The sequence below is a fragment of the Halichoerus grypus genome, chromosome 8 (genome assembly GCF_964656455.1).
Source record: "Halichoerus grypus chromosome 8, mHalGry1.hap1.1, whole genome shotgun sequence".
Taxonomy (NCBI): Eukaryota; Metazoa; Chordata; class Mammalia; order Carnivora; family Phocidae; genus Halichoerus; species Halichoerus grypus.
In genome coordinates this window covers 78,904,692-79,026,587 of record NC_135719.1, presented here as the reverse complement: position 1 = coordinate 79,026,587, position 121,896 = coordinate 78,904,692, and the positions used below count along the sequence as shown (strand labels likewise).

General features: G+C 39.7%; 5 protein-coding genes, 2 non-coding genes and 2 pseudogenes across 9 annotated transcripts; 4 read left to right on the top strand and 5 right to left on the bottom strand.

Moving 5' to 3' along the window:
• Positions 1-248: 248 nt before the first annotated feature.
• On the bottom strand, positions 249-9,607 carry PARP2 (poly(ADP-ribose) polymerase 2). The gene is made up of 16 exons (XM_036118031.2): positions 9,473-9,607; positions 8,332-8,484; positions 7,935-8,005; positions 7,279-7,329; positions 6,960-7,056; positions 6,451-6,526; positions 5,703-5,805; positions 4,594-4,753; positions 4,198-4,336; positions 2,675-2,738; positions 2,461-2,595; positions 1,961-2,088; positions 1,721-1,820; positions 1,230-1,328; positions 636-760; positions 249-517 (listed from the first exon to the last, which is right to left on the bottom strand). The coding sequence occupies exons 1-16, from the start codon at positions 9,513-9,515 to the stop codon at positions 358-360; spliced, it is 1,704 nt and encodes a 567-aa protein (XP_035973924.1). The 5' UTR covers positions 9,516-9,607; the 3' UTR covers positions 249-357.
• Positions 9,608-23,659: 14,052 nt separating this feature from the next.
• CCNB1IP1 (cyclin B1 interacting protein 1) lies at positions 23,660-47,882 on the top strand. Of its 2 annotated transcripts, XM_036118037.2 has the most exons (10): positions 23,660-23,996; positions 27,536-27,709; positions 28,368-28,465; positions 32,498-32,591; positions 33,621-33,738; positions 39,206-39,315; positions 39,805-40,023; positions 41,087-41,407; positions 44,654-44,987; positions 47,010-47,882. In XM_036118037.2, exons 7-10 carry the CDS (start codon positions 40,003-40,005, stop codon positions 47,210-47,212), a joined length of 879 nt encoding a protein of 292 aa, XP_035973930.1. In that variant the 5' UTR covers positions 23,660-23,996; positions 27,536-27,709; positions 28,368-28,465; positions 32,498-32,591; positions 33,621-33,738; positions 39,206-39,315; positions 39,805-40,002; the 3' UTR covers positions 47,213-47,882. The 2 variants fall into 2 exon arrangements, with proteins under 2 accessions (XP_035973930.1, XP_035973931.1); XM_036118038.2 differs by lacking the exons at positions 23,660-23,996; positions 27,536-27,709; positions 28,368-28,465; ... (2 more) ...; positions 39,206-39,315; positions 39,805-40,023 and adding an exon at positions 39,629-39,761.
• LOC118551887 (coiled-coil-helix-coiled-coil-helix domain-containing protein 2 pseudogene) lies at positions 26,261-28,830 on the bottom strand (annotated as a pseudogene).
• Positions 32,777-32,853, top strand: LOC118551910 (small nucleolar RNA SNORD126). The gene has a single exon (XR_004925297.1). It is a non-coding gene; the product is annotated as a small nucleolar RNA SNORD126 (small nucleolar RNA).
• Positions 34,712-34,859, top strand: LOC118551909 (small nucleolar RNA SNORA79). Its single transcript, XR_004925296.1, has one exon. It is a non-coding gene; the product is annotated as a small nucleolar RNA SNORA79 (small nucleolar RNA).
• Positions 47,883-51,143: 3,261 nt separating the features above from the next.
• On the top strand, positions 51,144-68,188 carry TTC5 (tetratricopeptide repeat domain 5). Of its 2 annotated transcripts, XM_036118032.2 has the most exons (10): positions 51,144-51,235; positions 54,611-54,743; positions 56,413-56,624; positions 56,996-57,146; positions 58,181-58,272; positions 60,164-60,220; positions 60,770-60,916; positions 61,100-61,314; positions 65,086-65,230; positions 67,541-68,188. In XM_036118032.2, exons 1-10 carry the CDS (start codon positions 51,185-51,187, stop codon positions 67,658-67,660), a joined length of 1,323 nt encoding a protein of 440 aa, XP_035973925.1. In that variant the 5' UTR covers positions 51,144-51,184; the 3' UTR covers positions 67,661-68,188. The 2 variants fall into 2 exon arrangements, with proteins under 2 accessions (XP_035973925.1, XP_035973926.1); XM_036118033.2 differs by lacking the exon at positions 65,086-65,230.
• Positions 68,189-88,569: 20,381 nt separating this feature from the next.
• On the bottom strand, positions 88,570-97,552 carry LOC118551888 (olfactory receptor 11H4). Its single transcript, XM_036118039.2, has 2 exons — positions 97,534-97,552; positions 88,570-89,519 (listed from the first exon to the last, which is right to left on the bottom strand). The coding sequence occupies exon 2, from the start codon at positions 89,506-89,508 to the stop codon at positions 88,570-88,572; it is 939 nt and encodes a 312-aa protein (XP_035973932.2). The 5' UTR covers positions 89,509-89,519; positions 97,534-97,552.
• An 11,318-nt stretch (positions 97,553-108,870) lies between these two features.
• LOC118551901 (olfactory receptor 11H7) lies at positions 108,871-109,821 on the bottom strand. The gene has a single exon (XM_036118049.2). It carries the CDS (start codon positions 109,813-109,815, stop codon positions 108,871-108,873), a length of 945 nt encoding a protein of 314 aa, XP_035973942.2. The 5' UTR covers positions 109,816-109,821.
• Positions 109,822-119,981: 10,160 nt separating this feature from the next.
• LOC118551902 (olfactory receptor 11H6-like) lies at positions 119,982-120,930 on the bottom strand (annotated as a pseudogene).
• Positions 120,931-121,896: the final 966 nt, after the last annotated feature.

Genomic DNA, 121,896 nt, shown 5'->3' with positions numbered 1-121,896 from the left:
CCCTTCTTGTAATAATACCCAACAAACTCCAGGTTGCAGAAAAACTGACTTAAATGGGGAAAAGCATCCGTCTCCATTAGCATCCTTCAATGCACAGAGGCTAGTCTGCTGTGAAGGAACAGGATCCTGAGTAACTTGCAGCTAGCCGTGGGATACATGGAGCAATGTGTACTTCCTGCCCTGAAAATGAGGTACAAACATGAGAAGAAATATGTGGTTGGAGAAATAAAGCCCAAAGAAGCCAGTGGTAGATTTGTGCTATTTTTATTACATAAAAGATCAGAAAATTCAAAAGTAAAACCTTGCCTATTTTCTTCTTTGAAGATCAGACCTATCCGGTTTATTTAATATTGACATTCACCACAGCTCCAGGAAATTAAACTGAACCTTTAGAAGGTATCGCATACGGACCTGGTTGGGGTTATAGACAATAAATTCATTGTAGTTGAGGGTATAGCCCTCTGGATTCAGAATTCCTGTATCACTTGCTGGTCCTAAGGGTACCGTACTCCCATTCCTGCCAAATGGAAAAAAGTGTGTCAACATCTGCCTCTGGGTCAGAAGTCAGAATATAGAAAGCAGAGTCTTATCTGGCCAAAAGAAGCCTTCTGGCCTTAGAGGCTCTGAGTACTCACAGGGTGATGAAGGAGGCAGGTCTGGGAGCCATCCTGCCCAGTCCCTTGGTGCTGTGTTTGCCCTGAAGTAATCCTTCTGCCTCAGGATTGGCCGCTAGTAGCTCATTACACTGACCCAGAGCGACCTGCAAAGCAAAAGATCTTTAAACACCCACATCCTACTGAGAACCGGATGGCTCTAAGGCCAAACAGAAAAATCCCATCGGTACTTTCTTTTTTTTTTAATTTTTTTTTTTTTTTTTTTAAGATTTTATTTATTTGCGAGGGAGAGAATGAGAGACAGAGAGCATGAGAGGGAGGAGGGTCAGAGGGAGAAGCAGACTCCCTGCTGAGCAGGGAGCCCAATGTGGGACTCGATCCCGGGACTCCAGGATCATGACCTGAGCTGAAGGCAGTCGCTTAACCAACTGAGCCACCCAGGCGCCCCCATCGGTACTTTCTTCCTCTCGTCCTGCAGAGGAATGGAATGGAAATTGCCCTTGGCTCCCCTCTCAAGTTCTCCCAGGTGAACCTCTTAGTTCTGGAGTCAAACTTTTCTCTCTGGAAAAACAGGAACTAATAATAAGCTAGAGATCATAAATATGGTCATCTCACCTCTGATAAAAGCAGCAGTCCGGTATCCTTTACTCGAGAAGCAAAGCAGTAATTGGCACTCTTAGAAGACATGTCGGCAAAGTAGATTCCTTTCCCAAACTGAAATATGTAAACAAACTTAATCCACTGTGTTAGAAAGGAGGCCTGTATCACTGACCCTGTGTTTCCATGATCTTAAACACATTATAGACCCTTCTCCATTTCCCCCTGCAATTCTTTTCCAGAAAGCAGGTGTATTGGTGAATTTCTGCTTTCTGAGCCGGCAGAAGGGATATCTTTAGGAATTTAAAGAAAGAAGGACATAGTAAGAAATGTCAGGGTGTGAAAAAAGAAAAAAATATGTCAGGGTTATCAGTGAGCTGGTTTAATTCTTGGGAAGGGTACTGCCGAATCCTAATCTAAAAAAAACGGGGAGGGGGGCGGGGAAGGACTGAGAAAATTATTGTATCCTTTATCCTTGTGCCTCCTTCCAGGATTCAATTTCTACTCACCATGTAACCTGTGATGGGAGCCTCAGGTGGGGCAATTTGAAGCCCATGGCTCAGGATTCCCACCCAGTTACTAAGCCTGGAACCATGCCACAGCAGCATCCTAGGGAAAAGCCACTATTATTGTACTCTCTTGCTCTCCAGCAGAGATAGGCCATAAGCATAAAAAAGCCATTTTCTGGAAGTCCCATAACTGCACTTCAGGCAAGGGAATGTCTTCCCAAACCCAAAGCTAAACTGAACCTGTTATGAAGGTCCTCTCTGAAGGCTTCTTTTTCACCCTCCTTCTCCACTTCAAAAACATCCAGTAAGGTCATGGTATAGTCTCTGTGTGTGGGAGCATGAGTAGACTGCAGGTACTGGGAAATCACCTGTGAAAAGAAAGAAATGGCTGGTGTGGACTCTGTAAGAGACCAGACTGAGCTGAAGAACCTCAGGGCTTCTGGTAAAAACTGGCAGACTTTCTGCTCCCTAATGGTCTCACAAGACAGTGAGAAAGAGCTCTACCTTCTCCAATTCCTGGTAAATTGAAATTCAGCTCTATATAAAAGTTTGCTCTTGGGCAACCCTCTCGGGTCCCTTCTTTCTTCGGGAGCTTTGTACTATCACTCAATAAACCTTGCTTGCTGCTCACAAAAAAAAAAAAAAAAAAGAAGTTTGTTTTTAACCAGAAGTAGTCACAGAACAGTGGGGTTAGGAGGATTGGTCTTAAAGGTAGGAAAATAAATGATCATTTTTCTTACTTTGAACTCATAACTTTCATGGTCAAGAGGGCACAAGGCACAATGTAGTTTTCTATAGTGTTGGTCCAATGGGTGTTCTGGGCTTTGCAGCTCTGTCTTCACCAGCTTAATGGCAATTTCAATGTCTCTCAAAGCCTGGCAAGATGAGATACAGGATCAACGTGTAGGGACTTGGAACCAGAGAGTAATACTTCCCAATCCACACATATCTCACCTCTAGTAGTTGTACTTTGTCTGATAGTTCTTTCTCTGTCCGGATTAATGGAGGGGTACGGAGTCTAAGGACAGAGATATAATCCATAATCAGTTCTCTGACAGGTGGCCAAAGGCACATGACTAAAAGTAACAGACTAAAGATAAAACAAACACACTGTATAGATTTTGACATCTGGGACTAGAAATGAAATTCTTTTTTATGGGTTCCCTTAATATATCTACATCTATATACATAGCTTTATAATTTGAAAATGATCACTGCAAGTTCAGTTACTATTCCTCACCATATGGTTGACCCCCTTCACCCATTTCACCCACCCCCAACCCCTTTCCCCTGTCTGTTCTCTGTATCTATGATTTTTTTTTTTAAGATTTTATTTATTTATTTGACAGAGACATAGCGAGAGGGAACACAAGCAGGGGAAGTGGGAGAGGGAGAAGCAGGCTCCCTGTGGAGCAGGGAGCCTGGTGCGGGGCTCGATCCCAGGACCCTGGGATCATGACCTGAGCCGAAGGCAGACGCTTAACGACTGAGCCACCCAGGTGACCCTATGAATTTTTTTTTTTTTTTTTTAGAATCCACATGAGTGAAGTCATATGGTATTTGTTTTTCTCTGTTGGCTTATTTTGCTTAGCATGATACCATCAAGATCCATCCAACCACGCTGTTGCAAATGGCAAGATTTCATTCTTTTTTATGGCTGAGTAGTATTCCATTGTATATATACACCACTTCTTCTCTATCCATTCATCTGTAATGAACACTTAGGTTGTTTCCATATCTTGGCTACTGTAAATAATGCTGCAATGAACAAAGGGATGCATATCTTTTCGAATTTATGTTTTCATAATTTTCAGATAAATATGCAGAAGTGGAATGGCTGGGTCATATGGTAGTTTTAGTCTTAATTCTTTGAGGAATCTCCATACTGTTTCCTATAGTGGCTGTGCTAATTTACAATTCTACCAGTAGTATACAAGAGTTCCCTTTCCTCCACATCCTTTCCAACCCTTGTTATTTCTTGTTTTTGATAATAGCCAAATCTTGTTTTTTAAATAAGATATATCAGTATCAATAAGGAGCAGCTTGGATATAGTACTGCCTAGAAACAGAAGTAGACCTGCTGACCACTCAGGGTTATTTTTAGGTCACAGAGCTCTATAAAGCAATAAAAGGAATAAAAACAGAATAAGCATCAGAATATAGAATCAACAAAGATAAAATGTATTTTATATGCCTACTATCATTTGAATAGGAAATAGGGAGTTTTATGCCTCAAGCCATTTTACTTGTTGGTTGGATATCTAGACCTATTTTCTCTTGGTAACTTCTACTTGGTCAGAAAATATGGTTATAATCAGGCCGGGAGAGTGCATCCCAAACTTGTAAGTTGACTACATAGGCTATCTATAAATCATTTTGACTCTGTGTCTATCCAAGATGATCATTTCATTATAAATGAGAGTAAAAAGACTATAGTTAGGTAGAAGACCAAAGAGAAGTAACAGCACAGGCCTTACCCAAAGTCATGTGGGATCCTGGTGTAGAATTCATTGCAGGCTTCCATGAGAGCTCGTCCATGCTGGCCAGCCCGAATACAGTCCTCAATCTTCTTAAGAGACTGGTAGCCTGCCTTGATTTGTGCCACTGTCAGCTTCCCTGCAGGCCCAGCCAGAGATCATCAGACCCCACAACTAGGGTCCTATCCTGAAACTGTACTCATGTGCCTACCCGACAAAGACTCTCACCTTTCAACTCTCAAAACAGCTTCTCCTCCCCACACTACCTCTCACCCCAGATCTCCTTTTTTTCATTCACAATATTAGCAAGCTTTAAATCATGAAGGTGATGAAATGTCCTATTAAAGGAACTAGGAAATACAAAGAGAGAATGTGGGATAGAATCTGAAGTCCTACCGAGTGGGGCTTTCTTGGTGTCATATTTCATTTCTACCATCATCTCTTCCATGGCCTGGACATTACAGATCAACTCTATCAGCTCCTGCACACGAAGATCTAGCTGTGATTCTGGTTTCAAAGGGGAGTTAAGAGATTCCTTTTTTGATTCCTCTTCACTCTACAGCCAAAAAAAAAAAAAAAGAATTACAAAATCTGGAAGGATCTATTTTAAGGTCCCTGCAAGGGCTGGCTCTACAATATCCCTGGTAGGTGAACACCAATTAGCTCCTGCTTGAACACAGGCTCATTCCATTATTAACCTAGTTAGAGTACTTGATGTGATTCCACCTTCTAGTCCTCCATGTGCCTCCCATAGTTAAACTCCTGGAACAAGTCTAAAAGGCTCTCCTAATGTGTTGTTAAGTATGTAAAGACAGCTATTATGTCTCAGATCTTCTCATCTTAAAAAGACTAAGATTTTTACATTTCTCAGATACTGCAGGTGACAGCTTTCATCATCCTGGTTGCAACTCAATTTGTTGAAATTAACTTTTTTTTAATGTGGTATATAACCAGAAGTGAAGACAACTTTAAGTGCCGTTTCATCAGTGTGACTATATATTACTCCTCTCTTGATCCATACATTAAACTTCTGGAAATAGGACCAAAGATTTTAAAAGAATTGCATTAAATAATAGAGACTAGGTGCGCCTGAGTGGCTCAGTCGTTAAGCGTCGGCCTTTGGCTCGGGTCGTGATCCCAGGGTTCTGGGATCGAGCCCCACATTGGGCTCCCTGCTCGGTGGGAAGCCTGCCTCCCCCTCTCCCCCTGCTTGTGTTCCCTCTCTCGCTGTGTCTCTGTCAAATAAATAAATAAAATCTTTAAAATTAAAAATAAATAAATAATAGAGACTAGAAAGCATATTCTATCTTTAATCTACAGTCCCTTCAAGATTACAAAGATCCGTGAAAGTTGCCCCTGAGGGAATTGTTACCTTAGGTGGGAAATAGCAAGATGCAAGATACCCTGATCTGTTCTAGTCTGGGACCTGATCTAAGCCATTCTGCTAGACTTCACCTTGGTTCAGAGGAAGCAGTTTTCTCCCCAAATGTATAGCCAGAGTTTACCTGAGTATTGGTGGTATAGTCCACTTCTAGCATATCATATTTTCCAGGCACCTTCTCAAACTTCTCACGATCCTCCCAATTGTTTTTTGTTTTGTCAAGGAATCTGTGGGATCCACAATGGTGAGAAAATCTTACAAATAAGGGTCTACTACTAGGAATGGGCTTATAATTGTTTCTTTAGAACACCTCCAAACTATTTCTTTTTTTTCCCCAACTGTTTCTTAGAACTCTTATATCTGACTTCCCAAAAATCTGGATTCTAAATTAGGACCCTGAATGAAAAAAAAAAAAAAAAGCTCTGGAGTCAATGGGAACAAAAAATGGGAAAAAAGGACTCTTGAGCTTCCCAAAGGCCCCAAAATACCCACAAAAGCCTTTGAGATTTTAGACAAAAGACCCCTTTCTAATCCCTTTCTGTGAAAGATTCCCAGAGACCAGAAAGCTCTGCCTCCATATCATAGTGAAAGAAGTTTTAAAACTCTAACTGAATATTCTCATCCCATCCACTTTTCCCAAATTTCCTTAATTGTTGGTCATGTGCTAAGTGTATTAGATTCTTCTGTTTTTAGTCAATTTCAAGGTTCCAGGTGATGTAATCACTAACTAAGGATGCAGTTTGGTGTCCCAGTCATAGAATGTCACAGTGGAAATACATTAACATTGAGGCCAAACCACACTTATAAAATTCTTAAAGAAGATACATCCAAGAAGAATGGTATTTTTTTGGTACTCATTTCTTAGCACTCACTTCTTCTGAAAGATTTCCTTGGCTTTGTTGAGGTCCCCTGAACAAGCCACCAAGCTGTGCTGCCCCATTTTCCCAACTGCAAAGCAAATGCCACATATAAGATGGTTTCCTGCCTCCCAATCCAAGAAGAGTTTTCTCAAGTAATAAGCCAGCTCTCTAAGGTCTCCCTGCTTAGTATCTGACAAATGCGCAGGAAGGGGAGAGGGAAATTACGGTAAATGGGCCCAGGAAACTGATCCTGTTGATATTAGTTACCTCTAACTGCCACAGTCTCTGAGCAGCATTAGCAGACCAAATGCAGGACACTTCCCAGCCTCAACAGGCTGCTGTTAGTTTTTTCAGTGGGAACTTCCTAATGAAGATGCTCGCTATTTCCCATTTGCAAGCCCCTCCCAGGTTATAAAGCCTCCATTCCACCAATTTAAACCCAGAGGATCTTCTGGTTACTCACTAACCTGTTTCTGGCTTTCTGAATGACAAATTAGAAAATCCATAATAAGAGTCATTACCTCGGCCCCATCTCATCCAAACGCTGAAGTGCCTCTGGGCATCATCTTCTAACAGCTGAATCAAATAGTACTTGTTGTTGTTGAACTGAAGATTGGTCTATGGTAACAGAAATATGAACATAAGAGAGAGGTTTACAAATGGGAGCCACATAAACTGATGTCTTCCTTGGTCACAGGTACCAGTAACTGCTGTAAGGAGAAGACTATACTATAAGGCTAGTATCAGGGACTTCAGAATTAAAGATATGGGCATTGGGGCACTCTCATCAGTAAGTATCAAGAAAAAAATTCCCATACATAGAACAGCTCTTCCCCTTACCTGATTTAGCAAGACATCATAGACATCATTCCCTTCACAGTACACATGGGCCTAGAGAGAGAAGGAAAACACTGACATTAGTATAGTCTCAGTCCTCATGAGATCCTTAGTGATGCTCTAAATTTTATTGTCTCAAGGTGTCATTCTCCAGCACTACCAATATCTACCTTCCAGGGAAAGAACTGCAAAGGGATGTTCTTCTACACATAACGTGTTATTCCTATAATGAAAACATGTTGCTTTTTTTTGTAATTACAGAAAAACAAATGATTCCAATAGTTAAAGGAAAGCTGCTCCAAAGGAAGCCTTTCTTCTGTATTCTTCAAATCCTTTTCACATTCATCAGTAATTCATGCCATACCAGAGCACAGTTTCTCATTAGAACAAAGATGGTTCTTCCTTGATAATGGGATAATTTGCTAACTGAGAAAGAGAATGAGGTGTGGAAAGCTGATGACAACCCCAGAAGTTAAAAAACACCCTGATTATTAACGCCAAACTCCACCACTCCCATATGTTAGCCTTGGAGAAATTAATCACTAGTAGTATTTTGGAGAGGACTCCTAAAATGAATACTAGCAGTGTTCTGGACAGGAATCCCAGTAGCAAAAGAAAAACTGCTCTCTGAGAAATTGATAGGCAAAGGAGTCTCTCACCTTCCCCACCTTGGCTGTGCACTCGGGGTCCACGGGAGCTTTGCCCTTTAACAGCAAGGTCTTCACAGACTCTGAGGGAAGACAGATACGTACTACAGCTACTTGTATGGGAATCAAAAACAGCTATAACAATAAAGTTATAATAAAATTCATAATGAACTTTGCCCTTCCCAAGCAATCCTGATCTGTCCAGGTCTCAATCTGTCTAAACTACATGAAACTGAAGATTCTGAGAAAGGAGATTTGTACTGTGGTATGCCCAAAGGATAGAAAATTAATTATATCTTCAAGAAAGGAAGAAGTAAGAGTTGAAAGAACAAGGCATCCCTTGCCCTCACCCCTCCCATAGACAATCCTGCTAGGCCATGTCCTTCCTGGCCTACCACTTGAAGCTGACCTTGCTTGTCTTCTGTCCTGTCATTATTGGCCTCTCCTCCAGCCACAGGCTCCTTTTTCATCCCCTGCCTCTGGCATCTTCGAGTTTTCTTTGCAGGAGGAGGGTCTTCTATAGCCGTGCTGCCATTATGAACTTTTCCAGCTTCATTTAATGCTACAGAAGCCATGGGCATGAAGAATGGGCAAAGAATCAAAAGAAAGAATGAGTACCCACTGAACACAATCCTACTTTGAAAAAACATCATCTGTTTAAAGAAATGGTTCAAGATGGTTTTGTAAATTTACAAAGAAATAACTGCCATGCCACTGTTCTTGACAACAGTCTGAGAAATCACTTCCTAAATTGCGATTCTAGCCAAATTAAAATAAAATAAAATAAAATAAAATGGAGCCCCAGGGCTCTTGTGAGCTCATAGCCTGAGGCATGAGTGTCATAGACTGCTTATCTCTGTTTACCTGTGCCCCCAAACTTTCCCAATACCTATCTTCAAACTACCTAAGGTGGTATGAGATAATGGTTAATAGAGTGCTCTGGAATCTGTCTCTAGTTTAGAGCCTAGCCCTGTCTCCAACAGCTGTGGAACCTTGTAGAAGTTATTTCATCTCTTTGCACCTCAGTTGCCCCGACTGTAAAATCCAGAGGATGACAAAATACTACCTAATTTGTAGGATGGACCTACACATTTGTAGGATGGATGCATTTAAGAACATGTTAACACACAGAGTATAATACTCATCAATTCTAAGACCTGAATTTTACTATCTTTGAAACTGGGATGCACTTACAATGGATGACATATAAACAATGAATCACGTTTTAATTGGAAGCACTTTCTCCTTTCCTAGTTATACATAAAATAATGATGCATCTTACAATAAATTTTTTTTAATTGAATGACATTTAAAATATTTAAAATAATGCTGGCACCCTGTTAGTTACTACAGGTCCACAAGCCCTTATACACAATTCCGTAATCCAAAAAGCTCTGAAAACCGAAATTTAAAAAGTTTAGCACCTAAACTAGCTTGATAGACAAGGGCGGGTCAGGGGGCGACGGAAGGGGAGGGGCTAGAGCAGAGGGACCCGTTCCCCGTCAGACTCGTCGCCCCCCAGCGTTCGCCCCCTACAGTGTGCACCGAACCTCGTGCCCCGCCGCTGCGCGTCCCCCGCCGTCGGGCAGCCATGGAGCCTGAACGTTCCCGTCAGCAAGCCTCTTCCAGGAATTGCCCGCCTATAGTCACAGGGCGGGAACACAGCGCGCGTGCGTGCGTCCTGAGAAGACACGTACAAGGGACAGGGGAGGTACTCCCCGCGATATTTACATGTTGCTATGTATTGTGGGAAGTCACCATAACTGATAAATGCATTTAGATGCGGGAGCCTTATAAATACTCTCTGGGGCCACCCTTTCCCATAGGGCGGAGGGAAGCTCATCGGTGGGGCCACGAGCTGAGTGCCTTGTGTCACTCTACCCCATGTCCCCTGGGAAGGTCTGAGACTAGGGCCATAAAGCGGCCCTAACAGGGTCCTCCCTGAGTGTCGGGGAGGTGAGTTCCCAGAGAACGGGGCTCCGCGCGAGGGCAGACTGGGCAGGAGATGCCATGGACCCCGCCTCTAGGGGCGGGGCCTGGCGGATGCCTCCTTAGCCGGAGCTTGGAACAGACTCACGGCCGGCAAAGTGAGTTCAATGGCTGAGGTGAGGTACCCTTCCCGGGGGCCTCATAACCCAATTCAGACTACTCTCCCCCGCCCTCTTTTGAAGAAAGCTGAGGACCAGAAGGAGCTTACGAATTCTAAGAATGTTAGTGAAAGCGTGGGAAAGTTTGCAAGGGAAGAACGCCGCAGGAAACTGCAGAGCCAAGGGGAGAATGCAAGCAAGGGTAAGGGAAGCTCTTGGGGATTGCCAATGATCTTGGGAGACTTTGAAGACAGAGAAACCCAGTCGCCCGGTTTTTGGAAAGGTAACTGGTGATGACATTAGGTCAGGAATGGGGTGGTGGCAGCGCACTTAACAAGCAGGCCTCTGACTCAACCACCCAGACCCCCTGAATCTGAGGTTCTGCATTTGGACCTTGAGGTAAGGAAGGGGTTTCTTAAGACACTGAGAGTAAGAGAAAAATACTGATAAATTTGATTTCTTAAAATTAAAGAGTTTTGTCTATCAAAACACATAAAATTTAGAAAGAAGAAAACAAAATTCTTATTGTTTGTATGTGGTTTGGTTGTGAATATAAAAAAATCCAGAAGAAACTACAAGATGAAATTTTTAATTCATTAGGGAAGTTTAACAAGGCTGATAGAAAATAACATATAAGAATAAATTGCTCTTTATAACAGAACTTCAAATAGAAATAGAATTTTTAAGAAATGATAGCATTTAATATAACATCAAAGTCTATCAAATACTTGGAAATAAAGTTGACAAAATATAGGTGCTCAGCAAATGTTTGCTGGATTGGATTGGATTGGTTATTTCTTTCCTTGGTAGGTCAACATCTGTTGCATCTAATTTAATTATGGCACAAATAAGCTAGACTGGTCTAAAAAGCATTAATTTGGAGATAGGAAAATGTAGTAAAAATGGAAAATTTGTTAAAAATACTTATTAGAGCTTTGTGTACTAGACAGAGTTTTAAGTGCTTTAACATGTATAACGTCATTTAATCTTCAAGTTGATAATACCTAGAATTTATTTGGTGATTACAATGCTATGAGCTTTACAAACATTATTTAATTCTCACAACAACCCTATAGGGCAAGCATTATTATTGTCCCCATTTTATGCTAAGGAAGCTGAGCTTTAGAAAAATTTAAGTAATTTATTCAAGCTCACATAGTATATTAGTTTACTAGGGCTGCCATAACTGTCATAGACTGGGTGGCTCAAACAACAGAAATTTATTTTCTCAATTCTGGAAGCTAGAAATCCAAGATAAGGGTGTCTACAATGTAGGTTTCTTCTTTTTCTTTTTTTTTAATTTTAACTTTTAATTAAAAAAGATGTATTTATGTATTTATTTATTTGAGAGAGGAGAGAGAGTGAGCAAAAGCAGGGGGAGCGGCAGAGGGAGAGGGAGAAGCAGACTCTTTGCTGTGCGGGGAGCCTGATGTGGGCTCCATTCCAGGACCCCTGGATCATGACATGAGCTGAAGCCAGACGCTTAACAGGTTGAACCACCCAGGCGCCCTTAGGTTTCTTCTAAGGCCTCTCTCCTTGGATTGCAGATTGCTGTCTTCTTCCCGGTCTTTCCATGCATTGTCCTCCCTCTGTGTTTGTCTATGTCCTAATCTTGTCTTCTTATAAGGACACATGATACTGGATGAAGACCCACTCATATGACCTATTTCAGCTTAATTACTTCTTTAAAGGCCCTACCTCCAAATACAGTCACATTTTGAGCTCCTGACGGGTTAAAACATATACGTTTTTTTGGTGGGGGTACACAATTCAGCTCATGACACACAGTTCATAAGAGGCAGGACAGATTTAGGTAACTCCAAAATTTGTTCTTATCCACTAAGCTATTGTATTCGTCAAGTTTCTTGGTAGTAATTATCATCCCACACATATTTTTTAAAATTTATTTTTATTTTTTCTTCTCTTTATTTAGTTGTTATTTTTTTTATGGTGATCAGAGTGAGAATTACTGAAATATATTTTTGAAGATACAACTTTCTATAGTCAGATACAAAGTAAACATAATTAAAATGGTATTTTTTCTTATTAACATATATTGTATTATTTGTTTCAGGGGTACAGGTCTGTGATTCATCAATCTTACACAATTCACAGTGCTCACCATAGTACATACCCTCCCCAATGTCCATCACCCAGCCACCCCATCCCTCCCACCCCCACCACTCCAGAAACCCTCAGTTTGTTTCCTGAGATTAAGAGTCTCTTATGGTTTGTCTCCCTCTCTGGTTTCATCTTGTTTCATTTTTCCCTCCCTTCCCCTATGATCCTCTGTCTTATTTCTCAAATTCCTCATATCAGTGAGATCATATGATACCTGTCTTTCTCTCATTGACTTTTCACTTAGCATAATACCCTCTAGTTCCATCCACATCATTGCAGATGGCAAGATTCCATTTTTTTTGATGGCTGCATAATATTCCATTGTGTATATATACCACATCTTCTTTATCCATTCATCTGTTGATGGACATCTAGACTCTTTCCATAGTTTGGCTATTGTGGACATTGTTGCTATAAACATTGGGGTCCATGTACCCCTTCGGATCCCTACATTTGTATCTTTGGGGTAAATACCCAGTAGTGCAATTGCTGGGTCATAGGGTAGCTCTATTTTCAACTTTTTGAGGAACCTCCATACTGTTTTCCAGGTGGCTGCACCAGCTTGCATTCCCAACAGTGTAGGAGGGCTCCCCTTTCTCTGAATCCTCGCCAACTTCTGTCGTTTCCTGATTTGTTCATTTTAGCCATTCTGACTGGTGTGAGGTGGTATCTCATTGAGGTTTTGATTTGGATTTCCCTGATGCTAAGTGATGTTGAGCACTTTTTCATGTGTCTGTTGGCCATTTGGATGTCTTCTTTGCAGAAATGTCTCTTCATGTCTTCTGCCCATTTCTTGATTGGATTATTTGTTCTTTGGGTGTTGAGTTTGGTTAAGTTCTTTATAGATTTTGGATACTAGCCCTTCATCTGATATGTCATTTGCAAATATCTTCTCCCGCTCTGTCAGTTGTCTTTTGGTTTTGTTGACTGTTTCCTTTGCTGTGCAAAAGCTTTTTATCTTGATGAAGTCCCAGTAGTTCATTTTTGCCCTTGCTTCCCTTGCCTTTGGCAATATTTCTAGGATGAATTTCCTGCGGCTGAGGTCAAACAGGTTGCTGCCTGTGTTCTCCTTAAGGATTTTGATGGATTCCTGTCTCACATTTAGGTCTTTCATCCATTCTGAGTCTATTTTTGTGTGTGGTATAAGGAAATGGTCCAGTTTCATTCTTCTTCATGTGGCTGTCCAATTTTCCCAACACCATTTCTTGAAGAGACTTTTTTCCATTGGACATTCTTTCCTGCTTTGTCAAAGATTAGTTGACCATAGAGTTGAGGGTCCATTTCTGGGCTCTCTATTCTGTTCCATCGATCTATGTGTCTGTTTTTGTGCCAGTACCATACTGTCTTGATGATGACAGCTTTGTAATAGAGCTTGAAGTCCGGAATTGTGATGCCACCAGCTTTGCTTTTCTTTTTCAACATTCCTCTGGCTATTTGGGGTCTTTTCTGGTTCCATACAAATTTTAGGATTATTTGTTCCCTTTCTTTGAAAAAAGTTGATGGTATTTTGATAGGGATTGCATTAAATGTGTAGATTGCTCTACATAGTATAGACGTTTTCACAATATTTGTTCTTCCAATCCATGAGCATGGAACGTTTTTCCATTTCTTTGTGTCTTCCTCAATTTCTTTCATGAGTATTCTATAGTTTTCTGAGTACAGATTCTTTGCCTCTTTGGTTAGATTTATTCCTAGGTATCTTACGGTTTTGGGTGCAATTGTAAATGGGATCGACTCCTTAATTTCTCTTTCTTCTGTCTTGTTGTTGGTGGATAGGAATGCCACTGATATCTGTGCATTGATTTTATATCCTGCCACTTGACTGAATTCCTGTATGAGTTCTAGCAGTTTTGGGGTGGAGTCTTTTGGGTTTTCCACATAAAGTATCATATCATCTGCAAAAAGTGAGAGTTGCGGTGCCTGGGTGGCTCAGTCGTTAAGCATCTGCCTTCTTCGGCTCAGGTCATGATCCCAGGGTCCTGGGATCGAGCCCCACATTGGCCTCCCTGATTGGCGGGAAGCCTGCTTCTCCCTCTCCCACTCCGCCTGCTTGTGTTCCTGCTCTCTCTCTCTCTCTGTCTCTGTGTCAAATAAATAAACAAAATCTTAAAAAAAAAAAAAAGTGAGAGTTTGACTTCTTCTTTGCCAATTTGGATGCCTTTTATTTCTTTTTGTTGTCTGATTGCTGAGGCTAGGACTTCTAGCACTATGTTGAGTATCAGTGGTGATAGTGGACATCCCTGCCATGTTCCTGACCTTAGGGGAAAAGCTCTCAGTTTTTCCCCATTGAGTATGATATTAGCTGTGGGTTTTTCATAGATGGCTTTTATGATTTTGAGGTATGTACCCTCTATCCCTACACTGTGAAGAGTTTTAATCAAGAAAGGATGCTGTACTTTGTCAAATGCTTTTTCTGCATCTATTGAGAGGATCATATGGTTCTTGTTCTTTTTTTTATTAATGTATTGTAGACATTGATTGATTTGCAGATGTTGAACCAAGCTTGCAGCCCAGGAATAAATCCTACTTGGTCGTGGTGAATAATCCTTTTAATGTACTGTTGGATCCTATTGGCTAGTATTTTGGTGAGAATTTTTGCATCCATGTTCATCAGGGATATTGGTTTGTAGTTCTCCTTTTAATGGGGTCTTTGTCTGGTTTTGGGATCAAGGTAATGGTGGCCACATAAAACGAGTTTGGAAGTTTTCCTTCCATTTCTATTTTTTGGAACAGTTTCAGAAGAATAGGTATTAATTATTCTTTAAATGTTTGGTAGAATTCCTCGGGGAAGCCATCTGCCCTGGGCTCTTGTTTGTTGGGACATTTTTGATTACTGCTTCAATTTCCTTAGTGGTTATGGGTCTGTTCAGGGTTTCTATTTCTTCTTGGTTCAGTTTTGGTAGTTTATACTTCTCTAGGAATGTATCCATTTCTTCCAGATTATCTAATTTGCTGGCATATAGTTGCTCATAATATGTTCTTATAATTGTTTATATTTCTTTGGTGTTGGTGGTGATCTCTCCTCTTTCATTCATGATTTTATTTATTCAGGTCCTTTCTCTTTTCTTTTTGATAAGTCTGGCCAGGGGTTTATCAGTCTTATTAATTCTTTCCAAGAACCAGCTCCTAGCTTCGTTGATCTGTTCTCCTGTTCTACTGTTCTTTCTAGTTCATTGATTTCTGCTCTGGTCTTTATTATTTCTCTTCTCCTGCTGGGTTTAGGCTTTATTTGCTGATCTTTCTCTTGCCCCTTTAGGAGTAGGGTTAAGTTGTGTATTTGAGACCTTTCTTGTTTCTTGAGAAAGGCTTGTATTGCTATATACTTTCCTCTTAGGACTGCCTTTGCTGCATCCCAAAGATTTTCAAAAGTTGTGTTTTCATTTTCATTTGTTTCCATGAATCTTTTTAATTCTTCTTTAATTTCCTGGTTGACCCATTCATTCTTTAGTAGGATGCTCTTTAGCCTCCATGTATTTGAGTTCTTTCTGACTTTCCTTTTGTGATTGAATTCTAGTTTCAAAGCACTGTTGTCTGAAAATATGCAGGGAATGATCCAATCTTTTGGTACTGGTTGAGACCTAATTTGTGACCTAGGATGTGATCTATTCTGGAGAATGTTCCATGGACACTAGAGAAGAATGTGTATTCTGTTGCTTTGGGATGGAATGTTCTGAATATATCTGTGAAGTCCATCTGGTCCAGTGTGTCATTTAAAGCCTTTATTTCCTTGTTGATCTTCTACTTAGATGATCTGTCCATTTCAGTGAGGGGGGTGTTAAAGTCCCCAACTATTATTGTGTTATTGTCATTGTGTTTCTTTGATTTTGTTATTAATTGGCTTATATATTTGGCTGCTCCTATGTTAGGGGCATAGATATTTAAAATTGTTAGATCTTCTTGTTGGATAGACCCTTTAAGTATGATGTAGTGTCCTTCCTCATCTCTTATTATAGTCTTTGGTTTAAAATCGAATTTGTCTGATATAAGGATTGCCACCCCAGCTTTCTTTTGGTGTCCATTAGCATGGTAAATGGTTTTCCACCCCCTCACTTTCAATCTGGGGTTGTCTTTGGGTCTAAAATGAGTCTCTTGCAGACAGCATATCGATGGGTCTTGTTTTTTTTATCCAATCTGATACCCTGTGTCTTTTGATTGGGGCATTTAGCTCATTTACATTCAGGGTAACTATCGAAAGATATGAATTTAGTGCCATTGTATTGCCTGTAAGATGACTGTTACTGTATATTGTCTGTGTTCCTTTCTGGTCTATGTTACTTTTTGGCTCTCTCTTTGCTTAGAGGACCCCTTTCAAGATTTCTTGTAGGGCTGGTTTGGTGTTCACAAATTCTTTTAGTTTTTGTTTGTCCTGGAAGCTTTTTATCTCTCCTTCTGTTTTCAATGACATACCTAGCTGGATATAGAATTCTTGGCTGCATATTTTTCTCATTTAGTGCTCTGAATATATCATGTGAGTCCTTTCTGGCCTACCAGGTCTCTGTGGATAGGTCTGTTGCCAATCTAATGTTTCTACCATTGTAGGTTACAGACCTCTTGTCCTTAGCTGCTTTCAGGAGTTCTCTTTGTCTCTGAGACTTGTGAGTTTTACTCTTAGATGTCAGGATGTTGGCCTATTTTTATTGATTTTGAGGTGGGTTCTCTATGCCTCCTGGATTTTGATGCCTATTGCCCTCCCCAAATTAGGGAAGTTCTGTGCTATAATTTGCTCCAATATACCTTCTGCCCCTCTCTCTTTCTTCTTCTTCTGGGATCCCAATTATTCTAATGTTGTTTCACTTTATGGTATCACTTATCTCTCGAATTCTCCCCTCATGATCCAGTAGTTGTTTATCTCTTTTTCTCATCTTCTTTATTCTCCATCATTTGGTCTTCTATATCACTAATTCTCTCTTCTCCCTCATTTATCCTAGCAGTTAGAGCCTCCATTTTTTATTGCACCTCATTAACATCCTTTCTGATTTCTACTTGGTTAAATTTTAGTTCTTTCATTTCTCCAGAAAGGGATTCTCTAGTATCTTCTATGCTTTTTTTCAAGCCTAGCTAGTACCTTTTTTTTTTTTTTAAGATTTTATTTATTTATTTGACAGACAGAGAGTTAGTGAGAGCAGGATCACAAGCAGGGGGAGTGGGAGAGGGAGAAGCAGGCTTTTCACTGAGCAGGGAGCCCAATGCTGGGCTCGATCCCAGGACCCTGGGATCATGACCTGAGCCGAAGGCAGATGCTTAACGACTCAGCCACCCAGGCGCCCCCCAGCTAGTATCTTTATAATTGTCATTCTGAACTCAGTTCCGACATCTTAGTAGCATCTGTATTGATTAGGTCCCTGGCAGTCGGTACTGCCTCTTGTTCTTTTTTTTGAGGTGAGTTTTTCCATTTTGTCATTTTGTCCAGAGGAGAATAGATGAATGAGAGAACAAAATGCTAATAGGGTAACAATGACCCCAGAAAAATATATGCTAAACAAATCAGAAGAGACCCAAAACTGGGGGGGAAAGAAAGGGGAAAAAAAAAGAATATGATCAGGCTGGTGAATAGAACAGAGCCACACACTAGATTTTAGCTGTATTTTGGTCTGTTAGAAGAAATTGCCTCCCAAAATTTTAAAGAAAGAAAAACATATATATACAAAAATAAGGGTAAATATGATGAAGGGATGGAATATGACTGTAAAGATGAAAATTAAAAAAGATTTTATTTTTTATTTTTTTTTAAAGATTTTATTTATTTATTTGGCAGAGAGAGAGAGACAGCGAGAGAGGGAACACAAACAGGGGGAGTGGGAGAGGGAGAAGCAGGCTTCCCGCGGAGCAGGGAGCCTGATGCGGGGCTTGATCCCAGTACCCTGGGATCATGACCTGAGCCGAAGGCAGACACTTAACGACTGAGCCACCCAGGTGCCCCTAAAAAAGCTTTTAAAAAGGAATTGATAAGAAGTTGGTTGAAAAAAGAATGAAAAAAAAATTAAAAAAAAGAGAGAGAGATAATGTGATCAGGAGGGAGACTAGGACAACATCATACACTAGATTTAGGGTATATTTTGGTCTGTTAGAAGAAATTGTATCCCAAAATTTTAAAGAAAGGAAAACTTATATATATACAAAATAAGGTTAAATTCAATGAAGAGATAGAATATTACTGTAAAAATGAAAATTAAAAAAAGATTTTAGAAAAGCAATTGATAAGATGTTGGTTGAAAAAGGAAAGAAGGAAAATTCAACTAAAAAAATAGAAAAAGAAAAAATAAAGAAAATTAAAAAAAATTAACTTTGAAAGACTAAAGCATCATGGGTAAAAAGCCATGAATTCTATGTGCAGTATTCCCCTAGCGCTGGAGTTCTGCCGTTCTCATTGATCGGTAAACTTGATCTTGGCTGGCTGTTCTTGCTGATCTTCTGGGGGAGGGGCCTGTTGCCATGGTTCCCAAATGTCTTTGCCGGAGGCGGAATTGCCCCGCCCTCGCCCAGTCCGGGCTAAGTAATCTGCTTGGGTTTGCTCTCGGGAGCTTTTGTTCCCTGCAAGCTTTCCGTACAGCTTTGGAGGACGAGAGTGAAAATGGTGGCCTCCCAATCTCCGCCCTGGAGGAGCCCAGAACTCGGGGCCCCACTCCTCAGTGCGCCCCCCAGAGAAAAGCAGTCAATCACTCCCGTCTCCCCGGTCTCCGGCTGCACTCCGTGCTCACCTGGCCTGTGACCGAGCGTTTCTATCTCTGGCACACGACCCTGTGTGGAGTCTCCAAACCCAGCAGAGCCCTGCGGTGCACTCCCATGCTGCTCCTCCCGGGGGAGGAAGGGGAGTCTCCCCGGATCTGCCGCTTGTTGGGTCCCTGCTGGAAGAGCAGTGTCCTGACTGTGCCACGGATCACGGTTTATGGCAACCCCTGAGCTGAGAGCTCACTCCTCGGCTCTGTCTTTGCCACCAGCTTCTAATTAAAATAGTATTAAAACATATCATCCATAACCAGAAGAAATTATTTAACAGCGGTGTGGTGAATGATAATTTTCTTAGGTCTTAAGCAAAGCAAGAAAATAGGAAAGTAACTTACTTGATTATATATTCTTAAAAAAGAAAATGAGGGGCGCCTTCGTGGCTCAGTTGGTTAAGCATCTGCCTTTGGTGCAGGTCATGATCCCAGGGTCCTGGCATTGAGCCCCGCATCGGGCTCCCTGCTCAGCGGGAAGCCTGCTTCTCTCTCTCTCCCCCTACCCCTGCTCCTGCTTTTTCTTTCTCAAATAAATGGGTAGTCTTTAAAAAAAAAAAGAAAGAAAGAAAGAAAGAAAAAAGATTTTTAGCAAATGCCCAATGGAAAGTTACAAAGTGTTTAAAAGTTGAATTCAATGTACTTAACATGTAAAGAGCTATCTCAAAGTCATAAGAGAAACCAAATCTGTAGATAACTGGACAAAAGATAGGAATAAACTGTTTGCAAATATGATAAGCAAGGACATGGAAAAATTGTTCAGGTTCACATAGTATAACAATGCAAAGTATGAGTGTTAGTATTCTACAGGATAACTGGCCTACTCCCTTCAGTAAATTATTCTTATAAGAAAATAATAATAACAACAGGGATTGGCACTGTTCTAGATTAAAAGAGACTTTCGAGGCTTAACAACAAAATGCAGTGTTTGGTATTTGGATGCTGTTTTAAACAAGCCAGTAATAAAAATCCTTTTGGGAGCAGGAGGGTATATAGATATGAACTGAGTATTAGATGATTTTAGGGGATTATTTATTAGATGTGACAATGTTATGGTAGTTATGATTTTTTAAAAAGTTCTTTTAAAGAAAGCATGCTATAGTATTTAGGGATGAAATATCATGACATCTGCAATTTGCTTTGAAATACTTCAGCCAGAAATAATCAAATGAAGACAATTGCTAAATCTAGGTAACCGATGTAGAGATGTCCATTATATTCTTTCCTCTAGTTTTCTGTGTGCTTAAAATTGCCATAATGCATTGAAGATATATTAAGGAAAAAATGATGAATTAGTCAAAATAAGTGTAACTAAAGAGAAGAGTTAACTGCAAATCAAGACTTCATATCCTGCTAACTGAACATTTTAGGTAGTGTACTGATTATAATGTGATATTCCTAAGATTTATTTACATTTTCTATCATACCATAATGACAGGAAACATAGATTAATCAAGCTAAATGTAAAGGTACATAATTTCTGGGAAAGTCTATGTATTTCAAAAAGTGAAGTGTATGAAAAACGGATTTATGATACCCAAGAATAAACAAATAGGCCTTTAGAAATAGAAAGGGACTCTTCCTAATGACCAGTTTCAGTTTGTATCACATCGGACTGAGTAACTAGCTCCCATGCCCTGATAAGAATCATTTAGTTCATATATAAGATCTTGCAAACCTCAAATGGTTGAAACAATGTAGAAATAGGTATGATTTTATTTTCTTTATTTGGGTTCTGAGAAGGTATAGAAGTAGTATCTAAAAAAATTTCTGAAATCTCAGAATGTATAAAATATATGGGGAGAAATAGCAGGAGCAGAAGAAAAATGAAGAAGAGGAGGAAGAAAAGAAAGGGGAAAAGAAGAGATAAAAAATTTTATTATTTATTTATTATTATTTTTTAAGATTTTATTTATTTATTTGACAGAGAGAGACACAGTGAGAGAGGGAACACAAGCAGGGGGAGTGGGAGAGGGAGAAGCAGACTTCCAGTGGAGCAGGGAGCCCGATGTGGGGCTTAATCCCAGGACTCTGGGATCATGACCTGAGCCAAAGGCAGACACTTAACGACTGAGCCACCCAGGCACCCCGGGATAAAAAATTTTAATAATTGGTGATACCTGGGTGGTGCAGTTGGTTAAGCATCCAACTCTTGGTTTTGGCTCAGGTAGTGATTGAGCTCAGGGTCATGGGATTGAGCCCAGCGTGGGGCTCTATGCTCAGTGTGGAGTCTGCTTAGAATTTCTCTCTCCCTGTCCTTCTGCCCCTCCCAACCATGTGCTCTCTCTCTCTCTCAAATAAATAATTAAAATAAAAAATTTTAATAATCATATTTACAGAATGTAAATGTGAGTTTACCGTTTGGTCTTGAAATCGTTATGATACTTTTTGTATGTCTTCCATGTATATACCAGCAATATTCATATTTCTCTGGCATCATAAATTTGTTCAACTTTTGGGAAACGAAATAGTAGCAAAGTTTCAGAAGACCCACAGAGCCTGACCAATGGGGAAGAAAGAGAAGAGGTGTCAGCATGGGTACTGATGGGATAACATGGGCAGGGGAAGGAATTAAAGGTCCAGAGAAGAAGGAAGGAACCAGCTGAAAAGCCTGGTGAAGAAAGATTGTGATTAAGGCAGAGGGGCCTAATATTTATCCCTGGGGTCTCAAGGTCAGGGATTTTATGCAAGGAGATGAGCCCTATGGAAGAATGGAAGTGGGGAAAAGAAAAGATGAAGAGAAATATTAAGTGCACAAGAGAGATGAACAGAGTAGCTGCCGCAGGAGGTGACTAGAGAGGGGGATGAGAAAGGAGGTTTCTGAAAAAGGGTGATTTGGGGGGAGATTTGTTTGCTTTCTTTTGCTTTTTTTGTTTTTGTTTATAATGGTAACGTCAAGAATTGGGGATAATGGGCTAAATCTGTGATACTGTATCATCTTTGTATCATTTGATAACTATAGTTATGTAACTGACATAAATTCTTCCATGAATTCAGAGTGTGTGTGGAGGGTGGGGTGCCTTACTAAGAACAACATGCTTCTTACTTCCCCCAAATTACCCAAAAATACTCAGGGCTTGGGGGAGGGCTTGACTCCCACATTCATCCCCAAACACAGAGTCTAGTAAGTCCTCTATTGCTTTTCACTCACATGGTATGGCCGCACTATTTTATGGCCCTGGAATGATGATCTTGTTCAAGTAGATCATTGCATAGGTCAGTAAGGTTCTTTGAAGGCAGATGATCCCACTTGTTTAGTGCTAAGTGTGGCCCAAAATGTCCCACTTAGAGCAGCTCAGGGCTCCACATTTTTAAATGCTCTCTTGCAGGACCGTAGAGTCAGCTGATTTCAGCATCTGCATCTCAGTGGATCCAGGACCCAGATTCTTTCTTCATTCCCCTCTCCAGGAATCCAGTTTAGAGATTGGGCAGGCTTTCCTTTTCAACCCTTAAAACACATAGGGTCTGTACCTCTCTGCCTTTGTAAGTCATCTTGGTATTCCAAAGCCCATTTTCACAATGATTTCAGAGAGCCATACACTTATCTTTCTGGGGTTCCAAAATGATCCACTCATATCTCTTATTGGAGAAGAAGAAAATCTGCAATGTAACCTTGCAACTGTTAGGAAGCAGGAAATTATCAGTGAGTATAGGTCTGTAATCACAACATTTAGGAGCAAAAGCTAATATCCATTGATTTACTTGTATCTAGAAAGAATTGTATGATGTGTAGACAAATAGAAGTGTATAAGTAAACTCATGCAAGCAGTTATTTACTTTTTCATCTCCTCTCTATATAAGAATGAGGAATGAGCAAGGATGGAAGAACATGAATTGAGCAGGTACTATGACCAGTCATTATACTAGACTCTTTCATCCATTCGTATATATGTTGGGGAGGTAGGTATTACTCTCCCCCATGGTATAAAGGAGGAAATTGAGTCTCAGAGAGTTTAAGAAATTTATTCCAGATCATGCAGCTAGGAAGTATCTTGCAAACTATCACAATTTATGTGAAATGTCCTAGAATATCCCTGTGCAGCATCTTGAAATAGAGATTTTCATTTGCTACTCTCTGTCAGGGTCTGAAAATTAAACTGGCAGATTAACTGGAGAAAAACAGACAAATTTTATTGAATTTTTAACTTACATAGGAGCCTTCACAAGAGAATGAAGACTGGAAGTGACCAGGGCAGGAAGCTTTTATACCTTTAGACAAAGAAACAGTAGATTTGTGAAGAATTGAGAAAAGACAAAGGAGTTTGAACTAGTGATAGTAACTGGCCAAGAACGCTAAGAAGGTAAGGTTTAGTTTAGTAAGGTTTGTTTATACAGCTAAATTTTACTTCAAAGCCTGAACCCTTAACCACACCCATCTTTTATTCACCAGTCCTGTTAACTGGAATATTACCCTGAAGGTAAGTTCTAACTTGAATGGATCTAGACCGTTTATAATGAAACCTGTTACCTTGCATAAATTAACCATTTTGAGGTCACAAAGGTTAGGAAATTCTCCTAAAGGAATGAAAATTGTTTACAGTAGGGCCATCTGAACAAGAATGTGTATACACAGCTTGAATTAGCCTGTGTTTGCTTGTGTTGAGTACATTAATTCAAAAGGAAACTTGGTTTAAAAAATTCAATCTAAAAATAGGGCAAGTAGCATCACTGTTTCATAAGAGACAAATAGGTGAAGGAGGGGATTGCCTTATTCCGGCACCTTTTAAGGTAAAGGAGGGGGGAATCTGCTTTTAACTCATTAGCCAATCAGACTCTGAGGCGACTTCTTAAAGCCGCTTCCTGTCTCCACTTACTCTCTCCGTTTTGGTGGTGGGCTGGTGAGTGTGCACTTAATTTTGCTCCCTGTTTTGAATTTCTCTTCCATTTGAACCCTGTATCCTGATGGCAGGCCTTTATTTCAAGCAAGCATTGGAGTGTGCGTGAGTCACAAGGTGATTAATTTCGGCTGTGTGGCGATTGGGGGTAGGCAGGGAAATGCTCTGCCTGGCTTATTTCCACGTGGCCTCTGCAGCACTGGGTCTGCCTTCCTTCCCCGAGACCCGGTGACCCAGAAACAATAGACTCTGCTTCATGTATAGAGTGCCCGTGTTCCTGGAAATCGCCTGGATTCATTTTGCTTGGAGGGAAAGGTATTGTTATTATCCCAATGCTGTTTCGACTTATATCTCCCTGGGTAAGAGGGTAGACCTTGGGAGGAGTTTCAGACCAGTACACTTTAATTCTGTCGTGTCTGCAGGGCCCAGGTCCTTGCTGGGTTTGCAGGACCTGTAGCAAACGTTGTCTTTGCCCTGGTCTTTGCTCAGAGCATTCCAGCTTTCTTAGTGAGCCTCGGCAGCAACCCCTGAAGTTTGATTTTACTGAGCCCTAAGAGGAGCTCCCAATTTTAATGTCACCACTGTAGTGAGGGTGCCCTAAAAAGCCTAATATATACTAAAGTAGAAATTGGGCCTGGGGCACCTGGGTGGCTCAGTCGTTAAGCGTCTGCCTTCGGCTCAGGTCAAGATCCCAAGATCCTGGGATCGAGCCCCGCATCGGGCTCCCCCCTCCGCGGGAAGCCTGCTTCTCCCTCTCCCACTCCCCCTGCTTGTGTTCCCTCTCTCGCTGTCTCTCTCTCTCTGTCAAAGAAATAAAAAAAAAAAAAAAAATTAAAAAAAAAAAAAAAAAAAAAGAAATTGGGCCTTAGCCCAGGACAAGCCTAAATCAAGTACTAGCACCACAGTTTACTCCTCCAGTGACCTTGGGTGAATGAGTGAACCATTATGAGGCTCCGCTTTTGAAAATCAGAATATACGAAGGCCAGGTATTATATTAAATGTTAGATACCTTCTAGAAGTAAACACTACATTTATTTTGGATATCTTTTTTCTTATAAAAAGTTTTGCCTAGTGACCTTGAGTGTAAATGGATTACTATTTTCCTCCTTGATCTACATCAGTTTGAATATAATGTAGGTGTTTGTTATTCTTACAGGCCCAAGGTGTGAAAGAAATAAACTAGTGGATGGAATGTGGTAATAGACAGTTGTCGACTTACCATAATCCTTGTAATTCTCAAGTTTTATTGTTAATGTTATCTTTTGAAAATAATACATTCACATGGTTCAAAATTAAAAAGGGATCAAAGCGTGTATCACGAAGTCTAGGCCACCTAATTCCCCACGCCCCAACAGCATTAACAGTTTCTTGTGTGTCCTTTCTGAGATATTTTATGTAAGTATAAGCAAATACATGTATTTCACCCTCCCGTCTTCTTTACATACTCTACCAGTTATCTAACTTTTACCACTTAGGATTTCCAAATGAGTAAATAAAGAATATCCACATTCTTTTTTTTTTTTTTTTTTAAAGATTTTATTTATTTGATAGAGAGCACAAACAGGGGGAGCGGGAAGGGGAGCAGGAGAGAGAGAAGCAGGCTCCCCGCTGAGCCGAGAGCCTGATGAGGGCTTGATCCCAGAACTCCAGGATCTTGACTGGAAGGTATGTAGCTGAAGGCAGACCTTTAACCGACTGAGCCACCCAGGCGCCCCCCTCCACGTTCTTTATAATGGTTTTATAAAGTAATCTAATGTATGTGCATGCCATAATTTATTTAACCTTTATTGGTCAACATTTAGGTAGTTTACAATCTTGTTGTTGCCCCCACAATGAATAACTGTGTATATAATTCAGTTGTCACATACGACAGTTCAGGTGGTTTTTGATATATTTATAAGGACTCTAAACATGCAGTGCTTCCTGTTACTTATATTTATTTTGTGCACAGTGATGACCAGAAACCAACCAACACCATAAATGTCTTGATTGAGCAATAAAGGATTTTCTATCAAAAGCAAAACTGCGCTGATGGCTTTTATGTGAATATATCTTTGCCCACTTAAGTTTAAGGGATGGTTTATTTTGCTGTGGACTTGTATTTAATGTTGAGAAGGAATGGCAGCATGAACCAGAGAAACCACATGGTTTTTGTATTCACCAAGGGCAGAAGGGGCATATTTCCAGTGTTTACTTAGCAAAATGTGTGTTGGATATCTTTCTGAAATTATGGTGTTGAGTGGGTACACTATATTTTAGCATTAAGTTGGGGAACATGGAAATGTTTTTTAGGATGTAAACATGCAAAACAAAAGCTTCTGGGAATCCCACCAAAGCTATATATATATATGTGTATATATATATATTTTTTCTTAAGTCTTTTTTTTTTTTTTAAGATTTTATTTATTTATTTATTTGACAGAGAGAGGGAACACAAGCAGGGGGAGCGGGAGAGGGAGAAGCAGGCTTTCCGCTGAGCAGCGAGCCTGATGTGGGGCTCGATCCTAGGACCCTGGGATCATGACCTGAGCTGAAGGCAGACACTTAACGACTGAACCACCCAGGTGCCCCTATTTTTTTAAGTCTTTTTTTTTTTGTGGAGAAAATCACTTTATTCTAATTAATTCATAAATGAGAGCATCACAAAAGGTGATTTAAGGAGACACACAAACATCTGCCCAACCCCAAATTCAAACCATTTCAATGAACTTCTATACAGTAAGAACAACCTTTTTCATTCCAGTTCTAAAGAAAGCTATATTTAATGATGAAGGAGAGGCTTAACTGGTGGTTTTACACTTTATATATTCACCATCAATTATATTTTTATGCTAAATTAACTTGGTCATGAGAGATGATTTTCCATATCTTCAATTTGAACTTCTTGATTAGGCTAATCCATTTGCAAATCTGCACTGCTTCAGCACCTCGCTGAAGCCTTCACAAAGCTTCAGGTCACCCTGGTTCTGGGCACACTCCAGAAACTGTCTCATCTCATAGTGGCATGGGCCAGACTGCTGGTGTGCTGGCTGAGTTCCCTGAGGCTCCCGGTGAGTGATGTCAGGCCTTGAAGGCTCAGCATTGCCTCCTCCACCGAAGCCCCCAGTGATGGCATGACCTATCATGTGCCCGACAGCAGAGCCCAGAGCCACGCCAGCTGCAGTGGTTGCCATCTGGGCTAGGAGACCTGGCTGCCGGGGCGGGCGCAGCAGCAGGTGAGCCGACAGCAGCTGGTGGAGCCGCTGCTGGCACTGGTCTAGGCGCCGCTCGCATCTGAGGTGCCGCGCTGGCCGGAGGGGCCGTTCGGGAGGTGTGGCTCCTCCGGCTTCCAGCCGGCGTCTTTTTTTAAGTCTTAAAAAGGCTAAAATCGGGTGCCTGGGTGGCTCAGTCGGTTAAGCGTCTGCCTTCAGCTCAGGTCGTGTTCCCAGGGTCCTCGGATCGAGTCCCGCATCGGGCTCCCTGCTCAGCGGGGAGTCTGCTTCTCCCTCTGCCTCTGCCCCTCTCCCTGCTCATGCACTCAAACTCTGTCAAATAAATAAATAAAATCTTAAAAAAAAAAAAAAAGGCTAAAATCATCTAGTTTTCCATTAGGAGTATCTTGCATTTGGAAGGACCTTATGAGGGATCTGAATGTCTTTCTTGGCTTCAAGATTATTGTGAAAAGTGGAATTGTTAGACAGGATTCTGTATTCCTATTCATTAGCTGGGTGAGCTTGGACACTTAATAATAGAAACAACATATTAAATATTTAACTACATGCCAGCTACTGTGCAAAGTATTTTATGTTTATTTTACCTCATTTAATCTTCCCAAGGGTCCTAAGAGGTAGGTGATATTTGTCTTCATTTTTCAGAAAGGGAATCAGAAGCTTAGAGGAGTTGAAAATATGTGGGGGAGTCAAGATTCAAATCCAGTTTTGTCCGACTTCAAAATCCATTATCTTAACCACTAAGCTGCCTGCCATTTAGACTCCAAACCTTGCTTGCAGACCTATAGAATGGAGATGACACAGTACTTGCAAAATGAGGTAAATATAGAAAGTGCTTTATAAATTCTGAGATAGAGCAAGTATTATGAAACAGATAAAATGTCAGGTTACCAGAGTAGCAGTTTTACTGCCTCCTGTATTCTGATTTCAAGTTATTCTTTCCTGCTGTTTTGATGCAAAGCCCTTAGGTACTGTATTTTCATTTGTTACACCAGCAATGAGACTGGGGCTCTTGGTATGAGCTGAATGGTTGGTCTATGTTCCTGAACTCCCCACTTTTATTTTCTATATGCTCTGAGAGGTTAAAAACAATCACTATTTCTTTTTCTTTTTTTTTTTTTTTTAAGATTTTTTAATTTATTTGACAGGAGAGAGAGAGCACAAGCAGGGGTAGCGGCAGGCAGAGGGAGAGGGAGGGGCAGGCTCCCCACTCAGCAGGGAGACCGATGTGGGACTCGAACCCACGATCCTGGGATCATGACCTGAGCCGAAGGCAGACGCTTAACTGTCTGAGCCCCCCAGGCGCCCCAAAACAATCACTATTTCTAAAGTAGCTGACAGTGAGCGGGAAGCAAAACTTGGAATCTGTTCTGATAGCAGCGTCTTAGAGAGCTATCCCTAAAAGAGAGCCATGCCAAGTGACAGTTAAGCATTTACTTCCTATATGAAGTTTTGTATTGTTTTCCTTTTGTTTCAGGTTGAAGATGGAATCCATGGAGGAAGGAAGGCCTGGGTCTTCAGACCCCTGGCTGCCAGTCCGGAAGTGGCACTGTGAAAGCATCTGTAACATCTGCTGTAGGTGCCCTAACAATCAAGTGGGCTGCGATCTGGACATTCTCAGTAGGAATGGTTAAAGACTGATGGGACCATAAAGCAAGTACTTGAACTTTGACTAAGCTAGGCCTTAAAGTGTTCTCTATGTCCCATGTCTATGTGTCTTTTCTATCTAAAAAAGATAGGTTCTTTGAGTTACTGTTGTATCCCATAATGCTAGGCACAGAGTAGGCACTGAGTTATTGGCATGGAACAGTGTAAAACTGAGCAGTAGTAGTAATCTTAAAACAGAAGCATCAGATGATTTGGTATTAATCAATTTGTAGTTTGTATCAGGCCTTCATGAAGTACCTATTCACATAACGTAAAATGTACGTTTTGGCCATGAGCACCAACACTTAGAAGCATTTATTTCTTACAGGGAACAAAATGCATGGGTCATTGATAGTTCATGGGGGAATTTACAAATTATTTACTTAAGCTCCCTAAATGCTCAGTAAATATGAAATGGCCTTCACGTGGTAGAATGATGTTTGCTGAAGCATAGCCAGAGTCCTGCAGGGAGCATCATGTATTGGGAAAGGTATCCTGTGTTTAACATCAGGATTTATGTCCTAAATTTTAGGTTATGTGCCAACGATACAGAGACCAGAACTTTTACAATCTAGGTTGTTTGTGAGATGATTCAAATAGAGAAGTTGCACCTTTATATACATATATTCTCCTGTAGGGAATACTTGGATCATGGAGTTTTGAGGTAGACATTGTTAAAGCTGTAGAAACCTTGCACTTCAAGTCTTACTTCCTGTCTCTGTTCCCTTGGTTAATTTAATATGCTGCCCATCTGAAAACATCTTACAAATTGGAGTATTATTCTACTATAGGACAGGGGTTAAAATAACACTTTGACTATATGTCTCAGGTACTTAAAACACCTCAGTTTCCTTCTGACCTACTGTGCCACAATAGCATTCTCATTATGTGCTACAGCAAACCATCTTCTGTGGCTCTGCCTCTTATTTCATGTAGGAAGTGGCGTGGTGAGGTGAAAATTGGGAGTTTTCACAGAACTGGATTTAAATCCTAGCTCTTTTTTTTTTTTTTTAAAGATTTTTATTTATTTATTTGACAGAGAGAGACACAATGAGAGGGGGAACACAAGCAGGGGGAGTGGGAGAGGGAGAAGCAGGCTTCCCACGGAGCAGGGAGCCTGATGTGGGGCTCGATCCCAGGACCCTGGGATCATGACCTGAGCCGAAGGCAGACGCTTAACTGACTGAGCCACCCAGGCGCCCTGCTCCTAGCTCTTAATAGCTAGGTGACCTTGGGAAATTTATTTAACTTCTCTGAGCCTCAAATTTCCCTGTAAATATGGGATTGTCAAGTTTGAGTGAGATGTTTTTTACAGTTCTTGATAGATAGTAGGAATTTTCAAGAATGGTAGCTACTACTTCCTTTCTGTCAGTGTATTTTAGTCGTACCCATCCTTTAAGGTGCTGCTGTCCAACAGAACTTTCTGTGGTGATGGAAATGTTTCTGTACATTTGTACATGTTTTGTATTGTTCAGTATGGTAGCCATTAGCCACCTGTGGCTACCGAGCAATTACAATGTGATTGGTGTGACTGAAGAATTTAATTTTTAATTTAATTTTAACGGCTGAATGTGGTGTTACCTATTAGACAATGCAATTTTTTTCTTTTCTTTTTTTTTAAGATTTTATTGATTTGACCCAGAGAGAGGGAGAGCACAGGCAGGAGGAGCGGCAGGCAGAGGGAGAGGGAGAAGCGGGCCCCCACTATGTGGGACTCGATCCCGGGACCCTGGGATCATGACCTGAGCTGAAGGCAGACGCTTAACTGACTGAGCCACTCAGGTGCCCCTGCAATTTTTTTTCTTGTGAGGAGAACTTTTAAGATCTCTCTTAGCAACTTTCAACTATACAATGTGGTATTATTTTAAGTGCAATTTTAAGGCTCATTCAAGACCTGTACCTTTTTTCTTCATGAAGACTTCTGTGACCAGTGATTCTTCTTCTTCTTCTTTTTTTTTAAGATTTTATTTATTTATTTGACAGAGAGAGACACAGCGAGAGAGGGAACACAAGCAGGGGGAGTGGGAGAGGGAGAAGCAGGCTTCCCGCGGAGGAGGGAGCCTGATGAGGGGCTCAATCCCAGGATCCTGGGATCAGGACCTGAGCTGAAGGCAGACGCCCAATGACTGAGCCACCCAGGCGCCCCCCAGTGATTATTATTCTTAGCATAGCTTGCTCTATTGCTCATTTGGTACTCCCCATGGACATTAATTTTCATGAATCTTGTCTTTCTAGCTAGATTTTATCTGAGGTTATACATTTTTAAATCTTCACATTGCTGCATTGAAAGGAACATGATAAAAATATAACTAATATATTTTTTAATTTAATTTATTTTATTTTTTTTATTATTATGTTATGTTACTCACCATACATTACATCATTAGTTTTTGATGTAGTGTTCCATGATTCATTGTTTGCGTATAACACCCAGTGCTCCATGCAGAACGTGCTCTCTTTAATACCCATCACCAGGCTAACACATCCCCCCACCCTCTCCCCTCTAGAACCCTCAGTTTGTTTCTCAGAGTCCATAGTCTCTCATGGTTCGTCTCCCCCTCGATTTCCCCCCATCATTTTTCCCTTCCTACTATCTTCTTCTTCTTTTTTTTTTTTTTTTAACATATATTGCATTATTTGTTTCAGAGGTACAGATCTGTGATTCAACAGTCTTACACAATTCACAGGGCTTACCATAGCACATACCCTCCCTAATGTCTATATAACTAATATTTTTAGTTAGTAAGTTTTAAATTATCATTAAATGCAATATAAGAAATTTTCTAGTTAGTAATCTGGTGAATAGGGAATAGTCTGAAGGTTGCCTGCAGTGATGAATTTTGTGTCCAGCCTGTTTCGCCTAAAAGTTAGATTACTACACTCAAGTGCCGGAAGAGGCAATTATGCTTTTTCTTATATTGCCATCTTGTGGCCAACTTGGGTGCCAAATGATGCTAATTCAATTTTGCTATGTCAGAGGAAGTTTTCTTTAGTTTATTGTGATAAATTTTTACCAAGAGTAAAGGTTAAATACAGTCAGCATTGGCTGAAATGAAATGGAAACATGCTTTGAAAAAAATGTTAACTATTTTGGATTACCTTCTCATTTTTTTTTTTAAAGTAGACTCCACGCCCAAGGTGGGGCTTGAACTCAAAACCTTGCGATAGAGTTGCATGTTCTACCAACTGAGCCAGCCAGGGGCCCCAGATTACCTTCTTACTTATCTTATGAGTTCCTGGCTCTTTCCTTTTTTTTTTTTTTAAGGATTTTGTGAATTTAATGACTGGTTACAAGGGTTTTCTGTAGTTAAACATCCTGCGGACTTGGAGAGGTTGGCAGTATCCCATGCCACTTATTCCCCATATCACTGAATTTTTCCCATGGCTGTCAAGCTCTGGTTGCAGGCAGGACACGGCTCCTTTCCTTTCCATTTCCTTTTCCTTTCCTTTCCTGTTCTCTTATTGTCAGAGTTTGGTTAGACTTACTGTCTAGTTTTACCCAAACTTTTAAATTTATTTATTTATTTATTTATTTTTAAAGATTTTATTTGTTCATTTGAGAGAGAGAGCATGAGCAGGGGTGCGGGGTGGGAGGGTGCACAGGGAGAGGGAGAAGCAAACTCCCTGCTGAGCAGGGAGCCCAATGTGGGGCTCCATCCCAGGACCCTGGGATCATGACCTGAGCTGGAGGCAGATGCCCCCAAACTTTTAAATTTATACAAAAAGCTGATCTTGTGTAAGAAGACCTACCCTAATGTGATATTGAGTTTGGGCATTTCATGATGTTCTCCAAATAAATGGGTCAATTTATATTACTGACTGGAGGTTCATATAAAGAATGACGTTTTCCTTGAGGTTAATTTTCCTTGAGGCTATAGGGTATGACTTGGGAGGAGGCTGGTGTGCATTCAAGTCGTGTAATCATAACCTTTATTTACTTACTTACTTTTTATTTTCCAGAGATGATACATCTGGAAAGATGATGCTTAGGTAGTTGGTAGATCATGTTGTTCAACTAATTCCTTGATAGAAGCTGATTCATTTGATATCAGAGGTAAGTATAAAAGAAAACTGTTTTTACTTCATTTGGATTTTTAATCACTTACTAAGTTTTGGGGCCTGGTGCTCTTTGTGGCTGGAATTTGGTAGTTTAAAAAAGCCTTCATTCTAACCTTAAGAGGGTTTGCTTGGTTTAGCGATGAGGAGCTGGTGGTGGTTTGCCCTTCATCAGTCATTTTCAGTTTGCCATGATGAAATGCATGTTAAGTCCGTGTTTCAGCTGATCACCCTGATTAAACACATGCTCTGAGCAGACTAAAGCTAGGGCAAACGCCTGGAGTTGAATTCTGCTTCTTGGAATTCTTACTGGATTCTAGCCTCCAGTCCCAGGTAGTTCTTTTAAATATTTGAATTACGGATCTGGACACTACAACACTTTGTTGTGCTTTGATCTTTGTGGTATCTTCTTGAGATAGGTAGAACCAGGGTCAGGAATCCTTAGTCTAAACATTCAAACACTACAGAAAAAGCACTGATAACTGGTATAATTCTGTCAACCACTTTACTTGGCTGTTTTAAACTCACCACTATTTTATTAATCTATATGTAGGATTAAGGGAATCCCAGAGTTGGTTAAGTCAATTTTGTCAAGATCATAAAATGTGACACTATATAGTCATTTAAAAGTTATGATAGAGGTTTATCTTTCTTGAAATGGAAGGGTATTTATGATACATTAAAAACAAGTTATAGAGCAGTATGTGCAATCCTTTTTATGGTTAAATATTTTCATATACTTATGTTTACTTCAGAAATTATCTGACAGGATATACTCAAATACCAGGGATTATTGTCTCTAGAATTGCATTCTAAGTGTGATCTTGTTAACCTGTATTTTCTGAGTTTATTATATTCATGTATTGTATAATTGAACCTACACGGAACAGGCTTCTATTCTTTACCTGTGCTTGCATGTTTCAGCAGAGAATGGGGTACATATGAGGAAGAAATACAGGAAATGCAAATAATTCAAAGTAACATCAGCATTTGAAATAGTTTTTAGTTTTGGCTATGTCTTTTGCAGAAATGAAGTTTCAGGAGACCAAAACTAGATCTGAGTCTCACTTCTTTCCCAGGCTGGAATTCTTGGGTGCTATAAGTCCTGGATATACAATAGATGATGACAACATTTTTCTTTTATGGTAAGGCTTAGAAGCTTTGACATACATATGAATCTTTGAAAATTTGGCTTTATGGTTTCATGGCCAGCTGCTAAGTTGCTACAAAAATTTTTATTTTTTAAAAAAGGCAATTAAAGATGTTGAGAGGTTGCTTAGTATAATAGTTATACATGGATTCTGGAGTCAGACTGCGTTCAAACCCATCCTTTGTCACTTAATCAGCTCTGTAACCTTAGCAAGTTTCTTAACATCTCAGTCTCTTAGTGTCCTTATATCTTAGAAGATGAGAATAATAGTACTGGATTCAAAAGAATAGGATTTGACTTTGAAGATTAGATAATAAGTGCATGGGCTTAGAACATTGTTTAAGCATATGGTAATCACTCAAAAGATGTTAGCTGTTTTATCATCAAAGTCCCTGTGCAGTTTTTGCTTACATGCATCTTTATGCCAATTGGCCTATACCTCATTATGTTTATCTCCAGCACACAAAGCCTAATTTAGTTCTAGAGTTAGGCAAACTATGGTGATAAGGACTATAGTGTGTATCTCTATATAACTGTTCCAATAACATTTCTTTAGTTGATTGATCTTGTTTTGGCATCAATTTATTTATCATCTTATTCCTCATTTTGTCTCTCTAGCTGGTTTTGTCTCTCTAGCTGGTTCTTCTAGCTCTTAGTTGACTTAAAAATTTAGATGTAGTGATTCCTTTTAAGAGTGACTTGAGGGCACCTGGGTGGCTCGGTCATTAAATGTCTGCCTTCGGCTCAGGTCATGATCCCAGGGTCCTGGGATTGAGCCCCGCATCAGGCGCCCTGCTCAGTGGGGAGTCTGCTTCTCCCTCTGACCCTCCCCACCTCATGCTCTCTCTCTCTCATTCTTTCTCTCTCAAATAAATAAAATCTTAAAAAAAAAAAAAAAGAGTGACTTGATAGCTTTATTTTTATAAATGTTCCTTAAAGCATTTATTAAAATGGTTGGAGATAAATTTTGATGGCTGTTCCTCTCACTGCTTGGAGCCTTAGGTAGTGGGATTTTAGTCCATCATATATCAAAGCTGACTTGTCTTCACTCAGGGCACCATTTGGATGGGTTGGCCATCCGTTAGTGTCTTCTGATTTTTGCGGAGTCATACAATTACAAAGCAGGTGGTGAATCTAGATAAGAATGTACCTGTGATTGAAAAATAAAACTAATATGAAAACATGAGGATATAGTTTTTAGAAACCCCTTTGACTACAAAAGTATTTGAATAGCACTGACCTAGGACCATGAAATAAAGAGGTCTAGTAAACTGATTCTGAGAGTTACTGAAACATTATACTCTGAAGTCATTAAATATCAAGTGGTTTAATCAGTTTTCTACTGATGAGTTTCTACTGATCAGTTTTCTACTGAGTAGCTGTTTATACATTTCAAGTTAGTATTAAAAATGTCTTTTTCTTTCCAGCATGAAGGTAGATGATTCTTCAAATTAAAGATGGAAGCTGACTTTTCTCACCAGAAATGGTTTATAGAATCAACTTGCAAAAATATAAGAGGCACCAAAGGAAGGAGTAAAATATTTGCTTTTATCATTCTTAGATTCTCTGCTAGATTGTAAACTCCATGAAAGCAGGAAAACTTCCTTATCTATAATGCCTGGCCCAGAATAGATACTCAAAAATATGTGAAGTGAGTTGAAACCTCCATTAAATTTTTTTTTTTTAAGTCCCTGGAAAATGGCAACTATTTTAATGGCATTTCAGCAAGACTTTTATTTATTTATTTATTTGACAGAGAGAGAGAGACAGTGAGAGAGGGAACACAAGCAGGGGGAGTGGGAGAGGGAGAAGCAGGCTTCCCACCGAGCTTGGAGCCCGATGTGGGGCTCGATCCCATGACCCTGGGATCATGACCTGAGCTGAAGGCAGACACTTAAGGACTGAGCCACCCAGGTGCCCCAAGACATTTATTTACATGTAATAATTGGGACTTCAATTTTGACTCTGGTGGAAATTGTATATAAAGGTACATTAAACTATCTGGGTACCAGGAAGTCTACTTAAAACACTTAATATTTGGGGAGCCTGGATAGCTCAGTGGTAAAGTATGCAACTCTTGATCTTGGGGCTCTGAGTTCAAGCCCCATGTTGGGTGTAGAGATTATTTAAAAAATAAAATCTTAAAAAAAATTAAACTCTTGATACCTAATTATCATGCTTGATCCATTAAGAGTCAATGACAAATGGCTACCAAAACAACCTGGGTATGTGAGGAATAATTATATAAAAGTTTACTGATATTTAATAGGAAATCTTTTATTATGAGCATTTTATAGCCCTGTTGGACATTTATCATTGATTTAAGTTTTATATACCACTCAGGTATGGTTAAAAAGTCATTTCTGCTTTATGTTTATAATGTTGAAATATTTTCAATTGTTTTGGCTAAATTATACTTCAGAAATTTTTTTGCTTACATAGTATATTTATATCCTTGAGGGTATATTTTACAAGCAAAGGATACAAAATACAAATTCAAATATTGGAAGTCTGGTACATATCCCTGTATTTTGAAATATGATTTAATTCTCATGCTTATATTAGAATTATACAGATGGCATGTCACTATAATAACTTCTGTTAGAATCTGAAACCGATTTTTTAGATTAAGATTCTTCTATTAAAATGAGTATAAGTATCAAATTAGTTTTAGAGTAGATCATGCTAACATTTTTTTTTTTTTAAAGATTTTATTTATTTATTTGACAGAGAGAGACACAGCGAGAAGAGGGAACACAAGCAGGGGGAGTGGGAGAGGGAGAAGCAGGCTTCCCGCCGAGCAGGGAGCCCAATGCGGGGCTCGATCCCAGGACCCTGGGATTATGACCTGAGCCGAAAGCAGACGGTTAATGACTGAGCCACCCAGGCACCTCTAGATCATGCTAACATTCTAAGATTCAATGATAATAGGAGAAATTGCTATCTTGAAATTCTTAGAGAAATTTGGTATATAAATAATATAACTGATAGGTACTTAGAATATCTACATAAGATCAATATTAAACTTTATGATAAAAAAATCGTTTTTGAAAGGTGAAAATAACCTGTAATTAAATGGTATAAGTGATGTGTAAGCACAAATTGTACAGTCAGATTTTATTCAGACCCTTATATTAGGAAGAATGGATTAAAGATCTATAAATGAAAAGCAAAACTTTAAACCTATAGAAAAACAAGGAATATGATGACATTGGAATAGACATAAACACAAAAAAGAAAGATTGATAAATTTGTGTACACTAAAATTCAAACTTAGGTTTGCATGCCATGTAACCAACAAAGGACCCCATATAAATCTAGAAAATGATCAAAGGATCTGAAAGAGTTAATTCACTGCTGAGAATCCCTGAGTATTCATTCACCTGAGAAGATGCTTAATCTTATTAGTAATCAAAGAATTGCACATTAAAACAACATTCAGATACCATTTCACTGCCATCATAAGGGCAAAAATGAAAACAAAACAAAACAAAAAATTGACACTTCCATATGTTGCTGAGTGTAAAACAATGTGATATCATCTTTGCTGGTGGCAGTGAAATTTATTTGAAGTTGATTAGACACGAACCCAGTCTCTAGGTATTATATTTTATAGGAATTCTTATCATGTGTACTCAAGGAGACATGTACAGAAAGTTTATTGCAGTATTGATTTTAATTGTAAAAACCTGGAAGAAATGTCCTTTAGAAGAATGGATAAATTGTGGTATATTTGTAGTATTTGGCTGTTAAAATGAATTAGTGCAAGACAGGTGTATTAACTTGACTACATCTCAAAAATAGGTTAATGAAATGGTGTATTGATAGGTGCTGTATGATAAGGTTTAGTAGTTTTAGGACATGCAAAACAAGATGGATGTATACATATATACTAAAAATATAAAAGCATCCATGAGAGTGATAAATACCAAAATCTGGCTTGTTTACCTCTGGAGAGGTAGGAGGAAAATCAGGAGGCTTCAGCTGTAATTGTAATGTGTTACTTCATTTGAAAAATATCATATGTGAGAAGAATTTCAGTTTATTAAAGCTGAGTGATGGTCATTCTTCACACATTTTTTGTATGCTTGATATTTAATAATAAAAACCAAAATTAAAAAAAAAAGTTCTTTTTGGTGGATGGATCTTTGTATCTCAGCCTTGATTGTTTTCAGTAATCTCATCCCCAGGAGCACTCTAGAAAAGAGCCAGTGAAAGGTTTGTTTATGCCGTAACAGGAGAGGACACAGTGCCACTGAGAAGCGGGTTAGTTCAGTTCCTGGTATTCCAGATTACTGGGATATTAAGACTTTGTAGCACCCTGCCCCCTTTTATTCTATCTGGCAAAACGTGTTGGCAAAAAAAAAAAGTATACATACATATACATATATATATGTATATGTATATATGTTACTCCTACAGGCTTTTAGCCAAATGGGTTGGAAATTTGAAACTGATCTGGTGGGAAAATCGTGTGGGGAACACTAAGGTTTGGGGAATCAGTGGTCTTAATGATGAACCAGGAAGAGATCATATTGCAGTACAAAGGTTTAAGTTAGATCACAAAGTTAGGTACTGGCTGAATTTGAATGCTTTGTGTTTTCTAACTTTGAGATTGTATTCCTTTGTTGTACTACATTTGGCATTGTTAAAATCAGAAAATGCACAAAAGGCTCAGATAGCCAAAATAGATGTTAGGGGTTTACACATGAACCCCCAATTTTGTTTGAATCCAATTTGTACCACTGGAATTAAGTTACCACTCTAAACTCTAAAGACATTTTAGGAAATGTATACAAAGGTCAAGATGTCCCTTTCTAATTACTGTGAACAAGCTGCAAGTAGACAGAAAACTAGCAGAAAGTTGTTTAGTTAGGATAGGTTTTTGTTTGAAGAAGAATGGGTTAGTATTAGAGATTCACTACCCAGAAAGGGGTTTGCAGGGCTTTGGTGTCCATTGTGTTGCTGATTCATTGGATTGTGTCTGTTACTAATTCACAATGGGGTCACACGTGGACAGGTGGCCGGCCACAAAAGACAGCATTAAGGCTTGTATTCCAAGGACCCCTCAAGCCCTCCTCAGCTTAGTTTCTAATATGATTCTAATAGACTCCTATAGATTGAGCAGAAAATCACACAGTTTACAAAGAACAGAAAAGAAAGGGACAGGTAAGAGCATTAGGGTAAAACAGGCACAAACATTTAAACAGTTACAAGTAGGTCCAGGAGAACACACAGGCAGAGCACCTCAAAAAAGCTGACACCCGATCGATCCTCTCACTTCATTACAGGCGCTGTAATGAATGTTGTAACACAGATTCTAAACCAAGAAAAAGTTCTATTTTCTTTAAATGTATGTAGAGGATGTGTAAAAGCTAGAAAGATGTCTTTATCAAGATGGATTAGAAAAATAAAATGGCAGAATCTACCTCAACATGGAGGTGATAGCTATCCAATTACAGGTATCTCAAATTTCTGGGACTTTTTCCTGAAACTACTTAGCAAGTCTGTGCTGCCCAGCCGGTCCTCCCCAAGAGTTCCCAGGACAAACACAACACCTGCGTGCACTCAGGTAGGGGCACAAGCCGGCCCTGTTAGCTTCTCAACTGTCCCACTCCCCGTCCTGCTCTTACTCAGGAGACTCTGACCTCAAATGTTATACCCAGGATAGCCTAGGATGTTACTTTTGTGCCAGTTGAGGGCAGTAAAAGGCACTCCGTGACAGTATCCATGGGGCTCCCAAGTGGGAAACCTGGACCATGCTCAGTGGGACGCACGCCCTCACAGCGCCTGAGACGCGCGTGCGTGGGGATATGCGCCTGAGTCCAGGTGCCACAGCCTGACGGGTCCCAGGATCCTGAGCGGCCGGAAGCCCTGTGACCACCACCCGGCAGGCTCCAGGGCCACCCCGCGCATGCGTTCTGTGTCTTACTGGAGAGGCACCGCGAATCCTCGCTAGTGTAGTGCTAGAGTTGTGGAGGCAACGGCGTTTTCCCGCGCTTTTTCTGCTCGCCTCAGGTTAGATATTTTATTTGCATTATTATTGTTATTTTCTCTGTAGAGTGCAGAAAGCAGGCCAAGAACTCCAGAGTGAAGTTTCCGTGAGTCTAATTCCCAAAAACTCGGCCCTCGGTAACTTGGGACAATTCACCGAATTGGCTCTTTCCCCCAGTCGTGGAAAATTTGGAATTAGCTGCACCTCCCGCTCTGCCTAAGAAAGTTCTCAGCTTTAAAACTTCCCAGCTCTTCTGCTTCTCCTATGCCTATTATCCTGCTGGAGGTAAAATAGGCCTTATAACTCCTGCAGCCATTTACCCTTGGAGACTAACTCAGTGGGTACTTTGGGGTAAAGATATCAGAGCGTCCTCATGGACCCCTGTGACCAAGGCAACATTTTTTTTTTTTATCAAGGCAACATTCTTGACAGAATTTGTTGGTTAACAAATGTGTTAAATATGAATATTTTCCTTGGTGTATAATTGGTGTGTCACTGTTATTTCATACAATATATGATTTTGGTATATCCAGAATATTGCTGTCCAGTTTGGGTTAGTAAAACTAGTGAGAGTGGACACTATATTGAAAAATAACTTAAGAGTATTTATTTACTTAAAAGTATTTATTTAGTTTTACAAACTTTTACTGAGAGTATAGCATTCAATAGTATTTATATTAATAGGTGAATTATTTGATGATAAAATAAATCAGCTTTTGTACAGATTTTCAGGTTTCATAATGGTCATTTGCTTGGATGAATTAAATTATTTTCCATTTAATACTATCAGATTACTACTCTTTTTTAGGTAAGGCAACACAGGTAAAGAATCTGAGAAATCAGTGTATATGAAAAACCTAAAAAGTAACTTAAAGAACACTTTTCACTAAAGAATGGCTGAAATTGGTGCCTGGACTTATATCTGCCAAGTGTGAGAAGTGGTACTAAAATATTCTAGCAAACTATGGATGGTAGTAAATTTGGCTTTTTTGTTTAGGTATTGAGGAATGGCAGAAGGCAGTAATTAATTTTTATTTGTACTTTGTAGATGTTCCTAAGCTTTATTTTCCATGTACATATTATTTTTGGCTTTAGTAAGATTTGGACCACTTGTGTCTTTAATTTTTTTCTTTAAAAATTTTTTTCATGGGCTTTCTAGGGGTTTACACAAGGGAGCACAGTTAATATTGTTGAGTGACTGAAATCTTATACTATGTTGATTATAATAAATACAAACAATAAAATACATTATTTTATCATAATAAAATGAAAACATGCTCTATTTCATTTTCATTGAAATATGACTTATTTGACCTTTTCATTTACCCCTTATTGGGATTCTTTTCAGCATCTGCAGACTTCAATCTCTGTTATGTCTTTGTGTGAAGACATGCTGCTTTGTAACTATCGCAAGTGTCGCCTCAAACTCTCTGGTTATGCGTGGGTCACTGCCTGCTCTCACATCTTCTGTGATCAGCATGGCAGTGGTGAGTTTAGTCGTTCACCAGCTATCTGCCCTGCCTGCAATAGTACCCTTTCTGGAAAGCTAGACATTGTGCGCACAGAACTCAGTCCATCAGAGGAATATAAAGCCATGGTATTGGCAGGACTGCGACCAGAGATTGTGTTGGACATTAGCTCCCGTGCACTGGCCTTCTGGACGTATCAGGTTAGTGCTTAGGCTAGGTTTTCTGGAGAGTATGATTTGAGGCATATGTGGAAGCTTCTAATGTTTTTCCTTCATTGTGTTTGTATTCATTTTTTTTTCAAGATTTTATTTTTATTTGTCAGAGAGAGAGAGCCCACAAGCAGGGCGAGCGGCAGGCAGAGGGAGAAGCAGGCTCCCTGCTGAGTAAGGAGTCCGATGTGAGGCTCGGTCCCAGGACCCTGGGATCATGACCTGAGATGAAGGCAGACACCTGACCGACTGAGCCACCCAAGCGTCCCTCATTTTTTATGAATATATAGAAAACATTCTTTTTAATAATTTTTTAAAAAGATTTATTTATTTATTTATTTATTTGAGAGAGCGTGAGAGTGTGTGTGAGAGAGAGAGTGCACAAGCAGTGGGGAGGGGCAGAGGGAGAAGCAGACTCCCTGCCAAGCAGGGAGCCCAATTTGGGACTGGATCCTAGGACCCTAGGATCATGACCTGAGCCAAAGGCAGACGCTCAACTGACTGAGCCACCCAGGTGTCCCAATAAATGTGTTTTTTTTTTGTTAAAGAAATAGGTTTATTTTTGGAAATCCAAAAGAAGGAAAATAAAAAATGAACTATAATTCCATAACTTAGAGATCATTGTTGATATTTTTATATGTGTATTACTGGACTTTTTCTGTGTATAAATATATATTTTGTCCAAAAGTAAGGGTAATATCAGTTAAAGCTGACATTATGCTTGTTATGAGTATTTTATTACATATTTTTAAGTTAGCTATTCTATAATCATAATTTTAATAATTGTATTGCATCATAATTTATTTTCAAGCTATAAAAAAGTTGCTAAGATTAAATTCCTGAAAGTGGCTGAATACATTTCAAAGTTGTAAAAATTGCAGTATTTTGGGATGCCTGGTGGCTCAGTCAGTTAAGCATCTGACTCTTGATTTCAGTTCAGGTCATGGTCTCAGGATTGTGAGATCAAGCCCCGAGTCCAGCTCCAAGCTGAGTGTGGAGCCTGCTTAAGATTCTCTCTCTCCCTCTCCCTCTGCCCCTCCCCTGTGTGCTCTTCTCTCTCTCTCTCAAAAAAAAAAAATTAAAAGTTGCAGTATTTTATTATTTATTTATTTATTTATTTATTTATTTATTTATTTTAGAGATTTTATTTATTTGACAGAGAGAGACACAGCGAGAGAGGGAACACAAGCAGGGGGAGTGGGAGAGGGAGAAGCAGGCTTCCCGCTGAGCAGGGAGCCCGATGTGGGACTCGATCCCAGGACCCTGGGATCATGACCTGAGCCGAAGGCAGACGCTTAACGACTGAGCCACCCAGGCGCCCCAATTTTTTATTTATTTTTTAAAGATTTCATTTTATGTAATCTCTATACCCAATGTGGGGCTTGAACTCACAACCCCAAGATCAAGAATTGCATGCTTTGAGCCAGCCAGGCACCCCCAAAATGGCAGTATTTTAAAATTGCCCTCCAGTTAGGCCTGGGGCCTATCATTTTGTGTTCCCTTGTGTATGAAGGTGCTTGATTCTCATACTTTCTACTCACCAATTAGATATGAGTAAAGTAGAATCTCATTATTCTTTTTTTTTATGTTACATTAATCACCATACATTACATCATTAGTTTTTGATGTAGTGTTCCATGATTCATTGTTTGCATATAACACCCAGTGCTCCATGCAGAACGTGCCCTCTTTAATACCCATCACCAGGCTAACCCATCCCCCCCCCCCAGAACCCTTAGTTTTTCAGAGTCCATAGTGTCTCATGGTTCGTCTCCCCCTCCAAGAATCTCATTATTCTTTAAATATGCTTTTCTTGGATGACTTTTAGATGAAAACATTTTCTTGTATTTTTTTCATGTATTTTTCTTTTATGCATTGCCTGTTTCAATTTGCTTATTTCAGTTGCTGTAGGTTTTTTTTCTTACTGATTTGTTAAGAATTCTCTATGTATTTAACTCAGATGTTACAAGAAATTTTCTTTTTTCAGTTATCTTTTATTAGTATGATTTTGAAATTGGCCTTTTTTTATTGTTGAGTTCTAAGAGTTCTTTGTATGTTTTGGATAACAGTCTTTTATGAGATAACGTCTTTTACAATTTTTTTTTTTTTTTAAGATTTTATTTATTTGACAGAGAGAGACACAGCGAGAGAGAGAACACAAGCAGGGGGAGTGGGAGAGGGAGAAGCAGGCTTCCCGCTGAGCAGGGAGCCTGATGCGGGGCTCGATCCCAGGACCCTGGGACCATGACCCGAGCCGAAGGCAGTCGCTTAATAACTGAGCCACCCAGGTGCCCCACAAATATTTTCTCTCAGTCTATGGCTTGTCTTTTCATTCTCTTGACATTGTCTTTTGCAGAGCAGAAATTTTTAATTTTAATGAAGTCTAGCTTATCAATTCTTTCTTTTGTAGATTGTGCTTGCTGGTGTTGCATCTAAAAAGTCACCATCAAACCGAAGATCATTGATTTGCTCCTCTGTTATTTTATAGGAATCTTATAGTTTTATGTTTACATTTAGGTCTGTGATTCATATTGAGTTAATTTTGGTGAAGGTTGTACAGTCTATGTTTAGATTCAATGTGACCTCAGTATTTTGCTGGCTATTGCCCAAAAGCTGCTCTCAGTTACTTGCCTTGTTGCCCTTTGCAGCATGGCTACTTGCTTCTACAAAGCCAGCAAGAGAGAGAATGTGCTACTCAGGCAGACTTTATAGTCTTATGTAATGTACTCATGAAGCAGCATCCTGTCATTTTTCCTGTATTCTAGTCACAGTTTCTGTCCACATTCAAGGGGAGGATCTAAGTACAAGGAGGCAGGGATAATTGGAGGCTATCTTACAATCTGTTCTCCACAGTGTGGATTACTTGAAATATGAAATTATTTCTTAAAAACCTTAAGACTCCATGTCACTTGTTAAGGTTAGACAAATACTTCTTTTGTTAGTATAATGATAGCAGTTTGAGAGTATTCCTCCAGAATGTTTTCCTATGAAGTTAGTGACACAGTGTATTATTTTCTGTAATAATCATCCTATTGTACATCTAGTTTGCTTAACTTGGTTCTTTTTTTTTTTAATTTTTTATTGTTATGTTAATCACCATACATTACATCATTAGTTTTTGATGTGCTTAACTTGGTTCTAAATGTTAAATTAATAACATCCCAGTGTAAGTCTTTCTTTTTCTTTTGCATTTAAAGTTTTACAATATATAACTTAAAAATCTTTTTTTTGGGACAGGTACATCAGGAGCGTCTCTATCAAGAATATAATTTCAGCAAGGCTGAGGGCCATCTGAAACAGATGGAGAAGATATATACTCAGCAAATACAGAGTAAGGATGTAGAATTGACCTCTATGAAGGGGGAGGTCACCTCCATGAAGAAAGTGCTAGAAGAATATAAGAAAAAGTTCAGTGACATCTCCGAGAAACTTATGGAGCGAAATCGTCAGTATCAAAAGCTCCAAGGCCTCTATGATAGCCTTAGGCTGCGAAACATCACTATTGCTAACCAAGAAAGTACCCTTGAACCATCCATGATTGCACAATCTGGTGTTTTTGGCTTTCCATCAGGTAAGAAGGGACATGTAATATCCAATAACTGTTCTTTAAATCTTTCACATTGTGTTCTGCACAGTTCCAGGAAGTCAGGGGAGACTCCAAAGGCCTAGAGTGGTATAGGCTCCAGATTCTTCATCCATGTCTCAACATGTACATCTTTGCTTTTATCTATTTTATTCGCTTGTGGTTAAGTTACATCTTCAATGTAAACAGAGAATAAATCTCTCCAAAATAAAAGTTTGCAAATTGGTACTTTAAGTGAAAAGCTACTTCCTTGGGGTAATAAGAGTATTAGCTGCCATTTGTTGATTCCTTACTAAGTGCTAGGCACTGTTACAATTTTACACATATTCCTGTTATTTTTCAAAACTTTATGATGTAGTTATTATTATCCTTATTTTACAGATGAGAAAACTAAGTCACCGAAAGTTTAAGTAAATTGGTCAAGGTCACAAAACTGTCTTCAGAGCCCACACAACCATTTCCTTCCTCAAGAAGGCCATGTTCAGTTTCTTTCACATGGCAATACTGATGGCACAGTTCTTAAGTTATTGTTGGTTGTTTGGTTGGTTCACTTTTGTTCATTTATCAAATATTTATCAAACATATTTCATGTGCTAGGCTGCTAGACATAATCCTAGGCAATGAGAATATAAGGATTATCCAGATAAGATTCCTGCCTTCTGGAAGTGTACAATCTAGGAAGATACCACTTCTTTTTTGCTCTCTAGGTGCTTTGGCAAATGCAATGAATCTCATATGTCTTCCTGAGTTCTCCTCTTTATACTACTCTTAATATAACAGAATCCAATAGATTTTTGCTATGCTATTAATATAAATTATTTTTGTCATATAAAAAAGTGAGGTTTCTTGTGCGTGATTTTCCTAAATATATGTTTTTTTGAATTATAGGCTGAGGAAAAAGGTTTAGTGGGGGAGGAGATGTCCTAGAAAGGGCAGGAAGTAATGAGATGAGGTGTATCAGATAGAAGAATTGAAACAAAAACAAGTTTTTGCTTAACTTTCACTTAGTCATAATTATAATTTAGTCAATCAAAGTGTTATTGTATATTAACATTGTAGATATTTTTTCCTTGTTACGATCCACATTTATTTTGATTTCTTTCATATTCACTACTTCTTTCCTGTTCCACTTTTTATGTACACTTAAACCTTTTTACTTTCACCTCTTGCTACAGTTGTTGGCTTGAAGCAGGTATAGTCTGCATTCTGCTTTAGTTACATGTTCCCTTTAAAACTGGTAGAAGCCAGGGGCGCCTGGGTGGCTCAGTCGTTAGGCGTCTGCCTTCGGCTCAGGTCATGATCCCAGGGTCCTGGGATCGAGCCCCGCATCTCCCCGCTCAGCGGGAAGCCTGCTTCTCCCTCTCCCACTCCCCCTGCTTGTGTTCCCTCTCTCACTGTGTCTCTGTCTGTCAAATAAATAAATAAAATCTTAAGAAAAACAACAACAACAACAAAAACTTGTAGAAGCCAAAGAATGGCTCGGTGGAAGTTGTTAAATGCTTATTTAATCAGATCTATTGTCTGATTTTTCTTAAGGTTATTCTAATTGGTCTTGGATCATGAGTATATGCCAGTGTTTCATAGTTGTCATATATTTTCTAGAGTGTTTATGGCAATCTTTAAAAGAAAAATTATTCTTAAAGAACCTGGGATAAAAGGTTTTATACACACACAATATTCCTTAAAGTAGATTACATGGATAACGAATAAAATTATGAATTGTAAGTTCTAGCTTTACTAAAAACATATTTCATTGTGTCAAATTACTTTTGGTGATGAGGTCATGGCTATTGGAAACTGCGTCACAGCAGAAAGTATGGTATGTACTGTGGTCATGGGAGGGAGTGGGAGCCATCATAGCCCTTTTCTTTATCCAACGTTAGGTTTATATTTTACTGTCTCATAGGAGTTGAGTTCTGTTAAAATATTTATTAAATAATTTTGTGTTTTTGTTCCTAAAGATCTGTAAGGAAATAGATGCTTGTTTCCCCCCCCCTTTTTTTTCCCTAGGGAGCAACTCCAAGTTTCCTTTGGACAGTACACCGGTTCGAAATCGGGGTGGTGGAGATGGAGATTTTCACTTCAGACCGTTTTTTGTGGGTTCTCCCACAGCACCTGAACCCAGCAACAGCTTTTTTAGTTTTGCCTCTCCAAGTCGTGAATTAGAGCAGCAGCAAATCTCTAGCAGGGCCTTTAAAGTAAAAAGAATTTAGCTCACTTTACAGAATATTTCTCTGTTCACTCTTAGTGATCTCGTTTAGCAAATAATCTTTATTCTAGTTAGGATGAGAATCACCAACCTTTGTGTGCTATTACGTTTTCAACTTATGAGGAACTCAGTGTCACCAGGAGTGGCTTTAGGGTCTGGCTTCTTTTTCTGTTTCCATCATTTGAAGTGTGAGCATTATATTAAACTCAAATTTATTGTGACTGTTGAGTTTTCACCAGTAGTGAAAAGGTTACAGTATTACTGCTTGTTTTGTAGATCACCATTTGTTTTCTGTCTGTGTTATTTCCGACTGAACTAGGTGTTTATGTATATGTATATAAGCACGTATGTTATATGTCTACATGTCACTTTATGTTCTGGTATTTATGCATATACGCATATATGTTTTCCTTTATATTGATATTTTGCTGTATTTGCCAGCATATTTATGTGAAGATTTTGGTCTCAGGAAATGGCAGGTGAATCTGTAGCTTGTTATTTGGGTACGTTCCTTTATTTGTATATATTTATGTATCTGCCCTTGTATTAATTTGTTTGGAGGTGTGCTCATGTTGGTGAGTAAGAATACAATTTGATGCTTGCATGTTGTCTGTTTTTCTATTTTTTAATTTTGTTGTCTGTATTTCTAATTAAAAATGATTCACAGTGATAAAGTTATTTTGTAAAGGTGATTTTTTGGCATTTATTTTAAAATGAAATGACTTTACCCTTTTGCTAGAAGTGCCTTATTTAGGAATACACTCTTACCACAGAAAACTTACAATATGTTATTGATCTCAAGAGATTATATTAATTAAAATACTTTTAAAGACTTATTCCTTGTTTTCCTTTATTAAGTAGCATTTCTGATCACTATCACAAATAACTTATTTGAACCGTAGAGCTGGGGCACCTGGGTGGCTCAGTGGGTTGTGTCCAACTCTTGATTTCTTCGGTTAACTGCCTGACTCTTGATTTTGGCTCAGGTCATGATCTCAGGGTCCTGAGATAGAGCCTTGGGTCTGGCTCTGTGCTCAGTGGGGAGTCTGCTTCAGGTCTACTCTCTCCCTCCGCCCCTTTTCCCCTGTGCGCGCTCTCTCAAATAAATCTTAAAAAACAAACTATAGAGCCAAGAAAGAAGTTTGAAGAATATTTTCAGTTACTTTACATCCTCTTAGTGGCATGACTTGAAAGCATACTGGTTGCAGAAGCAGAACATCTGGGATCTAATTATGTTTTTTCCCATACATTGGTTGTGAGTTTGAGTTTAAACTTTCTGGGATTGCTATATCTGGAAATGAGGGACTGAATTAAATTATCCTGTAAACCTTTTCTAACTGTTAAATTTCGTTATTTATTTTTATTGGTTTGGGAAGAATTACAGTAGAATTATCTAAATACCAAATCCCATTGTAATTTGGGTTAATAAAGTCATACTGAAAGCTTTTGAGGATATTTTATATTTAGTCATAGAAAGACAAGTGAATATCTTTGCTTTACGTAATTGATAGCAAGTAATGTTTTCTTCCTTAGTAGTATAGAATATTAAATCTCTTCAGAAACATTTTTTACTATATCCCAAAGCTAAAATGGTGTCTGAGAAAGAGGATGAAAAGTGCTGACTTAAAAGTTTTAAAACATCTCTTCCCAGTTCATAGCTGTTAACACAGATTTTATAGATTACCTTACAAAGTATTTTTCTTCCCTATGCAGTTTTAAATTTTGTTGGAAAATGGTGTGGGGAAATAATTTTATGTGTATTCATGATTTCTGCCTTGAGCCTTTGCTTCTTGTGTTAGGTTTACAGGATCAGTTTGAAATACAAGTAAGCTATAATTAAAAAATAAAGAGAATTTCTTAGGACATTACATGCTACTTTGAAAAAGTTACTTATTGAAGAGTTTAGTATATTCACATGTCACCAATACAAAAGGTGTAAAAAAGGCATGGAGTGAGGTCTACCTTTCACCCCTGTCCCCCAGTCACTCACTTCACTTTTCTGAAAGCAACTACTGTTGGCAGTATCTTGTGTATCTTTCAGAGATAGTCTATGTGGAAGCAACTAATATTTTATGTAAAAATTATGTTTATTTTTAAATAGTACGTGCACATGATAAATTCAAAAGTGTACACAGCAAAAGAATTTTCTTTGCCTACTGACAACTCTTGGTCCCCATTTCCCTTTACAGGGACAGTCATTGTTTCTTATATGTCCTAGATATAGTCTATCATTATGTTGGCATTATTAGTGTACTGACATACTATTAGTTTATTAGTTATGGCTTTCATGATACCATCCCGAGTGAGCAGATTTATTAAGATAGTGTGTTCAAAATGATGAAATCCCTCTGATATAGAAAGTAACTGTCAAGTTTGGAAAATATTCAGACAAATTACCTTACCATTGTACTACATTTCCCTTAAAATTTTAAACTTACAACACAGGCATACACTGTCTTAACCCGCCTTTTTTGGCAGGGGGAGGTGGTATAATCTTGGTATAAGTAGAAAGATATAGAACAAAAAGATATGTGCAATTAAGTTGAGAATATTAGAGGTTTCCATGATTTGGGAAAGAAACAAGTTTATGAACTCAAAAGTGATCATAGAGAATCGCCTTTGAGCTACAGGCATTGGGTTAAGTTGGTTTGCAGCAGTGCCCTTCCTTGAAAACCAGTTCCTAGCCATGCTTCGTGCCCTCCTAGCAGATAACCTTGCTCCAGGTCCTGCTGGGATGTACTTTTGGCAATGTGGTTGGAATGTATCTGGCTCAGAATTACGACATACCACACCTGCCTAAAAAAACTTGTAGAAATTAAAAGAACTTGGATGCAAGAAGAAACCCCCTAGTTCATGAGGCAGACTCTAGCACTGCCTTCTGGATATACTGATTCTGCTGTTCTTGAGTGACTCCTTACCATCTGAACCAAAAGCTTTTGTTTTAAATTCCAGCCTCAGTGATTTTCCTCTCTGCTAGATCTGTGTTGCCTTAGAGCACAAATGGGCCACAAATTAAGAACTACCCTTTTCCAACATGCTCACCGCTTCCCTTCCTCCTTCCAGCCACTTGGGATGGCCCAAGACTGGAATTATGGTGCTAGGTTAGTAAATGTGACCCCTAATTAGTAGTCTTTCCTTTATTCTTTGGGATTTCTATTACCCCCCGCTTTTTTTTAAGAAAAATTGATGAGTTTTGTATAGTTGATCAGATATAAATAATGCTGATTTCACAGTTTAGCAATTATGATGGTTGTTTAAACATTTGGTACTAAATTATGTTGTTTCAAATAACTAAAATTAAAGTCCAAAAGCCAGTTACTCCTGAATTATCCATTAATTTTATACTGTTGTCAGGCAGCTCCAGAGTTGCTAATTTAACCAGTAAGTCTATTTGTTACTCATTAACTGAGAAACTATATTCTGAGAACCTTGTCAGGAACAAGGGAGTTTAAAAATATGTAAAATTAGGGCCTTTGTCCTCTGTAGAGTTCATAGTCTACTATGCTGTTTTTCCTCAATGATGTCTTTGATTTGGCTCTTTCCCCTCAATAGAATCATATTTACTTTACGGATTACAGATGTATTTGATATTACATGGTGGTTAAATGACAAGTTGTCCATAAAGGAAATTTTGTGCCTTTTCACAATAAAAAATGCATTTACATTATAACTTTATAGTGATTCTCATAAGAAAACTTTTTTTGTTTTTTTTCTTGCAACCAGAAATCACCATTTTAATTTGTTAAACGTATAATTAGTCCATATATTTTTTAAATATTTTTTTTAATTTAAAAAAGTGTTTGGATACATGAAAAAAACCCTCAAAACCCAAACCCACATAACACACCAGCTCCTCTACTCAGGTGCAGGTAAGCCTCCAGTGCCCTAGATGTCGCTCTGGCTCCACGATGGGGGGGGAGGTATGAGTCTCTGTGGTTACCAAGTTGGGGGCGGAGAAGCCGAGAGTGGCTGGGAAATGATGGCTGATGAAGACGAGGAAGTCAAGCAGGTCTTGCAGAAATTGCAGGTGAGCCCATAGATTAAAATCTATATGTGCCTTTGTTACTCGGGAAGAAGCGGGGAGCCCAGTTATGTAGTACCAGCGAATTCCTTGGCGCATGCAGCGTGCTGCATGTGTCGGCGAGGTTACTATAAGAACTCGCGAGGGTGCAGCCGCTGTCGGAGAGGGGAGCCTCCCGGGCCGGGGAGGAGCGCCGCCGTGTGTGGGGACCTCCTGCTGCTGACCTGAGCACACTCAGTTTCAGTCCTATGTGGAAGAGGATTTGTTGCTCCTAACTTTATTCTTGCATGTTCTTAGGGAGTTGTTTTGTTTTTTGTTTTGTTTTGTTTTGTTTCTCCCTCCATTCACCCATCACAGGTAGTATACACAGTAGTAGATCTGCAGGAACTATTACCATGTGTTGTGTTGATTCCCACAAAGGCCGTTTCTTCGCTACTTACCTGCTTTGAAATTGGCAACAAGCAGAGTAGTAGCTTGCACCACTTGTATCCTGGTCACTCCCCTCAGGACTCCACGGTTTTGATTCTTTTGCACACTTGCAGTCCCAGCTTGGGGTCTGATGACGAGGGGTCCATACTCCACTTAGTTCATAGCTGACTGCAGTTGTGACTAGGACTAGTCTTTTGTACTTGGTAGGTATGCACTAACTGGTTGTTTGCTCCTTACCTTCTTTCAGTGACCCAAGATTTTCCTCAAATCTCAGAAACTCAGTTTTTTGTGTTCTAAGACAGCCTAGAATTTATTTTTTAGTTTTATTTATTTAAGTAATCTCCATACCCAACGTGGGTCTCAAACTCACCACCAGGAGATCAAGAGTTGCATTCTCTTCAGACTGAGCCGGCCAGATGCTCCCAGTCTGGAATAAACATTAGACTGGTGACAGGTTTATAAGCTGCTTAAAGACTTGTAATGCAAAAGTTTAAACATTGGTGAGATTTGTTTGTTTCTTGAGCAGACTAAGATAATAACACTTTTTATAGAGTGTGAGCTTTATTTTACTTCCACTTGACTTAGATTAATTTCATTCCCTAGTGTGACTGGCTGAAATTAGAGATTCTCAATCCTGGCTCCATATTGGAAACATTGTGTATATGTATAAAAAAATTCTGAAGAGGTACACTAAACAGTGGTTATCCCTGAGGTTGGGGTGATTATGAGGCATTTTTTATTTTGTATTTTTTACATGTACTTATTTAAATTTTAGTAACTTACATATATTACTTTTTCCATGAGACAAGAAATTATTAAAAATGTTCACCCCAGCAAAATAAAACAACAAAGCCAAACAATTTCTTGCGTATTTGCTTTCAGGACTAGAAACAGACACTGAGACCCTCTCTAAAATTCCTGATTTACAGCCATGCGCATTGCAGGGCACAAGGAATTGGGTTGTAAGTTTTGCTGGGAACAGTCTTTTCCTGGGCTCATTTGTGGTAGACGGACTAAGCATGTATGCGTGGGGTATCTTGGGCGGCGTGGGCAGGAATGGTGCAGGAATGGAATGGGGGAATGGAATAGAGGAGAGGAAGAGGATAGTGATGTTGCTATCCATGGGAATGGTGGTACGTTTTGATTTCATTGTCATTTTAGGGCAGAAGGAATGTCATAAAAGGATATTTCTCAAAGTGTGTTTTACAGACCATTTTCATTACAGTCATCTGGGGTGCTTGTGAAAAGGTGTTTGAGTTCTGCTGAAGCTTCTAAAATCGGAATCTGCAGGCTGAGTCCTGAAAATAATACACACAATAAAATTTGAAAAACATTGCTGCTACAGAGGGGACTGTCCCTTCTCTTTGCTCTGGGTAGGGTTTTAAAATAAGTATAGCACTTATGTGTTTGTTAGAGACAGGAATGATTCATTAAGCCATTCAATCAACATTTTTAATGAGAGCCTACCGTGTTCCAAGCCCTATTGTCATATTCAGGTATAGCTTTGAACACAGGAGATGGGACATGAGGACCCTCCCATCATGGAGCTTACATTCTAGGGATGGAGACAGACAACAGACAGTTAATGTATAGGTCACATAATTTCAACTGGTAAGGACTATGAAGAAAAATAAAGTATGATTAAGAGGGGAAGTGGTTACTTTAGTTTGGATAGTCAGGGAAAGCCTCTGAGAAGTTGATAGTGAACTGAGATCTAAATGATAATGAGGAATGAGGCATGCAAAGATCTGGGGAAAGAGTGTCCAAGCAGAGGGAATGGCATATATAAACCCCCACAGTGGGATTGAGCTTGCTGGATCCGAGGAACTCAGTGAAAGCCAATGTGGCTTGAGTATTGTAGAAGCGAGGGTGTGTGAGAGCGAAGGGAAAGGAAGTTTGTGGCAGGGTGAGTAGTAGTGTGAGGTCAGATCGTACCGTCTTCTAGGCTGTGGTCAGGAGTTAGATTTTATTCTATCTACAGTGGAAAACTGAGAGTTTGTGATGTGCTGTGCATTTTTGTAAGGTCATTCTGACTACAATAAGGAGAATGTGAGAGAGTAGAGACAAGATGACCAGGTAAGAAGCTATTGCAACAGTCCGGGCAAGTAATGGTGCCGATTTAGCCCGGGAGAGTCCTAGTGGGATGGAGACAGGTAGATGGATTTAGGATGTACTGTGGAGGTAGTTAAGATGTGACAGAATTGTGTTATATATTTCTGCTGCTGGTCAGTTTCACACTAGATAAAGGAAGAGCTTTGGTGTCACAGGAAGACTCAGAGACAGAGGTATTTAAAATAGGAAAGGGAACATTTACTTGGGTCAAAGGCAAAAGAGCCAGAAGGTGACTTGACAAAAACAAAACAAAACAACAAAAACCACGAGTATTTAAAGAAACAAAATCCTGTAAAAATACCAAGGTCCTCAAACTTAAATCGATCTCTTTGTCGCGGAAAAGAATGGCTCTCACATGTTTATCATCATCACAATGGTCATGTATTTTCAGATACTAGCATAGGAAAAATCAGGGATATGATTGTTTTTGTTAGGAAGTCCAGTTTTAAGGGTGCATTTCAAAGTTTTGTACTCTGGGGACCAGTAGCATAGGATTACCTTATTAACTGTTTTATCTCAAGTTGCAAAGTGTTTTCCTCCCCTTGACTGTGGTATATGAAGTGCTTAGTCATACTGGAAGCCCTGTTGGGGCTGGGGGAGAGAGAACTATCATCATGGGGCCGGGACTGGCATGGGACTATATGAGCGTGGTGCTGGGACCTGGCTACTTTTCTTCATGATCTGTGGCATTTTGGTAGACCCGTCCGCTGGCCTCTTGTGTCATTCCTCAGTGAGATAGAGGATCCGTGTTTCTAGACCAGAGCTGGTATGGCTAGCTAGTCTCAAATTTCCTTGTCTGGCGTTCTCTTCTCTTAATGGTACTATTCTTACACTTCCTAGGCACTGGTGGATCAGCTGTATTCATTTCGAGAGTGCTATTTTGAGACACATGGTGTTGAGGATGCTGGAAGGAAGCAACAGGATGTGCGGGAGGAGATGGAGAAGACCCTGCAGCAGATGGAGGAAGTAGTGGGTATGAGTGGCAAAGAGCATGCAACCCCCTGCCCTTCGCTGAAATGCGATAGAGTTTTGCTCTCTCTCTGTGAAGTCTTTGGTATCCTATTTGTGGCTGCTACAGGATGGTACAACAGAGTATTTCTTCTGAGGGCCCCTGTGTAGGATGGCTACCTTTTAGTCCTCTAAACTGTGTTTTCTAAAGTTTGATTATAGCAAATGCCATGAAATAAAAGAAATACCTGTTGCTTAAACTACTCTTTTTTTTTTTTTTTTTTTTAAGATTTATTTATTTGAGAGGTAGAGAGTGTGTGTGAGCTGGGGGAAGGGCAGAGGGAAAGGGAGAGGGGGAGCAGACTCCCTGGTGGCGGAGCATGGAGCCCCACTCGGGGCTCGATCTCAAGACTCCGAGATCATGACTTGAGCTGAAACCAAGAGGTGGACGGACACTCAACTGACTGAGCCACCCAGGTGCCCCTAAACTCTTCTTCTTAATTGACCTTTCTGCCTCTAATTTCTTTTACTTCCAAGTTAATTTATGTAATGGCCATGCCATTATCTTTTTAACTATTACTTCATGCATTTAATCTTATCCTTTTGTCTGCCTCTTTGCTCAAGTATCAGAGAGTCCTACTATTGACTGGTTGAAGTGTAAACACCTTAATTTGGTATCCAAGTCTCCATTATCTGACCATTTTGTTTGTATTTCTTCTACTCTTATCTGTGACTACTTACTTAACAGAGGAACTTTTTGTTTCTTTCAGGATGTTTTTGTTTCTTTCAGGATGGACTATCCATTCTCCCTTGTACATGCCACTTGGATTTCTGCCTCTCTGCCTTTGTGTATATCATTTTCTTAACTGGAGGATCTTGTCCTTTTCTCCTTTTCACTTTTTTTTTTTTGAACATTTTTTAAAGATTTATTTATTTATTTGAGAGAGTGAGAGTGAGCGAGCATGGTGGGGGTGGGGTCACTGAGAGAGGAACAGAGGGATAGAGAGAATCCCAAGCTGACTCTCTTGCTGGGTGTGGAGCCTGATGCGGGGCTTGATCTCACTACCCTGAGATCATGACAGGAGCTGAAATCAAGAGTCGGATGCTTAACCAAATGAGCCACCCAGGTGCCCCCCCTTTCACTTTTTAAAGCCCATTCATTGGGTGTATGCCATATGCCCCTTTTCATTGTTGTTTTATTTTTTTTAAAGATTTTTTAAATTTATTTGAGAGAGAGAGAGAGCACGAGTGGGGTGAGGGGCAGAGGGAGAAGCAGACTCCCCACTGAGCAGGGAGCCCAATGTGGGACTTGATCCCAGGACCCTGGGACCATGACCCGAGCCGAAGGCAGATGCTTAACGACTGAGCCACCCAGGCGCCCCTCGTTGTTTTAATTTTCCATGAATATGGTTTGTCCTCTCCACTAGATTGTAAGCCCCTTCAAGGTAGGGATAATGCTTTCTTAGTTACCCTATTAACCTAACCTAGTACTCTGCAAATGGTAGGCTTTCAGTGTTATTGAAAGCATGGGGGCTTTGGTAGGCTTTCAATAAGTGGTTTGTTCATAAAGAGTTTCTTCAACTGTTTCATTCCTAGGGCCGACCTGAGGTTATTTCTTGGGAGAAAGTGCCCTGGTCCTCTCTGTAAGACTGCCTGGGTTTTTCTAATTTCCTCCATTTTCCCTTTCCTCCTAGGTTCTGTCCAGGGCAAGGCACAGGTTCTGATGCTGACTGGGAAGGCACTGAATGTGACTCCTGACTATAGTCCTAAGGCTGAGGAGCTTCTGTCAAAGGCTGTGAAGCTGGAGCCCAAGCTGGTGGAAGCCTGGAACCAGCTGGGTGAGGTATACTGGAAGAAAGGCGATATTGCGGCTGCCCACACCTGCTTCTCAGGAGCCCTGACCCATGTGAGCCGTCTACTGTCCCCTTGGAAAACACAGATGGGGAAGGCTGAGATTCCTTTGGTTTTGTGAATTTCCCTAGGATATGAATACCAGAATAGAACTGTGCTAGAACTAGGAGAATGGAATCAGAGGGGAGGAAGATGTGGGGAGCAGACCTGGCTGAGGAAGACAGGGACAGGGGACTGAGAAAGGAAGATGATGGGATCAGGTTCAGGGAGAGATGAGAAGTGAAGAAAAATTAACAGCCAAGTTGATCCTTGTAGATGGCAGTAAGAATTAAGATGAGACATTAGATTTAGAAGATTAAGATAGAAAAGATCTGGAAAGGGGAAATAGAATCAGGAAGGTTGAGTATGTGTCTTCTCCATTTGCAGTGCAAGAACAAAGTGTCCCTTCAAAACCTGTCCATGGTCCTTCGCCAGCTTCGGACGGACACTGGAGATGAACACTCTCGTCATGTCCTGGACAGTGTCCGACAGGCTAAGTTGGCTGTGCAGATGGATGTCCACGACGGCCGCTCCTGGTGTGAGTGCTCTTAAAGGAGCTCCAGCAAGGTTCTAGAGCAGTGGTTCTCAACATGGCTACACATGCCAGAACCTTCTGGAGCCCGGCTCTTGGGTCTGATTCTAAGTGTCAAGCCTGGGCATCTTTGTTTTGAAGCAACCTGAAAGGTATTTTGATGAACCACTGTTTTAGGAACTCTTTGATCATCCAAGAGAGGACGCTTATGTTCCCACATAAGCAAGGCAGGGCTTTTGTGCGGTCTGTTCAGGTTTCTGCTCTGGGTCTGCGTTTGCCTCTTTATCCCTGTGAAGTTTGGAGTATACCAAATACAGTGTTATCACTGGGTTTTGTCAGATGTGGGACCTTTCAAGTAGACTTTTGAGGGTAACCAAAATAGGTCATATCTTGAATCTGGGCTCTGAGGCGACTCACCACTGTTTCTTGGGTTTTTTTCCTTACTTAGGTGGGGCAGGATGGCTAGAGTGGGCTGCAGCTGGGTGTCTCCCCTCCCCCACGTGGATGGGTATGGCCAGGTGGTATTTTCCTTCCTCAGGTTAGTTAGGCTCTGGTTAGCTAGTTTCTCCTGAGGGCAGGCCTTGTGAAGAACAGGGTGCTCTAGCATATTTCGGAACAAGTTCTTTCTCCCCTTCCCCCTGCTGGAAGTATGAGGGGATTTTTCTCGGATGCTTGCTGTGGGAATCTGGTTGAGCTTCTGGAGGTAAATCTCACAGTATCGTGGGGACCTCCTTATGCCTGGGACCCCTGGAGTTTCCGACTCCCAGACTTGTCCACATTGACCCTCCAGCTCTTTGTCAGTTACAGTTCGCGTGCTCCTACCTCAGCACTAGTACTGCGGCTCGGGAGCTCCTGCCCTGGTGAGCCACAGTCCCTGTGTTTGCCTGTCTTTCTCCAGTTTTAGGGGCAGTAGTTTGCCCTGTGTTGTTCCCTGTCTTACGGCTCCAAGAAGAGTTGTGGAGTTTTCAGTCCATCAGGATGGAGTGGTGACTTCCCAGCCCCTTACAGGAGGAACCGGAAACCCTTTGTTTCTCTTTCAGATATTCTGGGGAATGCATATCTTTCTCTTTACTTCAATACTGGCCAGAACCCCAAGATCTCCCAGCAAGCCCTCAGTGCCTATGCCCAAGCAGTAAGTATTTATGGTCACAGCAGAAGCAAGAGCGTCATTCAGTCTTCTGCGTGGCTCTTTCGCAAGCAGCATGGGCAGTACTCAGTGGCATCCAGTGTGTGTGGTTTTGCAGAGCTCTAGCTACAGAGGTGACTTACTTCTCATAACTGGAGTGTTAGCGACCACTGGCAGGGCGCCGCCGTGCTAGACGGGCCTTCGAACTCTCTGCAATTCCTACCGGCGCTCATAACCAAATCACAGAGCCCATCCCAGTGTGTTCATCTTTTGTGGTGGGGAGAAAAGTCTATATTAAAATAATGCTATTCATATTTGTGTACGTGTTTAAGGAAAAAGGAAAGCTCTAATACTTAAGTATAAAGTGCTATCCCGTGATAAACCATGAGATACTATGGCTCTGGATTTCCCACAGGCTAAAATCAAAAACAGTAGGGACACCTGGCTGGCTCAGCTGGTAGAGCACGCGACTCTTGATCTCAGGGTTGTGAGTTGAAGCCCCACGTTGGGTGTAGAGATGACTTAAAAATAAAAGCTTTAAAATAGAAAACAGCATATAGCCCATTCTGCATCATTTCCTCAGGATTAATCTGCTGGTGCTCATGCTTTGTTTAGGCCTTTCAAGCCGTTTTTCTATCAATAGCTGCTTACATGGGGGATTCCTTCAGGCTTGAGCTCCTGATTACTCTTTATCAGAAGGTTCACCTTGGCCTTCTGAGCAGTTTTTATTTGGGCCTCATATTCACCTTTCTTTTTTTGCTTTCTTGCTTCTCTTGACTTGGAGAATTGCTTTTTAACTTACCATTACTTATTTTATTCTGTGTGGCAGAATATTCTATTCATGTTTGTAGTTTAGGGACTGACCTTTTTTCCATCAGGGAACTTGAAGGCAGAGGGATTATATTTTAGTCTAATTTCTTACTTTGGTGGATGTTTACATTAAAAAAAATAGTAACAGTGTACTCTTTTTTTTTTTTTTTAAAGATTTTATTTATTTATTTGACAGATAGAGAGCACAAGTAGGCAGAGCGGCAGGCAGAGGGAGAGGGAGAAGCAGGCCCCCCACTGAGCAGGGAGCCCTGTGAGGGGCTCGATCCCAGGACTCTGGGATCATGACTGGAGCCAAAGGCAGACACGTAACTGACTGAGCCACCCAGGCGCCCCAACAGTGTACTCTTTAAAAATTTTATATTTGGCTTCTGCTAAATTGTTGCTTTTAACTCTTAATTTCTTCACCCAAACCTGCATTTTTAAACATATTCAAACCAACCATTTAAACAATTTTAATCCATGTTGTTTGTACTTTTGTGATGTGCTCGGCAATGAACATAATCAGAAAAATAAGCTGAACATAGCCCTGAACATAGCAGTTTCTTCACAGCACATCTGCCTGAACTTTCATGTAGTTTCTGGCCATCTATTTAAATTAGAGAATCAGAATTTGACTTTTAGTGGGTGTTTGAAGGGGGCTTGAATATAGAAACATGCTTCTACCTGTATCTGGAGCTGGGCTCGTGGGGGAAAGGAAATGTATTAAATTGACGACATTTCTTTTCTAGGCCTTCCTCATTTATATCATTATCTCACCATTAAAAATTTTTTTTTTTATCAGAATGCTTTTATACTTTTCTTTTATCTTTGTGCTGGTGCATGGATAAATTATAATCATATTTCAGAAAGTTTCATGCGCACACAAAAACCCTTACCTCTTTGAGGTGTCAGGGACTGAGTAATATACCACTCAAGCGGTTACTGTGTAACAGTGTGGGTATAGGTAACATTTTGACAGGGAAGAAACTTTGAATTTTTCCAGGGGGAAGAGGTCTAGGGCATGTTGGGCATGGCCATCGGTAAGAGTGAGACAGGTTCCACTGATGGTTTTTTTCTCTCTCTGTAGGAGAAGGTTGACAGGACAGCTTGCAGCAATCCTGATCTTCATCTGAACAGGGCAACGGTAAGACCTGCAGGGTGGTGGTCATCTGCAAGTCACCCAAGTGACAGCTGGGTCTTAGCTTGGAACGATAACTGAGTATTCATAGGGACAAGGTTGAGTACAAACTGTGGGAGGAAAGCCACATTATTTTGAGGGAGAGCTGGCTCAGTTTGACTTTAGGATCTGATGGGGCCTCTGGTGGTAAGGTGGATGGGGCCGAGGAGGTGGAGAGTACACAGAGGATAGAGGGACAGTTTAGAAGACTTTTCTGAAATGTTCAATATAAATATAAAAATAGAATGACCCACTGTATGCAGCGTAACTATTTTCAAATTTGGAAATTAGTGTCTTTGAAACAATTCCATCTTCGGGGTTTGTGACCCCTTAGCCAAGGTGAGGGCTATAAAGCACTACTGTTTCTTCAGGCTGTTCATCGTAGAGCAGGAAAGCCACGGGGAAGGAAACAGTTCATTTCTGTAGATTCCTAGCACACTGTGCCATCACTCCCCCTGCCGTAGTTTGTGTTAGATACACATGTACTTGGGAGGTTTTCGTTTACTTCTTGTGCAGTTACATAAATATGAAGAGAATTACGGGGAGGCCCTGGAGGGCTTCTCTCGGGCTGCAGTCCTGGACCCTGCTTGGCTGGAGCCCCAGCAACGAGAGCAGCAGCTTCTGGAGTTCCTGAGTAGATTAACCAGCTTCCTTGAGAGCAAGGTAAAGGTGTCAAAAGACTGAACTCTGCTTTTATTCTGTGGGTCAATAAAGTAAGAATAAAGTAGGCTTCGGTCGCAGTGACTCTATCTACAGAAGTGGGTAGGTGGGAGTAGGAGTAGACTCTCAGAGCGACTAGTTTACATCTTCTTATCTATTCCCCCACCCCCCTTTTTTTTTTGGCAGGGAAAGGTGAAGACCAAAAAGTTGCAGAGCATGCTGGGAAGCTTGCGCCCAGCCCATCTAGGCCCTTGTGGTGATGGGCGCTACCAGTCGGCCTCTGGGCAGAAGTTGACCCTGGAGCTCAAGCCACTGAGTGCCCTACAGCCCGGTGTGAACAGTGGTGCCGTGGTCCTAGGAAAGGTGGTGTTCAGCCTCACCACAGAAGAGAAGGTCCCCTTGTGAGTTTCTCTTGCCTTTCCTCTTTTTCATTCTTTTGAACTAATGAGTCTCACTTCCTGGCCCTTCTCTGACAGTTGAGGACGTTGTCAGTGGTCACAGATGAGTGCGTTCTGCTTCCTTCTGTGACTGTCCAGTGAGCAGGTATTGTCTAGGTGATAACTCACGATCTCTCCCTAGATTTTGTCATCACCCATTTTTTTTTTTTCCCTGGAACTTGGTGCTCTGTGGATTACAACATCCATAGCTGAAATCTGAATGCTGTTTTTTATTTTTATTTTTTATTTTATTTTATTTTATTTTTTATTTTTTTAAAAGATCTTATTTATTTGAGAGAGAGAGTGAGAGAGAGAGCACAAGAGGGGGTAGGGTCAGAGGGAGAAGCAGAGTCCCCATTGAGCAAGGAGCCCGATGCAGGACTCGATCCTGGGACTCCAGGATCATGACCTGAGCCGAAGGCAATCGCTTAACCAATTGAGCCACCCAGGCGCCTGAATGCTGTTTTTTATAAGGCAGATGGAAACCTTGAAATTTTCCTGCCTCTTTGTATTTTCATGATCACAGAAGTAGGAGGAGGGAGAGTTTTCAGTCCTCTTTGGACTTAGGTATGCCTAGGCAGTTCTGGAAGGTTAGCTTTGAGTTAGAATTTAAGGCCTGATGGGAAGATTGTCTTAGATGTTATTCAACAAATATTTATTGAACATCTGGTATATGTGTGGTAGGGAGTGAAATGTAAAGGATCCAAGTGAAGGTGCTTACAATCTAGCAGAGGAAATGAGTTAACATTCATTTAGAAAAAATATTTTTTTAAGATTTTATTTTTTAAGTAATCTGTACACTCTTAGTGCAGGGCTTGAACTCACAAGCCCAAGATCATGAGTCGCACACTCTACTGACTAAGCCAGCCAGCCAGGCACCCCTCACGTAGAAAATTTTTAATTCTTTATTTTTTTAATTCAGATTTTTTTTATTATGTTAATCACCATACATTACATCATTAGTTTTAGATATAGTGTTCCATGATTCACTGTTTGTGCATAACACCCAGTGCTCCATGCAGAACGTGCCCTGCTTAATACCCATCACCAGGCTAACCCATCCCCCCAACCCCCTCCCCTCTAGAACCCTCAGTTTGTTTCTCAGAGTCCATAGTCTCTCATGGTTCGCCTCCGAAAATTTTTAATTCTTGAAAAATTAGTCTGTTTCATCACTCCTTGGTCCGTCACTCACTTCCTAATCCCTCATTGACTGGTTTCCTTTTTCTGGTTTCTACTGAATTTGTTTTGTCTGGCATCACCAGTGTCTGGTTCCGTGGCTTCCACTACGTGGCTCCGCAACATTCTGAGTGCTCTCTCACTGTTCCCTTTCATATCACTTCTGCTTCATCCAAACTGAAACACTTCCCATCATACGCCTAAGCTTTCTCCATGGACTTCTCTAGAGACATATGAGTGGAAGATCAAGAAGATAGTTGAGAAAAGTTCAGTTAACTAGAGCAGACCCTAGAACTAAGAGGAATGAGAAGGAGAGATAGACAAAGGTGGATTTTAGGGGGCTTTGAAGATATATATTTTGTCACTCCTTGGTTTCTCTTTTTCTTAAATTCTAAATGTTAAGTTCCAGGAGGACTCTGTTTTTGTTCCTTTCCTCTTTTCTCCCTTTACCAGGATGGCAAATAGGTGCCAAGTTCTGTCACTTGGCAGTGGCTGTCCAACGGACTGTGTAGAAGTGTTCTGAGGCTTCGATTGGATTCACCAGGAGACTGCTGGGCTTGATTGCAATGTTGGTTATGAATTCAGGTGTGCCAAGTGATGGCATGAGCCCCAGTTCTTCACCATCTCATTTATAGGTCATGTCTTTTGGTGATGTCATATAAACCCAAGGCATGCTGCCCCTGCCGTGCTCACAGGTGCATCTCCAGTCCAGGCCTCATTTCTAAGTTTTGGATTCCTATATCCAGCTACCTCTGGGCTCCCATCAGAAATCTCTAACTCAATATGTCCAAAATTACTCGCTTCCTCTTTCTCTCTAAACTGTTTCTCCTCCCTAACTTCCTTGTCAATCAGTGGTACTGCTTCTGTTCAGTCATTTAATTAAGACTTCTGGAAGTTGTTCTAGAATTCTCCATTCTTCTGCATTGTGGCACTCACCAAGTCATATATATATATATATATATATATATATATATATATATAGTTTTTTTTTTTAGTCCCTACTTTTCTGTCTCAACAGACTCAATTTAGCCCCTTATTGCTTCTCCAGACACGTCTTCTGACTCCTTGTTTTTTGTCCAGTATTCCACAGTGCAGAGAAATAATTCCCAGACGCAGAACTGAGCATTGCCATTTCTTTATAAAATCCCTTCCTACTACTTCCTATCCCTTCAGGATAAAGTTTGAACTCTTAGGTTAGCTTAGCATGCAGAGTCCTTCATAATCTGCTCCCTGCTTGCCTCTTTCCATTCTCTTGTTTCACTTTCCCACTTGTACCTCTTGTGCCTGTCACGGCATTATTTTGTAGGTTCCAGAACAGCTGTTTTCATGCCTCTGTGCCTTTACACACAGTTTGTGTCTGTCTGGATAATCCTTTGGCTCCTTCTTGATACAGCTCACATTTTCCGCCACAACATTTTATTTTGAAATTTTTCAAACATGGCAAAATTGAAAGAATTTTGCAGTGAACATCTGCATACCCAACCACCTATATTCTACCACCAATATCTCGCTTGGTTTCTCACATATCTGTCTATCCCCTTATTCATCCATTGATCCGTCTTATTTTTGGTGCATTGCAGAGTAAATTGCAGAGATCAATATACTTTCCTTTAAATACTTCAGCATGTAGTCATTAACTAGAGTTTAGTATTTGTTTAGTTTTCTTCTTTTTATGTAAAATTTACATAGAATGAAATATACAAATCTTAGTGTACATTTGCTAAGTTTTGACTAACATACATCTGTGTAACCCAAACACCTGTCAGGATAGAGCACATTACTTACCAGCACCTCAGAAAGTTCTCTTGTGTTCCCTCCCGGTTAATCCCCGTTTCCATTCTGCCCCAGAAGTTTTCTGTTCCTACTGAGGATTAGTTTTCCTTTTGTAACCCAGATAATTTTTTATCCTTTACCATTCCGTTTGAGGGTCTCCTCCTCAAGGAAACCTTCCCTGCTTTCTAGTTTTGAACATTTCTCCTCTGGGTTCCCGTGGTCCCACCTTTGGCCTCACTGAACTCAGCACGAGGGAGAAGCTGTCTGTTCTAGCACCTCTCACACTTGTCCTGTAAGTGACGGTTTAAGTGTCTGCTCCTGCTAGACTGTAAGCTCACTCATAGCTGGATCAGTGTCTTCTTGCTAAGCACAAAGCTTGACACATGATAGGTTTTCAGTGAAAGTTTGTGGGATTCAATGAAATTGACAGTGATGGTTAGAGAGTTGGAAGGTTGTGATGATTAAATTGATAGACCAGGAATAATGTTGCATCTGCAACATTTTGAGCTGGTTCATTATTAGTGTTTGTTGAATGGTCCCAGCATGCAGATATCTCAAGTGTGTGGCACAGTGACTGATGAGTCTTGTGCATATGCTTTATCAAAGATACTATATATGTAAGACAGATGAGGACGCACACATGCATAGTGGATGATGGTACCTGTTGTAAGTTTTCTAAATAAGTAACTGAGAAAGCATTTGTTTATTTTGTTGATATTTTAAAACCACTGTTTTTGCTCTTCTTTCCTGCCCACTTTCCTCCCTTAACCCATCTTAACCTGGCAGTACCTTTGGCCTGGTAGATTCAGATGGACCTTGCTATGCAGTGATGGTGTATAATATGGTACAGAGTTGGGGAGTGCTCATTGGGGACTCTGTAGCCATTCCTGAGCCCAACCTTCGGCTTCACCGAATTCAGCACAAAGGAAAAGTGAGTGATGGCCAGGATTTTTTCCCAGCTCATAGGCTCTGAAAGTGGGGCCAAGTTTGTCTCTTTTAACGAATATGTAAAGTAATGCATATATATGTATGTGTGTATATATATGATATGCATATGTATGACATACATATACATACATGTAATTTTTTTTTTTACTAGAAAGGGAAACTACTGGTAAACAAAAAGAATTTTAAAAATGGACTGGACAGAGAAAGACAAATACTGTATGATATCACTTCTATGTGGAATCTAATAAAGCTCAACTTAGGAGAAGAGAATAGAATAGTAGTTGCTAGGGGCTGTAGGGGTGGGTGAACTGGGGAGATATTGTTTAAGGGTGCAGACTTGCAGCTAGTAGATAAATACATCCTTGAGAGCTTATGCATAGCACAGTGATTACAGACAACTATATGGTTTTATATGCGTCAGAGTTGCCAAGAGACTAGATCTTAATTGTCCCCATGACAAAAAGTAATGACAGTTATATGACATGATAGAGGTGTTAGTTGACACCGTGGTGATCATCATATTCCACTATATAAATATATTAGATAAACATGTTAGTGTTAGATGCCAGTTACCGCAATAAAATTTTTTAAAAAAATGGACCGAAATATTATCACCCAGATGTTACTACTGTTAGCAGTTTCGTATGTACACCCCCAGTCTTTTTTTTCATAAATCTACACATACACATTCATATGTATATTTTTAATAAGGAGTAGAATATTATATGTAATGTTTGTGAATATTTCCTGTGTTTTTACATACTCTACAACATTGTTTTAAATTGACATGCAGAGGTGGTGATGAAGATGATGATGATAGTTAACATTTACTGAACACATAACCGACTGCTGGCTGCTGTGTTAGGAGCTTTTTTTGCCCGTCCTGGCTCATTTCATATGGAAATCTTACATGAGTTGCTATTTAACCACTTGCTCACCATTTATAGAGTAGGGGTTGGCAAATGGCGGCCTATTGACCAAATCTGGCCCCTGCCCATTTCGTATAGCCTGTGAGACAAGAATAGTGTCTGTATTTTTATTTTTATTTTTTTATTTTTTTCAAAGATTTTTTTTATTCATAAGAGAGAGAGGCAGAGGGAGAAGCAGGCTCCCCATTGAGCAGGGAGCCTGATGTGGGACTCGATCCCAGGACCCTGGGATCATGATCTGAGCCGAAGGCAGAAGCTTAACCATTTGAGCCACCCAGGTGCCCCGTGTCTGTATTTTTAAATGAAAACAGTTGGAAGAAGAAGAATAATTTGTGATACCTGAAAATTCCAGGAAATTCAAATTTCAGTGTCCGCAGGTTAATTTTTTTGGAACCCAGCCACGCTCATTTGTTCACGATTGTCTGTGGCTGCTTTTTGCACAGCAGTGTCAGAGTTGAATAGTTCCATGACAGAGACTGTGGGACCCACAAAGCCTTAACTGTTACTTGGCCCTTTACAGAAGAAATTTGCTGCCCCCAGATCTAGACTATTTCTCATTTTTCCCTGTCATAAAGGCACTGTAGTGAAAAAATTTATATCTGTCCATATCCAGGATTATTTACTTAAATGAATTTCTAAGGTAGAATTCTGGCTCCAAAGGGTGTGCAGAGTTCTGAGACTTTTGATACATATTGCCAAGTTAATTTTTGGAATATTGTACCAGTTAGTACACACAGTAGATGTGAGTGATTGTTTCTCTGTAGTTTTCTCAGCTCCGGGGAGAAAGCTTTGAAACATTATATGCTGCTTTTACATGAAAAATATATTTCGGGCCTTATAAACACTTGGACTAAGAGTTTCTCAGAATTTTCACTGGCGGCTCTGTGTATCTGAGTTTTTGTTTGTTTTTAAGATTTTATTTTTAAGTAAGCTCTACACCCAACATGGGGCTCGAACTCATAGCCCTGAGATCAAGAGTCACATGCTCCACCAACTGAGCCAGCCGGGCGCCCCTGTGTGTATCTAGTTTTAATTGTCAGGAAACCTGGGAAGGGCAGATTACGTGGAAGTTAGTGGTGCCCTTTGGCTAGGCTGTGCCGGAACTTGTCTTTTTTCAGAGAATTGTCCCATTCTTGTGGTGATGTTACTGGCATCCCGCCTGCCCCAGATTTTCCTTCTGAAGATTGAAAACTTGGGGCAAATTATATCCCTAGCTCAGCTTCGTTTCTTTAATGTGAGATGGAGGTAAGGGGTGTATGTCCTGCGGGGGAAGGAAGGGGGAGTAAGTCCCAGGTGGTGTATCCCTGTGGAGTTGCTTCCGTTTCAGGATCTATCTTGAGCCTCTGTGCGTTTGTCTTTTCTAGGACTATTGCTTTTCCAGTGTTCGTGTGGAAACACCCCTCCTGCTAGTGGTGAATGGGAAGCCCCAGGGCTCCAGTAGCCAGGCTGCTGCCACCGTGGCGTCGCGGCCCCAGTGTGAATGAGCTTACTTGACTGGCACGCTGAAGAAGGAGTTGGCGCGAGAGGAGAAGCTCACAGGCCCTTGGCCGCCGGACCAGCGACATCCCGGCACTCGGCCGGGCCAGGGCGGATGTTTGAGATGATGACTTTCCTTTCCTCTGCCCTATGAGGCACTGTGTGTCTCTTCTTTCCCTCCTTTTATCCTGTTCCAGCTCTCTCTGGGGCCACACGCTCCCCTGGTATAACCTCTGCTGCCTCTTTCATTGCTCTTCTGTTTTAGGCAAAGAGCATGGAATTGGTAGAAGGGTTGGGATCTTGCCATGGGACAGAGTTCCCAAGGTTCTTGTTCTTCTTGCCTCCTTCCTGAGCCTCATGTGTATATATCATTTCAGTATTTATTGCTAAGGGAGGGGGCTTAATTTTTTAATGGCTTGTTTTTTTTTGTTTTGTTTTTGCAATTTTTATTTTATTTTATTTTTGTTTTTAAACTTTAGGTCCTTCCCCTTTGGGGCTGGAACAGAATTAAATTTGTTTGGAGAAAAAAATACTGTGTAGTTTGGCTTCATTCTCTCTAAGCTAGAATTTTGGTTTTAGGATCACTTTAATCCATTGGTGTAATCCCTGCCCCCCCCGGCTTTTTTTTTCCCTTTACATAAAATAGTTCATTTCTCTCCCAGTTAAAAGAATTCTGGCAACAGGTAGCCAAGGGCAGGAATGGCAACCCCACAGAGTTGCTGGGAAGTTCCGCATTCTGTCATCCTTAGGGGTGGCCCTCATCATGGTGTAAGATGACAGCAATATTATTCTAATAGTGTTACTAGGCTGCAAGACCAGAGGGAGCTAGATATTCAGTTCCTTTAGATTATAGTGATACATTTTGTAATAGTTTTGCTCTCTTTTTCTCCTAAGATTGATTTATTTGAGAGGGAGAGAGAGAGTGCACACATGTGTGAGTGGGGGGAGAGAATCTTCGAGCAGACTTCCCACTGAGTGTGGAACCTGACTTGAGACTCAATCTCACGACCCATGAGATCATGACCTGAGCCAAAATCAAGTCAGACGCTTAACCGACTGAGCCACACAGGCGTCCCTATAATAGTTTCTCTTAATATCCTTATGGAAAAATGTGAAGGAGGATTAATAACCAACTGAATGGCTGTAACCAGAGAGTACATTAATGGATACAGATTAATTTGGAAGACTTCTGGTGATCTGGCTTAGGTCTTTGTTTGGTCCTGTTGAACTTTTTCTTTTTTTTTTAAAGATTTATTTGTTTATTTTAGAGAAACAAAGAGAGCATGCAGGGGGAGGGGCAGAGGAAGAGGGAGAGGGACAAGCAGACTCCCTGCTGAGGGAGGAGCCTGATGCCGGGCTCGATCCCATGACCCTGAGATCATGACTTGAGCCAAAATCAAGAGTCAGATGCTTAACTGACTGAGCCACCCAGGCGCCATGGTTCTGTTGAACTCTTGATCAGTAACTTGAATATCGTTGGTGACTCACTGATTATAATTTATAAAGAATGTAAAACAGACGACTCCCCAGAGAATGGGGGATAAGCTAAATGGATGATAAAACTAAAGAAGGTACAAGGGCTGAATCTAAGATAAAAGTTTGAAGTCCATTCTTTTGGTCCCAAAAGGCCAACTTTCTAGGTGTATCTTTAGCATCATGTGTGAAAAATTACTGGGAATTTTAGTAGATAAAGTTAGTATGAGTAATCCATATGCACAGTTGCAAAAACTGTTTCTTGGCTGTACCAATGAATCTGTAGTAGCCTGGCAGTTTTTTCTTTTTTAAAAGATTTTATTTATTTGACAGAGAGAGACACAGCGAGAGAGGGAACACAAGCAGGGGGAGTGGGAGAGGGAGAAGCAGGTCTCCCGCTGAGCAGGGAGCCCGATGCGGGGCTCGATCCCAAGACTCCGGGATCATGACCTGAGCTGAAGGCAGACGCTTAACAGCTGAGCCACCCAGGTGCCCCCAGCCTGAGAGTTTTTAACACAGTGTCTGTCAGCCCACATGTGGAGCTTTGTGTGCAGTTCTGGGTGTTGATTTTGAGACCTACAGTCATGGGAGAGCAATGCGGAACTTGAAGGGTTGTAAAATGCCTTGAGAAATGGTTGAAGGCAACTGGGGAGGTAGTGGAGGTGGTGTGATGTGTGTTCATTCGAGTCAGTAGAGAGATGAGACCCAGTCCCTCTTCCCCTTTTACTCAAGTTCTGAGTGTGATTTGACATACTCAGTGTAGGGCCAGACAGTAGAAAAATGGCCAGTAGGTGGTAGATGTGCCTAAAAGGGGTGTCTTAATTGGATGGCGGCCCCCACATGTGGGGCGACCATCGGGTGGAAGCTGGCGCAGGTGGTGAAAGAATTGACCTGGGGCAGAAAAAGGAGAGAAGTTTATTGAATACACTGCGAGGGAGCGCAGGTAGACGGCAGAGGAGAGGCCATCTGCCACAAGGCAGTGGGGTCCTGGGGGGGGTGCTGTATTTAAAGGGGGAAGGTGAGGAGGTATGCGACGTATGGAGTGTTCCCGTTTTTGGTAATAAGCCCATTGGTCAGTGAGGGCCTCTGGAGATTTTGAGGTGGGGCGTCTGATGGGCCTGTAGGTATTCAGCCAGGGGGTTGCTGTAGCCCTTTCTACATTCCAGCGCTCAAGCCTGTTTGCCTAAAAGTGGCCTCTAGAGTAGAGTGAAACAGAACTTAAAAGATTTATGATGAAGTACATGTACACGTGAGTATGCAAACGTGTGTACAGTTTAAAGAGTAATTAGAACACCTGTGAAAATGTCCACCTGGCTTAACTAGAACATCGCTAGTATCTTGGAAGCCCTTGCGCGCCTCTCCATGAGCTCATTTGTTTTCACAGCTGTATAATATCTCATTGTATGATCGTGTCACAGTTTAGTTTGGGTTTGTTGTTATCGAAGCAGCAAATTATTAATATTCTGCACATGTCCTGAATGTATAAGTGCAAGAGTTTCTTTTCTTTTTTTTTTTTAAGATTTTATTTATTTTTTGACAGAGAGACAGCGAGAGAGGGAACACAAGCAGGGGGAGTGGGAGAGGGAGAAGCAGGCTTCCCGCAGAGCAGGGAGCCCGACGCGGGACTCGATTCCAGGACCCTGGGATCATGACCTGAGCTGAAGGCAGACGCTTAATGACTGAGCCACCCAGGTGCCCTGAGAGTTTCTTTAATAGCAATGGTTTTCACAAGACTGGTCCCCAGACCAACAGCATCAGCACCACCTGGAACTACTTCTTTTTTCCCAGAGTTAATGAGAAGGGGGAGGGGGAAGGGGCAGAGGGAGGGATTGCGTTCCATATATAGATCAATTTAGGAAGAATAGACATCTTTATAACTTTGAATCTTCTTATCCATAATTTTCATTTATTTAAGTCTTCAGTGTCTTTCAATATAATTATATACTTTTTCCTGAAAAGTCTTATATATATTTTATTTTTAAGATTTTATTTATTTGAAAGAGAGAGAAAGAGAGCATGAGAGCGGGGAGGGTCAGAGGGAGAAGCAGACTCCCTGCTGAGCACGGAGCCCAATGGGGAACTCAATCCTGGGACTCCAGGATCATGACTTGAGCCGAAGGCAGTCGGTTAACCAACTGAGCCACCCAGGCGCCCCTTATATATATTTTAGTAAATTTATTCCTAAATACTTCATAGTTTTCAGTGCTGTTGTAAGTAATACCATTTTAAAAATTACACTTGCTATGTTTGGGAATAGAAATACAACTGGCTTTTTTTTTAAAGATTTTATTTATTTATTTGAGAGAGAGAGAGAGCGTGAGCACAAGCAGGGGGAGCTGCAGAGGGAGAAGGAGAAGCAGGGAACCCGATGCGTGGCGTGATCCCAGGACTCTGGGATCATGACCTGAGCTGAAGGCAGACGCTTAACCGATTGAGCCACCCAGGCGCCCCCAATTGGCTGTTTTAGATATATATTTTTTGTAGCTGTGACCTTTTTAGAATCTCTCATTCTAATAATTTGTTGCCTCTGTTGAGTTTTCAACATACAAATAATGACTGTTTTGTATCTTCCTTTCCAATCCTTTTACCTTTTCTGTACAATTATGACCTCTGGTATGCTGAATACAAGTGATGATTGCAAGCATCCTTGTCTTGTTCCTATACTTAAAGGAAATATTTTCAATATTTAATAAAAAGTGTAAACTCATAAACTAATAACTATCACTTGTGACCCACAGATACAAAATCCTAAATAGTACCCAAGTGAATCCAGCAATATATAAAAAAATATACATCCTGACTAAGGAAGGTTTGTATCAAGAATGCAAGTTTGGTTTATTATTTGAAAGTTGAGTGTTCTACTTCACCACATTAGCAGATTAAAGGAGAAAAATTATTTGCCATCTCAATAAATGCCGAAAAAGCTTTGGATAAAATATAACACCTTTTCATGACAAACACTCAAAACAGGTGTGGAATCTAAGAGCAGGTGTATGTAAAAAGCACATAATAAACCTATTTTAGTCTGATTTTAATATGAAAGTTATGCTAGCCTCATACAATGAGTAAAGAGTGTTTCTTCTACACGTTTATTTGAAAAGTTTATTTTAAATCAGTTTATCTCGGTAAAACTTGCATATAAAATTATCAGTACCTGACCTTTTTTCATTGTTGTTTCAAATTTTTGTTTAAATTCTAGTTAGTTAGCATATAGTGTAATATTGGTTTCAGGTGTAGAATTTAGTGATTCATCACTTACATATAACACCCAGTGCTCATCACAAGTGCCTTCCTTAATCCCCATCACCCATCTAGCCCATCCCCCACCTACCTCTCCTCCAACAATCCTCAGGGTGTCCTCTGGAGGTAAGAGTCTCTTATGGTTTGCCTCCCTCTTTTTTTTTCTTCCTTCCCCTATGTTCATCTGTTTTGTCCACATATGAGTGAAATCATGTGGTATTTGTCTTTCCCTGACTGGCTTGTTTCACTTAGCATAATACCCTCTAGTCCCATCCACGTTGTTGCAAGTGGCAAGATTTCACTCTTTTTTTTTTTATGGCTGAGTAATATTCCATAGTGTGTGTGTGTGTGTGTGTATCTTTATCCATTCTCCAGTCGATAGATATTTTAGCTCTCTCCATAGTTTGGCTATTGTTGATAGTGCTGCAATAAACATTGGGGTGTAGGTGCCCCTTTGAATCACTATGTTTGTATCCTTTGGGTAAATACCTAGTAGTGCAATTGCTGGATTTTAGGGTAGTTATATATATATATAATTTTAAAGATTTTATTTATTTATTTGACAGAGAGAGACCGTGAGAGACGGAATACAAGCAGGGGGAGTGGGAGAGGGAGAAGCAGGCTTCCTGCTGAGCAGGGAGCCCGACATGATGTGGGGCTCCATCCCAGGACCCTGGGACCATGACCTGAGCTGAAGGCAGACGCTTAACGACTGAGCCACCCAGGCGCCCTAGGGTAGTTATATTTTTAACTTTCTGAGGAACCTCCATACTGTTTTCCAGAGTGGCTGCAATGGTTTGCATTCCCACCAATAGTGCAAAAATTTCCCCTTTCTCTGCATCCTCGCCAACATCTGTTGTTTCCTGTGTTGTTAATTTTAGCCATTCTGACAGGTGTGAGGTGGTATCTCATTGTGGTTTTGATTTGTATTTCCCGATGATGAGTGATGTTGAGTATCTTTTCATGTTTCTGTTAGCCATCTGGATGTCTTCTTTGGAAAAGTGTGTATTCATGTCTTCTACCACCTGGCATTTTTTTTTTTTTTAAAGATTTTATTTATTTATTTGACAGAGAGAGAGATAGCAAGGGCAGGAACACAAGCAGGGGGAGTGGGAGAGGGAGAAGCAGGCTTCCCGCCAAGCAGGGAGCCCGATGCGGGGCTTGATCCCAGGACCCCGGGACATTGACCTGAGCCAAAGGCAGACGCTTAACGACTGAGCCACCCAGGTGCCCCCACCTGGCATTTTTTAATGGAAAGATTAACTACTGATTTAAATTCTTTAATGTTTATTATTCTCTTGATTTGATTTTGATATTTCATATTTTTTAGTAATTTATCCATTTCATTTAAGTTTTCAAATTTACTAAATTGTTTCAAATTTACTAAAATGTTCCTTATTTATTTATTCTTTGTGGTTTCAGAATTTTCTTTCTCTTTTTCTCTACCGATACTGTTTATTTGTATCTTGTGTCTTTTCTTTCAGCAGTTTGTCTCTTACAAGTCTTCAAAGAACTTGACTTTGTTTACCCCCGTCTTTTGTATTTTTTTCCATTTTATTAATTTTTATTTGTATCTTCATACTATTGATTTCCCCCCTTCCCAGCTGTTATAAGAATGGCTATTCATAACCTGGGATATGGTTTTTATATCTGATAGGCAACATGACACTTCATTCTTTTAAATTTATATTCCTTTATCTGTGATCTTGAACATTTTTAAAATTTAAATTCAATTAGCTAACATATAGATATGAGCATATTTTAACAAAATATTTGTTACTTATGAATTTGATGTGAAATGTAACAGAGGACATCCAAGACTGAGGAAACTGTGTTAAAGAAAAAAATTAGAGGCATATGTTTAGGAAATGATACAGCACTTTGTACATTCTGTATTACTTGGCATGTGTTTTATTGTATTAGAATTACTTGGTTATGTGATTTGAACTTGAACTATGACACGAATTCATACTTATCTTTGACTTTTAGACATTATCACATACATCAGAGGGTTAGACATTGCCTGACTCAGTAACAAAGAGCTGGCTGGCTGGATAGATGGTGGATTAGGAAAGTAGGACGTACTCCACTAATATAGAGGGTTTTGACACCTTGTATGCAGAATAATAATAATGTTGAAACTGTATTCTATCGACATGAAGAGCCTATAGTTCGGGACTTCTGCTCTGGTAGTTGCTCCTCTTGTAGGTCAATGTGGTGTGGTCTCTAGCCTTTCAAAGAAACAGTGGAGGGATGCCTAGGTGGCTCAGTCGCTAAGCATCTGCCTTTGGCTTAGCTCATGATCCCAGGGTCCTGGGATCAAGTCCTGCATCGGGCTCCTTGCTCAGCAGGGAGCCTGCTTCTCCCTCTGCCTGCAGCTCCGCCTGCTTGTGCGCTCTCTCTCTTTCTCTGGCAAATAAATAAAATCTTAAAAAAAAAGAGTGGATATTGTGCTTATTCTTTATCAGAATATGGAGCATGGAGGTCAAAATTAGGGAAGGAGAGGATGGAATATATCAGTCCATGGTTTATTTGGGGAGCAGAACCTTTATGAGTTATGGGATAAAGGATTTATTATACAAGTTAGACCTTATGCAATTGTCAGAGGGGCTGGAGAAATGAAGATCCAGGAGGAAGTTAGGAGTCCCCAGTCAGTCAATCTGAGAAGCCAAGCGCATCCAGCCACTGAAATGGGACTGCAGAGAGAAGGCTTGTGTTTGTTGGGGGAGTGTGTGTGGGAGGCTATGCCACTGTAAACACAGTTCCGTGGGCTTGCCCACCGCTGGCCAGCCTGTCAGTAATAAAGGCGGAGGCAACAGGACAGCACTCGATTATGCGGATATTCCAGCCGGAATTGGACCGCAGTCATCCTGGCTCTAGAGCTTGTAGTCTTATCCGTTCTGCTGATATGCTCTGCTGCTGTTTAAGAAATGGGAAATGTTGCCAACAGTTTCACCTTTCTCAAACATCAGTCTGATCATATTATAGTAGTCCCCACTCATCCAAGGTTTCGCTTCCACGATTTCACTTTCCGCTGTTTCAGTTACCCCCATCAGTCACTGTCTGGAAGTGGATGATCCTTCTGATGAACTGCAGCAGAGCATATTAGCTAGGTCACAACGCCTATGTCATTCACCTCACTTCATCTCATCACGTAGGCATTGTACCATCTCACATCATCACAAGAAGAAGGGTGAGTACAATACAATAAGATGTTTTGAGAGAGAGAGACCACATAACTTTAATTACAGTACATTGTTATAATTGTTCTATTTTATTATTAGTTGCTGTTGTTAACCTCACACAGCACCTCATTTATAAATTTGACTATCATACATATACATGTATAGGAGAAAACAGTGTATGTAGGGTTCGGTACTCTCCAGGGTTGCCGGCATCCACTGGGGGTCTTGGAAAGGTATCTTGGTGGATAACCTTATTTCCTTATTTAAAAACCTTCAACAGTTCAACATAATTCCAGTAAGGCATTCCTTCACATGGCCACAGCCTTCAAGTTTTTTCTGCTTATTTATATTATCTCGTTTCTGCTCTTTCCTCCTTGTAATCCTAATGCATAGCACACCCAACATATTCTTAAGGTCTGGAAATTTTCCATGCTCTTTCATACCTCAGTACTTTTGCACATGTGATTCCTTCTGCTTGAAATGTGTTGTCCCCCCCACTGGAGAGTTCCTAACTGTCCTTTGATATTCAGTTCAAATGTTACCTTTCTTGTAAAAACCTTCCTGAGCTCACTTGAAGTGGATTTTGATGTGTTTGTCTTTATTCTCTCAGAGCACTTATGACTTATGACTTACTGTGTTTTAACTATTTGCTAATTTCCTGTGGGCTGTGAGATTTTTTTTGAAGGCACTCATTTTTTGCAGTCTTAGATCCTAGCTCAGTACCTGACACAAGTGCTCAATAAATTTACATGGAACAGATGAAAAAACTTTAAAATGTGTAGTCCACGGTAATGACTGCCTCTTGGTATCAGGATTCTGTCAGCACTTTCTTTTTTTTTTAAATGAAATTTCTTTTTTTAATAAAATATTTTATGTATTTGAGAGAGAGAGAGTGGGGGTGCACGAATGTGTGCGGGAGGGGCAAAGGGAGAGGGAGACAGAGTCTTAAGCAGACTCCACGCTGAGCATGGAGCCCAAATGGGGGCTCGATCTCATGACCCTGAGATCACAACCTGAGCCAAAACCAAGAGTTGGATGCTTAACCTACTGCACAAACCTGGCACCCCAGCACTTTCTTTCCTACTTACCATTTTACCTGCATCTATGATTTATAGTCAGAGAGTGTTGGAAGTGGCGTGAGAGGCAATTTCTTCCAATACTCTATCAATTTAGTTTTATCTGTTTTGTCTCTAGATGTGTGTAGCTGCAATAGCCATTGTGTTGTATGTCCTCTCACCTTGCTTCTCGTGGGAGCCTGTCTCACTGTTTCAGGTGGAGGAATCTCCCTTCATATCCAGGACAGAGTTCTTCCCCTTCGGTCTGTGACTTGCCAGGCTGTTGAGTATTAGGGGGCCGCAGTCCCTAGTATTGTCAGGTTTTGTGGGCTTCATTCTTTCTAATCTTGATCCTTTATGCTGAAGTGTTTGTTTATATTTCTATTCTCTTAAAATATTGGACAAAGATGCTATTTTTTTCCCCCAAATGACACTGTATTGTTAGGATCACTCCACCTACAAGCAAGAATCATGTTTTCACTTTCCTTATCACTTGGTTGGTTTTCGGCACACTCTTAGCTCCTGGCAGATTTGCACAGAGCAGGCAATCATGGGAAAGTTCTCGTAGGAAATCATGCTTGTGTACGTAGATGTGGATGGAGGTGATGGAATGGGGAAGAAGTGGGAAGAGAGGAGAAAGAAAGCTACTCTGGCCTCTTACCTAGCATGGGAGGCAGCATTATGCAGTGGGAAGAGAACTGGATTATGGTTTTCTGCTCCTTCATTATAGCCTCCTTTTTCATTTAATTTCAGAAGGTTAAATATACAAGAGTGTAAAATTATAAAGTTACAAAAAGAGTAACAGAGGCAAACTTCATTTCCACTCCTGACCTCTAGTTCCCTTGCTGTCACTGCTCCACTTTCTTGTTTTCTTCCAGAGGTAGTCTATGTATATATAAGCAGAGTGGCATATCACTTAAAATATACAAATTATACTGTCTGTGTGATCTTAGGCACATCTCTTGAACTTCAGCATTAACTTCTTTAAATTCCTAGATGGAAACACTAATATGCACTTGACAAAACCCACAGGGATTTTGTGACAATGAATGAAGTGCTATTTGTGAACAAGCTTGAAAATCATCACATATTTTACACGTACCGGGGGGGCGGTAATCATGGAAGTAGTATTGTTCTGCAGAAAGGACAGTGAGTCATGTGTGATCTGACTTGACAGGTGTGATTCGGAGTTGGCAGCAGGGCTGTTGTGCCAACAGTACCCTGCATACTCCACTGGGTATGTTTTCCAGCCTGTCGCCCTCATGGCTTGTTCTTGGCGTTTTCGACATGGCTCATCAAGAAGATACCACTTGCACCTTAATTGCCAGGTATGTATGCACTTGGGGTAAGAAGTGGACACTTGCCAGCGTGTGAAACTCCTCTGGCTCCCTCCCTTTTGCTCCCTCTTCATGTTTGGGGAGTTGGTACTGAAACTTGGCTGATGCAACAGTTTGAGTCATGGTCCCTTGGTGCTGTGGGATCCATTCAGTTTTAATTGGTAGTTTCTGGAATCATTTCTCTCTTCCTTGCCCTGACTTTCTTTTCTAATTGGCTCTCAGGGGCCTCCAACTCCTGCTTTAATCAAATGAGGCAGAGCTGCTGCAGAGACCCCCAAACTGGCGTCTGGGGACCTCAGGATCTCCTGCTCTGACTCTGCTTCTTCAAGTTTCTTTTCCAAGCTGTTAAAACAGCTTTGTCTTGGATTAGGCCTGGGGGGATAGGAATCCTTTGGGCATTGCTTTCACAGAGGCAGCTTGAACGTGCCAACCTCTTCAAAACTGTGCCAACTACTGTGTTTGGCCTGAAGTTTTTTGTTCTTGCTAGCAGAGAGGGGAGAAGAAGGTATTTGGGTGAGGTATCCCAAATGGGCCAAGCGAATGATGGCAGAAATGAGTAGATGAAAAAATTTATTATTCAAGGGAAACTCACTAATTGAGCCACTCTATTTTGGTCTACAGACTGCTTCTCTATAGCAAAAAGACTTGTGGAAAACTTACTTTGTCTGCTTCTTTTTGTCACTGCCCAAAAGAGAATAAACGCTAATTGTGTAGTTTTGGCCAATAATTATTATTGGGTTACATTTTTAAGATTATTTTAAAAATGTACTTTATTTTTTAAAGCAGTTTTATGTTCACAGCAAGATTGAGTGGAAAGTACAGAGAGTTCCCATGTACCTTCTACACACACACACACACACACACACACGCACGCACGCACAAACCCACACACATTTCCCCAACCATCAAATCCTGCATTGGAATGGTACATTCGTTATAAGAAATGAACTTACATTGATACATCATTTCACCCCAAATCCATGGTTTATGTTAGGATTCACTCTTGAGGTTGTACATTCTGTGGGTTTTGACAAACGTATAATGACTTGTATCCACCATTATAGTATACAGAATAGTTTCACGCCCCTAAAAGTCCTCTGTGCTCCACCCATTCGTCCTTCCCTTGTCCTCTAACTCCTAGCAACCACTGGTCTTTTTATTGTCTCTACAGTTTTGCTTTTTCCATAATGTCATACAGTTGCAATCATAGAGTATGTAGCCTTTTTGGATTGACTTCTTGGGTTACACTTTTAAATGACATTTAAAAACATTTTTTAAGTATGATAGAGAATAAATTTATCACCTTCTGGCAGACACAAGCACATTCATGTGACCTCTTTCTGAGCAAATGGTTGCTGCTGAAGGGAATTGTCCTGCTTCTAGCTCACCCTCAGAGAAGCAAAGCAATAGCAGACTTGACTTTGAGTGCCTTGTTACCAATGCTCTTTGGCCCGGCCACAGTCAAGGTCTAGGATGGAAAACTTCTCTAAGGGTTGAATTGTAACCTTTCTACTGAATGATAGGATAGTTGTCAGCCTACAGGTAAACTTACTTATAAGGCTGTATCTTGGGACAAGACCAAGAAAGACACAGAAATCTCAGTCTATACAGTTTTATCAGTGTTCATTGAGAATTATGTTCTAGATAAAGCAACCATATTTATATATTCTTACTACTATCTAATGTATAAGTGATTTGTAAACTATTATCAATATCTTCCACAAGATTCTGATCTCTTCTAGGTAGGAAACATGTCTTTCTAAAATGTGTCCCTAACTCTAGTTATCTGTTTATAGCAAACAGTAAATGTTGAATGAATATACATTATTCTGTCATTGACTACAATTCTCTGAACACATATTTTTCTATTTTTGCTTACACGTATCTTATTTTTTTTTAAGATTTTTTAATTTATTTGTTTGTCAGAGAGAGAGAGAGAGGAAGAGAGAGAGCCCAAGCAGGGGGAGTGGCAGGCAGAGCAGCAGAGCAGGCAGAGGGAGAAGCAGGCTCCCCGCTGAGCAAGGAGCCTGATGTGGGACTGGATCCCAGGACTCTGGGGTCATGACCTGAGCCGAAGGCAGATGCTTAACCGACTGAGCCACCCAGACATCCCACATATCTTATTCTTGCTTTAGATTTAGGAGATCAGATTCTCACATTTTTTTTTCGTATGTTTTACATGCTCATATTGATAAACAAAATGGCTGCATGGTCCTGGTTATCTTTGCTCAGGTCATGGTAGCTATAGAAAATATTAACCAGAATTCTATCAGATGAATAGAGAAGCAGATCTAGAGTTCTGGGATTTTAGGTCATGGCCCCACTGCACAGCAGAGTGCATGGTTTCCCACTGTGGTCAGGGAAAACTGCTTCCCAGGGGATAAGGAATCTTAGAGTCTAAGCCTACCAGTCTTTTTGCCCTTTTGGCTTTCCTTCTCTTTGTGCTCATTTCCTGGTGCAGGCCATTTCCTCTTTGCCCTGCCATTATTGAACAATTGGTGGAGGGAGGACTATATCCTTTATTTTATTTGCTTACCTGTTGTTATAGCCCAATTCATAAATTGGCAAGCAAAGAGGAGGCCTCTTCCACTTCACTAGTTTCTCCTAGACTCAGTTCCTGATTAAATTTATAAACATTGATTGAATACCTACTCTAGTATTGGATATAGCAGTATGAGAGTTTTAAGATGAATGTTGTATAGCTAGTGAGTGGTAAGCCTGGGCTTAAATCTAGGTCTCCTGAAACCAGGTCTAGTGCTTTTGACATTATACTGGGCTGTTTTATTATTGCAAAGTTAGAAAGTGAAAGGAATTATGTATTCTTATTTAAACCCACAAAAAGTGCAGAAAGGACTAAAATTTAATAGTTAAGATTAGTGTGTATAATGCCTAATTCTCCTTAGGTGTTTAGATTTAATTTTTTTTTTTAAAGATTTTATTTATTTATTTAATTGACAGAGAGAGAGACAGCGTGAGGGGGAACACAAGTAGGGGGAGTGGGAGAGGGAGAAGCAGGCTTCTGGCTGAGCAGGGAGCCTGATGCGGGGCTCAATCCCAGGACCCCAGGATCATGACCTGAGCCGAAGGCAGTTGCTTAATCAACTGAGCCACCCAGGCGCCCCTAGATTTAATTTTTAAATGTAGTTTTTCATATATTTAATGTTTATACTTGCTTGTTTTGTAGAAAAAATATATAACTGAGGATAAAACCATGTTAATCCAGCCTTTTAGTAAACCATTTCTGTTTAATGTGTAGTTGCTCATATGTAAAACATAACCATTGTTTGTCTCTTTTTCTCTATTTGGTCATTTGTTTTGTTTCTTAAATTCCACATATGAGTGAAATCATATGGTATTTGTCTTTCTCTGACTGACTTATTTCACTTAGCATAATATCCCCCAGGTTTATCCATGTTGTTGCAAATGGCGAGACTTCCTTCTTTTTAATGGCTGAGTAATATTCTTTTTTTTCCCCCCCAAATTTGGGATAGAGACAGAGAGAGCATAAGTAGGGGGAGGAGCAGAGGGGGAGGGACAAGCAGACTCCCCGCTGAGTATGGAACCTAATGCAGGGCTTGATTCCAGGACGCTGAGATCATGACCTGAGCCAAGTCAGATGCTTAACTGACTGAGCCACCCAGGTGCCCCATGGCTGAGTAATATTCTATTACTTCTTTATCCATTCATCTGTCTTCATCCATTCATCAATCCATGGACACTTGGGCTGCTATCATAGTTTGGCTATTGTAAATAATGTTGCAATAAACATAGGGGTGCATATACCTTTTTGAATCAGTGTTTTCATTTCCTTTGGGTAAATACCCTGTAATGGAATTACTGGATCATATGGTAATACTATTTTAATTTTTTAAGGAACCTCCACAGCATTTTCCACAGTGGCTGCACCAATTTGCATTTCCACCAATAGTGTGTGACAATTTCTTTTTCTCCACAAGGGACATAAGCAGTGTGATAGTTCATTTTAATTTTAATTATTTTGCAAGCCTCTAGGAAGAAATAAGCAGCCAAAGTCAAAGCTCAAAATGATGGCAAATGTTATTCTAAGAAATATGAGAAAGGTCTTATTAAACCAAGGAGGACATTGAATTGGTGGTTGTAGTAAGTACTATTATGAAGGATAGAGATGGTTGCCTTGGACACTATGTTTAGCGACTGGAGGAGAGATAAGAATCAGCATAATATTGACAAGTAGTATTGATGTAGAATCAACCTCCAGAGAGTTCATTAAGTTTTAAAGCTATAAATATATTCATCTTCATGAAAAATTCTGGGAGGAGGAATTGAATCAGAGTAATTTCCTCTTAATTCCCCCAAGATATTATAGAGAACTGTTGACTGAACAGACTTGCTGTCCCTTATGGCAATGCTTAGAAAATTGTACACCAAGAAAATGTTGTTTGTGTGACATAGTGAAATAAACTTGAAGGGATTTAAAGTCAGCTCTATAAATTTTGGTGAAAAAATTCATTGTATTTCTTATGTCCTAAGAAAAAAAATTATATAATATGATTAAAATTTATAATAAATTAAAATATATTAAATATTAAAACTTCAAATTCTAGGTATTCATCATTGATGAGAAATTTTCTTTGCATGAATACATGGTAGTAAATAGCAGAGGGTACATATTGCTTTTTCTCCTTTCTGGCTATTTAACAGAATTTGGAAAATTCAACTTCTTCGGATCATGCTTCAGGGAGTGATCATTCTTTTTATTTTTTTAAAAGTTTGTTTATGTATGTATGTATGTATTTATTTTGTAATCTATACACCCAATGTGGGGCTTGGACTGAATCTCACAGCTCATCCTTTTTTGTCATTGACAATGTAATGTTAAAAGACCTTGTGAGGAAACTTTTAACATTATAGTAACATCTAATCAAACTTTCTCTTATCAAGTATTTTAGAAAATGTTTAAGATTTTCCTCAAGTGTGCAATGATGTTGCTGTGCTAGTCTTAATATTCTTCAGGATTCAAGTAATAAAACTGACTAAATGTCACAAATGAACTACCTTTAAGCTTCCTTTTTCCGGAAGTTGAGGCTTTCATTTTGAATCCATGCATACTGTCAGTACATCAGTATATCTTCATGTGGATCTTGGCATTTTACATGAGATTATTCTGGTGGTATAAGTATCAGGTAAGCCATTTAAAAAGTAATGAACTTTTTATTTTGGAATCCTTTCATATTTATTGAAGTTTAAAAGATAATACAAGGTTGTCTGGATGGCTCAGCCAGTTAAGCGGCTGACTCTTGATTTCAGCTGGTGTCATGATCTCAGGGTTGTGAGATCAAGCCCCCCCAAGAAGCCCTACATGGGGCTCTGCACTGAGGGTGGAGCCTGCTTTTGATTCTCTCTCCCTCTTTTTTTGCCCCTCCCCCTCACTCATGCTCTCTCTCAAAATAAAATAAAATAAATTAAAAATTAAAAAAAAGATAATACATAAAGTTATGGTATACCAGTCACCCAATTTCCCCCATTGTTAACATCTTACATGGTACGTTCGGTAAAACTAATAAACCAACATTAGTATATTATTAGTAACAGATCTCCATTATTTGGACTTCATCAATTTTCTCTGAATGTCCTTTCTTTGTTCCAGGATCCAATTCAGGGTACACATTACATTTAGTTGTGATCTCTCTCCTTTGAGTCTGTGACACTTTCTAAGTCTTTCCTTGTCTTTCATGACTTTGACAGTTTTGAGAAGTATTGAGCATGGTTTCTTGCAGAATGGCCCCCAATCTGGTTTTGATATGTTTTCCTCATGATTAGACTGTTGATTATGGGTTTTAGGGAAAGATACCACAGAGGTGAAGTACCCTCCTTGTCATATCATATCAGGAGACATGATATCCACATGACACCACTCATGATGTTAACCTTCATCACTTGGTCGATGTTGTGTTTGCTAGGTTTCTCCATTGTAAAATTACTATTTTTCCCTTTCTCTTATATTCCTTGGAAGCAAGTCATTAAGTCTAGACCACCCTTTGGGAAAAAGGGTTAAGCTCCACTTCCTGGAAGGGTTAGTATCTACAAATATATATTGTTCCTCTCTTCTTCCTATCTTCAAGCCACAGATCAACCACAACTTCCTCCTTGAATATATTTGTCTACAGCATATACTGGTATCTCATTTTCCTAAGTTCTTATGACACTTAATGTTCAATTCAAGGAAGGAAAATTAACACAATATTGACCTCACCTCTCATATTGGCAAACAAATGAGAAAGCATGATAAGATCCAGTGCTGGGGAGCCTATGGGAAAATGAACATGATCATACAAGTTTTTTAGTGAGATATAATTCACATTGCATAAAATTCACCCTTTTAAAGTGTAGGTCGTTTTTAGTATATTCACAAGGTTGTGCAACTATCACCACTATCTGATTGTAGAGTATCTTCATCATTCCCCCCAAAACTGGGCACCCATTAGCAGTCATTCCCCATTCTTTCCCCTGCCTAGTCCTTTATAACTACTAATCTACTTTCCGATTTGCCTATTCTGGGCATTTTATGTAAATGGAATCATACAATATGTGACCTTTTGTATCTGGCATGCTTTACTTAGCATAATGTTTTCCAAGTTCATTCATGTTGTAGCAAATATCATACTTAACCCCATTTTATGGCTGAATAATATTCCATTCTATGTGTATACCATATTTTGTCCGTTCATCAAATGATGGACCTTTAGGATGTTTTACTTTTTTGGCTATTACAAATAATGCTGCCATGAGCATTTGTTTACACATTTTGTCAAAAAAATATTTTTAATTCTCTTGGTTTTATACCTATGTATGGAAATTGCTGGATCATATGATAACTCTATATTTATTTGAGAAACTGCTGAATTGTTTTCTAAAGCAGCTGTACCATTTTACATTTTGGCCAACAATGTGTGACTATTCCAATCTTTCCACATTCTGGCCAACACTTGGTGTTGTCTGTCATTTTTTATTCTAGCTGTGCTAGTGGGTATGAAATGGTATCCCATCGTGGTTTTGATTTACCTTTCCCTAACGAGTAATGATGTTGAGCATCTTTTAATGTGCTCATTGGCCATTTGTATATCTTATTTGGAGAAATGTCTAGTCAGATCTTTGTGCATTTAAAAAAATTGAGTTCTTTTTATTGTTGAGTTGTAAGAGTTATTGATATATTCCGGATAATAACCTCTTATCAGATACATGATCTGCAAATATTTTTACCCATTTCGTGAACTTGTACTTTGATAGTAACCTTTAAAGCACAAATTTTAAAAATTTTGATGAAGTCCAATTTATTTTTCCTTTTATTGCATGTATTTTTTGTGTTATATCTTTTAAAAATTGCATAATTCAAGGTCACAGAGATTTGAATCTATGTTTTCTTCCAGCAGTTTCATAGTCTTAGCTCTTACATTTATGCCTCTGATTCATTTTGAATTAATTTTTGCATGTGGTGTGAGGTACGGGCCCAACTTTATTCTTTTGCATGTGGATATCTAGTTGTCCCAACACCATTTGTTGAAAAGTTGAACACTATTTGGGGACATCACACTTAGCAATATTTCTCAAAATTAAAAATACACATTTCCTATATCCCTGAAATCCTTTCTCTAATTTGTGGAATACTGATGTGACTATATAAAGACTTATATTTAAGGACTTTAGTTGCAGTATTATTTTAATTGTAAAATATTGACTACAATAAAGTGTCTTAAGTGAATAATTGATAAACAAATTGCGATATGTTCATATAATGGAACACACTGTGCCTATTAGAATGAGGTAAAATATGTACTGACTTTAAAAGATACTATTATATTTTATTGATTTAAAAATATTTATTGAGTTCTGTTTACCAGATACAATACTAAGAGCTTTAAAAGTATTGACTCATTTTTTTAAAAGTATTGACTCATAATAACTCCATGAGATAGCTGTAATTATTATCATCCTATTTTACAGGTAAAGTAGCTGAAGTTGTGGCATTTAAGCAACTTGCCCAAGGTCGCATAGCTATCAGATAAGGCAGGATATGGAAAGTCTGACTCTAGAGTTTGTACTTTAAAGCATTAGCTACAAATTCATATGTATATGTATCATTTGGCAACAGAGGTTTTTATGAGCATAGTGAAAATCTGATAGAATAGCCAGCCAATTATCTGTGGTCAGATTTAAAAGATAGGAAGGAGAGGGGAACAAACGTGCTGAGAACCTCCTATGTGTCTTTTTTTTTTTTTTTTTAAAGATTTTATTTATTTGTCAGAGAGAGAGAGAGCACAAGCAGGGGGAGCGGCAGGCAGAGGGAGAAGCAGGCTCTGTGCTGAGCAGGGAGCCGGATGTGGGACTTGATCCCAGGACCCTGGGATCATGACCTGAGCTGCAGGCAGACGCTTAACCAACTGAGCCACCCAGGTGTCCCTCCTATGTGTCTTTTATTGTGTTAGGGTCCCTACACAAATTGTCTCATTTAATCTTTATGACTTTATTTTATATAAGTCATATACCCATTTTATAAAATAAGACCCTAAGAATCTAAGTGTCAAGTTGCATAGCAGAAGACAAAGTGCCAGGAGGCTTCCCAGGTTTAAAGAGCAGCCTAAGCAACAGTGTGGAGATGGTAGAGAATGGAGTAGTTAGGTGACTAGCCTCACTAGAGCTGAGGGTTCATTTGGGAAGGGAAGGAAAACAAAGTAGGTTTAGTGGAGCCATACTATGAAGTGTGTTGAGTGCCAGACAGAGGAATGGAGGAATGTTGACTTTGAGGAACAGAGTGAAGGATTGGTGAGGATGAGAGTGAAGATGAGAAATCCATCATTTTTATACACTTCTTCATTACTTGACTTTGTTACAACTACATATTATTTTCTTTTTTTTACTTTTCTTTTTAATTTAATTTTTTATTAACATATAATATATTATTTGTTTCAGGGGTACAGGTCTGTGATTCATCAGTCTTACACAATTCACAGCACTCACCATAGCATATTATTTTCATAAGTAAAAAAGAATTGAGATAAAAGTATTTAACAAACATTTTGAATTCTTACTCCATGCTAGGTATCATAGTATTGTTGATTCCTGCTCATGCAAAGACCATCAGGAACACACCTGTATTTGAACAAAGATAAGTTTATTGGCTTTTTGCAGGAAGGGAGAACATATGTCATGAGGAACATGGGGCATCCAAAAGGAAGATGTTAGAAAGGATTTATTATACTATTTGGGCTTCTGTTAGTTGATGTTGGGGAGAATTTAAAGAAATATTTTCTCTGGACATTGTCAGAAAGTGGAAGAAAATTCTATGATTGGGTATCTTAATTTTTGTCTAAAAGGCAGTTGGGCTAAAGCTTTACTTGGTAAAGAGGCAGCAGTCACTAATAAAGTGACTAAAGAAGGGGATGTTTGGTCATTTTTTACAGTTGGGACAGTTCTTGCTCAGACATGATTATGGAGGGTTTTTTTTTGGTCTTGATCCATCATGTTCACATAGTGGCTTGGTCTCAGGGTGCCATCTTGTGAAATTGTTTATGTTCAACAGGTTTATACTCCTAACTTATAGTGTCAAGCCCCCTCCTGGCAACACCAACACTTAAGTGATAATTGCCAGGCCAATTCCCCAGTTTCAGGGGCTGCTTTCTTCTCTGTCACTGTGTGTTAGGGATCCAGAAAGGAAAAAAGCAATTCCTGTTCTCAAGGAGCTCTCTCAGGGGGAAATACATGTAAAAAGATAAATTATGCTACAATGTGGTACATGTAATAATGGAACTGTTAAAAGAAACTTCAACACATGATTTTTTAGCATGTATCCAAGTTTTATTTCAAACGTACCATAGAGGAACTATACCGCTAAGAAAATTTGTTGAAAGAGTTCCTACTGGTCAAGAGAGTTTTTTTTCTCCTCTCTTAATATAGGGAAAACATGTTTAGATAAGATTGTTAGGCTAGGGTTAAGAAAGGAGAGTCTGTTAAAAGTTATAGAAAGGAGGGGCGCCTGGGTGGCTCAGTTGGTTAAGCGACTGCCTTCGGCTCAGGTCATGATCCTGGAGTCCCGGGATCGAGTCCCGCGTCGGGCTCCCTGCTCGGCGGGGAGTCTGCTTCTCCCTCTGACCCTACCTCCTCTCATGCTCTCTCTCTCAAATAAATAAATAAAATCTTAAAAAAAAAAAATAAAAGTTATAGAAAGGTCTCATGGCTAGTTAAAATCTACTGCACCTTTAATGTATATTAAACATGTGCAGTCCTTTTGTATATCAATTACACCTAAACAAAACTGTTAAAAAAGTCACTGCACCTTTAACTATTTGGTAAAGGTCATTAGACTTGTCCTAAATCTGAAGGCAAATCTTTCAGGAAAGTGTGACTTCTGTAATATAGTGGTTCCACTTTATCACTCCAATGATGATAGCCTTTAGAAAAATTTCACTGCATGTTGATGTGCAGTGAATTTAGGTTTTAGTAGTCAGCATGGGTATTTAAGCTGAGCATACTTCTGGGGAAAAAGAAAAGCTTTTACTTAGAGTAAGAACTAAAAGGCCATTAAAAAATTTATACATCTCCAACTTATTCATCATTAGAATTTGGAAGTATGGACATCTTTGGCTCAAGAGTTTTAACTAATTCTCATTCTAAACAGGATGTTTCTCAGGGCAAGTTTCATGTCCTTATTGCGAAGACTATAGATCAGGGGATTAAAGAGAGGAGTCATTATTGAATATACCAGTGTGAGAATCTTCTGCATCAAAGTTGGGATGCCATATGTAGGACTCACATACATTACCATGACTGTCCCATAAAAAAGTGACACCACCGCTAAGTGAGACCCACAGGTGGAAAAGGCCTTCCTCTGGCCAGCTGCAGAAGGGACCTGAAAAACAGTTCTGAGCAACAAGATATAGGATCGAAGAATGTACATAATAGTAAAAAAGAGAACAAGGGAGCTCTGAGTATAGAAAAATTCAGTAATGGGGGCTGGAGTACAAGACAGAGCCATCAGTGGGTCCATGTCACACAGGAAGTGATCAATGATATTGGGTCCACAGAAGGGGAGTTGGGAGATGAAGAAAATGGGGATTGGGTAGCCAAGGAATCCAATAAGCCAGCAGAGAGACACCAGAATTCTACAGAGTTTCCCAGTCATGATGGTGGGGTAGTGCAGCGGGTGGCAGATGGCCAGGTACCGATCATAAGCTATTATTGCCAGGAAGAGACATTCAGTTGTGCCCAGGGAAAAGAAGAAATAGAACTGGAGGAAGCAGCCAGAAAATGAGATGGCCTTGGTTTTGGAGAGAATGTTGGCTAGCATGTTAGGAACAGTGGAGGAAGCATACCAGATCTCAAGGAAGGCAAAGTTTCCCAGCAGAAAGTACATTGGGGTATGTAGTCGTGGGTCCCATCTCACCGCACAGATGATGGTTCCATTCCCCAGCAAGGTCAAGACATAAACCACCAAAAAGAGCGAGAAGAGGAAAATCTGTATCTCCCAGCAACCAGGGAATCCCAGGAGAACAAACTCAGTTACAGTGTGAATGTGTGTTGCTGACCTGTTCATGGGTCTTAAACCTATGAAGAAGAAAGATATGAGTGTAACACAAGTTTCTTTGCTTCCTACATGTTTCAAGGACTTTATTGAGAAGGGACCTTAAACTCTACAGGAAAATATGAGATATTTTGAGACCAGGTGGGAATAAATCTCACCTTATTTTTTTTTAAGATTTTTATTTATTTATTTGAGAGAGAGATAGTGAGAGAGAGGATGAACAGGGAGGAAAGGGAGAAGCAGGCTCCCTGCTGGGCTCGCTCGATCCCAGGACCCTGAGATCATGACCTGAGCTGAAGGCAGACAGTTAACTGACTGAGCTACCCAGACTCCCCTCTCACCTCATTTTGAATTGATCGTGGTTCTAAATCTTAGTGTTCTTTTGCTAGGATATAATGCAGCAAGAATTTTCTACATCAGTGGTACAACCAGACAAATTTCTTTCTTTTTTGATTTCTTTGATCCTTAAGAAGACCTTTTATGATTCTGGTTTGTTTTCCTAAAGTTGATTATGGGTCTTCAATGTACAAACTCATCCACTTTCTCTTATTCAGCTTACCTTGTTTAAAAAAAAAAAGGCAAATATTTTGAGGACAGCTGATGTGAGGATGGGTTAAACTTTTGGCAACAGAACAAAATTAGTTGACTTACTCATGGAGATAAAACTTACCCAAGGACATTGGCTTTTCAGAATAGTCTAATCAACTGAATTAATTGTTGTAGACATCTCTACAGTCAAGACTCAGGGCTGTTCTTAAATTTTCCTTTAAAGATTTTTTAAAAAAAATATCACTCTAACAGTTGAGTGACACCTAAAAAATACACAAAAGACCAACCATATCAAATATCTTTGCTCTACAATTGCACTACTGGGTATTTACCCCAAAGATACAAAAGTAGGGATCCGAAAGCGTACGTGCATCCCGATGTTTATAGCAGCAATGTCCACAATAGCCAAACTGTGGAAAGAGCCAAGATGTCCATCAACAGATGAATGGATAAAGAAGATGTGGTTTATATATACAATGGAATATTATGCAGCCATCAAAAGGAATGAGATCTTGCCATTTGCAACGACGTGGATGGAACTGGAGGGTATTATGCTGAACGAAATAAGTCAAACAGAGAAAGACATGTATCATATGACCTCACTGATATGAAGAATCCTTAATCTCAGGAAACAAACTGAGGGTTGCTGGAGTGGGGGGTGGGGTGGGAGGGATGGGGTGACTGGGTGATGGACACTGGGGAGGGTATGTGCTCTGGTAAGCGCTGTGAATTGTGCAAGACTGTTGAATCTCAGATCTGTACCTCTGAAACAAATAATGCAATATATGTTAAGAAAGAAAAAAAGAAGAAGAAGAATGTAGCAGGAGGGGAAGAATGAAGGGGGGAAATCGGAGGGGGAGAAGAACCATGAGAGACGATGGACACTGAAAAACAAACTGAGGGTTCTAGAGGGGAGGGGGGTGGGAGGATGGGTTAGCCTGGTGATGGGTATTGGGGAGGGCACGTTCTGCATGGAGCACTGGGTGTTATGCACAAACAATGAATCATGGAACACTATATCTAAAACTAATGATGTAATGTATGGGGATTAACATAACAATAAAAAAAATAAAAAAAAAACTTTGCTCTAAAGGATAAGTGAGGATATTATTTTCAATTATCTGTATTTGCAAGTGTTTATTTTAATGTTTTTTACACATGCTATAAAAAACAAACTGTCTTACTCTTCATATTCAGATCCTACCTAGCTAAAATAAAGAAAATGATGTTTTGAGTACAAAGTTTTAGTTCATTTAGTAAGTAATTTTGGATGATAAAAACAAAGGGATCTGAGATTGAATAGGGTCTTATCTGCACTTTTATCTGGTAGAATTAATTTTGTTTTCTGAAAGGGAGAGGACATTTTCAAATATTTGGATAGGCATGTACTTTTCAACAGTATTTAAGAATTGAATGGAGCACTGGGTGCTATACACAAACAATGAATCATGGAACACTACATCAAAAACTAATGATGTAATGTATGGTGATTAATATAACATAATAAAATAAAAATAAAAAAAAGAATTGAACAAAAAAGTTAAAATTTTTGTGTTTAAACAACAGAGTAATCTTTAATTAATATTGAAAAGCACTAAGAGTCTTAGAAATGGTAGTTTCAATATTGAGTTTTCTTGTTAAATTCAGACCTCTTGCCTTATCTATTGGAGATCACCAGTTATAACTTTGCCAGGAATGAAAGGTAAAGAAATTTGAAAGGCAAATAAGAACAGAGATTTGGACTTCAATGTTACTAGTCCCCTGTTGGTGGTTTTTAAGGAAGTATAAAAAGGAGGTTTGAGCATCCATGTTGTAAAGTTGTCCAGTTTTCCAATCAATGTTGAACTCGAAAGACATTTGTTTTCCACTTTCATTGAATAAGGTGCTCAGTAGATAATTTCCAGACTGTTATTTATGAAGCATAAATAAACTAGTTTCCCTGCTGCTCAAGAACTAAGTCCAGGCTCAAAGATTCAAATTAGAAACCAGGATCCTGAGATCTGTGCTTCTTGTTCTTCTTCTGAAAAATGGACCATGCCTACTTAATGTGAATAACAGTTCAAGACACTCTCCATTATACACCAACAACTTCACACTTAATTTCATTTTTTCTACCACCATACCCTGTAAAATTGTTTAGCAGAAACATTATTTTTCCTGTAATCTTTGGTCAAAGTGTTGGTAAGTAATGGGATAATCAAAGGGTGGGGAGCTTAATGGAAAATCCAGAGTAATCAATTTTTATTTTAATCACTGAAGGACTAAACTGACTCCATAAAGTTCTGCATAACTCCACTCCTGAAAGCCTCCAAAATGCTTGCTCAGAATAGGTAGGGCATTAGAATGGAAAATCCACAATTTTTACCATAAAAAAGTGCTGTTTTCATGCTTTTGGCATTCATAAATCACTATATGAGCTATAATTCTAGGGGACTAGGTTTTTCATACACTCCTTTCTAGTACAAGAAACCAACTAACCAACCAATCACATTCTTGGGTGGCCACCTCAAGAATAATAGTTTGATTACATAGCCTCCTTCCAAATGTCCCTCACTTGGTATACTGTCTTCTCAGGTAGTCTGAGAGAAGAATATAACACCTGATTACTCCTAAAAAGAGATTATTTTCAGAAAGATAGTCCTTAATAATAAAAAAAATAATAGAATTGGGGAAAAATGGTTCAGATAATTTACTCTAACTTTTCATTTTACAGATAAGCTTCACAGAGAGTGCATGACTTTTTACCCAATGAACGCACATGTCCTGTATTCACATATGGAATGTTCACACTATACTACTACACAGGAACAATGTCTAATTAGATTTATAAAGTAAAAGGCAGTCTGTAGTATATCACAGCAGTAGTTGTAATATGGACAATTAGTCCCTTTCTCTTACATACAATGATGGATTTCCTGGCTCAGCTTGGAAAGAGGGATGGACATAGTGGAGTTGAACATAAAGGCATCATCTCCTCATTGGCTTTGATGATGAAAACTCCAGGTGAGAGCATTATATGTGGTTCACTGGACTTCCTTAATTTCTGGAGGCTTTAGAAGCTTGTTTTCTAGGAGTTTACTGAGACATTTTAACATGCAAAGCAGTGTTTAATCTCAGGGATTAATCCCTCTCAGGGATTCCTCTAAAACTTGATGTCTCTCCCCAAGTGGTTTCAGTGGCTTCCTCACGTTTCCCCTGGAGTGCATCCTCTTTCCAGTCTTTGGGGCTCATCCAGGTTTTAGTAGATTAGCTCCTAGTAGATTAGTTCTGTTTCATAGGAAACAGAGAGTCCAGGGGAAATAGTGAATAAATTTCAGGAAGCTTTCTATTGCAGAGATTGCATTCCATTAAAGAATCATCCTCTTTGGAGATTAGTGCAATAAATGGAAGTTTTGCCCATGACTCGAATTCTGAAACTGAAATATGTTTGTGAATAAATGCTTGTGAAGTGTTGCAACAGAGAAGCATGAAACTATATTCTGTTGGTCACTTTAAAGTTAAATACACTATGTTTTTCTGGAGTCTTCCACTGTAATGACCAGGTGGTTGATAACAGGTAGGGACTGCCTTGTGTGATCTAAATCCAAGATGACAGGAGCCATTTAATTGACTAAATTAGTCAAATTGTCAGTTTCCTTTATGATTTTCTTTTCTAAGAGTGGAAAATTTGATATCAGTGCAAACACAAGAAGAGATTTTTTATCATTGGTCTTTTGTTTTTCTTCTTAGAAAAATTGAGGTTTCTTCTGAGGATCCTCTTAAACCACTTCTTCAAAATATGACTCTTAGGAAATGGTGACGATCAATGAGATCAATGAGAAAATCTTCATTGCTGGTTACTGGGGTAGCTTGTATGTGAACTTGATATTCAAGGACACTCTACACCATTTCTCCATTGAGTATTTTTGGCTCCTTTGTTAAATATTAGTTGACTGTATTTGTAAGGGTTTATTTCTTGGCTCTTGGTTCTGTTCTGTTGGGTTATGTGTCCATTTTTGTGCCAATGCCATACAGTTTTGATTACTATAGCTTTGTAGTATAGCTTGAAATGAGGAAGTGTGATGCCTCCAGCTTTGTTCTTTCTTAGAATTGCTTTGCATATTCAGGATCTTTTGTGGTTCCATTCAAATTTTATATTTCCCCCCCATTTCTGTGAAAAAATGTCATTGGAATTTTGATAGGGATTGCATTGAATCTATTGATGACTTTGGACATTATGGACCTTTTTACAATAGTGGCTCTTCCTATCTCTGAGTAGGGAATATCTCTCCATTTATCAGTGTCTTTATTCAGTTTCTTTCATCAAAGTCTTATAGTTTTCAGTGTACAGATCTTTCACTTCCTTGGTTAAATTTATTCTTAAGTATTTTATTGTTTTTGATGTTATTGTAAATGTGATTATTTTCTTTATTTATTTTTCAGATATTTCATAGTGAATATAAGCACAACTGATCTCTGTATGTTGATTTTGTATCCTACAACTTTACTCAATTTGTTGAGAGTTCTAATAGTTTTTTGGCGGAGTCTTTAGGACTTCCTCCATATAAGATCGTGTCATCTGCAAAAACAATTTACCTTTTTTTCTGATTTGATGTCTTTTATTTCTTTTTCTTGACTGATTGCTCTGGCTAGGACTTCCAGTACTACATTGAATAGAAATGGTAAGCATGTCCCACATCGGGCTCCTTGCTCGGCAGGGAGCCTGCTTCTCCCTCTCTCTCCCTCTGCTTGTGCTCTCTCTGTCAAATAAATAAAATCTTTAAAAAAAAAAGAGTTGCAGAAATGGTAAGCATGACACCATGACCTTGTTTCTGACCTCTGCAAAAAAGCTTTTGACCTTTTACCATTGAGTATGATGTTTGCTGTGGGCTTGTCATATATGGCTTTTATTATGTTGAGGTATGTTTCTTCTCCACTCACATTTTTAAAAGTCTTTTTTTTTTTTAATCATGAAAGGATGTCATATTTAACCAAATGCTTTTTCTACATCTATTGAGATGATCATATGGTTTTTATCCCTCATTTTATGTAGTGTATCACATATATTGATTCACTTATGTTAAACTATCCTTGCATCCCAGGGCTGATTCCCACTTGATCATGGTGTATGATCCTTTTAATGTGTTATTGAATTTGGTTTCCTTATATTTTGTTGAAAATGTTTGCATGTATATTCACCAGGGATGTTGGCAGTAGTTGTTGTTTTGTGTTGTGTCTTTTTTTTTTTTTAAAGATTTTATTTATTTTAGAGGGTGAGGAGGAGCAGAGAGGGAGGGACAGAGGGGGAAGGAGAGGGACAAGCAGACTCCACACTGAACACAGCCTGACACAAAGCTCGATCCCATGACCCTGAGATCATGCCTGAGCCAAAACCAAAAGTTGGACACTCAACTGACTGAACCACCCAGGATTCCCTTGTAGTGTGTTTTTTTGGCTTTGGTAATGCTGGCCTTGTATCCCCCCTCAGTACCAATAATTTGGCAGCCATCCATGGACAAAAGTGCCTTTGTGGGAGCTTTGGGATCTAGATAAGAGATTGTGAAACCCCAGTGAAGCCCATGATCAAGAGGGCCACTTTGAGTAGGCAGACACATGCCCAGGTGGCAGACTCACTGATCTAGTTCCTGGATACAGATTCAGAAACAGTCCCATCTCCCTGTGGACTTGGCTAAACCATATTTGGTCTTGGTCTCCCCTCCAACACCATCCATCCACCAAAGGACCCGGTAGGAGTCACACTTGCCTGAATTGAAGCACAACCCAAAAGAGGTGAAAGCAGAGAGCAAAAGCCAGTAATTCTAAGAGAATGAGATGAAGACAGATACAGATGAATTTGATGACAGTTCCAGGTGATTTGCCTTAACTCTTTGGTCAAAGAATAATCAGTTGGCATCTGGGGTTAGTACATTTAATTCATCCATTCATTTACCTCTATGATATCCCTCCCTTGGTGAAACTTACATTATCATGAGAGAGTTAATAAGCAGATACACACAAAGATCTATAATACCAAAGATACTAAGTTATATAAAAGGAAAAATGGAGAGTATCTATACAAAAATTGCGGTGGTAAGATAGGGCATAATTTAGATCAGATGGTCAGAGTGTTTTTGTGAGGTGATTTTTTAAAAAAATTTTTTATTGTTATGTTAATCACCACACATTACATCATTAGTTTTTGATGTAGTGTTCCATGATTCATTGTTTGTGCGTAACACCCAGTGCTCCATGCAGAACGTGCCCTCTTTAATACCCAGGTGATTTTTTTTTTTAAAGATTTTATTTATTTGACAGAGAGCGAGAGCAGGAGCACAAGCAGGGGGAGTGGGAGAGGGAGGAGCAGGCTTCCCACTGAGCAGGGAGCCTGATGTGGGACTCAATCCCAGGACCCTGGGACCATGACCAGAGCCGAAGGCAGATGCTTAACAACTGAGCCACCCAAGCGCCCTGTGACGTGATATTTTAAACTAAGGGAATAAGCCATGCAGAAATCTAGGGGAATTAAATTCCACACAAGTACAGGTATAATTATGGAGTTTTCAAAGATAATAAAGGTTAATTTTGGCCTTCTAGAAGAAAATGGTATATGAGGCTGGAGACATAGGCACTATTAAATACCTAGAACCTTCGAGGTCACAATAAAGAGCATTTTATCTGAACTCTGGGGAAGCCTGCTTAATACTAACCTGCTAAGGATAAGGCTTAATAAAAATTCTAATTTAATAAAAATCCCATCTTAATAAAAAGCCGTACCTTCTAAGCAACTCAACTTGGAACTACTTATTTACCAACATGTTTAATTAAAAATGCATTTATTGGGGTGCATGGCTGACTCATGTGGCAGAGCATGTGACTCTTGATCTTGGGGTTGTAGTATCGAGTCCCACGTTGGGTACAGAAACTACTTAAAAATAAATCTTTTTAAAAATGCATTTACTTTAATATATTCCTTTTTGTTCCACCAAGGATTTGATGTATCAACCAAAAATGTACAAAAAGAAAGAAGAGAAATATTAATTTAAAAAGAAAAGAATGGGGTGCTTGGGTGATGCAGTTGGTTGAGTGACCCTGACTCTTGGTTTTGGCTCAGGTTGAGATCTGAGGGTCGTGGGATTGGGCCCTGTGTTGGGCTCTGTGCTCAGTCCCGAATTTATTTAGGACTCTCCCCCTGTCCTTCTGCTCCTTCCCCCTGCTCTTTCTCTCTCTCCAATCTTTAAAAAAATAAAAGGAAAATAATAAAATGAAGATTTGTGACTTATAAGATCTTATATTGGTAAAAAGTCAAGTCTCCAGTTATGAATTTCCTTTAAAACAAATTTGACATTTCCCTATTTAAATTGTATTAGATAATGTAGTTAAATGCCCAAGTTGGTACATAAAAATCTCAGTAATAGTTTGTCTCCCTCTCTGATTTCATCTTGTTTCATTTTTCCTTCCCTTCCCCTATGATCCTCTGTCTTGTTTCTCAAATTCCAAACCATAAGAGACTCTTAATCTCAGGAAACAAACTGAGGGTTGCTGGAGTGGAGGGGGGTGGGGGGGATGGGGTGATTGGGTGATGGACATTGGAGAGGGTATGTGCTATGGTGAGCGCTGTGAATTGTGTAAGACTGATGAATCACAGATCTGTACTCTTGAAACAAAGAATACATTATATATTAATTAAAAAAATCTAAGTAGGGCGCCTGGGTGGCTCAGTTGGTTAAGCGACTGCCTTCGGCTCAGGTCATGATCCTGGAGTCCCCGGATCGAGTCCCGCATCGGGCTCCCTGCTCGGCAGGGAGTCTGCTTCTCCCTCTGACCCTCCCCCCTCTCATGTACTCGCTCTCTCATTCTCTCTCTCTCAAATAAAAATAAATAAAATCTTTAAAAAAAAAAATCTAAGTAATACATAATATACCTGTACCTATGAAACTGTATTCCAACTAACACCCATCCTTGAAAAGTTCTTAGCAAGCTGGGAATAGACAGAAACTTCTTTGATCTGTAGCAGACATTTTCACAAATCTGTATCCAACATCATACTGGTGAAAATGAATGATTTTCCTTTAAAATCAGAAATAAGACAAGATGTCTGCTCTCACCACTTCTATTCAGCATTATACTGGAAGTTAGTGTAATCAGGCAAAGGAAAAAAAATGGCATCTAGATTGACAAATAAGATTTCCTTTCAGTAGATGTGAAATGATTATATAGAAAATTCAGTGAAATCTACAAAACTTTTTAAGATTTCAAAATACAAGATCCATATACAAAAATTTTGTACTTCTATATGCAATTGCTAGTAACAATCAGAAGTTGATATTAAAAAATGGCATTTATGAGTCACAAAAACATTTAATAGAGATAAATCTGATAAAAGATGTGAAAGACCTATACAATGAAAACTATAAAACTTTGCTGAGGGAAATTGAAGGTGTAAATAACTGTAAATATATAACTTGTTCATGGGTTGGAAAACTCAATATATATATTTTTTATTTCTTATTTTTAAATTTAATTTAATTTTATTATGTTAGTCACCATACAATACATCATTAGTTTTTGATGTAGTGATCCACGATTCGTTGTTTTCGTATAACACCCAGTGCTCCATGCAGTACGTGCCCTCCTTAATATCCAACACTGGGCTAACCCATCCCCCTAACCCCCTCCCCTCTAAAGCCCTCAGTTTGTTTCTTGGAGTCCATAGTCTCTCATGGTTTGTCTCCCCCTCCAATCTCCCCCCCTTCATTTTTCCCTTCCTTCTCCTAACGTCCTCCGTGCTATTCTTTATGTTCCACAAATAAGTGAAACCATGTGATAATTGACTTTCTCTGCTTGACTTATTTCACTTAGCATAATCTCCTCCGGTCCCATCCATGTTGATGTAAAAGTTGGGTATTCATCCTTTCTGATGGCTGAGTAATATTCCATTGTATATATGGACCACATCTTCTTTATTCATTCGTCTGTTGAAGGGCATCTTGGCTCTTTCCACAGTTTGGCTATTGTGCACATTGCTGCTATGAACATTGGGGTGCATAGGGCCCTTCTTTTCACTACATCTGTGTCTTTGGGGTAAATATCCAGTAGTGTAATTGTTGGCTCATAGAGTAGCTCTATTTTTAATTTTTTGAGGAACCTCCACACTGTTTTCTGTACCAACTTGCATTCCCACCAACAGTGTAAGAGGGTTCCCCTTTCTCCACAACCTCTCCAATATTTGTTGTTTCTTTGCCTTGTCAATTTTTCCCATTCTAACTGGTGTAAGGTGGTATCTCAGTGTGGTTTAGATTTGAAATTCCCTGATGGCTAATGATGATGAACATTTTTTCATGTGTCTGTTAGCCATTTGTATGTCTTCTTTTGAAAAGTGTCTGCTCATGTCTTCTGACCATTTTTTCACTTGATTATTTGTTTTTTTGGGTGTTGAGTTTGAGAAGTTCTTTACAGATCTTGGAAATCAGCGCTTTGTCTGTAGTGTCATTTGCAAATACCTTCTCCCATTCTGTGCATTGCCTCTTTTTTTAATTGACTGTTTCCTTTGCTGTGCAGAAGCTTTTTATCTTGATGAAGCCCCCAAAGTTCACTTTCCCTTTTGTTTCACTCCCCTTTGGAGATGTATCTTGAAAGAAATTGCTGTGGCCAATGTCGAAGAGGTTACTGCCTATGTTCTCCTCTAGGATTTTGATGGATTCCTGTCTCACGTTGAGGTCTTTCATCCATTTTGAGTTTATCTTTGTGAATGGTGTTAGAGAATGGTCGAGTTTCATTCTTCTGCATGTGGCTGTCCAATTTTCCCAGCACCATTTATTGAAGAGACTGTCTTTTTTCCATTGTATATTTTTTCCTGCTTCGTCGAAGATTATTTGACCATAGAGTTGAGGGTCCATATCTGGGCTCTCTATTCTGTTCCATTTGTCTATGTCTGTTTTTGTGCCAGTACCATGCTGTCTTGGTGATCACGGCTTTGTAATATAGCTTGAAATCGGGCAACGTGATGCCCCCAGCTTGGTTTTTCTTTTTCAACATCTCCTTGGCGATTCGGGGTCTTTTCTGATTCCATACAAATTTTAGGATTGTTTGTTCCAGCACTTTGAAAAATGTCATTGGAACTTTGGTCGGGATGGCGTCGAAGGTATAGATTGCTCTGGGCAGCATAGACATTTTAACAGTGTTTATTCTTCCGATCCATGAGCATGGAATGTTTTTCCATCTTTTTGTCTTCTTCAATTTCTTTCATGAATGTTCTGTAGTTCCTAGAGTATAGATCCTTTACCTCTTTGGTTAGGTTTATTCCAAGGTATCTTATGGTTTTTGGTGCTAATGTAAATGGAATTGTTTCTCTAATTTCTCTTTCTACAGTTGCATTGTTAGTGTATAAGAAAGCAACTGATTTCTGTGCATTGATTTTGTATCCTGCCACATTACTGAATTGCTGGATGAGTTCTAGTAATTTGGGGGTGGAGTGTTTTGGGTTTTCCTCATAATGTATCATGTCATCTGGGAAGAGAGAGAGTTTGATTTCTTCTTTGCCAATTTGAATGCCTTTTATTTCTTTTTGTTGTCTGATTGCTGTTGCTAGGACTTCTAGTACTATGTTAAACAACAGTGGTGAGAGAGGGCATCCTTGTCGTGTTCCTGATCTTAAGGGAAAGGCTCTCATCTTTTCCCCATTGAAGATGATGTTCGCTGTGGCTTTTTCATAGATGGATTTTATGAACTTGAGGAATGTTCCCTCTATCCCTATACTCTGGAGAGTTTTAATCAGGAAAGGATGTTGTATTTTGTCAAATGCTTTTTCTGCATCAATTGAGAGGACCATATGGTTCTTCTCCCTCCTCTTATTAATGTGTTCTATCACAGTGATTGATTTGCGAATGTTGAACCACCCTTACATCTTGGGGATAAATCCCACTTGGTAGTGGTGGATGATCCTTTTAATGTATTGTTGGATCCTATTAGCTAGGATTTTGTTGAGAATTTTGGAATCCATATTCATCAGGGATATCGGTCTGAGATTCTCCTTTCTGATGGGGTCTTTGCCTGGTTTGGGGATTAAGGTAATGCTGGCCTCATAGAAAGAGTCTGGAAGCTTTCCTTCTGTTTCTATTTTTTGAAACAGCTTCAGTAGAATAGGTATTATTTCTTCTTTGAATGTTTGGTAGAATTCCCCAGGGAATCCATCAGGCCCTGGACTCTTGTTTTTTGGGAGGTTTTTGATCACTGCTTCAATCTCGTTACTGGTTATTGGCCTATTCAGGTTGTCAGTTTCTTCCTGTTTCAGTCTTGGTAGTTTATAGGTTTCCAGGAAGGCCTCCATTTCTTCCAGGTTGCTTAATTTTTTGGCATATAGTTATTGATAATAATTTCTAATAATTGTTTCTATTTCCTTGGTGTTAGTCGTGATCTCTCCCCTTTCATTCATAATTTTATTAATTTGGGTCATTTCTCTTTTCTTTTGGGTAAGTCTGGCCAATGGTTTATCAATCTTATTAATTCTTTCAAAGAACCAACTTCTAGTTTCCTTGATCTGATCTGTGTTTCTGGTTTCTAATTCATTGATCTCTGCTCTAATCTTAATTATTTCTCTTCTAATGCGTGCCTTAGGCATCATTTGTTGCTTTTTCTCCAGTTCTTTAAGGTATACAGTTAGTTGGTGAATTCGGGATTTTTCTATTTTTTTGAGTGAGGCTTGGATGGCTATGTATTTCCCCTTTAGGACTGCCTTTGTAGTATCCCATAGGTTTTGGACTGATGTGTTTTCATTCACATTGGTTTCCATGAATTGTTTAAGTTCTTTGATTTCCTGGTTGACCCAAACATTCTTGAGTAGAGTGGTCTTTAGCTTCCAAGTGTTTGAATTCCTTCCAAATTTTTTCTTGTGATTGAGTTCCAGTTTTAAAGCATGGTCTAAGAATATGCAGGGAATAATCTCAGTCTTTTGGTATTGGTTGAGACCTGATTTGTGATCCAGTATGTGGTCTATTCTGGAGAAAGTTCTGTGTGCGCTCGAGAAGAATGAGTATTTTTTTGTTTTAGGGTGGAATGTTCTGTATATATATATCTATGAGGTCCATCTGGTCCAGTGTGTCATTCAAAGCTCTTATTTCTTTGTTGATTTTCTGTTTAGATGATCTGTCTATTGCTGAGAGTGGAGTGTTAAGGTCTCCTATTATTAACATATTATTATCAATCTGACTCTTTATTTTGGTTAACAGTTGGCTTATGTAGTTGGCTGCTCCCATGTTGGGGGCTATATTTACAATTGTTAGATCTTCTTGTTGGATAGACCTTTTAAGAATGATATAGTGTCCTTCTGTGTCTCTAATTTGTCTGATATAAGAATTGCTATATCAGCTTTCTTTTGAGGTCCGTTGGCATGGAAGATGGATCTCCATCCCTTCACTTTCAGTCTGAATGTATCTTTAGGTTCAAAATGAGTCTCTTGTAGACAGCATATGGATGGATCCTGTCTTTTTATCCAATCTGCAACCCTATGCCATTTTATGGGAGCATTTAGGCTGTTCACATTGAGAGTGATTATTGAAAGATATGAATTAATTGTCATCATGTTGCCTGTGAAGTCCTTGTTTCTATAGATTGTCCCTGTAAATTTCTGTTGTATATCGCTCTTGGGGTCTTTCTCCTTTTATAGAACCCCCTTAATATTTCTTGCAGGGCCAGCTTAGTGGTCACACATTCTTTCAGTTTCTGCCAGTCTTGGAAGCTCTGCATCTCTCCATTCATTCTAAATAACAGCCTTGCCAGATAAAATATTCTTGCCTGCATGTTCTTCTCGTTTTGTACCCTGAATATGTCTTGCGAGGCCTTTCTGGCTTGCCAGGTCTCTATGGATAGGTCTAATGATATTCTGATGTTCCTCCCTCTTTACGTAGGAATCTCTTCCCCCTAACTGTCCTTAAGATGGTTTCCTTGGTTCTAAGATTTGTGAGTTTTACTATTACATGCCGGGGTGTTGGTCTGCTTTCCTTGATCTTGGGAGGGGTCCTCTCTGCCTCTAGGACAGGAACGTTTGTGTCATACCCCAGATTAAGGAAGTTCTCAGCTACAATTTGCTCAAATATATCTTCTAGTCCTCTCTCTCCATCCCCTCAGGTATCCCAATAATTCTGACATTGTAATGTTTTATGGCATCACTCATTTCTCTCATTCTGTTTTCATGGATTTTGAGCTGTTTTTCCCAGGCCTCCTCTTTTTCCTTCTTTTCTATCAATTGTTCTTCTAGATCACTAATTCATTCTTCTGCCTCATTTACCTTAGCTATTAGAGTATCTAGATTAGATTGGATCTCATTGATAGCATTTTTAAGTTCTGCCAGTTCAGCTTTCATTTCTGCCCTTAGAGACTCTATGTTGCCCTTAATTGATTTCTCCATTCTAGCTATCATCTTCATAACTGTTACCCTGAAGTCCATTTCGTACATCTTGGTTATATCTGCATCCATTTGTAAACCTGTGGCAGAAGTCACAGTCTCTGAGTCTTTCCTATTTTGGGGGTTCCTCCTCCTAGTCATTCTGTTGAGGGGTGGTTGAGGGAATGTAGAGAGTCCAAATTATTGACCACCACCCAAGCAAGATACACCTGTTTTATAGGGACCTTAGGGTTGTTGGCTTCTTGTTCTCCCAGCCTGTCTTCTGGGGGAGGGGCCTGCTGCGCTGTTACTCAGGCAACCCTGTTTGGGCAGAGTTGCCCTGACCCCTGTGGGGGGATGGGCTCAGTGAAAACTGGTTTTTGGGGGCTTTTGTTCTTTGGCGGCTTTCTCTGGCGGCTTTCCCTGACTCTTCCAAGAGTCAGAGCAGAAGAGACTGTTTCCAACCCTCTGCCTCAGAACAGAGAGATTGCAGTCTGTTCTTCAGTGAGCTACCCAGGCCACACTATCCCCATTTCTGTCTGTGCTGCTAAAAACTGCAGCTTCCTGGGTTGTGTGCCCCTCAGCAGCACTCCCAGTCCTTGCCTCCAGGTTGGGGCTCATCTCTGCCCTTTGTTTTTCTAAAACCACCAGCCACCACTAGTTTGCAGGTGGCCCTGCCGCTCCAGGTTTCAGTCCAGCGGGCTGCCCTAAAGTCCTTTCCCCACCACTACTGGTCTGCGAGTCTGTGCCCTGTCCCCAGTGCGGGAGGCTTTCATGAACTGGTGGTGCAGGATCCCAAAGGCTCTCTCCCCCTTCCATTTGTCTTTGGATAGTGCCCGCAGAATCATGGCTCCCCACTTCATACCTTGTAACCAACTGCTGGCAATATTCTGTTTGTAGAGATCCAGATATATCTTCTTATATCTCATGCTGATTTTGTCTATGTTCAGAATGGTCTGGTAGATAACCAGCTCAATTCAGGGGACCGGTTGGAATAGGGTCCCCTACTCCTCTGTCATCTTTTCCTCACCTCCTCAAATATTCTTTATGTCCCTTTTCTTTTTCTGGACTCCTTACGTTGTGTATACTGGTATATTTGATGGTGTCCCATAGGTCTCTTAGACTCTGTTTTACTTAATTCTTTTTCTTTCTTTCATCAGGCTGAATAATCTCAATTCAGTGATTTAAAAAATATTTTATTTGTTTACTTGGAGAGAGAGTGAGAGAGTGAAGTGTGAGCTGGGGGAGGGGCGGAGGGGGTGGGAGAAGGACAAGCAGACTCTGCACTAAACGCAGAGCCTGACAGGGGCTTGATCCCACAACCCTGAGATCATGACCCAAGCTGAATCAAGAGTCAGATGCTTAACTGAGCCAACCAGGCACCTCATGTTCAGTGATTTTTATTTTCTGCTTGCTCCAATCTATTGTTGAACCCATCTAGTGAATTTTTCATGTTTATTGTTTTACCCTTTACCTCTAAAATTTTTATTTAGTATAATTCCTATCTTGTTATTGATATTTTTTGTTCAGGGAGATTTCCAGGAATATGTGGAAGCTCTTCAGAGTCCTTATTCTCCAAAATAACTAACTTCCTAGGTTGTCCTCCCAGGATTTTCAGTGCATCTATTGTTTATCTCAATTGATATCCTTGTCCTAGGCAGCAATGGCTGATTCATTTGCCTTTTAAAGTTTTTGGGGAATGACTTCCATACAGTTATTTCTCTGTCTTGAGAGATTTCCAAGGTAGATGAAATAAAGACAAACCCTCTCTCATAGTCTTTCAGGGAGCCCCTAGACAGGTCAAAACAGACAAACAGCTTTTGAGAACAAGGTACATTCTGCTTCTCCTGGAACCAGGAATCAGTAACTTCCACCGGGAAAATGGACTGCTATTTTTAAGACTTTTGCTTCTCTGAGGAGAAGAGGATGTGGCAAGGATAAGTTAAAATGCTGCAAAGCTCTCCTACCATGTTTTATTTGCCATTTTCTTGATGAAGCATTAACTTGGTTGCTATAAACTATTTTCCAGAATTCTAATTAAGCAGATTCTGACAATGTTTGCCAGTTTTTTTTTTTTTTCAGTGTTTTTATGGAGGCATGGGTATTTGTGTTTCCACTCCATAGTTTTCATTTAGAGATAAATAAATAGTAAAGCTGAAGAAAAGGGAATGATTAATAAAATTCTTCCTCCTTTGCTGTGTAAGGACCTGACGTAGTTGGGGATAGGCTCACAGGTTTCTAAAGTGCTGGCACTGTTCCATATTTTTTACTTGAGTGAAGAAGGACATAGGCATTTCTAAATTTTATATTCTTTAAAGTTGCATATATATTATCTAGACTTTTATGTATGCCTGGTATATTACTTAGTTAGACAATATTTGTGATAGATTTATTATTGTCTTTAACAAGACCTTTCCTAGAACTGTGGGTTTTATTTATTCTTTATTTTATTTTTTTACATAGGTTGAACCTTTGTGAGAACAAAACACTTTAAAACAATGTGTGTCTAGCAATTGGGGAAAAATGAAAAAGTTAGGGTTTATTCACAAGAAGACAATATTAAATGAAAAAAGAATAAGGCATATCTATTTGTATTGTACCTGCATAGAAAATTATAAAATTTTAGGAGAATAAATAACAGCTATGAAATAGTCTGTATAATATAATCAGTTTAAAGACATTAAAACCATTATATGTATAGGCATCTGCTTTTTAAAAATAGATAAGTTCCTTAAATATTAAAAAATGTAAATAATCAGTTAGTGGTTTTGTGACTAAAATATATTTAATTTTAGTGAGGACTGATTCAAGAACTAACTCATCCAATTCTAAAAACTCTTCCTTTCTGGGGTGCCTGGGTGGTGCAGTCGATTAAGCATCCAACACTTGGTTTTGACTCATGTCATGATCTCAGGGTTGTGAGATGGAGCCCTGCTGGGCATGGAGTCTGCTTGAGACTTTCTCTCCCTCTGTCCCTCCCCACCATGCTCTCTCTCTCTCTGAAATAAAAAAAAAAAAAAGAATCTTAAAAAAACAAGGAAAACCCTTTCTTTACACACTTACTATGAGTCAGTCAATTATCATGCTACATTTTGGGGATGAAAAGATAAGATACTCTCCTCATCCTCAAAGGGCTTACACTCTAGGGGAAGAGACAGACACATAATAGACTCACCTCAAAGAGTCTGTAAGTACAATGATGAAAAATTACATGGTGTAATTTAGATGCATTATGAAGGACACATAGCACAGCCTGGGGATGTTTGGAAGGCTTTCTAGTGAAAGTGATGTCTGAATCAAATCTTAACAAAAGAATAGGTGTTTGACAGGTATAGCTATGTATTCAACATCTAATAAGTTGCAGTAGTAGGATATGTGTCTATTTTATACAAAATACTTTCTGTTCCTTTTTTAGCTAATGAATTCAGTTGAATCACTAAAATATTAGTACTGAATTAAGGCAAAATTGTGGTGGATAGTTCAAACTTGTCTTTAGCAGCTTCCCAAGTAGATTTTCTGATTCCTTTCCCACCTTTTTTTGGTCCCCTCACTTACCTTGAAGCATAGTGCTCTCCAGTTGCACAAGAAGGCTTTCAGAGATATCTTTTGGTCTTCAGGTGAGGGTTTTCTTCCTTTCTTAGGCTATAGCATTTTATTTATTTATTATTTAAAGATTTTATTTATTTATTTGACAGAGACAGCGAGAGAGGGAACACAAGCAGGGGGAGTGGGAGAGGGAGGAGCAGGCTTCCCGCGGAGCAGGCAGCCCGATGCGGGGCTCAATCCCAGGACCCTGGAATCATGACCTGAGCTGAAGGCAAATGCTTAATGACTGAGTCACCCAGGTGCCCCACTTAGGCTATAGCATTTTAAAAATATTTCTACTTCAATTATTTAGTTGCTTGTTTTAGACTTGGTAGGGTATAAATACAAAGGAATTTTATTTTTTCTCACCACTTCTACTTCAAACACTTTCTGATGTTCTATTTGTCTCCATCTGTGGAAAATATCTTGGGTCAATGTGGTAGCTTTTCTGATTACTTTTAGTATTAATACAGGGTCTCCTTTATCCAGATATTGGAAGTTCTAGTATAGTTTAAAAGCAAAATTTTAATTTTTTATCCAAATTAAAACTTATTCCTCAAGACTGGGTCTGACTCAGGCTTGATATACTTCTTTTCCTCTGCCTTTTTACTCCTCTTCTTCCACATGACTACACTGCCTCTGGTTACTCTAGGTTTCAGGTGGGAGAAAAGTAAAGGTAAAAGGCTTTTCCTTGACTGGTATTGTTGCCCTATTATTTGACAGAGTTTATATGTTGATTTTTCTCTCATGGAGTACTTTCTTTTTTGGTGGTGGTGTGGGGAGCTCCCTAAACTGTAGTTCTCTGATGTAGGTAATGCTTCATTGGTTGACTACTTAGGACTTCTTTCATCCCTGGATTCTGGTGACCAACACCATATAAACTCAGTTTTAGGGTTGCTTTAGTCTCCAAGTAGTGCTTTTGGGTGAAATCCCTTTCAAAATGGTCTAAGTTGGTTACTTTCCATGAGCCCTAACTAGGCTAAAGGTGAGTATTCTATATTAGCTGTATTACTGGTGGGAATTCAGTTTGCTCCTGTTATGGCCCATTTTCTTTGTGGGAATTGCATACTAACAACTCACCAAATATATTTTTCCTCATGGCTTACACCAAACTTCCAGCCTCCCCTTCTACACTGTTGATGAAAGTAATGAGTAATGTGAAACTGAAGTTACAATCTCTTAGTGTAACCAAAATTGATGTGTAGGGTTTCTGTCAAAATCCAATAAAAGGTGAAAGATTTATACGATCTGAAGAGAAATCAGAATATTCTGCCAAAAATCCAGGACAAAAGGCATTTTATGTGTTATGTGTCTTTTTTTTTTTTTTAAAGATTTTTATTTATTTATTGAGAGAGAGAGAGAGAATGATAGAGAGAGAGCATGAGAGGGAGGAGGGCCAGAGGGAGAAGCAGACTCCCTGCCGAGCAGGGAGCCCGATGTGGGACTCGATCCAGGGACTCCAAGATCATGACCTGAGCCGAAGGCAGTTGCTTAACCAACTGAGCCACCCAGGCGCCCCATGTTATGTGTCTTTTTAACAAAGCATTAGACAGCCATAAAAGCAAATAACCAATTTGATTAATATCTCTTAACAAAGTTGTATGGACAGAAATTGCATACTGAAAAAGTCTAAACCTACCTGGAAGTAAATATTAAGATTTTTAAGAGTTTTTTTTTTTCTCTGTAAGGGGTGGCAATCTCTTTCCATGGAAACATGTTTATGAAACTAAAAGCACATCAGAATATGATCAAATACATGATGAATTTCGCTTTGCACCACAGGACCATCATGGTTATGAATAAAGACAAGTCTGTTTGGGTTGGGAGAAGAGGATTACTGTTCCACTTTCAGAAAATGAATCATTGTTTTTCACAAAACCTATTCACAAAGGTTGGATGATTCTCATTCCACAAATGACCTGATGGAGGGCAACTTTCATGTCCTTGTTACGTAGGCTATAGATGAGGGGGTTTAAGACTGGTGTCACTACGGAGTATATCAGTGTGATGATCTTATGCATAGCAACTGAGTTGCCAGATGCGGGACTCACATACATCATCACTATGGTTCCATAGAACAAAGACACTACAACTAAATGGGATCCACAGGTAGAGAAGGCCTTTCGCCCCCCAGCTGAAGAAGGAACCTGGAGCACAACTCTGAGCACCAGGGCATAGGACCCAAGAATGTACCAAATGGTGGTAATGATGATAAGAGAGCTCACGGAATGGAATACATGCTTTATGATGGGTGCAGGGGCACAGGACAATGCCATCAGTGGGTCCACATCGCACAGAAAGTGATCAATAATGTTGGGACCACAAAAGGGTAGTTGAGAAATGAAGAAAATAGTAATTGCATGTCCAAGGAAACCAATGAGCCAACAAAGAGACACCAGAATGACACAGAGCTGCCTAGTCATAATGGAGGGATAGTGCAGTGGACGGCAGATGGCCAGGTACCGATCATAGGCCATGACACAGAGGAAGAAGCACTCAGTTGTGCCCAGGGAAAAGAAGAAGTAGAATTGAGTGAAACAACCGGAGAATGATATGGTCTTGGTTTTTGAAAGAAAATTGACCAGCATGTTGGGGACTGTGCAAGTCACATACCAGATTTCTAGGAAGGAGAAGTTGGCCAGGAGCACATACATAGGGGTATGGAGTCGACGGCCCCACCTCACTGCACAAATGATGGCTATATTCCCAGTTAGAGTCAAGATATAGATCAACAAAATCGTTGAGAAAAGGATGATCTGTATTTTCCAGGGACCAGGAAAACCCAACAAGATGAACTGTGTCACAGTAGATATCCCTGACTTATTCATGGTCTCCAGACTGTGGAGAGAAGATAGATAGATAGCGACAAGTCACTTTGCTGCTGAAACATTTGAAACTTTTCTTAGGACAGGTAGTTTGAGTGATCAGGCAAATGTATTAAAAATCCTAAAACAAGTCTTGAATAAATCCTGCTCTCTTCTGAGTGAGCCATTTGGCCCTTATTCTTTGTAAATGTACAATTCTAGGCTGCTTGAACTCATTGTCAGTGGGCAAAATCAATTAAATTTCACCTTTTTTGATAGAAAGAAATACTTGAGTTAGAGGCAAAAATGGTTTGTCTTATATTTAATTTTTTTCAGTGGAAGTTCATATATAGCAGTTAGTGCAATTCATTTCAAAATGTGAGTACACATATGCTATCATTTAAAAATAGATTTGTATCTGACACGTTTTATAGATTTGAATGGTTTGAGCTTTGACATTATTACAGATTCTCTCCCTGTCTGTCTCCCCCACCTTTTTCTTGAGCTATTTCCATTAGAGATTTATTTTCTATCACTTTTTCATGATACTAGAAGAAAATCAACAAAGATACCCAGAGAGTAAATTCTTACTGCTATTTCCTATTTAAAGATGTTTACATTGCACTAAAGCTCATTTACAATTTGGTATTTAATCCTTTGTTTTTAGCAAAGAAAAGTCACTATAACTCACCTAATGATTAATTTCATATGATAATTTATCACGTTTCATATCCATTTAAAATATGTCATTAAAGATTAATATAACATATGCAATGTATTGGGGAAGAAAATTAAAATCACCAGGAGATTGTCTTCTAAAGCTCTTCTCACTGCTGTCACAAGTCTTCAGGTTCACTGTTTGGAAGATTTTACTTTAGTTTATTTAAAAAGTACTCCCAATTTTGATAGAAAACAAGACTTGCCCTTATTCCCTTTACAACACCATCATCAAAGATGATGTCTTTTTAAGAATCAAATACAACTCAGATAAAAGAGCACAATGGTAGCTTTAACATATTGGAATCTCCAGAAATTTTTTAACAAGATACTTCTAACTTTGATAAGAGGAGAATTTTCCTTAAAAACAGTTTTGATAGAAGTGGTGTATATAGAATATTCATAGTACTCACTGAACATAATCAAATGGAAAAAATCCTTCTATTCAGTGAGGTTATATTAAGTAACATAAATGTATTTATAATGAAGCAGCTGTTGCAGGTTCACTAAATGAATAATGCCTAAAGTGAACTATGAACCTATTCATCTAGAAGCAAACATAACCTTCCTATTGGACTGGTTAAGTCAAAGAAGGTTGTAGTCTTGTGGACAAGAAACCAAGAGAAAGATATTGAAAGATGGGGATAAATTCTTTTTAATTTTTTGAGTTAGGATGATTATGAAGAAGTAAACTAACCTGCATTGATCATCATTTTGGTTCAGGGTTCCATAGAATAGATCATTTTGTGAGAAACAAATGGTTCCCTACTATGGGAACTTTGTGCTTTCCAAGCAAGAGACCTCTCTTCTCAACAAGACAAGAAAGCAATGATGCAGAGAGCAGCCACTTACCACCTGGAACAAGAGCAACAATAACTTGAATCAGATTCACAGACTTTGACTCAAAATCAAAATGCGCAAGACTTAGGTCTATGTATTTGAGCTATAGACTACTCTTTGGAAAAAAGACCTCACAGAACAACTATTAGCTGTAGAGAAAGCATGGTAAATGAATTTCACAAATAATTTTCAACATGAGTATAAGAAGCAATTCCTAATATATTCACCATTATATTCTGTGTGAATCTTACTCATTATATACACTGATTTGATTTTACCCTTAAAAGTTTTTTTTTTTAATGTCACCTCTCCTGAAGGTGGAGATGAGTAATGGAATGGACAAAGAGGGTAGAGCTGAGAGAGGAGACCAAAAGAAAACAAAACAAATCCCTGTTTTCTCTTGGTTTTGGTCCCAGTGGATGGAACTAGTTCCATACTGTTTTGTTCAAAATATCTATGAAAATCATACCATTCCAGGTGTTCCAGCCACTTTCTGAGAAGGGGAAGATCTGTGGATGACTCTGGCACCATTTAGTGCAATTATCTGGGGGAGTGTAAGTTCCAGGGTGATCTAAATACTCTGAAAGTTTTGTCTTTTTGAGTTGTGAGTAACTAATATTCCTTGGTACTCAATCTCTTGAGTATATTGAATGAACAGATATAGAGGTGATTAGGCCCACCCGTGGTGCATAATAGCAATGCCCATCGGAGATGATGTTTCCTATATACTGGGAAGCTTTCCCAGGCCTGGGGAGAGTTCATAGGGAGGTCACAAAGATTCTCTCCTTCACTGCCCTTAATGTGGAAGCCCTGTGTGAGAGCTCCATGCATGGCTTATTTCACTTCCCTTGCACCATAAGATTCTAGTGGCCTATTTCCAACAGAGTGTGCTAAAGCTATGTGCGGGTTTTAATTTATGTGTCAGTTTAGCCATTGTTGAGAATTCTGAGGTATGTCTTCATATGATCCTATAACTTTCCATTCCTTCCCTAGGGACCTTCTTCCTTCTTGCCTGGGGGTTTCATTAATATTTCTGATAAGTTGGCCCATAGTGATTAGAAGGTAATGTGCTACATTGACTCTCTGGGGACCCCATAATCTCCTTAAGTTTGTGTTTCTCAAATAGGGTATGTGATTTTGTGCCATGGGATACACACAGCCCCTTATTAAATGTCTTCCTGAAGGGACAGTTTTACTCAGAGAAGATAATCTTGTATTACACCAAATATGTATGTATGGTGGAACAGAAAGTATAATTTGTGATTATTTTTAAGATAAAACTTTGCTTTAGGGCAGAGGAAAGATGGCGGAGGAGTAGGGGACCCTATTTCAACTGGTCCCTGGAATTGGGCTGGATATCTACCAGACCACTCTGAGCACCCACAAAACCAGCCTGAGATGTACGAAGATCTGGATCTCTACAAACAGAATATTGCAGGTGGTTGGTTTTGAGGTACAAAGCAGGGAGCCATGATTCTGCGGGCAGATATGGAGGATAAATGGCAGCGGGAGGGTGCCTGGCCATGGGGATCCAACACTGCCGGTGACGACAGCCTCACGCGCTGTAGACGGGCACAGACTCGCAGACCCATAGCGGCGGGGAAAGGACTTTAGGGCAGCCCCCGGTGCGGACCCCGAGCGGCGGGGTCGTGCCTGCAAACTGCAGCCCCTGGACGGAAACCCGGAGCGGCGGGGTCATGTGCGCTAACTGGGAGCGGGTGGCGGTTTTAGAAGCACAAAGGGCAGAGACGTGCCCCGACCTGGAGGCAGGACTGGGAGCGCTGCGGAGGGGTGCACAACCCAGGCCACTGCAGTTTATAGCAGCACGGACAGAAACGGAGACAGTGTGGCCTGGAGAGCGCACTGAAGAACAGACTGCGGTCTCTCTGCTCTGAGGCAGAGGGTTGGAAATGGTCTCTTCTGCTCAGACTCTTAGAAGAGACACAGAAAGCCACCAGGGAAAGCTTCCAGAGAACAAAATCCCCCAAAACTGATTTCTGCTGAGCCCATCCCCCGCCACAGGGGGGCAGGGCAACTCCAACCAAACAGGGTTGCCAGAGTAACAGCACGGCAGGCCCCTCCCGCAGAAGACAGGCTGGGAAAACAAGAGGCCAGCAACCCTAAGGTCCCAAGAAAATAGGTGCATCTTGCTTGGGTTCTGGTCAATAATTTGGACTCTATACATTCCCTCAATCACCCATCAACAGAATGACTAGGAGGAGGAGCCCCCAAAACAGAAAAGACTCAGAAATTATGACTTATGCCGCAGATTTACAAATGGACGCAGATATAACCAAGATGTCGGAGATGGAATTCAGGCTAGCAATTGTGAAGACAACGGCTAGAATGGAGAAATCAATTAATGGCAACATAGAGTCTCTAAGGGCAGAAATGAAAGCTGAATTGGCAGAACTTAAAAATGCTATCAATGAGATCCAATCCAATCTAGATAATCTAACAGCTAGGGTAACTGAGGCAGAAGAACGAATAAGCAACTTGGAAGACAATATAATAGATAAAAAGGGAAAAGAGGAGGCCAGGGAAAAACAACTCAGAATCCATGAAAATAGAATCAGAGAAATAAGTGACACCATGAGCCGTTCCAATGTCAGAATAATTGGAATCCCGGAGGGAGTGGAGAGAGAGAGAGGACTAGAAGATGTATTTGAGCAAATCATAGCTGAGAACTTCCCTAATCTGGGGAATGAAATAAACATTCATATCCTAGAGGCAAAGAGGACCCCTCCTAAGATCAAGGAAAACAAGCCAACACCCCGGCATGTAATAGTAAAACTTGCAAATCTTAGAACCAAGGAAACCATCTTAAGGGCAGTTAGGGGGAAGAGATTCCTTACGTACAGAGGGAGGAACATCAGAATAATGTCAGACCTATCCACAGAGACCTGGCAAGCCAGAAAGTCCTGGCAAGACATATTTAGGGTGCTAAATGAGAAGAACATGCAGCCAAGAATACTTTATCCGGCAAGGCTTTCATTTAGAATGGATGGAGAGATGCAGAGCTTCCACGACGGGCAGAAACTGAAAGAATATGTGACCACTAAGCCGGCCCTGCAAGAAATATTAAGGGGGGTTCTATAAAAGGAGAAAGACCCCAAGAGTGATCTACAACAGCAATTTACAGGGACAATCTATAAAAACAACGTCTTCACAGGCAACATGATGACAATTAATTGATATCTTTCAATAATCACTCTCAACGTGAATGGCCTAAATGCTCCCATAAAACGGCACAGGGTTGCAGATTGGATAAAAAGACAGGACCCATCCATACGCTGCCTACAAGAGACTCATTTTGAACCTAAAGATACATCCAGACTGAAAGTGAAGGGATGGAGATCCATCTTCCATGCCAGCGGACCTCAAAAGAAAGCTGGGGTAGCAATTCTTATATCTGACAAATTAGATTTTAAACTAAGGTCTGTAATTAGAGACACAGAAGGACACTATATCATTCTTAAAGGGTCTATCCAACAAGAAGATCTAACAATTGTAAACATCTATGCCCCCAACATGGGAGCAGCCATCTACATAAGCCACCTGTTAACCAAAATAAAGAGTCATATTGATAACAATACGTTTATTGTAGGAGACCTCAATACTCCACTCTCAGCAATGGACAGAACATCTAAGCAGAAAATCAACAAGGAAACAATAGCTTTGAATGATACATTGGACCAGATGGACCTCATAGATATTTACAGAACATTTCACCCTAAAACAACAGAATACTCATTCTTCTCAAGCGCACATGGAACTTTCTCCAGAATAGAGAACATACTGGGTCACAAATCAGGTCTCGACTGATACCAAAAGATTGAGATTATTCCCTGCATATTCTCAGACCACAATGCTCTAAAACTGGAACTCAACCACAAGAAAAAATTTGGCAGGAATTCAAACACTTGGAAGCTAAAGACCACTCTGCTCAAGAATGTTTGGGTCAACCAGGAAATCAAAGAAGAACTTAAACAATTCATGGAAATCAATGAGAATGAAAACACATCGGTCCAAAACCTATGGGATACTGCAAAGGCTGTCCTAAGGGGGAAATACATAGCCATCCAAGCCTCACTCAAAAAAATAGAAAAATCCCGAATTCACCAACTAACTCTACACCTTAAAGAACTAGAGAAAAAGCAACAAATGATGCCTAAGCCATGCATTAGGAGAGAAATAATTAAAATTAAAGCAGAGATCAATGAATTAGAAACCAGAAACACAGTAGATGAGATCAATGAAACTAGAAGTTGGTTCTTTGAAAGAATTAATAAGATCGATAAACCACTGGCCAGACTTATCCAAAAGAAAAGAGAAAGGACCCAAATTAATAAAATTATGAATGAAAGGGGAGAGATCACGACTAACACCAAGGAAATAGAAACAATTATTAGAAATTATTATCAACAACTATATGCCAATAAACTGAGCCATCTGGATGAAATGGAGGCCTTCCTGGAAACCTATAAGCTGCCAAGACTGAAACAGGAAGAAATTGACAACCTGAATAGGCCAATAACCAGTAACGAGATTGAAGCAGTGATCAAAACCTCCCAAAAAACAAGAGTCCAGGGCCTGATGGATTCCCTGGGGAATTCTACCAAACATTCAAAGAAGAAATAATACCTATTCTACTGAAGCTGTTTCAAAAAATAGAAACAGAAGGAAAGCTTCCAGACTCTTTCTATGAGGCCAGCATTACCTTAGTCCCCAAACCAGGGAAAGACCCCATCAGAAAGGAGAATCTCAGACCAATATTCCTGATGAATATGGATTTGAAAATCCTCAACAAAATCCTAGCTAATAGGATCCAACAATACATTAAAAGGATCATCCACCACAACCAAGTGGGATTTATCCCCGGGATGCAAGGGTGGTTCAACATTCGCAAATCAATCACTGTGATAGAACACATTAATAAGAGGAGGGAGAACCATATGGTCCTCTCAATTGATGCAGAAAAAGCATTTGACAAAATATAGCATCCTTTCCTGATGAAAACTCTCCAGAGTATAGGGATAGAGGGAACATTCCTCAAGTTCATAAAATCCATCTATGAAAAAGCCACAGCAAATATCATCCTCATTGGGGAAAAGCTGAGAGCCTTTCCCTTAAGATCAGGAACATGTCAAGGATGCCCAATCTCACCACTATTGTTCAACATAGTACTAGAAGTCCTAGCAACAGCAATCAGACAACAAAAAGAAATAAAAGGTATTCAAATTGGCAAAGAAGAAGTCAAACTCTCTCTTTTCGCAGACGACATGATACTTTATGTGGAAAACCCAAAGACTCCACCCCCAAATTACTAGAACTCATCCAGCAATTCAGTAATGTGGCAGGATACAAAATCAATGCACAGAAATCAGTTGCTTTCTTATACACTAACAATGCAACTGTAGAAAGAGAAATTAGAGAAACGATTCCATTTACAATAGCACCAAAAACCATAAGATACCTTGGAATAAACCTAACCAAAGAGGTAAAGGATCTATACTCTAGGAACTACAGAACACTCATGAAAGAAATTGAAGAAGACACAAAAAGATGGAAAAATATTCCATGCTCATGGATCAGAAGAATAAACACTGTTAAAATGTCTATGCTACCCAGAGCAATCTATACCTTCAATGCCATCCTGATCAAAATTCCAATGGCATTTTTCAAAGTGCTGGAACAAACAGTCCTAAAATTTGTATGGAATCAGAAAAGACCCCGAATCGCCAGGGAAATGCTGAAAAAGGAAAACAAAGCTGGGGGCATCACGTTGCCCGATTTCAAGCTATATTACAAAGCTGTGATCACCAAGACAGCATGGTACTGGCACAAAAACAGACATACAGACCAATGGGACAGAATAGAGAACCCAGATACAGACCCTCAACTCTGTGGTCAAATAATCTTCGACAAAGCAGGACAAAACATGCAATGGAAAAAAGACAGTCTCTTCAATAAATGGTGCTGGGAAAATTGGACAGCCACATGCAGAAGAATGAAACTCGACTATTCTCTAACACCATTCACAAAGATAAACTCAAAGTGGATGAAAGACCTCAACATGAGACAGGAATCCATCAAAATCCTAGAGGACAACATAGGCAGTAATCTCTTTGACATCGGCCAGAGCAACTTCTTTCAAGATGCATCTGCAAAAGCTAGTGAAACAAAAGCAAAAATGAACTTTTGGGACTTCATCAAGATAAAAAGCTTCTGCACGGCAAAGGAAACAGTCAACAAAACAAAGAGGCAACCCACAGAATGGGAGAAGATATTTGCAAATGACACTACAGATAAAGGGCTGGTATCCAAGATCTAGAAAGAACTTCTCAAACTCAACATCCAAAAAACAAATAATCAAGTCAAAAAGTGGGCAGAAGATATGAAAAAACACTTCTCTGAAGAAGACATACAAATGGCTAACAGACACATGAAAAAATGTTCATCATCATTAGCCATCAGGGAAATTCAAATCAAAACCACATTGAGATACCACCTTACACCAGTTAGAATGGCAAAAATTAACAAAATAGGAAACAACAAATGTTGGAAAGGATGTGGAGAAAGGGGAACCCTCTTACACTGTTGGTGGGAATGCAAGTTGGTACAGCCACTTTGGAAAACAGTGTAGAGGTTCCTCAAAAATTTAAAAATAGAGCTACCCTATGACCCAGCAATTGCACTACTGGGTATTTACCCCAAAGACACAGATGTAGTGAAAAGAAGGGCCACATGCACCCCAGTGTTCATAGCAGCAATGTCCGCAATAGCCAAACTGTGGAAAGAGCCGAGATGCCCTTCAAAGTTGAATGGATCAAGAAGATGTGGTCCATATATACAATGGAATATTACTCAGCAATCAGAAAGAATGAATACCCAACTTTTACATCAACATGGATGGTACTGGAGGAGATTATGCTAAGTGAAATAAGTCAAGCAGAGAAAGTCAATTATCATATGGTTTCACTTGTTTGTGGAACATAAGGAATAGCACGGAGGACACTAGGAGAAGGAAGAGAAAAATGAGGGGGGCGGGAATTGGAGGGAGAGATGAACCATGAGAGACTATGGACTCTGAGAAACAAACAGGGTTTTGGAGGGGAAGGGGAAGGGGGGATTGGTTAGCCCGGTGATGGGTATTAAGGAGGGCACATACTACATGGAGCACTGGGTGTTATACGAAAACAATGGATCGTGGACCACCACATCAAAAATTAATGATGTATTGTATGGTGACTAACATAACATAATAAAATTAAAAAAAAAACCAAACTTTGACTTTAAAAGGAATATTGCCCCATGTTCTCTGACCACTGTTGCCAAACACTCTGGTGGTGAAAAGATTTGAGAAATGCTGTATGAGAGTATTTAATCACCTAGCACCAACAAGCCTATCTTCCTGGAACACCTAATTTCATTTTCAGTACAGCCATAACTAAAAGGGTATACTTTCATTTTAAGTAGATTGGCCTCTCAGCTAATGGCTTTCCTGTTTCAACATGGGGTTTGGGCACAAAGATGGAGTTTGTTCTTGGTATAATTTTCTCTTAATACTTTTCTGACTGAGACTTTACCCTATAGCTTTCTGAGAGGCATAAAAATATGTTTAGGACATTGTTAGTCCATATTACAAGTGGTGTTGTCACATTTGATTTGGGGAATCACTATGAATAAAGATGTCCAGTTGGAAGAATATATAGATTGATCATTGTGAAGTGCAGGGCTTAGAAGTCCGAATGGAGCAGTGTAGTGAATGAGAGCTTTGAATGGTGGGAGAATTTGAGTTTTAAGTGATGGAAGTATGAAGCATACTCTGTTTTTGGTGTGAAAGACAGCTTTAAACAATGGCAAATGTCCATTACTGGGTGGGTTTATTTATTTTTTGGTGGCCCTTTGGTCCACTGTCTTTAAGAATATTTTCAGAATTTAGAAGATTGCACTCCTATTGAAAGGCTCCAGGTACACATGCATTTCATTCTTTCCACTAGCTAAGATTAAAGCAGTGAAGATACATCAAAGACAAATAACATATATAATAACAAAATGTAATTACTTAGCAAGGTAATGCATGTTTAAAATGTTTTATTTAGCATTTTCCATTGATGAGCTGAACTTGAACAGCTAAGGAACTATGGAAAAAAAAGTATCTTCCTCTACTTAAGTATGAGCCAGAACATGACTTACTGAAGCCATTCTCTGTTGTTTTTATAAATAATTAAGGTCAGAAATGACAAATTCTGCTTCTCTTTGTTTTTTTCCCAATTTTTTATTTAAATTCAATTTAGTTAACATAAAGTGTATTATTAGTTTCAGGGATAGAGTTTAGTGATTCATCAGTTGCATATAACAGCCAGTGCCCATTACATCAAGTGCCCTCCTTAATGCCTATCACAGTTACCCCATCCCCCCACCCACCTTCCCTCCAGCAACCCTCAGTTTGTTTCCTAGAGTTAAGAGTCTCTTATGGTTTACCTCCCTGTTTTTATCTTATTTTATTTTTCCTTCCCTTCCCATATGTTCATTTGTTTTGTTTCTTAAATCCCACACATGAGTGAAATCATAGGGTATTTGTCTTCCTTTGACTTATTTTGCTTAGCATAATACCCTCTAAAGATGTCTCAGTTTTGGTTAGTTCTTAATCCTAGGACTTTCTTTAGGACATCTTTCATGTCTTTGTTTCAGAGACTATAGATAAGGGGATTTAAGAGTGGAGTCACTGCTGAGTATACCAAAGTGATGATCTTCTGCATTCCTGTTGGATTCCCTGATGTTGGGCTCACATACATCACCATAGTGTTCCATAGAATAGAGACACCACCATTAGGTGGGACCCACATGTGGAGAAAGCTTTGGTTCAACCAGCACCAGAAGGAACACAAAGCACAGCTCTGAGATAATCCATGAGTTGAAGGTGTAACAGATGAACTCAGTGGAAGGAGCAGGGATGCAGGCCAGTGCGAACAATGGGCCTGGGTCACACACCAAGTGGTCAATGATGTTGGGTCCACAGAAGGGAAGTTGGGAGATGAGAACAATGGGGACCGGATAGCAGAGAAATCCACTCACCCAGCAAACACAGACCAGGACCACACAGAGCTTCCCAGTCATGATGGAGGGGTAATGTAGTGGGCAACAGATGGCAAGGTATCGATAATAAGCCATGACTGATAAGAAGAAACATTCTGTGGTACCCAGTGAAAAAAAGAAATAGAATTGGAGGAAGCATCCAGTGAAGGAGATGGTCTTGGTCTCAGAGAGGATGTTGACCATAATGTTCGGGACAGTGGAGGAAATGTACCAGATCTCTAGGAAGGCAAAGTTTCCCAAGAAGATGTACATGGGTGTGTGAAGCCGCTTGTCCCATTTCACTACACAGACAATAATACCATTCCCCAGCAGGGTGAGGAAATAGACCACCAGGATGAATGAAAAGAAAAAGTTCTGCATCTCCCTTTGACCAGGGAAACCCAGAAGGACAAACTCAGTCACAAAATGCATTGTTGTGTTCTGGGATTCCAAAGCTGTTAGAGAAACAGAAGTAACTAAGGAGGGAATAATAATGAACATTTGTAGGTTTTGCTAACAATTCACTTGTAAATGTACAAAGTATTTTTATTTTACATTATCTCATTTGATCTTCCAAATGACCCTTTGAGCTGTAGGGAGGTGTGCTTCATTCTTCTCTTTTACAGATAAGAAAACTGAAGTTCAGAGAAATTTAAGGGGTTTACTTAAATGTGCAAAGGCAGGAGCTCCTAGATACACTGGCTCATTTGGAGATTGGTTTGGAGCAAACCTCACTTCATTTCAAATATTCCTATAACCCTGAGTCTCAGTAATGTCTCATCTTTCATGTTAAAATCATTGCCTCTTGGATATCTTAAATGTAAATATACACTTTGGATACCTTCTTTTACTTTGAAACAAAATTGAATATGAATCTGAAGCAATAAATTGTCTTCTTAGAATTTCACATACAAAAGTCCAATAAAAAGCAGATAAGTGGAACTGTATGGTGGGAGTCTTGAGCCCCCTTGTTTTTCTGCTCTGAGCGCGGTGCTCTAGAGACCTCAGGATTCTGTACAGTGGTGTGAAAATCATTTATGAAGCGCCCTCTAAGTCGCATTCTGCTAGGTGGCATCTGGATTTGTAGAACAATTTAGCTCATTCCCTCTTGAGGAACTCTGGTTCTCTCAAAGTACTTTATGTTGAGCAAAATCTCTCCCTTATTACTTCTATGCATTGATCCTGGGACTCTCCTTTACTGAAGCTATACAAAATAAGTCTCATTCCTTTTCTATTATGGTGATGATGGGTGGGGGGGCTTAAATAACAGTTGGAAGCTATTACGTCCCATATACATGACTTTTTTTGGATGCCACCATTTTTCCTGGCTTGTTTCTCTCTAAACTGCACTATTCTACATCATGGCTAGGCTTTTGAGGTAACTTGCAGCTGCGTATGCCAGTTTTGTCTAGTATACAAGACCATGTACCTTCATTTTTTTTTTTTTTTTGCTGGGAATTAAGCCTT

Bases quoted from the DNA above. Each gene is read 5' to 3' on its own strand.
- PARP2 (XM_036118031.2), bottom strand. From the start codon at position 9,515: ATGGCTGCCCGACGGCGGGGGACGCGCAGCGGCGGGGCACGAG. The intron at 8,006-8,331 runs GTCAGCTTCAAG...GTCTTCCCTCAG, and splicing joins CAGGACAGAAGACAAGCAAG to AGTCTGTGAAGACCTTGCTG. The intron at 4,754-5,702 runs GTAAACTCTGGC...TTTTGGCTGTAG, and splicing joins ACTATACCACCAATACTCAG to AGTGAAGAGGAATCAAAAAA.
- CCNB1IP1 (XM_036118037.2), top strand. From the start codon at position 40,003: ATGCCTATTATCCTGCTGGAG. The intron at 40,024-41,086 runs GTAAAATAGGCC...GATTCTTTTCAG, and splicing joins TGCCTATTATCCTGCTGGAG to CATCTGCAGACTTCAATCTC. The intron at 41,408-44,653 runs GTTAGTGCTTAG...TTTTTGGGACAG, and splicing joins TGGCCTTCTGGACGTATCAG to GTACATCAGGAGCGTCTCTA.
- TTC5 (XM_036118032.2), top strand. From the start codon at position 51,185: ATGATGGCTGATGAAGACGAGGAAGTCAAGCAGGTCTTGCAGAAATTG. The intron at 57,147-58,180 runs GTGAGTGCTCTT...TTTCTCTTTCAG, and splicing joins CCACGACGGCCGCTCCTGGT to ATATTCTGGGGAATGCATAT. The intron at 60,917-61,099 runs GTAAAGGTGTCA...TTTTTTTGGCAG, and splicing joins CCAGCTTCCTTGAGAGCAAG to GGAAAGGTGAAGACCAAAAA.
- LOC118551888 (XM_036118039.2), bottom strand. From the start codon at position 89,508: ATGAACAGGTCAGCAACACACATTCACACTGTAACTGAGTTTGTTCTC.
- LOC118551901 (XM_036118049.2), bottom strand. From the start codon at position 109,815: ATGAATAAGTCAGGGATATCTACTGTGACACAGTTCATCTTGTTGGGT.